Genomic DNA, 144,179 nt, shown 5'->3' on the forward strand with positions numbered 1-144,179 from the left:
TATAGATTCAAACATGCAAACGTTTGTGTTGGAACGGAAGAAAAGCTGAGAACAGGATGAGTGAAGCAAGATATAATACGCTTAGCAGAGAGATTGAGTGCTCTTATGCCTAGAAATGTCTTGGTTGTTTTTATGGTGGACTTAATATATTGGAAAGCCTTCTGCAGCTCCTGGTCATAGACCAAATAAATAAATAAAAAATCCCTTCCAGCATTATCCATCTATTGATCTTTTGCAGGGCTGTAATTACATCGGGGAGCTCTACTGCTGGAACAGCAGCTACACACTGGATCCAGCAAAAAGCTGTGGTGAACTGTGTGACAGGTGTTTAAAAAGCAATTGTATGGGAGAAAACCCTAATTTTCACCCACAGAGGACAGTTTTTTCAATCTGAGCCGCAAAGTCTATTTTCTATTACAGGTACTTTAAAAAGTGCTGTTTGGTTTTAGCCTGAGTACACTGCAAGTTCATGAAGGCTTTGTTGAGGCTACTGGATTTTGACTACAGGACCACGAGCCTGTTGACAAGCCGTGGAGCCCGCTAACAGGAGCTTTAAGCAGACTGACTCCACACAGCAATGATCCGGGGTTGCCTTCACTTCTGTTTTCCGTTTTCTCTGCCTGCTTTAGGGCTGCTCTGTGCATCCCTGGAAGCGCATACATTTGGTTTTAACTCTGCCTTTTGAAGGACGTTCAGTCACTTCCATGATCTGCACGTAGATTCTGCGACGTAAATGGCAGACCTGTCAGAACAGCTGGGAGCAAAGGCTACAACAGGCGTAGGAGAAAAACTCAGGCATTCCTAATATAGGGCAGTTTGCTGCCCCAAACGTGCTGGGTTGCACACGCACTGCGCTTACTGCCCTACAGCCCCGTGGTTCTGTCTGCCCGGTGCCTTGTGGCTCGGGATTTCTCGTGTCAACCCTCAGACACATCCATCATCCCCTCGCTATGATCTGCAAAGCCACGGTAAGAGCTTCGCAGCTGATCTGAAGAAACGTATATTAAAGCTGTATTTTCTACAGCGTTTTCTGTTGCGGATCAGGCAACGGGAGCGCTTAGGGCCCGAGGGAAAAGGAGAAGGGCGAGCTCCTCCTTCGGTCCCAAACATCTGCAAGCCATGGGGACCGGGATGCAACCTCCTCCCCACACTCGATGTGCCCCTCCTTCCAGCAACACCAACGCCTTTTTTTTTTTTTTTTCTGTAAGTCCTAGGGAAGCGGTGGGTTCTCCCAGACCCACCCCCAAGGGGTTTATTTAGCCCAACTTCCACCGGAGAAGCTCCCCCTTTCTCCCCCGGCCCGGAGCCCGGCAGCCCGTCGGCAAAGCCCCGCTGCGGGCAGGTCGGAGCCGGTGTTGGGGTGTCGGAGCGGCTGTAGGGGGTCCGGAGCCGGTGCTGGGGGTTCGGAGCCGCTGCGGGCGCGGGGGTCCCGCCCCGCCGCAGGGACCGTGCGGGCTGCAGAGGCGCCGCAGCTGCCCGCGCCCCGCAGCGACCCCCTAGCTGGGGCAGCCTTTCCCGTCCCCGCCAAGGGCCGCCTCTGCGCTCTCCCGCCAGCCCCGCAGCCCCGCTCACCTCCTCCCGCCCGGCGGCCGGCACGGGGGCGCCGCCCGGGCCGCCCTCAGCAGCCGGCTCGGCTCCCCGCTCCGAGGACATCCTTGGCCATCCTCACCGGCGGGGGCGGCGGGGCCCCGAGCCGGCAGAGCCCTCCCGGGCCGCCCCCCGCGCCGGGACCGGGGCGAACCCGGCTCCCTCCGGCATCCCAGGCGGGCAGGGCGGGCGGTGAGGGAGGGAAGGAGGGAGGCGGCGGAGGGGAGGAGAGAAAGACGAGGCGGAGGAGGGGGGATGACACCCCCCCGGACCCTCCCCGACACGGGGTGAGGGGTTTCTCCTTGCCCTCCCCGCGGTGCCTGTCTCGGACCGAGCCCCTCGGCGCGCAGCCCCGGCCGCCTCCCGCCTCTCCCCGGGCTGGCGGAGCCCGGCGGGGCGAGGAGGAGGGGGGTGAAGGCTGCCCCGGGGAGCGCTCCCTCGCCGAGCGGCCAGCCCAGCTTGCCCGGCGATTCCCGCTCCCCTCGCCGGCCGCTGGACGCTCGAAGGCGGCGCTGCCGGCCCCGAGCCCCGGGGCTGCCCCGGCCCCTGCAGCCGCCCCCCGGTCCCCGCGGTGGGACCTGCCCCAGCCCCGCTGCCCGCCTTCACCTCCTTTCTCCCGGAGGGCTTGGCGGAAGAAATGGAGCCGCCCGGCTGCTCCTGCCCCTTGCTCCCCTCCCTGCCGCCTGAGCCTTTCCTGCGGTTTCATCTGCCCCCAACAAGTGCAGCCTCCTGCAGGCTCCCCGCGCTGTCAATATTTCTTCCTCCTGGCTGCATCCAGCGCTCAGCGCATCCACCTGTTCTCCTGGTGACCAGGACTGGTGTACTGCACCATCTTTGCATATTTGCATCGTCTCTCGTGACACCCTTTGCCTTGTGAGGCTCATCTCATTTGATCCGTTTCAGTATGCCCTAAAGCAGGAGGTATTTTAAATGCTTCATAAAATCCTGCTAACTGGTAAGTGAGCACACTTGAAGCATCAACTTTTGTTTTATATTTGCACCTCAGCTCCTGCCAGGACAAGCTTGCTGCTCTTTAGGGTCTGCAAAACTCCACTCCAGTTGCAAGGAGCTCAGGTTGTGTAAGAGGTTGGTTAGAGGGACTGCAGAGCAGGGAAGAGGGCTTGGTGTCTGAATGCAGAGAGAAGAAAAGCCCCAAAGCTGAGATTTTCTAGAACAATTGGGGATTGCTGAATCTGACGTTCAAGATATTCGCTGCATTGGACAAGTCTCGGTTGATGTCATATGGAGAAAACCACCCATTTTTGGACGTGCAGGTTGTCCATGAGGGACAACTGACGAACTCCCGTTGCCTGCCACGGCTCTGGATCACACTGCAGTGCATCTAAAGCCACTGTAGCTGCAGCTGCATGCACCTTGTCTTCCCCTGATGGTATCTCCTCCTGTCAGAAATAGCATTTGTTTGGCTGCATTCCATATATACGTGCAGAGGAGTCTGGCTTTTGCTCCTGTCAGCCCTGGAAAGGATCTGCCAGATGCATAGTGGAAGGCAGTGCAATGCAGATTTATAAACGACATGGAAATGCACATTTAAAATACTTCATTTCCTTTTTGTAAGTGGCACATTGGGAAATGATCTCTTGTGGATATGATAGCCAGTGGATGAGCTGGGAGTGGGTCACATCTGGGACAGGGAAAGGAGCTGTAAAGAATGCATAAGGAGTGCCCGTGACTTACCCACCAAGATCTATAGAGGAAGAGAGAAATTTAAAACCTGTTCTGTTTCGTCCAGCCTGTGCCTGTTTGTCTAGATGGTTTCAGTGACCTTATATCAACTATAAAACCAGTGTCTGTGGCTATGCTGGGATGATGGAGTGCAGTGGTTAGAGGGGAACTGTGCCAAGCCAGAGAATTGTGCACTGAGAAACCTGGGTTGAACATTTGATTAATGCCAGATTTTTACTTGTTAAAAGCAACAGTTAAAGGCGCCATGAAAGGAGGTATTTAAAAAAAAGGACTTCGGTGTGCTGCAATGCAGCTGTGAAGAAGCACCCCCACTCAGCAAGGCAGAAGTGGGTGACAGTTTTCTGAAGTTGGGGTCCCCATTTGTACAAACAGCAGGGTGAGGCTTTGCACTGGAAAGGTGTCAGCCGGGCAAATCAAGCAGCCCAGGAGTAAGAGCATCAAATTGAAAAGCTGAGTCAGACAAGGACGGAAGACAAAGACCTGGCAGAGCTCAGCTTGTCAGATTTGTCTGCCAACCCAGTCCAAAAAGTCTCCTCTATTTAATAAACACATCTAATATCTACTAGGCTTTGGGACAGACTGAACAGCTTCATGAAGGTTTTTAGTTTATTTTCATTTCCACAGACACTCTGCTTTTGATGTTGAATAAACTATGATTTATTTCATCTAAGCCAATCCTGACCGTTTCCTGGCTTATAGCTGCAAGCATTGCCAAGAACTGCTTAATTGACCCCTTCCACCTTTAAGGGAGGCAGTTGTCTCTGAAGGTATGTAGCCCCCAGCTGAATTCAGGCTTTTGATCTGCAAGGCACAGGCATGTACTTTTTCCCGCCTGCCATGCTGTCTGTGTTCTGCTGGTACCTGAAACCAAGACATAGGAAAAAGCCTGGAGATGAAAGAGACCTGGAGAAGAGAAAGTGAAGGTTGCTGTCCCTGAGATTTAAGCCTTGGAAATGTTGTCTCTCACTTGGTGTCTTTATTTCCACCTCACTAGCTCCAGATTCAAGGGATTGATTTCTGTTACCAAGGTCGCCTTCATAACCTAAAGGAACAGGGGAAAAAAGGAAGCTTGAATTCCAGAGAGTACTGCAAAATCTCCGTAAAGAAGCTAATTTTTCAATTCCAGAAATGCAGAGGATCAGTGTCACTGGTATGAGCTGCCTGAAGGGGCTATTTTTGTTCTTTAGAAGCCTTTCCCTCTATTCTGACAGAGATTAATTATGAATATTTATATTTATAGCACCAAAAATATGATAAGTGTTTGCAGGCTGGCTTGCAAAATATGTATACCGCATTGCAAAAATTAGCTGTCTCTTTTGGGCTCTGTGCCTGGTCACTCACTCTTTCTAAATGGCTAGCAAAGAACATGCATTTGTAGTGCTGCTGCCTCTTTTCGGAGCAAGAAGAAACCGACGCAGTCAGGAACTGCAGTTTGTGTTAGTTTAAAATCAACCCGTCACTCAGAGCATGCCTATGGTAAAATGTTGATAATCCTTTCGTTGAGCTCAGCTGGACCATTGCACCAATTTAACAGGCAGAATATTGTTCTGGTCTTTAATGAGACACAGCATTTGGGCTAAATTTGCAAACATCTAGTATCGTTTTAAGATATACCTTGGAACCTGGTGTCTGTCTTTCAGATCAGAGAGCTGTCAAGATCCTGAGCATTTCTGACCATCAAAACTTGCCAAACACTTCACTAAAAGAGAAACATTGAGCCTTCTGTCCAGGGGAGACTCATACCAGGGAAACTGCAGTATGATAATTCAAATTACTGCTGCTCCAAAGAATTGCGTAGATTAATATATGCTGTTAAGGAACTGCCTGCCACATGCTGCCCTAAAGCTGACAGTAATGGAAAGAATATTTCCAATACAGATGGTTTGTTAGTTGACTTATGCAAGTAGGCATATTGGAAGAGAGAAGTTATTGCTAAATATAAAGTAAATCACACTGTCCCACAACTTGTGTGAGCTGCCAAAGAACTATGCAGACTATCTGTAAGGAGCAAATGCGGTGATTTCAGCAGGCTTTCAATACGGCTCTTAATATAAAAAAAGAAGTGTATTCCTAGTTAATTATAATTCCTAGTTTCTTCACGAGAGGGTGGTCAGTCGCTGGAACAGGCTCCCCAGGGAAGTGGTCATGGCACCAAGCCTGTCAGAGTTCAAGGACAATCTGGATGACACTTTTAGTCATAAGGTTTAGTTTAGGTAGTCCTGTGAGGAGCAGGGAGTTGGAATCAATGATTCTTATGGATGTTTTCCAACTCGAGATGTTCTATGATTCTACGAATAACAAGCTCTTCCTTTTTTAAAATTACAAATTCAAACACCTATTGGAATCAGAAATGGCACTCCCTTCACTGTATCTGTTTATGAGCCTGTGTAATATAAAATATGTCTATTGTCTTTCCCAAAGCCTGTAAAGAGAGAACCCTGCCTTGCTTCAGTATTAATGCTTAGTGCAATATTTGTGAATTAAATTGTGGCTATAGCAAAAGAGAATCTGTCTGGACCATTCACAAAATGAGCTTTGATATCCTTTTAGTAAGTAAAAAGCTGAAGGAAGACATCAACAATTTATTAGCACTTGGAATACATCCTCCAGTGCTTGTAGTTTGCTGCCTTCTTGGAGGAAAAGAGGACAAAGACAATATTGTCTTCTGGTTTTTAAAGACTTTGCATTCTCTAATACATTGGGGCAGACAAAAGATGCCTCATTTTGAGGAGCATTCTGACTCAAATAATACAAATGACTCTCAATTTGATGTTCATAGCTCCAGGGACCACAGTGGGATGAACAACCAGCCTGCTGTTGTAGGATGCTTTTCCAAATAACAGCACGAAACAAGCCGGGTGGTATTGGTGTCCTTGCACACAGGCAATTATGGTGCAAACAGCAGGCTTGGTGCCCAGAGAGGCCTGGCCTTTAACAGCCAATGTACAAAACCTCTGGGGATCTGAGGTACCTGGAGAGCATAGGTGCCACCCATGCAGATGTGAGGCCCAAGAGAGGTGAAAGGCTTCTCATTCCTTGTCACGTCCTGCCATCATCACCTCCTGGCACTGCTCACTGTCCTGTCTTTACTTTTCTACACTCCAGGCATTTTTGTGTCCATAATGTCTCTACTGTCTCCCTCCCATTCTCTTAGATGATCCCTGCCCTGCCTCCTACCATCTCTTTCCTGGTGGCAGTGATGCCTACTCTCAGACTCTAGGCTTAGTAATGTTATTGCCACGTTGTGCAGACATGCCAGAATTTGCACTGACATTAGCTCTTTCATTTCAGAATGAAATGTTGTCCCTTCTCATGTATTCCTCTGGCTTTTGCTTTTCAGATTCAGCACCAGTCTCCTATTTCTGTCTTCCCCTTACATTGCTCCTTTGATGTGCTATTTCCAATACCTGAACAATCACCAATCCCCCACAACTTATTTCCCAGCTTTTTCAGTCTTTGACTTCCAGGAATCCTCTCCTAGATCTTTACCCATCCCTGTCACTAAGAACTGCATCTCCTTTTACAGCACTCCCTTGAGTCATTCCCAAGAAACACTTCATAATAAGCGTTTGCTTATAAGCCTTCTAACTTCTGCTAATTGTATTGGAGCAGAATCCAACCTCCCTTTTTGCTGCTTCTTCAGAATCTTGCTTTTCCCTTTTGGACCTGCTGGTGAGGGAGGACATCTCCAACCTCCACTGACAGAGATGGAACAGGTATGGTCCTCTCAGCCTTAGGTAGGACGTGAAGGGCCGCGGGCAACATGAGGGTGCTGGAGCTGTCCCTATCTTCTCTGTGCACAGGGGTGTTGCATTCTGCAGGTGCTGATATTTTCTGTTTGATGTATGATGAATATACCTGCATAAAACTGGACAGATGCTCTGAGAGTCAGGCAGCAGCAAAAGGCCATTACCCCACCATCATCCTCTGAGGCTGCAGCTCATGTGCTGAGCCTGAGTTTAAGTACGCTGCTTCTCAGTGTGAATTGGTAGCTCAGCTTAACAATACACGGGTCCTGTCTGCGAAGTGCTTTGCAGCAAATGAGGACAGAAGTTTTTTAAAAATATTGTAAAGGCATCACAACTTTAATGGGGTGCTGTGGGAACTGACAGGAAATTCGAGCTCCCAGAAGCTCTCTCTTTAGCACTGAGCAGCTTTGTAAATCAAAGGGAGTACCATGGGATGTATCTGTCCACAACATTTTATTATCTTAAATAGGAAAGAGACACAGTGGCTGACCATTGAAGCAATCCTAGGCCAGACAAATCACCACTGGTTCCAAGGACCTAAATATGGCGTGTATGGCTGGAAGAAGAACAAATACCTCTGGTCCTTAGCAGGAAATACCAACTATCATGGGGCCTGGATAACTTCTTTCCCAAGTTAAAGTTGGAAGCGCGCATCTATCCACTGACCTCCACAGCTCATGACTTCTGATGCAGAACAGCCATCTGGGCAGTGCTATTCCAGAGCCAAGTCAATAATTTGGAGAGTTCCCAACATTTACCCACGGGAAGAAAGCTGGGCAGTTGCTGCTGCTATATGTCTCTAGAAGGCAGCCTGCCAGCACTCAGGGCTGTTGTCCAGTGGCAGACAGACTTTTAAAATGTGTGGCCCTCAGTGACAAACCAAAATGAAAAGGTGCACACATGCATCTGAACAATCAGTGCTCCCACACGGTGACACTAAAAAATGATCTCTGCTGTTTCCACTGCAACTGTGCTACTGAAAAAATGAGGCTTTTAATTGTTGGTGTTGCTAGTGGTACTGCTTGCTACTAACAGGAGAGGGGCTCTCTGCCTGTATGCTTTCCTCTCTGGCCACTGTCAACTTCTTTGCTCCTGATGCAGGCATGAGAGATCACAACAGCTATAAATACCTCTGAGAAGAAATTAAAAAATAAAACCAACACTGAAGAGAACTTGTTGTCTGGCAAATAAGGAGCATGAAAGAGTACTCTAGAAAGATGCTTCCACATCAGCCTGGTGAAGAAGCACATGCAACTGAAGCTTTCTAATGAACTAACTTTCATCACCAAGTACCACCAGTGGCAGAACAGTGCTGTCCTGGTTCCAGGCACACACCAAACTTCACAAACACTGAGCCTCTGGAAAAAAAGGATGCAACTTTCTACATTGCAGAAGACTGGCAAAAGCTCTTCTTCAGTGTATGAGGTGGCAAGAGAGTTCAAAAGTAATTTGGTCCTGTGCACCAGTGCCACATCTAGGTATTTGACATCCCATGTGACACAGTACAGTTGTGGTAGTTTCCTTAGAACACCCTCTTCCCGGCACCTGTCCCACCTTGCTGGGAAGTCCTTTTAAACAGCTTATTCTTACTAGGCTGCTTGTCTCTCCCTACCCAGAAAGCTGGGTGAAGTAGTGTGTGCTGCCACTTGAGAAGCAGAAATGCACACTGCCAGTATGTTCTTCTGGGAACCTACAGCTTTTCATGTCACTCCCAAGGAGATGGGAAACCAGCTCTGGCCTCATAAGACTCTCGAAGAGATGGGGCACAGCTTCCCACCATAGCCCTTTATGTTTCCAAAGATGAAGGCAAAACCCCATCTCTGTGTAACTCCCGTTAGTTCTGCCAGACCACTTAAATCATTGGGACATCATGCTCATAACTGTTAAGAACTCGTGGCAGATCTTGCAGCATTAGTACAGCTATTTAGAGTTAAGTACTTCAGGCTTGGGTCCACTGGCAGTACGAGCTAGCTGCTGTTCATGCACCTACCCTGAATTCTGAGCTTCCTAAAGCAAATGCATTGCAGTGGTCATGCTTTCCGTTCACAGAGAGAGACAGAGAGAGAGGTGGGAGAGTCGAAGGCTCAGAGATGTGAGCTTCCTATGGAGCTCCTTTCATTATATATTCTGACTAGTACAGATGGGATTTGCATAAAGTACCTATGCATCACCCTCATCCTGCTCAGATTCAGAAGCATCCAGTGTTCCCCGTGATACAACTGGAAACGATCTCAAGAGAAGGGACAAATCCTGAATTGCCAGCAAAACAGCCATTTCTTCAGGAGATTTGCCACAGGGGATAATAATCTGAGCACATCAAGTGCTTTAAACTGTCTTAAATTGTGTGAAATAATCAGGTTTAGGCACTTTGACAGGTTTCCTTTAAAATCTATGACAGTAGACTTGAATGCATTTGCTACATCACTCAGATTTTGGCAGACAGATCCAGAGCAGAAGCCATGAGAGGCACTGTCTTCAGCCCAGAGGTGCTGAATTTCAGAAATGCTGCTTTCCTCAGTAATAGAAGGAGCAGAGGATCAGCTCAGCAGAGGGTCAGGCAGGGTCAGCTCAGAGACCATTTTCATTTAAGCCTTCTGTGAAGCAGTGACAGTCAATGATGATGCATTCACCATCTGCGCAAACACTGATTTTACCTGCAATACTTTTCAGAGGCAGGGTTTGAATGACCTGACTTGAGAAACACATTTGCTTGACTGCCCCTTCTAATTTCCACTGCAGCCTGTTCTCTAGAGTCTCTTCTGGACAGCAGTTTGCTTTTAGCTGGGTTTTATTTTGCTGTTATAATGATGGGAGGAAAACCCAGTGTGATAGGGATACCTTTAATAGACTGGGCAAGAAATACCTTTATTTGCTGAAGATCTGTGCTATTTCAGGATATTATAATTCAGTCTGATAAAAATGGCATTTCTATAGAAACAATTGATAAAACAAAGAGGAAATCCCATACTAACTGCCAAAAGCCAAAATAATGTTTGGCAGATACATTGCTAGAGATGAGTAAATACTCTGTTGTTTTGGGCTTTTAAAATACACAACACTTCTTCCTCACTTAACATAGTGAAATCAATTCACATTGGGCACAGAAGTGTGCTTTTTATTGGTAGCAAGTAGAGGTTTGATTTAAAATACCTCTGCTTCACCTAGTCCCAGGGATGCTCAGTAGCCTTTGCTTGGTGAGGTGTTACTGCCATGGAGTCCCATGGTTCAACCCCAAAACAAGGCCAGAGCTGTAGAAAAAGCCACCCAAAGCTCTGTGGGTGCATCTCTGAGGATATCTGGGGACACACACACCATCTCTGTTCATCTATTAAGTTCTCCCGTCAGCAAGAAATCTGCCACTGATTGCTTTGAATCCAGTTTTTCTCTCAGACACACATTTCCTTAGGAACATGTGCAGGATTTTTACTACCACAGAGAGTACCAATGTGCAGTACATAACACCGCTGTGAGTACGTCCCTCCTCTGCTGGCTTAGAACTCTCATTCCTAATGGCAACCAGGAGAAATCCCTGGTGACTGGAAGAAAGGTAGCGTTGTGCTCATTTTTAAAAAGGGTGGAAAAGACGACCCTGGGAACTACCGACCTGTCAGCCTCATCTCTGTGCCTGGGAAGATCATGGAACAGATCCTCCTAGAAGCTATGCTAAAGGACATGGAGGGTGGGGAGGTGAATAATGGCAGCCAGTATGGCTTCACCAGGGGCAAGTCCTGTATGACCAACTTAGTGGCTTTCTATGATGGCGTAACCACAGCAGTGGATGTGGGTAAACCAACAGATGTGATCTATTTGGAATTCTGTAAAGCCTTTGACGTGATCCCCCACAATATCCTTCTCTCTAAATTGGAGAGATATGGATTAGATGGGAGGACTGTTCAGTGGATAAGAAACTAGTTGGATGGTTGTGTTCAGAGAGTAGTAGTCAATGACTAGAAGTCCAAATGGAGATCTCTAACAAGTGGTGTCCCTCAGAAGTCTGTACTGGGACCAGTGCTGTTTAGTATCTTCAGCAGTGACATAGGCAGCGACATCAAATGCATCCTCAGCAAGTTTGCAGATGACACCAAGCTAAGTGGTGCAGTTGCCACACTGGAAGGATGGGATGTCATCCAGAAGGACCTGGACAGGCTGGAGAAGTGGGCCTGAGAGAACCTCATAAGGTTCAACAAGGCCAAATGCAAGATCCTACACCTGGGTCAGGCAATCCCCGATTTCAATACTGGATGGGGAATGATGTGATTGAGAGTGGCCCTGTGGAGAAGGACTTGGGGGTGCTGGTTGATGAGAAGCTCAACATGACCCAGCAATGTGCACTTGCAGCCCAGAAGGCCAACAGTATCTTGAGCTGCATCAAAAGAAGCAGGGCCAGCAGAGCGAGCGAAGGGATTCTGCCCCTCTATTCCTCTTTTGTGAGACCTGATCTGGAGTATTGTGTCCAGTTCTGGAATCCTCAACATGAGAAGGATATGGAGCCATTGGAATGGGTCCAGAGGAGGGCTACAAGGATGACCAGAGGGCTGGGGCACCTCCCATACAAGGACAGGCTGAGAGTTGGGGTTGTTCAGCCTGGAGAAGAGAAGACTACGAGAAATCCTTATAGCAACCTTCCAGTACCTGAAGGGAGCCTACAGAAAAGCTGGGGAGAGACTTTTTACAAAGGCTTGTAGTGATAGGACTAGAGGCAATGGGCATAAACTTGGAGAGGGGCAGATTTAGACTACACATAAGGAAGAATTTCTTCACCATAAGGAGTGGTGAGGCACTGGCACAGGTTGCCCAAGGAAGCTGTGGCTGCCCCATCCCTGGAGGTGTTCAAGGCCAGGTTGGATGGGGCCTTGGGCAGCCTGATCTAGTGGGAGGTGTCCCTGCCCATGGCAGGGGGTTGGAACTAGATGCCTTTTAAGGTCCCTTCCAACCCAAACTATTCTATGATTCTATGATTCCAGCTGGATTCCTGCAGGTGTTTATGTTGATGTGTGGAGCAATGAGTCCTTTGAGGCATGATATACATTCCAAATTCAGTGCTTAGTCCCTTGCAGAGCTGAACTTGTAGCACAGGTCACAACTTAATACTGAACTTTTTGTCCTGCCAGAGTCAATTGTTTTTTACAAGTGAACACAGTAAGGACCTGTATCCTGGACCTATCCCATATTATCAACAGTTCTCCATTCCCAAAATGCCCTCCACTCGGCTCCAGCTACTCTGTTCTTCACTTCAGTTTCTGTCTTCTGGCAACAAACTGCTAGGATTACGTGTCTCACCTGCTCCTTAGACAACTCATCCTAATATTTACCATCTCTGCAACACACGTAATACTGTTGTGCTTACAGATTTACCCTGTCTAATCCCACCAAGGGCACTGCCCTATTGTCTTTGTTTTTCTGATCCCTTCCCTGTTATCTAGTGAAAATGCATTTGACTGTAGGCTCTCATGTTTCTCTCTGATTTGGAAGACCAGAACCATTCTTCAGAAAGTCATGTGAAATTATTTGCTTGTGATGAGCTACAAGAAGAGGATGTGGGATATTGTTGGGGCTTACAATCTTGCAAAATCTCATAAAATGTCTCTCCCTAAGTGAGGAATGTTCGAGTTCACCTCCAATGCCTCTTAGAGGTGCTCATATGGGAATTTCTTTGCTAGAATAGCTTAGCAGACCCACACAAGTGTGTTGGTACTTATAATTTATAGGATAAATATGAAGATGCACAAGCATGATTTGTTGATAATGCATAAGCTATATATAGTCCCCTTCTCTGTATTATTAAAACTGAAGGTAAATAATTAATGGAATGAAGAAAAGATACTTAAAACTTTGGCAGTTTTGATGGGAAGCATTCTTGTCTTGCAGTAATTAAAACAAAATATATTCTGAGTATATTTTTATGTCCTTCTGACAAAAATTATTACTTGCCCACTTCACATGTATGCTAAAAGTGACTGTGCATGGCTGCAGAACCTGTGCAGCCAGCGTGAGAGAAATCAGGGAGGGAAAACACGGCTGTCAGGCTTAAATGACATCCTGCACCCAGAATAGGAGAAGACCCACCCCACCTGTGGGTATTGACCAGTTCTGCCTGGTTGACCCTCAGGTTAGTTTCAGATTATATTTGACACAAATAACATGTTAGTTTTGCAAAGTTCAGTGTTGACTATTCACATGAGAAGTATTACAGGAAGGTACAGGCTCACTTCAGCAGAAAGCAAGACATAAAGTTAACCTTTTATCATGATTAGATTCAGAGGATTACTCAGGTAAAGCAAAATTCAACTAGCAGTTGGCTTTGTCTATATAGGCACCTCTCCTGAGTTAAAGAGGAGAAGATGGCAGATGGGACACCCCAAAGAACCCCAACTCAAACAGACCCTTTCAGAACTCAGGCCATCTAGTCATAGAAACATAGAGTAATTCGGGTTGGAAGGGACCTTAAAGATCATCCAGTTCCAACACCCCTGCTATGGGCAGGGACACCTCCCACTAGATCAGGCTGCCCAAGGCCCCATCCAACCTGGCCTGATCACCTCTAAGGATGGGGCAGCCACAGCTTCCCTGGGCAACCTGTGCCAGTGCCTCACCACCCACATAGTGAGGAAATTCCCCCTTATGTCTAGTCTAAATCTGCCTTTCTCCAGTTTATACCCTAGTCCTATCACTACAAGCCTTTGTAAAAAGTCCCTCTCTGGCTTTCTTGTAGGCCCCCTTCAGGTACCCGGAGGTTGCTATAAGGTCTCCTCAGAACCTTCTCTTCTCCAGGCTGAACAAGCCCAGCTCTCTCAGCCTGTCCTCGTATGGGAGGTGCTCCAGCCTTCTGATTGTCCTTGTAGCCCTCCTCTGGACCTGAACTGATTCAGTTAAAGGCACATGGGGTCAGATATCCTCTAATACCTGTAGGGTATTTATTTTTCACTGGAGGACTAGTAATTCATTTACATAGTATACAACATTAGCAAGGTCAAAGTGACCTTACAACTAGTTATTAAATTCCCTGGAGTCAGAACAGCTCAACCTCATAAGTGGTTGTCAGACAGTCTAAACAGTCCCAACACTTAGAATCATAGAATCACCAGGTTGGAAAAGACCTCTCAGAGCATTGAGTCTAATCATTCCTATCTGCCACTAAACCATGTCCCTGAGTACCTCGTCTACCTGTCTTTTAAATACCTCCATGGATGGTGACTCAACCACCTCCCTGGGCAGCCTGTTCCAGTGCCCGATGACCCTTTCTGTGAAAAAAATTTTCCTGATATCCTGCTTAACCCAATAATGTTGCAATGCAACCACTGCCGAGGCCTACCAGGTAAAAGAACCCAAATGACTTAATCAGCATTCACGTAAAATCCTTCCTAAGTTCAGCACCAGCAAAGCCTCAGAGACTGTGAGGGCTTCTACTCACACCAGTGCCTCTACCACACCCTTCTGTAAAATCAACTGTACTCTCTTGTCCAGTCTGAAGATAAACGGTGCAACAAACTAAAATCCTAGTTGTGCCTTTTGCGTCAAGCAGAGGCATAATCCATGGATTTCAATAGATTTTGGAGCAATCCCACATGACCAAGAGAGACCTGGAGCCACCAGCAATGTCAGATGGTATCACAGAGAAAGTAGTAGAAACTGTTGCTCCTGAGGTTTAACTGCAAGGAACATGAGTAATTATTTCAAAGTGTTTCTTACATCCCTAACCAGCAAAAACTGAGAGTGACAAAATTCAGTGGCAGATGGCATTGGTTGGATAACAGTTGATTTCAGTGAAATGGAGAACTGGACATCACATTTCTCAGCAGTCACTGCTATTCCTGAACTAGGATTGACTTCAATTTGATTCCAGTTACTTCAGAGAATGCAAAGCAGAGCTCCACCAGCTGATGAATTGCAGTCTGGCAGGGCAGCATCAGAGAAGCACTCGAAACACTCCCAAGGCTCCCTTCTGAGAATCTCCAAATGTAATTAAGAGCAGCTCTATTTATTCCTCCTGCTACAGGCACCTGTAAGCACCAGATGTAATAGCAGTAACAGCTCAAACACCTGTGGCAGAATCAGCTGGCAGAAAAACATCTGTTCGTAAAGTTAGAATTGGGGTCACTCTGGGCTACTTAGTTGGTCTAGTGAGGCATCTTCAAGTGATTTTGGTGGTTCCTACTTCAAGAAGTGCTCAATGACCTAAAATAATACAGTAGTCAACTTCACCATCTCACGAACATCATTACTTGTCAGAAGGGGTGCAGCTGAGGGAAATGTTTCCTGCCTGGCATTTTCAGTGAGAATTTCCATTTTGTGGGAGTTCATCACAGCCCTGGTTTCCTGACACTGTGATTAAGACTGGCTATTGGTTGACAAGACAGAGGTTTATCATCACTTCCATAAATTTAAGTGCTTTCAAAGCTAATAATGGATAAAACTTGTTTCTGGCTGTAATTTTGCTGTGGTGTCACAGTTTTCTGAAGGGATAAAACCCCCAGCTAAATACAGCAGACTAGAAAGCGCTGCATTTCTTATACTATTAGTGCACTGGTCCAGTCCAAGTCAAGATCAGAATCTGTTTCCCACTCACACTATTCACCTCCCACGCAAAAAGGCTGAAAGGTGCCCAAGCACTAACAACCAGTGTTAAAATCAATGCTTCTGCAAGTTGTGACAGTTTTGCAGTAGCTTTTAATGAAGCTTGGTATGTGTAATAAATTAATATTCAGATATGAATGTCAAAATACAGTCACGTTTAAACAGTTTTATCACGGAATCATAGAATGGTTTGGATTGGAAGGGACCTTAAAGAGAATCCAGTTCCAACTCCCCTGCCATAGTCAGGGACACGTCCCACTAGATCAGGCTGCCCATCCAGCCTGGCCTTGAACACCTCCAGGGATGGGGCAGCCACAGCTTCCCTGGGCAACTGCCAGTGCCTTATCACCCTCTTAGTGAAGAATTTCTTTCTAATGTCTAGTCTAAATCTCCCCACTCCAATTTAAAGCCATTCCTCCTTGCCCTATCACTACATGCCCTAGTAAAAAGTTCCTTCCCAGCTTTCTTGTAGCCCTTTCAGTTACTGGAAGGTCGCTATAAGGTCTCCTCAGAGCCTTCTCTTCTCCAGGCTGAACAAGCCCAACTCTCTCAGCCTGTCCTTGTATGGGAGATGTTCCAGCCCCTCTGATCATCCTTGTAGCCCCCCTCTGGACCCGTTCCAACAGCTCCATATCCTTCTTATGTTGAGGATTCCAGAACTGGACACAATACTCCAGGTGAGGGCTCACAAGAGCGGAACAGAGGGGCAGACTCCCCTCCCTCGTTCTGCTGGCCGCGCTGCTTTTGCTGCAGCCCGCGCTGCTTTTGCTGCAGCCCGGGACACGATTGGCCCTCGGAACCTCCCCCCGCCCTCCCCCTCGAGGGCTCCGGCCCGGGCGGGATCTGTCGGGCGGAAGTGACGCAAGGCCGGGCGGAAGTAGCTGTGGCGGGGAGGGCAGGAGTGCTGGCGGCGAGGGCTGCAGGGGAAGCGGGGCTGTCCCTGGCCGGAGGGTGCGGGGTCCCCTGGGTGGCGGGGCGGGCGGGGAGCCGGCGGGGTCCCGGGGCTCCGGCATCCCCACGGCTTGTAGAGGGCCGCAGGCACCCCCGGGGCTCGCTCTGTGCCGCCACCCCACGGCGCTCCCCGACAGGGAGAGGTCTCCGGCCCGGGCCCGCGCGTGTGTCTTGAAGGCTTCGATTCGGACGTGTTTAGTGAAAGCCCGTGGGAGCGTCGGGGTGCGTCCGCTCCTCAGTTTGTTAATGGCATCGTGTTGCTTTTATTTCCTGCCGTGCAGGTGCCTCTTTCTTGCAGGGATTCTTCAGGCAAGCTGGGGACAGGAGTGTTTCTGCAGGCAAGGGGCTTTGTTCGTGTGCGGGGTATGTGCCTGACAGGCAAAGCAACAGTCGTGGAATCTTACCAGTGGGTGCTGTGGAGCCTCTTTGAGGAGATATTCTTGCAGCTTTTGACAGGTTTTTTTCCTTCTGGGAAGAGGGTCTTCACAGGTATCTACCTTCTCTCTAACAGATGAAAGTTGCTGCTTGTCTTGTCAAGTCTAGATGTTTTAGAGTGTCAGTCATTGCAGTATTCTGTGCAGAAAGCCTTTTTCTGGCAGAACAGATTACAGAGCAAAACATCACCATTTTGCAAAGTAGCCAAGAATCCTTACTGAGGCTTTCATTGAGCACTAATCCACAGTGGAGAAATTGTACCTTTCCATTGACTGCTGAACTGTCTTGGAGAGGCTGAGGTGTGACTCTTTGCTTCTCCTTTTAATTCCATACATTAACCATAAGGTATGAAGAAACATGTTTATTTAAGATACTGATTGACAGCAGGCCCTTGTATTCTTCCTTGACCCAAACCTGATAACTTCAGCGAAAGAATGCAAAACTGTAGACTTGAGTGTGGGGGGAAAAAGAAAAAAAGGAAAAAACTAGCAAGAGCCTGAGATGGTTGGTTGCTCTAACACGTGCATGCTACCTTTTCTCTGTTAACCGTGTCTAGTTCATGGCTGTTGTTGTGATGCAGGTGTGTCCCTTGTGCTATAGGCCTCTCCTGCTGCAGAAGAAAAATGCATTGTACGTGCAGATGAGGTAGACTAAAATAAAAATCAGAATGGCATTGTGTTGTGTCAAGTAAATACATTTTTTTTGTAGCATAATGGCAACTGTAAAAAGCTTGGACAAGAGTGAAGCAGTACTTTGTTCAAACAGAAGCTGTGCCTGATTCTTATGTTGTTTGTCTCTTGAGAGTAGTGGCGGAGGTTGGCAACATAGGCCTCAGAAGCTTAAATACTGGTTCTGAGAAGCGTTGGAAGGGTATTACAAACTCATTTTTTTTCTGTAAAATAAATGCCATCCTCTCTGAGATATTGCTGCTGCATTAATTGATAATTAGGGTCCTGTATTGTCCTAACTGGCCTTCCTTCTTAGGCTTACACTTGAGCTGAAGTCAGTTAATCCAAAGGTGTGTGTTGGCACTTGAAGCAGTATATGGCTTTGCCTTCTGTGCTTTTGTGTCTTCCTTTAGTCTGACTTAAGACTACTGTTCCCAGCTGCATTTGTAAAACTTCCAGCAGCACTAACTGACTTTTCCAAACCGTATCCATGGGAAGTCCAAAGCAGGACAGAAAACTATTTATTCAAACTTAGTGCGGATGGTGGATACAACTGCAGGTGGTAATGTGTTCACATAATAATTGCTATGTTCTGTTGAGTATGTTGCTTATTGTCCTTTGACAGCATTTCTGATCTCTTACGTGAGTTCCTAGGACAGTATCCTCATCAGGTTGTATATGTCAGCTAGGTGGTGGTCCCTCTAGGCAAACTCTGCATGTGTGGTTAGCTTTTAAACAGCCTGTTGTAAGACTAGAGAAACCAGACCATGCAGTGTTTGGGTTAGTGGTGATCATCAGTAGTGTGCTATTTTTCTTGCCTGTTTTCTCTCCATAAGAATTACTCCTTGTGATGGCCAAGTCAATGTTGCTAATGTGTTTCGATGGCTTCCAGAGGGCTTGGAAAATGGCACTGTTAGAAGAAAGATTATTTTCTCTACGTTCTGTCTGTCTGCAAATGCCATATCTGTGTTAGCAATTTCTAGCTAGTTGGACTGCAGAAGGACCAAGTCAAAGGCCTTTTTCTGTGTTACGTTTCTAGACTTGGTTAAATGAGGGGAAGGACATGTTTAAAACTTTTATCTACTTTCGCACCAAACTAATGCCCAACTCTGTCTTGTAACTCTTTACATTTGGGTGGTCTCTGTATGGAGGAAGGAATGACTGAGGAAGTTGTTTCTGAAACAACATCTAACCTTAGACAGTGGCTGCATGGCTGGCTCCTTGTGCCCAACTGTTCCTCAGGCAAATGGAGGCAGCTTCAAGCCCCCCTGTATTTTTGATTAATGTCTTTAATATGCAGAGACTCAGACAAGCGTATACATGTCCCTGTGTGGAAGAGGGTTATTGCAGGAAGATTAGCACTTTGCTTATAACTGAGTGTTTTGTATTTATTAATCCTGGCATCATCCTCACTTGGGCTTTGAAGCCTATGATGATAGGGCATGAAACACATGGCTTCTGATGCGTGTGGTGCTGCTTAGGCATATCAAAGAGGGTCCTATCAGCCTAAGTATGACTATTGGAGCCCCTGTTGTCATAGAAAGCTCCATAAATAAACAGCAAGTGGGTGTGTGCTTATGCTAGGATTGCGCAAAAAAGGAGCTGTCTGCAGAAGTTGCAATGTTTGCTGTGCAGTTTCAATGGTACTGGGCTGAAAGGGAAAGTTTCTGCATTCCTGGCATCAGTCAGAACTGCAATGACATCCCAGGTGTTTTTGTGTTAAGTCCTTCTCTGACAGCAGCAAGGCACCGTAGCAAGGTGCTACCTTCTCTTACTGCCATGAAGTAGCTTTTGCTAGTGACTGTGTTCCATAGATGTCCCTGACAGCATTGGCACAGAAGTTGGGCATTTTCCCTGTGTGCTTGGGCAGGGTTTTATTGTTCAGATGGAGCAGGGAAATTCCCCTTGCTGCTGCTTGTGCCATATGTAGACTTGGTGTAAATAGAAGTTGTTGTTCTGGGACTCTTGAGCTGACAGCTTTCATTAAGGTCAGTATTTTGAGCTGTCTGAAATCAAGCAACTGGCTTGTGATGCTGGCATCGGATGAAGAGGTCTGGTTCCTCAGTCATGAAATGCTGAAGTGAATGGAGTCTCTGGAAGCCTTCAAACCTCTGAAATTCCACTTTATTTTGGTTCACAAAACTCTCAAGTCTGAATGTTTTTAGTCCAACTTTTGCACAAAATGAAGGGCAGGAAAAAGAGTTTCAGTGAGTCTTACGTGGTTGGTGATTTTACACTAAGGCCTTGATATAAAAAAAAAAAAAAAAAGGCAACCAAAGGTAAAAGTCCCTGGACCTCTTCATGCTCTTGGAACCAACAGCATCATGTCTAACCAGCCTTGGTCAAGAATGAGATCCCTGAAGGTGGTGTATATATATTCCAAGTGTAGGTCATAAATACTGCATAAGGTAATTCTTGTGTCTGTTAGCATCCTTCCCAAAAGGTATCTCCCCACATATTTTACAATGAAGTGTGATAATAGCATAAGACAAAATACTGGCTTCAGAGCTGGGGCTGTCCCTGCACAATGGTTGAGCTTTGTTTTGGTATGAGATGATGGCAGGTTTACTCCCAAGCTTTGTATTTTCTCATGCGTACAGCCTCATCACATAGCAGATAATTGTAGTTTTAAAAATCCATATGCACTTTCCAACTTCACAATAAATAGTAATTGAGTCCTGATGGCCTTTTAAGAGTGGAAGAGATCAAATATGTACAAAATATTTCAACATACTGAGTGTGGGAGGGTGTCAAGTCTGTAGCATTAGTGCTGATCAGTGATTCAATTAGAATGATACGTATTTGCAAACACTTTACTTGCTGCCTGCAAGATGGATTGACGGACCTAGGCTCTGGGAATAAGAGGTGGGGAGTAATGCTCACAAATATTTTCATGCACAGTACATGGGAGGTTGCCTTCCTAGTAAGTTCTCATCCATACAGAGGTAAACATCTGTATAAATACCACCCTTGGCTTTCAACCCAGGACCGACCTGGACAGTGAATAAGAATGCTTGGAAATAGTATAGCTTATGCCAATAAGAGGCTGAGGGAGAACTAAAGCCAGAGGGACTAGATAAGGAAGAAAAAACTTTTTTCACTTAGGAGATTTGAGTGTGAAGTAGAGCAGAGTCAGTGAGAGCCAGTGCATTGTCCAAATCTCTCTTGACAGCCTTTGCACCCTGACAGATAACACTGAGATCCCGAGATGACTGTATGCTGGAGGGGGGAAGTTTGCATGGTGCTATGTCTCTGACATTCTTGATTGATGTGGATATTGGAGTTAGTTTGATCTGTTGTCTTGGTCTAGGTGCTTCTGTGGCTTTGCAAATCCAAGGCTGTGTCTTTGCCATTCTGGAAGTGTTACTATTGTTGGCCAGCTGGCTTTTTGCTAGATGGATGTCATTCTGCCCTCAGCTGGCTGGTAGACCAGGTGTTAGCTTGTCTAGTAGCGAGTTTTTCGGCAATGAGGAACAAAGTAAACAGTTTGTCTGGGACAACTAATTGTGTCCTGGGGTGATCCTGAAGTAGGGTGGTTGCAGTATGTACAGCAACAGTGGAGTGGAACAAAAATTAAGTTTTCCTTTGCTGTTCCCATGCTCTCCACAGAAAATCCAGTTCTATAACCAGTTTTCCATGCCTTCAGTAGGTTCCATGTGGACAGCACACAGGGCCAAACTGCAAGAACAAGAAGGCAGGATTTTGTTGAGACCGAAGCCTGGGGAGTCTGAGGCAGACCTGCTGTACTTTCAAAACCAGTTCCTGTCAGCTAGAGTTTCACCTGTATTGAAGATTGTGAAGAAAGCAGACAAGAGGAAGGAGGAGGGAAGTGCAGATGCTGAGAGACCCCCACTGCAGGACTTCAAAGAGGTAGTTATGTTGGATAGTATTTTCTTTTGTGGGGTTCTTTGAAATTTTCAGTGAACCCTTTCAGTGTTCTTCAGTGCTTGCCCTTTCACCTCTCTCTCAGACCAGTGTTGCTTTTGCCCTGCATGTGTGTCCTCCTTCCAGTATTGTTTGTAGCCTTGTTGGAAAATGCAGTTGTCCAATGTTACTAGCATCCAGTAGAACCACATTTCCAGCACATTGCTGTTGTCTACATTTATCATCTGTATTTGGTATCTTGCCAGCCGCGGTGCAAGAGGTATTTTCTGTGACTTGTACACACTGGACACTCAGTGCTCATTTTGCCATCTGTCCAGACACTGTTCTCAGAGTCTTGGAGATTTAACTCTGCTAGCAGCTCCAGCTTTAAGACAACAGATCTGGATTGATAAGCCTCCTTCCTGTAGTTTTGTTCTCCTATGTCTGCAGTAACAAACACTTCTGTCATGTACTTTAGGAATCTCGAGGTGCTTTCTTTAAAACAACAGTTTAAATCTTGCAGTGCTTGGTTCCAGGTAAGGTCATACAATACCAGTTTACAAGAAGTTTTCAGGAGGCCTTGACTTACTCATGATCACGCAAATCGCTCACTGTTAGAGCTGGCAGTGGAAATGTGCTTTTCTGTGCCTGAACTCCACCTGCAAGGACGCTATTTGTTTCTATACATCCATCCTTGTTTCTTCTCTTAATACTGGCAGTCAGGTCTCAGTACCCTTTCCTGCTTATGCACAAAGACCTTGGTGGCAATACGTAATAAAATTCTTGAACACGCCTCTCTCCACTACCCAGCACAAGTCAGAAGCAGAGAGCTATTAATTGTCCTGTTGCTTCCTCATTGTCTTTGTTTCTCATCAAAGCAATAATAGGTGCTATTAGGGAGCCTTTTTCTCTGGTACCTCTTGTACTGTAGTTATAGTTAAGTAACTTGGCAGCTTTTTTTTGCCTTATTATTTCACCTTCCCAGATTTTCCTGATATTCTCCCTCTTCCAAAAAAGTCCAAGATCAAAAGTACCTGTGTCCACTTTGGGGATGAAGATCCAGAGGAAAGACTGGAGAGTCGCGATCAACACATTATAGCAGTCTTCAACAAAATTATTGTATGTCTGGTTTTTTATGTGATGTTCTAGGCTTTCTTTTAATGCTGTAAACTGAGCAGTGGACAGAAGTGAAGAGTTCTGTTGCTGCTTTTTATTTCTACAATGTAATGAAGCAGTTGTAGGCCTGTAGACTAGCATCCTTGAAAGAAAAATTTCTTTGGCTATATTTTTTGCTGTCAGCTATGAGTTTGAATCTGCTTTCCAGTCCAGACTTCTTCAGGTCACACTGTTTTCGTGCAGGCATGTGCTGCGATGTTGATTTGGATGAGTTTCTGGGCTTTCTAAGGAAGATGTTCTCATTGCTCTGCATTGGCCCAGGTTTTCCTTTATCTGATTCTTTGAATGGTGTGTGGAGTTTGGCAGCCCAGCCTTTCAGAAAATAGCTTTGCTTTGGCTTTAAGTAAGTACAAGGTATTCTGAGCCTGACAGCAATGTAGCAGAAAGCTTATGAGCTGCACATCTGAGAGGTTTTTGAGTCCACTTTTAGCTAAACATTATGAAAATGCCTGGCTATTGTGATGGTTTCTACAGGTTTGAATTGTTTGCTGCAGGAATGAGACAGGTGCAGTAGCAGTGCCCATGGGAGACCCATCTCCAAGGGCATTTCACCTGAGATAAAAAGTGAGGTGAGATTGGGAGCGGCTATTTTATGCTACCTTCGTTAACTATTGAAACTTCCCCACAACAATGCCTAGTGTTTAATGAGTGGTAGGGCTCAGAATAAGTGACTTGGCATGCTGAAGATGAGGAGCTGGCTCAACAGTGTCTCTGGCATTACCACCTTAGTGTAGGAGGAGAGAGTTCTACCAAGCTGCCGTCAAGTAGGCAGTCCATACCCTGCAGTTAAATAACATTGCAATCCTTTTGGTTTAGGAAAAAGGCAATCGCTTTAAGTGAGGTGGATCAAATTTGCACTGTTGTAATAGAATTGATCTTGTTCTGCTTGTTTTCCTCTGAGGAGCAATCTCTGTTAATTTGTCCACTAGGTTTGATTAAGTCTGTACTTACTAAAGTTGCACCTGGTTCCTCCTGGCATGATATTTAAGTACAGTTGCACAAATTATCTTTCACAGCCTTTTGGATTTTGACATAAACATTTTTTTTTTCTTAGGCTACAAAACTGGAAGCCATGGCTGCTATCATCAGTCATTGCTGTAGTAGCAAGAGCTGCTAGCTGAGTGGGAGTCAGATGCTGGGAGCTGGTATGTGATTGATAGCTGTGGTTGCTTTGGGAAGGTAGCTTATTTTGAAGGACAGCTTTTTTGAAAGGAGAGTTATACTTTTTTAACTACCAGTTGTGTTTACTCGATACAGGAGTGCATAAAGCAGCTACCAAATGTTCAGACTGACTTTTAAGCTTCTCTGGACTGAGGACATGCAAGAGGTTTTTTGCTTAGTCTGCTCTGGATTTCCTGTGCATCCTGTGCAAGGCTGTTCAGAGCTCTGCCCTTCCGTTGCCTGGGCAAGTAACACAGTAATTTAGTCAGGATTATTTTAGCTCCACTTGCCTACTTCTTACCGTGTAAATCTCTTCACCCTGCTGCTCTCTAATCACCTTATAAGATGCCTGTTCCAAGCATGTGGTAAGCACAGTACAGTACTGCCCCATTTATCCCCAGAAATTCAAAGTATTCAGCTATGCAGGGTTTCCTAACAGCAGGAAAGCTGGAACTGTTGTGTTTGGTGATATTTTAGATGTACTTGCCTGGCTTAAATTCACTTATAATTAATCATATTCCTTCTCTGGGTTGCAAAAACGTTCATATTTTTGTCTCTCTGTCCTAGCATTAAACTGTGTGTTAAAGGAATAGCACATGCACAGAAAAGGGCAAGTGGCTGCCAGCAGCTTATGTGTTGTGTCCTAAAGTTTGATCTGAGACTGTCTTTAGGATCATATCTATACATTTGTTAGTGGCAGGTGTGTGTGGGTGTCTGGAGAGGAAACTGGTGACACGTGGCTTCCCTGTTTGCAGGTGAAGTTTGGATCTGGAAGAAAGAGCATTTTTGCACAAGATGGCAGCGAGAAGAGCTGCTGAAAAGGCACCAACAGTTTCTGCTGCTGAGTGCCTGCAAATCAGATCAGCTGCTCCGGATGCACTGGATGCTGAGGGAGCAACAGGAGAGGTGCCTATTCCCAGCGTTAAGGATGGTGAGAAAAGAAGGTTCTGCTTATCCAGCCTACCATGTTTACGTAGCCTTAGTGACCATAATATCAGTGCACCTTGTTTTTAAATTAAAGTAGCAGTATTGTCCTCAGTTTAGGAACCTGAAGGTCACTTGGAATGTCTGTAGCGTGACAAGGGTTTGGAATGGTCTGAGACCCAAACTAACATTCTAAAAACTGGGTTACCTTTCTTGCAGATTTCCTTTTTGCTTCACACAGGCCCTTATAGATTTACTTTTCAAGGGTCTTGTCTTCTTTTTCCTCTGTTGTATGTAAAGTTTTTCTTGTTTCATTGTTGACTTCCACAATTTTAGGAAGAGGGTTCTTCTTGCGTCTGATGGTGCTTGAAACCGCAGTGATGTGGTTCTCACTCCTACCTAGAAGCTGAAAGCTCAGTCTTCCATCACCAGATCTGCTGCCATGAGACCGTGGCTTTTCTCCATAAGGAATGCTGTGAGGCAGTGCTGATGAGTCAGTGCCACCTCCAGCAGTTACTTGTCTGATGGCAGTGTGACAAGGAAAAATAAAACCATTTCAGCTGGTACTGACATAACCAGGCCTTTTTTTTTTTCTTTTCTTTTTTATTGGGCAGTCCTCTTTGCTTAGGACCACACTGTGTCTGGATTTTCCCCTGACATGCTCTTTCTCACATTAAAATATGGGCCAGATTGTCATTTGAGTGTTATCACCATTTGACTAAGGTTTCTATCTGCCCTGACCTCTGTCAGAGAATTGGTAAGAACCCCTAGATATGCTGTGCTCTGTGTGCACAAGTCCACTATCCAGTTCAATATACTGTGTTTGCTATAGATCCTGTTACACTTGTGCATGTGTAATTCTGTCTCAAAGGTAAATACATCTACAGCTATGGTATGTATACATGTGGTATAGCTGTAGCTGTGATCCTGTTCGAGTACGATGTTTGTAAAAAATATAGTAACACAACAGAGGTATCGGAAACCGTCTTGGCCTCCTCAGCATGATTTTTGTCTCAGGATCACTAGAAGTAAGCGGAGAAGAGGGGGAGCTCAATTTCTTGTAATAACAAAGTATGTGTGCCTGGTAACTCTCAGCTCAGTTGCTGATTGTGGAAAGCTTACTGAATCGTTTAGGAGGTCACTCTGGCTTCTCATCTATTTCTAGTCAACATGCAGTATCAAACCTTACTGGTGTTACAATGAGTGTCATTACTGCTGTTTGAACAGGGGGTTGATGCTTTCAGGGTTGACTGGTTTAGGATCATAAGGGTGTTCCAAGTTGCTATATGGAATACATGAACAAAGTGTAAGGAAGAAAGCCGCTAAATCGAGTCCTTGGATAGTGGGCTACAGGACGACTGGTAGGTCTTGCTCTGACCAAAGTGGATTTAGATCAAGTGATAAAGGAGACTAATTTTCTTCAGGGTAGGGAAAATGCCCTCCCTGCTAAAACTTCTACTATGTTTAAGCCTTAAAGGTGAACACAGGACATTGTTAGAAGCATGTGTTGAGAATACACCCTGTCTCACTCCGGAAACTGGTTTACCTAATAATTCTAGTTCTCTGTCTCACTCAACAAATATTTGCTAGGTCATGGTTCACCTCACATACAAGTGCAGGTTCAAATTTTCTTGGGCTGAGAAAGTATCTAGTATTTACTAATGTATAAGAATGCTCTGACTCATGGATTGTGAATTATGTGCTAGTTTAGCTTTTCTTGCTGTTGCTTTGCATTAAAGAAACAAAATTCCTTTACCCCCGTGCCTCCTCGAACTCCTAAAGAAACAGTGTGGAAACAACATTTTATTGTGACGTCATGAAAGCCCAAATATTTTAGTTTTGTTTGAAGCTAGATAGACTCCTTTACTCCTATTTTAATTTGGCTACCAAGGAAATTAAAAAAAAAGAAATAATGCAAGCCTGGTTATGACAAAATTGAAATATGTTCATAATACTATGGTCACTTAAATCTCATACTGCTTTCTCTGCTGGATCCTATAGATAATAGTGATGACTTTTTGACCTCTTAGCGGCCGTGTTTCATAATGGGAGAGAGTCTTGGAAGCCAAAAGAGTGAGGAGGAAGCTCAAGCTATTAGCAAAGAGAATTTCGAGAAGCTGTGGTCTGTATCTGAGGAAGAGATCCTGCAGGAGCAAGGAAAGGCTTCTGGCTCAGCTGGGTATGTGCTTCCCAGGATGAATTCCCTAGAGGTGTGGAAGTTCACTGAATGTGTTGGTGTTCTGAAGTCTTACCAAACTCGGATCAAAGATGGAAGCTTGGGTTTCCTTCTCATTGCATACATGGATAATCTAGCTTCCATATCATGTCAGTAGCTTGTGGTTAGGAATTAAGTGTGAAGATTAAAGAGTCTTTATTCTTCATTGCAGCTTAGCTTAAGTCTGCCTTCTCTCCCCTTTGCTGTGGGATAAGGTGATCCATACACCATCTTACTTTGCACATCGGATACCTGGTTACATGTACATGTATTCAGGTCCTAAAATGTAATTCTCTGAAACAGACAAGAAAGCAAAGCTGTTTTTAGGATGGCCATAGCAGTGCTGAGGTGAGAGAGCGCCTTGGATTTTCCCCTCCAAAAACGTAAGACTTGGGCTGGAACTGTCAGTACCCGGATGGGGTAGACGTGGGCATGTGGAAGACTTCACTTCTGATCTGTACTTGGCGGAACAGAAGAAATTACAGCTAGTCTTGAACTTCTTGAAAAAGTGTTTTAATTACCTGGCTGTTGGGTGCAGGGGTCTGGTCTCCGGTTTGCATCCTTGCTCACTGTGGTGGTCTGGGAATGCCTGTCACTGACAGCTGATGACAAGATGAGGGAGAACCCTGAGCATGTTAAGTTTGAGAAGGCTTTCTGTGGTCTAGGGCAATGTAAAACTTGTTGGTGTTGGTTTCAATGATTTTATGTGCTCAAGAAGAGCAGACATACACATGTAGGTGGCAAACAAGGGAGTTAGAAATTTTCAGCATTTCAGATTCTCTAGCATCAAATTTAGGCGTGAGTGGCATTTTAAATGTGTAAGTCTTGTGCATTTAGCTTAAAGATCATGTTAATGATCTTCATTGTAGGCAGCATCAGTATAACTAGAAAGTTGACAAAGGAACTGTGCAAAATAATTGCAGATGGAATCTTTAGGTACATTCTTCATTCAGAGAGCTGAGCTCTCCAAACCATGTGAGGTGAAAAATCTGTCATTCCCAAAATATCCGTGCTTAGGGATTTATGCATGGTGAAGCAACCCCTAAACTAAATTCCTGGCTTACTGATGACTTGTAACTGAACAGGCACAGAGATGTGAGTTAAAGAGACTTTTTCTCTGTGTTCAGGAGTGTGAATAATATGTGCATGTTTAATGCTGCCCAGTTTCTGAATTGACCTCTTAGGAAGCAGAGGAGACTCCGTGGTGTGGTGTGTGAGGATGGCTAGGCAAATCCATGCTGGGTAGCGTCTTCAGGGTCTGCTTGTTGATACTGTTCTGGTTTTGCTTCTGGAGGCTCTGGACAAGAATGGGCTTACTTACTGATGTACTGTGCACAGATTGACATAGTCAGTGACTTGTTTGTCACTGTTCGTGTGACTTCACTACCTGAGAAAGTAAGAGCTCTGCTTGTATTCAGCAGAAAATATAAGTGCTTTACAGAGACTGGGCTGAATGCCTCTCCCTCGCCAAGGGAGATTTTAAACTGCATTATGAGGACAGTGTGCAGTGATCCCAGGTGTGGGATAGATCACTGTGTCCTCTTTGAACTGTTTCAGAGATATGGGAGTCACCGCAAAAAGAGATGACTTCTCCCAAGTACAGAGCATTTCTGAATTGCTTGTTCTTTGTCCTCCAAAGGATAAATAACAAATGTGGGTTTTGTATTCTGTTACTTTATACATCTCTGACACTGCTTACTGAAGTATTTCTGTACCTTTTAAAGGCACAGTGCACAGGCTCTTAGTGATCACCCATGCCATGAGCATCCCAATGCCATCTTCTGTTATTATCTGTCCTTCAAAACTCCCCTATCTCCCAAATGTTCCTTTTTTTCCTTCAAAGCATGAAGAGAATAGCCATGTCTCTTTTCTGGACGTTGTCAGACCATAATTGAATCTTGGGATGAGAAGTCAGTTCAGAACAAACAAGTTCTCTTTCTCCTAACCTAATATCTAGACCATTCATTACAGCTATAGGACAGTTCAGTGAAGAGCAGGTAATTCTTTTTGTGGTGTATGTTTGGTGTATTCTCATAGCATTTGGATTGATGTGATCTGCAGGCAGGGTAGGCAACCTGTCAGACCTGGGTTCCTCCCAGAATCACAGATCAGAATTCTCTCCAGGATGAACAGTCTTGCTTGGGATGTGCCTTTTCAGTGGCAGTGAGGGGGAAGGAAACAATTACTTTTTTATTTGTATGAGAGAATATGTGGAATTTTATTGTTGCTTTGCCTTGGAAAGATGTTTATCAGCTCTTTCTTTGGTGTCTCCTCACCAGTTGTAGCCAGTTTATGTGCTGAAGAGGTCATAAAGCAGTTAAGTTCCTCAGATTGAAAAGAAGTGACAGTTGCTACAGAAGAAGAGGGCACGTGGAATGGAAATGAAAAGGCTAAAACATAAAGAGCAGAAGCTATAGGCATATCAAGTATTTTGAGACTTTTGTCACTTCTTTTTCTGTCTCTTTGTCAATACTTGCAAATTCCAGTTTATTTGCTTTCTTAAACTCAGGATGTAATGGTAATGAAGGCCATAAAAAGGAATTAAAAATGAAGCAGAACAAACTGGAGGAGTATGAAGCTATGCATGGTGTAGGATCATCTCTTTCCATGCAGGAATTTGGTCTGGAAAAATCTGTAAGGAATGAAGAAAATATGAAGGTAGAAAGCTCAGGTAAGACACACAGTGCCTGTTGTTAATGTCCTGAACATAAATGTAAGGTTTGTATGGTGTTTACATTGATCCAGATTTGATTGATGTGGCACTGTTAGTTTTCCAGCTCAGAATTTTACCATGATATGTACAAAGTAGATACGGTTTGGGTTCGAGAAAGAACATCGCTGTTCTTTCTTGTCAGGCTCTGTTGATTAGAAGGGTGTAACGGAGGTGAGCTATTCAGTGGTCTTACTTGAGTTCTGAAATTTCTTCTGAGGTCTTTGAAGGGAAAATGTGTTTTGAACGATAAGTATCATTGCTCTTCTGTTTAGTTGTGTGAACAGGGAAACAGAAGAGTGTGGTAGTGAGATTCAGCTGAGGCTTGAATAATTTCTTTTAACTGGAATGGGTTGGGGACAAGAGGGTGTTAGGTAGAGTTAGTGATTTACTCACTGGATAGCATGGAGGTGATTGGTAAATCTCATTTCAGGGAAACTGTTCATATAGCGCATATGTCTTACTGTGGCACTGCTCCTGATAGTTGGCTCTGCGGCTTGTATCTCAGAGCCCACATGGTGGTTTCCACAGCTTACCGTTTTTTTTTTTTGTGCTGTGTATGGAGGGAAGTATTAAGCTGTAGAGTATTCCTTTGCTTTTTTGGAATTGTACAGGGCTATTGCCTCTTATGACAGAACTCTTTAATACTCCATGAATGCCTGTATGAGGAGAAAGCTACTTTATCCCCAGCGGCTAGAGCAACACACTTGTTCTCATGGTGGAGAAAAGAAGTGTTCCCTCTTAAAATTCTGCTTTTATTGTTGCTTTCCTCACTGCAGTTTTTTCTTTAGCCATTTATTTTTCTTTGTGATTTTAGGCTCCCATTCTTATACTTCCCACCCTTTTGTTCGTGACATCTCTCTCTACCTTGTTAGCATGCTTTTCCCTGAATTTCATGTCATGTAAAGGCTGAGCAAGATTATAGTAGTGATCTTGGGAATAGCTCAATGTTAGAGCGTCATGTGCTGACAACATCTTTTGCTTCCCATGGAAGACTGCACAGGAAAGGAGAAAAGGAGTTTTCCCAGGGTATTTGAAAAAACAGAGAACGGATGAGCTGGAACACAGTTATAAAATGAAGGGAAACCTTTCCAGCACCTGAGTTTATGAATGCAGCCCATCTTGGCCAACGGCAGTTGTAAAATATTAATTTGACATCAGCACTTACTGTTGTTATTTTTGTATCTGTTTGTGTGCAGAAGTAAACTCATCATGAATAACCCAGCAGAAATGGTCATTCTGAATTTCTCCAGGGAGAGAATGATGACACAAGGCAATGGGATTGCTCAAAAGTCAAACCTGTCTCTTCAAATGAGATAAAAGACTACTGTTTCCAATAAACAACATGGCAAAGCCTTTATCCAGCAATTTATAATCTTATCTAGTGGAAAAGTAAATTCTGGCACCAAGACAAAAAGGGAAGCAAAGCAGAAAGGGAAGAGGTTGGGTGGTAGCCTTTAATATAACCCAGATCTGAAAAAGTTCAGTATAAATGTTGCATTCACACTGGCAGCTTGTGTTTCTGTAAAGGGATTTCTCAGTGATTGAACAATCTGATGCCTTGGAATATATTGTTTTTTTTCTTGTTGACAGGATCATAATACTAAGGGCTGGTGGTAATATGTGTAATCCTCTTAGAATGATTAACTCAACCCTGTCAATTTAGTAATTAATGGAGAAGGAGAAAACAATTTGTTGAATTACTAATGTTGATAGATTTAATTTTTCTGCTGATTTTATTTCCTCTGGTTTTGCGCCTACCACCCACAAACATTCCACTTTCTTACATTTCAAATGCTTTTTCCTTCTCTTCAATTAAAATGTATGCTGAGCTTTTGGCTGGAATTCTGTAGAACGGCTTTCTGGTTGTGGAAGATAACTCTGTGCTTGGTGCCTTACCTGACTGAATACCACCTTGATCATAAGGGTGAAGCTTCATTGTCGAAAGGATGAGTGCCCTTCCTGAAAGTTTATCTGCTAATTGGAGGAAAGTAGAAGTTTAGGTTTCAGGCCAGTTATCAGGAGAAGGAGATATAATGAAAGAAGATCATCTCAATGGGAATTACTGTTCCTTGCAAGAGAAAACCAGAATGCTAGAACTAGTAGCTGCAGTGCAGATGAGTTCTGGGCTGCTCCAGCAGGAGCGATGCTACTGCTTCTTGTGCCCTCAGACTGCCTGTTCTGTCCTTATGTGTGATTGTGCTTCAGATAGTGTATCTTCTCATGCTGATATGGAGTAGTTTCCTAGTAGCAAAGCATTACCTTTCCTAGTGTTCAGACCTTCCCAGTTATATCTCTCCCGTCCCTTCACTTCTGAGATTATTCCACATGCTAATCTCTTATTTCCTAGGGCAGCTCTTGTGATGTCAGGTACAAACGTCTTGTTTCTCAGATTCTTCTAGTTCATAGAATCATAGAATGGTTTGAGTTGGAAGGGACATTCACACGCCATCTAGTCCGGCCCTCAGAGTCTGCAGGGACATCTTCAACTAGATCAGGTTGCTCAGAGCCCCATCCGACCTGACCTGGAATGTTTCCAGGGATGGGGCATCTACCACCTCTCTGGGTGCCCTGTTCCAGTATTTCACCACTCTGTGTGAAAAATTTCTTGCTAATATCTAGTCTAAATTTCTCCTCTTTTAGTTTAAAACCATTACCCCTTGTCCTATTGCTACAGGCTCTGCTAAAATGTTTTACCCCATCATTCTTAAAAGCTCCCTTTAAGTACTGAAAGGCCACAATAATGCCTCCTCAGAATCTTCTCTTATCCAAGCTGGAAAACACCAGCTCTCTCAGCCTCTCTTCATAGGGGAAGTTCCAATTCTTTGATAATTTTTGAAGCCTTCCTCTGGATCTGCTCCAAAAGGTCCATGTCTCTCCTGTGCTGAGGGCTTCAGAGCTGGACACAGTATTCCAGGTGTGGTCTCAGTAGAGCAAAGGGGCACAATCACCTCCCTTGACCTGCTGGGCACACTTTTGATGCAGCCCAGGATATGCTTGGGCTGGAAGTGCTCATTGCTGGCTCATCTCCAGCTTCTCATCCATCAGGATCCCTAGGTTCTTCTCCACAGGACTGCTCTCAATCCCTTCATCCCCCAGTCTGTATAGATACTGAGGGTTGCATTGAACCAGGTGCAGGACCTTGTTGAAATGCATGAGGTTTTCACAAGCCTGCTTCTCCAGCTTGTCAAGGTTGCTGGATGGCACCCCATCCCTCAAGGATGTCAGACCTCACCACTCAGCTTGGTGTCATCTGCAAGCTTGCTGAAGGTGTACTTGATCCTGTTGTCTGTCGTTGATGAAGATATTAAACAACATCAGTCCCAGAACAGACCCCCAAGGGACACTGCACATCACTGGTCTCCATCTGGGCATTGAACCATTGACCACTACCCTCTGTGTGTGACCATCCAACCAATTTCTTATCCACCAAATAGTCCATCTATCAAATCCATATCTCTCCAATTTAGAGAGAAGGATGTTGTGGGGGACTGCGTCAAAGGCGTTAGAGAAGTCCATATAGATGACATCCATGAGTCTTTCTTTGTCCACTGATATAGTCACTTGTAATCACTCCTTCAGTGAAGGCTACTAGGTTGGTGAGGCAGGACTTGTCCTTGGTGAAGCCATGCTGGCTGTCTTGAATCACTTCCCTGTCCTCCATGTACCTTAACATAGCTTCCAGGAGGATCTGTTCCGTGATATTCCCAGGCACTGAGGTGAGACTGATAGGTCAGTAATTCCCAGGGTCCTCCTTTCTACCCTTTTTAAAAGAGGGTGCAGTGTTTCCCTTTTTCCAGTCACCAAGGACTTCATCTGACTACCCTTCTTATTCTTTGCATCCCTCACCAAGTTCATCTCTGGCCTTCCGAATGCTATCCCTACACAACTGGGCAGCATCCCTATACTCCTCCCAGGATACCTGACCCTGCTTCCACTGCCTGTGCGTTTCCTTCCTGCCTTTTAGTTTGAGCCACAGGTCATGACTCAGCCATGCTGGTCTCTTACACCTGGGGATGGTGAACTCTTGTGCTCTATGGAAAGCATCCTTAAAGATCTGACAGCTCTGCTCTGCTGCCTTATCCATGAGGGCAGTTTCCTAAGGGGTCCCATTGACTAATTCTGTGAAGAGCTGGAAGTTTGCCTTCCTGAAATTCAAGGTCTTGACTTTACTCTTTGCTTGACCCATATCCCTTAGGACTCTGAACTCCACCAGTATGTGATTGCTGCATCCCAGACTGCCTCCAACCTTGGTGTTCCTGTTTAGCTTGCTTACGTTGGTGATCACTATGTCAAGTATTGCATCTCCCCTGATAGAGGTGTCTGTTACCTGGCTTAAAAAGTTGTCTTCAAAGTTAAAGCTCTTTATAAGAAATTAAATCAATAATTTCTTTCTTTAATACTTGCACCATTGAAATCTTGTTGAACTGCCCACTATCCCCACTGTGCTGTTTCTTAGGCCAGCTGTGTTAATTTTCAGTTGTTTTGATCTTTTCTTCACAAACTGATCTCCTCCAGCCTTTAGAGGGAAGAATGAAGAGCAGCATTGCAAATGCAAATAAAACATGAATAGTAGTGTTTATGCTCTCTCCAGTGTATCTAGGCTGAAATCATATTAGTTTCCAATAATTTGCTTGAACCTCTTTTCATTAATACTTTTGAGTCACTTCACATCTCCCCTAACATCCTCTCCTTGGATGATATTAGATGGCCTTCTCAAAAGTAGGATTGATACTATTTTTCTGCCCTGGTTCTGATTGTTTTGTTTTATGTGTCCTGACTTCTGTTCAGCTTCTCCCAAATTAGCCTTGTCTATGTATTTCATTACAATGCTATTTATGTCCTCTTCTAGCTCTCATGAAACCTTTGATGTTTATGCATCAGCCAACAGTCAGCTTTAAAACTGGAGTTTTTTTATTTTACATGAATCCTGTATTTGATGCCGTCTTTAAGCCAAGTGAGGTTGCAAAAAGAGAATAGTATTTTCTTCATCCCTGCCTTGGAAGGCAAGACTGCCATTCCCCTGTTCTCTCTCAAAGACGATGATCTGCCTGTTAAACCCAGGAGGAAATGGATTCACATGAACAATGTGGAGTTTGAGAAGCTGGAATGGATGAAAGATTTACACTCATTCCAGCAGAAGAAAACCAAAAAAGTTTTGAAAGCAGAAACTGGTATTTTTCCTGTTTGTGTCTGAATCATGCTTCTCAGCAGTGACAGTTTTGAAGGCTTCAAAAGCTAGTCCTCTGGTTACTCAGTCTGTGAAATTTAATTAGGCTGAGAGATTCTCCAGTTCCTTCCACAGGGTCAGTTGATAAATGGTCAGTTCAGTCTGTAGTGCTCAAAAGAGCTAGGAAGTGAGAGCCTAGCAACTGTAATCCAGGATGAAACATGTCTGAAAGCTAAGAAATAAGGAAAGAGGGGAGTAAATTTTTTTGAAGAATTTGAGGCTGGACCTGAGGAGGTTTGGACTATCCCTTCAGCAGTTGATGTAAGAAGTGGAATAAGTTATGAATTGAGTACAAGGCAATAAAAATAATATTTTTCTCCCTCCACACTTTTACTGTAGGGAATGCAAACTTGATTCAGTTGAAAAAGAATTCCTTCAGATGCTGATTTACTGACACATCTAGGCCTGCATTGCCATGGAGAAGAGGCAGAAGTAGGTGTAATGTAGCAGGAAGGGCACACCTTTTTCAGTTTTCTGTGTTTGACTAGGCAGATGCCTTTTTGTCAAGGCTTTTTAGTGACAAAAACCTTAGGAAAGTGTGGATGGGTGATTTTTCTTTTGAAACAAGCTCCTGAAGTTGGGTCTGCATGCATTAACTGCTTTACTTTCAGAAAACTTCATCTATGCTTTTTCTCTTTAATGTCATTAAGGATCTGTGGTGTTGCAAAAGGTTACACATACATCCTTTTCTTAAGACATTCACTTTTCTCCTGTCACATCAATGATTGGAGTCTGTTTTGCAATTGCCACAAAGCAACAGAAAGCATTGTATTGTACTTTAGCTCCTCTACGCAGTATTATACAGTTAATCTTAAGAGGACTCTTTTACCGATAGCTGAGCATTTTGTTGTGTTATTTGAGTTTTTTTCTTCATTTTGGGGGTTGGTTATTCTCTCCAACAGCTCCAAGTCTCACAACCAAATTATTCTACAGAGCACATAGGCTCTACTGATCTTGAGTTGTATTGTTCAAAAGGTAAGTCACATTCCATGGAATTTCTTCTCATAATTCAAGTTTCTGGTGGATCAGTGCACAGATTCTCTGGTACTAGTTGTTTGCTTTCTGCTTTTCAATGAAGGTGAGCAAAATCACCACCAGGGCATTCTTTTTTTTTATTGAGGATCTCCTTACGGTTAGACAACTTAAGTATTGGGACATAACAAACTGAATTTCGTGTTTCTCTGGAGAGAGATGCTTCCAAGTGTTGTTCAGCAGCAGTGCTGCAACTTCAGTTCTGTTGTTGCTTTGAACACAAGTTGTTTTTTGGTGTGTTACTTCTGTGACAAACCTGTCCTTGGCAATGACCCTTTCACTCCTGTTGTCTGAGCCAGCTTCAAGATGTGCTTTTTCTGTAGGAGGTGAGAATGAACCAACCTGCTCGTAAAGCAATGTGCCAGTAGCATAAAGCAAAATGAATATTTGCTTCTGTGCACATTTCCACCTAATTCTTAGAGGAAGTGCTGACCTTCCCTCCAAGAGCAGTGGAGGCAGAGAAGAAAATGGTTTTGAGAACGATGGGGCAGAATATGAGTCCAGGCTTTGGAAAGAAAGGTTTCCTGTATTGAGGAATTGGAGTTGCTCGCCTCAGTAGAATGAAAGGAGGAGAAAATACAGGAAACACCCCTGCATATGGTTTAGCTGCTTTACAGTAGAAATAGGAAGAGGCAAACACGTAGATTGTGGAGATGTACCCACTTTTAACATTGTCTTTGTGTGGCATATGCTTCAGGCCAAGGCTGGAGAGTTTGCTTCCTTCTTGGAGGGCAGCATTCTGCATCTGCTGCTTGATGCTGGATTTCTCTTCTTGCTGGGCTTCTCACTGGATGATGCAGTGGGTAATGTCATGACAGCATCTGTTGGTGCTCTCTGGGGTCTGATGGTGTCACTTAGTTATGAGTTGAGACAATGTGTAGGGGTTTGATTTCATGCTGAGCTGTTTATGGTAATCAGAATACAAGATGTGGTAGGTAGCTTGAACAGAATGTTGCAGGATGGGTTAGTTTAATGGTCAGTAGAATGCCACTGCTGTGCTTTGGGACAGACAAGGGAGTGTGTTATCCTGTTCTGAGAGATTCAGACATCTTTTCTCCTCTTTGAATTAGCTCTGACTCATGATTAAATTCAGCACAGGCTGCTGAGATTCTCTTCCTTTTGACATCTTTCCAATCTAGATAAGGCCGCTACTAATCTAGTGGTACTATTTATTTTTTTTTAATACAGCCTGTTATGTTGTTGGCTTCTTCCTTTGTAGTTTTCCTGCTTCTGAACAGATTATGTTCTCCCTGCTTTCCCCTATGCCTCATAATGATGTTGGTTTGTTTTTTTGCTCTCATTGTCCATTTCCTGCTGTCCTCATATGCTGTTCTTACACTGATAAATACCTGATTTTACCTTCTCATATGTCTGTCGTTTTTCCTTGATGCTTTTTCTCCTGTTAGAAGGCTGAAACTTCTTTTGGGTGTTCAGAGATACCAGAGAGTCCTGAGCAGCAGCATTAAGATATTTTCCTGGTTGGACAGAAGCAGTCCATTATAGGCAAGGCATGCTGTGGGCTGTTTTTCAAGTTGCTTCCATGACAGCTGCTCCAGTGTCAGACTGCAAGGGGTTGGTGGTAGGGAAAGGTGGGTAGATCTCAAGAAGCCCCCTGCAACTTATCCTAGGCGTTTAGAGCTATCCCTAGAGGAGAGGCAAGATAAATGAAGGACTGGGTAGCTTTTTCCATGTCTTGCTTCTTTTTTAATCTATGAGCCTAGTGGTGTTCTGCTAGATGAGTCCTGCCCACCCATGGTGGGTAATTAGTGCCATGAGTCAGCTTCTTGCTTTTCTTTCTTTTGGTATTACTTTGGTTTATAAATGTCTGCAGTGCTCTGATTTGAGATCAAAGCTTGTGGTGTGATGTCTTATGTAAGTGGGGATTGCTGACTCTCACAATGCCAAAAGCAGCACTGAGAGTGCTGCATCAGTGTGTTTTCTCAGTTGCAGAGCTCTTCCTAGAGTTTCAAAAGGTCTGCTGAGTTTCAGAATGTGTCTGAGGAAGGGATAGGGCTGCAAGTCTGGCCTTCTGCTTGAGGATTTGTAAGACAACTAGGATTTGTCCCCACTATGAACACAGAAGATTGACGTACACAAAACCCACGCTGCCTGAAGCATGGTTTCTTTCTTCAATGGCAATGGGAAGGAGGCACCTTACTCTGTTTCCTTTGAAGATGCAGATACTCTATCTTGTGCTTTTATTTCTCTTGGTCGAAGGAAGGCTATAGTCCCAATCTCTATATTTCAGATGGACTCACAGCTTCATCCACTAATGTCAGACCTTGTCATTCACTTGCTTACCAACTTTGTTTGTTTGAGGGTTTTTTTGGTGGGGTGTTTTTGTTTCCTTTTTTAAAAATATCTGATAATAACTTATGCTTCCTTGGCACTTCCATTTGAATTTTAAAGCAGTTAAGTAGTGCAAGTGCTTGATTTTTCTGTCTTTTATATTCTAAAACATTCTGGGGCAAGTAGGTCTGCTATGGGAGGAGTCCCCTCTTGGAGGAGTTGAAAGCTCACATACTGCAGTCTTGCCCTAGAACCTGAGAGAATCTGACACTGTCATTAGCTGTGAACAAAAAAGTTGGGATTTTTTTTATTTGCTGAAACTGAGGGATGTGAAATAAAAGCCACACAACATGAACAGATTTTTATTTTGTTTTGGCATACCAGTTATGTATTTATTTTTAGCATACCTGTTTTTACACAACCATTCTGTATTATTTATGACCTAAGTTCCACACAGGTCCAGAAATGGGAGTAGAACCAATAAATGCCAAATTCCAGTTTAACTTCTAGAGCCTTAGCAGTTTGTTTGTTTATTTTAGTCTTAAATTTCTTTCACTTGAGCTGCATTTTTGTTATCTGTACAGTGAATTTAATTCATCTCACAATAATTGCTTTTCATGGCTTCCTAAGTATGTGAGTATCATAAGTTAAAATCACTTCCCTGGAAAATGCATTGCATTTTACTTCTACATATTTAGAATACCGTTTATTGTGCGCCTATCTTCCTGGGACTAGGTGAGAATCAATGAAGTATTCCATAATAAAAAGCATCCTTGAAAATATTTCTTGTCTTCCATGATTTCTTTGCGAGAATTTTATTTTATGTGCTTTTACTCATCTTATAGAAATATATTTTATATATAATATATATATGTTTGGACTTTCTTATAGTAGTGAGGATGGCTGCGTTCCGCTTTGTCCCAACAATGAAGAGGAAGAAGAGGAGGAAGAATTAATTTGAACAGAGAAGATTCAAGCTTAAAAATTAAAGGATAAAAGTGAGCTAGATCCAGATGTGGCTTGATATGATATTGTAAAGGTAAATGCAGAGCTATACCTGAAATCTTTTTAGGGAAACAGACCCTCCATAGTGGCTACGTGTGCTGTTGAGGCATCTACCCTCCTGTGTGTGCTACTAAGAGCATTCTGAGCAACAATTAGAACTTTTTCCTGGCTGTTGAATTTAATGTTCCTGTCATATATTGCCAAGAGGGTAATCTTATTGATCTCTAAAAATGTTGGTACTTGACCTGTGTGATTTCAGTATCATTAAGTATCTGTAACTTCCTCTAGAGAAACTAGCAACAAGCACACAGATGACCTTGTAAGTCTTGCTGAGAGATTGCATGCAGACATGGTTTTCAAGCTCGCTCACTTGAGCTAAAAGTGAAGAGGTTCCAGCTGCTACTCACATATCTGTATGCACTTTTGTAAAGTTAAACATAAGCATTACAGCTAAATAGTTCAGAACTAGTTTGGTTTGTGGAGTTACATTATTATTCTATTTGACATATGGTGGATGCTTAGCATTTTTCCACTTTCTTTCTTCATATTTGTATTTCTCAGATAAAGTGTTGCAGCACATGAAAGCAATTCCTCACATATTTAATCCCAATCCCACATTCCTGATAGGAGATCTAAAATTAGCAATGTTATCTCAAACTCAACCTTGCTGGAACTAATTGCAACTCACTCAGCCTGCTGTGAATGTTACAACTTGTCATCATATCCCTTAGTTGATGCACTTGAGCCTGTGTTCGAATGGTGCTTGGTTAAAAGCTTCCCTGGGAAAATGGATTGCTGTACTTGGGCATCTGGCCTCCTTTAGAAGCTTCATGAGATCAGATGAATTCTGCTAGGTGCAATGTTTAAAAAGCTTAACCAAAGACTTGAAGACAGAAGAGATAAAATCTGTTATGCTGAACCACGTAACTGTTTCCAGAATCACAAAATGATCTTAAAAACTAGTTCTGTGTGGCCGGAACTTGGAAGGTATTTGGGATAAAATTCTCCACTCTACAGTCATGAAATTCTATTTCACGTCTGCTTATTGGCTGTAACAATCCAATTACTCCAAACACTTAGAAAATGAGTATTTAAACTAGCAGCTGAACTTGGCCAGGCCTGGAACTAAAACCTTGCTTGGCCTCAACTTTTAGAAAGTATCAATACTGCTAACTCAGGTGTTGTGGACTTCTCTTTTCCCAGAAGTAAGAATGCATAAGGCTGTCACTTAAACTGCAGATTTGTTTCTTAGCACCACTGCAGATCAGTCTTCTGTTGTGTGAACTGTAAAATAAAAATCATGTCATCTCTCTTTTCCTACTGCAAAATAAGATTGGTGTCTGTTCCCTGCTTCTGTCTCCTTTCTCTCACATAACAGGAACTCTCAGACTGCTGCATTAGGTGGAGGTGGTGCCTAGCCAAAATGATTCAAGGAACATGAGAACCCTTTTCAGCCACATAGTTTTCAGTAGTCCTTTATAGGGCAGGTTGTTTTCCTATTAGCTGTTGCTTGCAGTTTCGTACTCTGGAAAACACAAGTATCCAAACGCCACCAATGGTCTGGTTCATAACAGAAGTTCAGTTGTTCCTGCTCTCTTGAGCTAATTCTCACTCATTAACTGGCACATCCACAGAAACATACCTCTTTGTTTCTGCATCATTAATTTTAAAACCTTCTCTCTGCAGAAGATGTAATTGAATTTGCTTTTGTCTTCCAGCAGCTGCAGTTCAAAGAGCGATCATTAAGAACATAATGGATTTCTTTTTTTCTTTCAGGGACTTTTGAAGATGGATCTGGCACCAGCTGAAGTACATCCTGGAGATCGTATGACCTGTTCCAACATTAGTCCTGGATATATTGCACATCCCACATAGCAAGGCGGTCCTCTGAAGCATACAGACAGGTATATCTCTCATTTTACAGGAGTTCTGGAATGCTGGAGAAAGGGTTGAAAAAGGGAAGAAAGAAGCAGGTAAATTCATTGCAAGGAGATTAGACAAACTTATGTTTTGTATGTCTTCTGTGTGTCTGTATAATTGCATATGTTTAGTTATTTGTGCTGCCGTCCAGGAAATGGCTCACATCAGCAGAAGAATACCAGTCTGTCCTATAAAATACATAAAATAATGTGCTGATAATGAATAATGGGGTATGTAAAGCCTCTAAGTGGTCCTAGGAGCATAATAGGAAATCTCTGAATTTTACTCCTGTTTCAGGATTTGTGTGCTCCAGGTGTTTCAAGGAATGTACAAACTGCTTACAAGGTTCCTGCCACTTAGGCTTTTGTTCTACTGCACTATCCTATGGCTTGTTACAGGCACTTAAACATGGGAATGGAAGATAACAAAAAACTAAACCAAAATTGTCGGTGCAGGAATTTAGCTACCAACAAAATTCTTCCACCTTCCTCCTCTGGAAGTAAATTTGACTTTGCCCTCTGTTGTGTAGGAGGGGTGTCAGAATTCATAGTTTGATTCATCAGTTCCTTTGCTTTCTTATTGGTGTGAATTGATTTCCCTACAAAGTGTCTCTAAAGCATTTGAATTTAAAATTATCTGTAATATGTCCTTGTGTTGTGAAAAAGACGTTGTCATCTCATTTATTTAGGCAGAGCACACACAAGCTTTTGTATGTGTGGGAGAGGGAAAGAGAAGCTCTATTTTATGGTTAAGCAAAAATACCCAGTTGTTGGGGAGGATAAAAATTATTTCTAGAGAACTGCAAATGAGTCATGTCATGCTTAATTCAATACTAAAATAACCTCAGAGCATTTCCAAGGCATCCAAATTCTATAACATTATAGAAGTAATAGGCAGGAAGTACCCTTTTTATAAAATAAACACAGAATCATAGAAAGTTTTATGTTGCAGGACCTCTGAAAGCCATTTAGTGTGACCTAATTGGCGTCAATTCAGAACTTTTGTATACAGTGTTTTGCATAAAATGTCTCTTTATGTGTAATCTTGACTAATAGAGTTCTATTTATGACTACTTGAAAAAGGTTAATAATACATTTTTTAAAAAGTAATTCCAGGCTGCAGAGAGTATTCCAAATGAGCGTGTGCGGGCTTGACAGACCTCCATCAGGAACGATTTAGGTGTAGTTGATCTGTTTAAGGAATGGACTGAGTAACATCCAGGCATCCCTTTAAGGAATAATTCTCTCTTAATAGCCATTGACCATTTCTTGATCCTTTGTAGTATGCTCATTAAGATTACACAAGATAAATGCAGATTTTAACAGTGCAAGAAGAGTTTAGAATGAGCTGAATTGAAATTTGTAGCTCTTTTGTTTGATGTGTCAGAGTAATGCAATAATGATGCATGCAACTGTCTCACCCCTTTGTCTGTTTTGTTATTTGTTCCTTTCTTTTTCTTTGATTAGTTTACAGTTTAGCTAATTTGAAATGAAAAGTAGGTTAAGTCAATTTATAGTGGACTACCTGCTAGATCTGCTCCTGCCAAGGGAAGAAGCCATCAGGCTAAGCATCAGAGCCTTCCGGCTGTGGGTTGTGGCTGCTGGCTGTGGTCAGACCTGTGATCTCTACGGGTACAGCCCAAGGATGTACAAATGGGGGTGGAGGGTGCAACCGAGCAAATGGACATCCTATTCCAAAGGAGCAAATATAGGGATCTCCAGGCTTAGTCTCTACTCCCGTCAGTCTTATCTCCTTTTCTCTGGCCTCCTGCAGTAAAACTCGCAGTTTCTAAAGGTATTTATGTTGAGTATTACCTTCTTCTGGATGTTCTTTATCTCCTGTGTTTAAACAATGGTATTTTCTTATTTCTCCTCTATACTGGGGGAGAACACCTTGACTTTTTAGAGCTGCATCTTTTTGCCTTTCAAGGCACGTGTAGTCTCTGCTTGTGTGACGTCAAGACAAGGAGTTTGTAGCATGCCTAGGATTGAATCAGATGATCTAAAGGAAGTCTGTGTCACCAGCATGTATGCTAAGTGAGGCAGACTGATGCACACAAACTGTATGCTACGTCAGCTTTCAGTTCAAGTCAAATTCTTGTGCTTGACCGTCACGGTCCGCGCTGGGCTAAGTCTGACCTGACTCAAGCATTGAATCTGCTTCGTGTAGTTACTGTCTTGAAAGCACAGAGATGGCTATGGAATTGTCTTAAGAAGAGTAAAAGGGAAGCAAGTATTAAATTTCAGAAGGGAGATGCTGTCTGCAGTAGCATTTTGTGTTCTGCAGCTCTATCAGGTGTATTGGCTAATAAAGAGTAAAAAATGTGTTTAATTTTTTATCACTCTAAGTAATTTTGAGGAAAGAAACAGCACGAGATTCCTTAAATTTACATTATTATAACTGTAGATACTTTGGCTCTGAATTTGAGAAACAGAGCGAAAAAGAAAAGTTATTCCAAGAGATTATTGGAATGCTTGGATGCAGTGTTAGGTAGGTCCTATTCAGATGCATTTGGAATGACTGTATTCTTCATTTTTCATCCTTTTTCCATGTCTGTTTATTTTTGTTATTTTGGTGGTGATGACGTTCTTGTAATCTTATTTTATAAATATGTGAGGGGAGGGTGTAAAGGAGATAGAGACTTGTTCTTCCAGTGGTATGGAGTGAAAGTACAAGAAGCAATGGGCACAAGAAATTTCACTTAAATGTGAAAAAGAACTTTTTTTCCTGTGAAGGCAATCAAACACTGCAGCAGGTTGCACAGGAAGATTGTAGGCTCTTTGTCCTTGAAGAAATTAAAAATCTAACTGGACTGTTCTTAGGCAAACTTGCTCTAGCTGACCTGGCTTGAGCAGTGAGCTGAACTATAGATGATCTCCAGAGACCCTTTCCAACCTCATCTATTCTGTGATTCATACTGTAGGGATCTCTGCCCTCTATGAGTGGGGATACTGCAGTCCCTGCCCAAGTTGTTCAGCACTTGCCATGGCAAGAGCCCTACGAGTTGTCTGTCCAGCGAGTGGTAGCAGTTGTTACTCTGCTGATATGTGTGATGCAAACAGCAAGCTACATGGCAGAACTGCGGGCCAAGCTGAGCAGGTAGATCCACTCTGTAACCAGTTCCTTGTATTTGAGTAGTTGACATCCTGTCTCTCTTTTGGCTGGAGATCTGGCTGTCACCTTCTTTTTCCTTCATTTTGGATGGTATGGTCCCTGAGCTTTAGAGGAAAGAACTTCTCTGCACAGACCAAGGTGTGGGTGAAGGCTGAGGGATTGTTGGTTTTGATAGACATCAAAGCAAGTAGGATTTGCTGAAGACACAAGGTCCTTTTCTGGTGAAAAGCAAGAAACTCTTTAACTAAAGCTGGATACTGAGGTAGTGTGTCCAATAGACTGGAGCATAGCTCAAGGACACAGTAGTGCAGGTGAAGAAACTTCAGCTTGCATGGGTAGATTCTGCATTTGTCTTTTCTGCCTGAATTGATTTTACCTGGTCTGTGGGAATGCACAAAGATTTTCCCTCCTTGCCCCTAGTGGCTGTTGTTAGGTATTGCCTTCGAGGCTATGTGCAATTGAAAATCTTGTGATAAAAAACAATGATTTAGAGAGACAGTTGTTTGAGACACATTTTGTGTCCTGAGTTGTTGTTCCATTGTGTTCTGTAGTTCTCAGAAGATAGTGAACAGATTCCACCTACTCCAGTAGCATGGAATCAAGTGTCAGGCTTATAGCCCTTCCTTGAGGCCAGTCTGAAAAAATTCCTTCAGGAGATATCCCAGACAGGAACTTGGTAAACTTTCCAGTCTCTGATCACAACTTATGTGACCTACTTGGCCGTTAATTACTGTGCTTGCAGCCAACTGGTAAAGCCTGAAAATATAGCATGTCTTTTCATCTTGCCAGCATCAGCTTGTGTATTACCTCTGAAACCTTGAACTTACAGGCAATGCTGAAAAATACAGGTGTTGAGGCATCTAGCCGAGGAGTGCATTTTGTTTACCACACATCTAGGCTGTCTTGTATTTAGGGTCAGATGAGTCTGCTGTTCCTTCACGTTAGCAGTGTCAGATATCCCTCTTTTGCTTTGTTGTCCTTTCTTCCTTTGGGCTTTCCATCAAGGTATGTGGTAGTGCTATGACGGTTCTGATTTACTGCAGAGATCCTCCAAAGCATGAAGCAAATACAACCTAATCTAGTTTGGCAGTCCTTTCTTCTTGTAGGTTAAACCAAGTTGCACATTTTTGCATTTGCGTGAGAGCTTACATGTGGACAGTTACACTGCAATAATCTTGTTGGAAGATTGAGCATTGAGGGTTATGCTGTACGAACTTTGGATAGGAAACAAATTTATTTGCTGACCCACTGACATTCAAGATCAAATTCTGAAATCTAGTTACAGTTGTAATATGAAGGCATCTTTAAAGTGAGTTTTCTGAAGGTGATGCGTCAGTGTGATGCAGTTGATGAATAATGTCCTATTCTTTGGCCACCTTTAAGATTCACGTTCTAAAGATAAATGCAAGTTTCCTCTTTACTGCCAAAGTGGCATGCCTGAGTTCTGACTTGGGAGGGTTGTCTTCAAGGTGTAAGGGTAACTGCACCTTCTCTGAAACTTGCCCAAAGCAACTGAGTTTTAGTTGTTGGGGTGGAAACTGACAGTATCTTTCAAAGATGACTTCAGTGCCCTGAAGTTTGATAGTACCCTTCACATCCTGTCATTAGATACTGAGCATTAGGGGACTGGGATGACCAAGACATTAAAATTCCTTTTCGACTTTTATAGATACCCCAGAAGAGTTGCTGATACAATAATTAAGTCTTTGAACAATGACATATGGGTTTTATTTTCATTTCCATTTAAATCACAGAATGGCAGGGGTGGAAGGGAGCTCGGGGAATCATCTAGTCCAACCCCGTTCTAAAGCAGGTTGTGCAAGAATGCCTCCAGGCAGGTTTTGAGTATCTCTGGAGAAGGAGACTCTGCACCCTTTCTGGGCAGCTGTTCCAGTGCTCCATCACCCTCACAGTAAAGAAGTTTTTCCTTCTGTTCAGGTGCAACTTCCTGCACTCTAGTTTGTGCCTGTTGCCCCTTGTCCTGTTGCTGCCCACCACTAAGAAGAGACTGACTCCGTCCTCTTGACTGTCACCCTTTAGATATTTATAAGCATTGATAAGAACACCTCAGTCTTCTCTCCTCCAGGCTAAATAGACCCACGTCTCTCAGCCTTTCCTCGTAAGAGAGATGCTCGAGTCCCCTAATCATCTTTATGGCTGTCTGCTGGACTCTGTCCAGTAGATCCTTATCTTTCTTGAACTGGAGAGCCCAGAACTGTTCACAGGACTCCAGGTAGGCTCTCACTAGGGCAGAGCAGAGGAGGATAACCTCCTTTGACTGTCTGGCCACACTCTTCTTGATGCATCCCAGGATACCATTGGCCTTCTTGGCCACAAAGGCATATTGGTTAACTTTTTGTCTGCTAGGACTCCCATGTCCTTCTCTGAAGAGCTGCTTCCATCTGGTCAATCGCTAACCTGTACTGGTGCAGGGGGTTATTCCTGCTGAGGTGCAGAAACCTCTACACTTGCCGTTGTTGAACTTCATTAGGTTCCTCTCTGTCCAGCTCTCTCGCCTATCCAGGTGTCACCGAATGGCATCACAGCCTTAACGGTGTAGCAGCTGCTCCTCCCAGTTTAAAAGCAAATTCAGTTATCTGCCTGTGGTTAGTTAATCTGGTTAAAAAAACCCCAAAATTTGCATGTTGCATGTTTCAATGGACTAATGAGGGGAAAAAAGCCCTTGTAACTAAATTAGGTAATACTGAGACCTTCTTGGAATATTTTTGATAGACTACTAAGAACTAAGGTTAACATCTTAATTTAGATTTTAGTGGTTTCTGGAGGAGGGTTTCACCTAGGGGGGAATAAGATTTTTCTGTTACAGAAATGAGTATTTCTGTATCCTAAAGCAGCAATCTTACGAGGAGCGACTGAGAGAGCTGGGGTTGTTTAGCCTGGAGAAGAGGAGGCTGAGGGGAGACCTCATTGCTCTCTACAACTACCTGAAGGGAGGTTGTGGAGAGGAGGGAGCTGGCCTCTTCTCCCAAGTGACAGGGGACAGGACAAGAGGGAATGGCCTCAAGCTCCGCCAGGGGAGGTTCAGGCTTGACATAAGGAAAAAATTCTTCACTGAAAGGGTCATTAGGCAATGGAACTGTCTGCCCAGGGAGGTGGTTAACTCGCCTTCCCTGGAGGTGTTTAAGGTGCGGGTGGATGAGGTACTGAGGGGCATGGTTTAGAGATTGGTGGGAATGGTTGGACTCGATGATCCGGTGGGTCTCTTCCAACCTGGTGATTCTATGATTCTATGAATCTAGTGAAGGGAAAGGACAATAAAATTTGCCAGCATGTTCCTTTGACCTGAAATATTGCTTACTAGAGCGGAAGGAATTCTGGTCCTCTGTGCAGTGTTCATTCACAGCTTTGATGGGTTCTGGCTCTGGGAACTGTTAATCACTGGGGATATTCTGTCTTTCTGCTGTAGAGGGATACTCCGTACTAGACTGGGATCAGCCCTCTGCAGAGAGGGAACCTGAAAGACCTAATTTGTAGTCAGGGAGACATCTAGCTGCTTCTGAGAACATATGATATAAGGGAAGCTTAAAATCTTTGGGTTTAAATGGTGTTTGAATAGTCACCAACCACTTTGACCCATGTTCTTTCATGACTGAAGACTGAAGCTCTTAGCAGCAAAGCTCCCTTAACTCTTAGTTGGGTGCTTCCCCCAAAAGAACAAAATGGATATAAGGTTTCTCTCTTTCTCTGTGAGCCTTTTTTCTCTCTCTTTACCATTTGTGTGACAGAGCCAAGTCATTTGGCACTTTGTTTAGCGTCCAAGGTAAATTCTTAGATCCCACTCTAAACCCGATTTGGACTTACGGTAAGGAGTCATTGTGAAGGGTTGTTGAGGAGACAGTGGAGTTGTATTCTGAAGAGGAAATCTCATGCAAATCCAAAGTGAATTTTCTTAGAAGAAACTCACCTTTTATAGCTTTTCTATTAAAAATGAAGTAATTAAATATGTTGGACTTGATGGAATTGTACTGTCTGGCAGATTGCTAGGCTGTGTTGGTGACACAGTGGAAAAGGTTAGATTCTTTTCAGACACGCTTAATAGCTGCTGTTTCTTTCTCAGACCTTGAAAAAGCACCTACTCTTCTACAGACTGCTGAATGCAGAGAGTCCTTTGGGATTTGACCTTTGAGCAGCTCCCTCCTGTGCAACTGAAGTACCTGCCGATGGTGACACACAAAGAAACTAAGGAGAATGCACCAGCACTAGGTTTGTAGCAAACACTTGTGCAAGAAGAGAGCCAAGGGGAAGAAAGGAAGAGCTCAGTTTACACTTTGCTGATGAAACTATGTGCATTTCAGACAGTTTGTGTCTTATGTGGACATTCTTCGCATCTTTGCAAACTGAATGCTCCCAGACCTGCAGAACAATACACATCTCAGTATGTCACAGCATGTGCTTGTAGCCTCTCTATGATGAATTGTGGAACATTTTCCTCCATTCTCTTTCACATGGTTATGCTTCTCTGGAGAGAGGGTGAGAATGTGTCTGAGAGGCACTGGACTGTTGAAAAAACTGAAGGAAGTAGAAAAGCCACGTCATTCGTTCAGCCTGGAGACTGTGGGTTCTGAAGGTAATGTCTGTCTTCCCCAGATCTTTCCTTTGCTTTTTTTTTTTTTTTTGTACCCTGAGTTTTGAATGTCCTTTCCTCACAATATCCCCTGCAAGTAAAATGACAGTAAAGCAGGGAAGCTGACACTGAGAACTTTTTAAAAGATGTACAGATACATATAAGCAGTTTCTCCAGTGTTCTGTGCACACAGTCAAGTCACACAGACAAGACATACTGGGTCAGACCTCTAAGAAATAGTAGTTCGTAGTGCAGTGGTCTAAACACTGGACATCTTCCCTTGGCTGACTTTTGGATAGTCTCTAAACTGCTTTTTCTCCCTTAATATGGTTATCTGTATAACAAGATTAAAAATAATTTCTTAGCAGAGCAGGATGCTTGGCAGTAACCACTCTCTGTTGGAGGAGGGCAAAGTATCTGCTTGTTTACTGAATATGTATTGGCTGCACTCTGAGAAGAGAGGAAATTTAAGTGATGTTCTTAAGATTAAATGTAATTTTAAAAACTTGTAATTTGATCCTGCTTCTACGTTCAAATTCTGTATTACAGCCTCAGATACAAACATTACAGATACAGTGCCCTAAAAGGCTCATCACAAGCACCAGATCAAATTTGGAATTTACCTTATGTGTGGTCTCGCTGGACGTTTTATTTATATCCAGTAATTTTTGCAGAACTATGGTCATTCTGGCAGGCTTTTGTTTGGTGAACTTAATTTTAAAAAATGTTCTTCCTAATGTTATTTCTTTTCTTTTGTTCTTGTACACAAGTTCTTCTGGAAGGTGCAGGGTGATGCCTAGCCTGAAGACCTATGCTTCTCTCTTTACCTATCAAACAGGCTAAGCTAGCTTCCCTCCAAAGAAACCCTGCTTATACTAACCTTGCTCTTCTTAATGTCCTGAAAGAGGGTAGATTGAGATTAGAGATTAGGAAGAAATCTTTTACTGTGAGGGTGGTGAGGCACTGGAATCAGTCGCCCAGAGAAGTTGTGAATGCCCCATCCTTGGAGGTGTTCAAGATGAGGCTTTTGATCTGTGGTTTCACTCTGCTGCACATGAAGTAATAAAAGCCTAGTGGTCAACTTGAGTGGCTTTATTGTTAAACATTTTAAAAGTACTTGATGTGACTAAAAATGTAATCAGTGGTTTTCAGGCTTCTATTCTGACTAGATGGTGGGAGCGCAGCAGTTGCCTTTCAAGAGCAATGGATGGTAAAATTTAAGGATTCCTATCCGCCCATGTAAGAACGGCTTTCATCAAGGAGTTTGCCCCTTGCCTTTCAGACCTCCAGTTGTAAAGACTCTTCCAGTCCTTTGTACAATGCAAAGTTGAGATTTGTGATGTGTACAAAATGTAAACAAATACTTGTATACTTCTGGACTTTTTTTCAACTATGAGAATGCTCTTTTTAAATCTTTCTTGAGTTTGGATAGTTCTGATTGCAATTTATCAATATCTTGGGAATGCCACTGCTATGAGGAAACACGCTAAGCTTTGGTGCTCTGTAACTGAGCTCTTCAAGCAAAATGTATCCCCTGCTTGTGTGATGGGTCAGTGTTACAGGGCACCAAATGCTGTGTGTATTGGGGAAGGTGCTGTGTGTACTTGGGGAAGGTGCAGCGTAGGTATTATGTGACTTGTCACATGCCACAGGTGGGAGGACAGTAAAACATTGTCCATGGTTGGTATTTGTAGGTGATGAGAGTGGAGGTGGATTTCATTTTATGAACTCTGAAAGAAGTAGAAGCTTTCTGAGAGAAAGTAAAGGATCCCAAATCGTTCTGCAGGCCATATTTGTGTGCAGAACATTCTAAGGATGCTGCTTTCAAAACTTTGTCACTTGAGATGGCACAGGATTCCTAAGCTTGAATGTCTTTAAGAATAGACAGCCTTGTGCAGATTTCTCTGCAGAACACTAGAGGGCATTGCTTTACCTAGTTTAAATGCAAACTTTCTCAGCTTCAATGCAACTGATACTAAAAAAAGAACCCCAAACCAAGAAACCTGGTTTGAATTTTCTGCGCTTTTTAAATTTTTTTGCATGTACTTTTGGAGGAAGAGTGGTGAACTAAAGAATTTTTGTGTAATTGATTGCTAAGGATCATTCAGTGCTTTGCTAGCAGGAACATTTTGGAAAAATCCTGGTAAAGTGAATGGAAGATTAAGCTGAATGCAGTTTAAGGGAAACAGGACCAAAGTGTGCTGGTTCTGTTAATCCATTTTAATCCCAGTCAGAGTGAGTAGATGAAAATTAAAATTGTCCCCCAAATTTATGTGACTTATTAACTCCTTATCAAAAGATTTCTTTAATAAGAAAATAATTCTGCTGAAAATAAGACCGGCAAATAGGTTTCTAGGGTTCAAGTGGTTCTAACTCAGAACAGCATATGGTTGTGGGAGACAATAACCCCAACAACCACCACATAAAGAAGTCCCCACAGATGCTATCTTCTAATTCTTAGAAAGAAAAAAAGATATCTTCTGGTCCCTAGTAGCTAGAAAATGCTTGGTTTCATCAAAGTGACTGATGTTATCCCATGTAGGAACAGTGGGAATCTGTATTGGGACAAATCCTGCAGGGGCTGAGCTGGAAGACAGCAACAATCTGGTTTTAAAAACCAACACTTAATTGGACTGGAAATGAGTTGAAGATAATCCTAGTATTGCTGTTGAGTTGGCAGGCAATATAGCGGGACTGTCTCAGTTTTGCCTCCCATAACTTACATGGCAGCAGTTTTCTGCGTTCTACTGAATCTTTATTTGCGTTTTGAAAAGGGGAGAGAGTCTCCCATCAACTTGATAGCACATCCTCTACCGAAAAGAAATGGAGCTGACTTGTGATCCTCAAACTGTGTGAGTAATATGAGTTCCCTGGATTTAGGATCCCTATGCGATGACTTAGCCCAATTCACTGAGCAGTGGCAATTCCCAAAGAAGATATAGGCAACTCAGTGGCTCTACTACACAGGATTAGGACAAAGACTAGAAGAAGAACTCAAAATAGGACTGAAACCCCACTGTGTGGAAACTTTTCAACAGAAAAGTACACATGGAACATTATATGATTGAAGTGCTTGCATTCCACTGTATTTATTGACTACTTCAATTTGACAGTGGAATTTAACAATCCATTTCTAGACTAATGCAGTCACTTGTTAATAATATCAGGCAAACACTGAACACCTTTTACTGATGAAGTCATGGACAGATAGAACAAGCTATAAGATTTGAGTATATAAATATGCTATGGGTCAGACAGAAAGTAAAGTAGAAAGGCATGTTCATTCTCACTTCTGCTCCCTCCTAGTTTTGTAAAGTTGTCCTTGGAAATCTCTCATCAATGAAGTGGTGCTGCCTGCAGCTGATAATGAAGTCTGGGGGTAAAACATGTTTTCTTTCAACTTACAGAAACTGGTATATGCTCTGTTCACAAAGCTGACCCTCTGATATCCATTTTAAGAATAATTTTATGATAATTCACTGGCCTTTGCACTCATTTTTAAAAATTGGTCCTTTTTTTTGTTCCTCTTAGAATGGAGAATGCACTGTGAAGGTTTGGTGTTGTTTTGCATGATGAACAGTGTTTGTATGCATGAGTAAAATGGCCAATGTGCATTCCCCTCCATCCCTTTTTTTTGTGATAATCTTCTGTCTCAAATCATCTGTTGCAAAAATGCTGCATGTGAATTTCTAGCCAGGCCCATCCCAAAAAGGAAAAGAAGAGCTTGAAGAGACCAAATTGTCACACTGCAACTTCAGTTGGGTCAAAAGGAGCAGACACTGCACCAGCAGTGTTGTGGTGAGCCTCCATGTCAGTGTTGTCCTTCACTAGGCTCTCCTTCACTCCCCATCTCTTTTTCCCTTTCTGTTTTAAATTTTCCCCGTCATAGTAACTTCTCGTTATTCTCGATTGGCTTTCCTCACTCTTTTGGCAGTTTGCCGAACCAATCAGTAATTCAATTGTTAAGCTTGGAGAACAGATGCTGCGTCTGAGTTTGAGGTGGAAGCTTGCATCTCTTAGGGTGTTGATCTGAAGATCTGGAGAGAGGTCCATAGATAACATGCTCAAAGCGCCCGTGTGGAAACATTAGGGCAAAGAAGGCTTTAACTTTGCTTTTAAGACTCAGACTGCCTGCTGTGTAGGTGGTGTAAGCACATCACACTGTTTGGGTCTTATTTGTCAGATATTTGATAACACTTCAGCAATTAATCTGTGGGATCTGTCAGCTGAAAGGAAGACTGATGCTTCTGAATGAAGTGACTTCTTCACTGTTAGTGCTTTCACCACAGTTTTGCCTTACAAAATGAATGAACATGTCTCCAAAAAATTATTCTAGGCTACCTCAACGCATGTGGGCTTTTGTTAGCAGTTTCCATCACAATGCATGTTCAGGATGGCTTTTTGATCTCTTCAGAGTGGCAGGAAATGCAAAGAGCTCTGAATTGACTTCAGATATTGTACTGTTGGTAGTGGATTGCAGTTTTGGAAGGAGGTTGTTTCATGTTACACCATGATGATACAATGACAGCCTCACAAGCATGCTGTGCAACTGTGAAGATATGTTAGCATCCTTCAGAAAAAATGAGCTGCTTGATACTCCTGACATCAATATTTCTTTCAATATAGATTATAAAAAATAGATTTAGAATGATACAAAAGTTTCTAATAAAGTACTGTGTATCTTTTGTCTCTGATGTGTGTCAGCTCCCTCACAAAATGTTAGTTGTGCTGCTGTCCAGAAGATGCCCCAGCTCATTTTTGTTCTTGGTACTGCCTGCTGTGGTTTATTAGGTTTGGTTCAATGAAATCATTTGGACGGGACCTGTCAATGCTTTCCTCCTGTCTGTCCACTGTGAAAAGGAGTGGGAGAAAAGGGGATGTAAAGTATTCTTTTTAGTGCATTTCTCTCTTTTTGGTACTGTTTCATGAACACTTAAAACATTTACGGGGGAGAGTGTGGGCTTGCTGATCATGCTTCTTTGCAATGAGCTCTTATCAGCAAATTTTATGTTTTACAGTCATCTCTGAATCTCAGGTTTTGTTGATGTTGGTGAGGCTTATATTTTTTGAAATAGTGCAATCTGCAAGTTAAAAGTAAGATGCAGAACTTGGGTATTTGTGGCCAGCAGTAACTAAGAATATCTGCTCCTGTGCATCGTGAGTCAAAGAGTTTCATTCTCTGTGTGCCCTAGTGCCACAAAGGGCTAGCATTGCACTGCTGGAGAAGTTAGCAGCTGCGTGCCCATGTGCATTTTGCAGACCTCCCCTGGAATTAGCATGCAATTGCCAATATTGACTTAGGGGCAATAAATTTTGTCTTCTTGTATGAGTGTCTTCTGCCAGCAACCTACTCTTAAGGTTAAGAAACTATTCTCTATTTTGCAACCCAACTTTCCCTTTGAATCACCAATCTTTGCTTACTGCTTTCTGCAGCTATTTATTTCAGTCATTCCTATAGCTAGCTGCAGATAGAAGAAAGAAGCAATAAGCCTATAGCTAGCATGGAATTATTGGCCTCTATTTAAATAGAAAATGTGATTTTATAGTCATAATAAACATTTTCCAGAATGCAGTCTCTGGTCTAAACTAGAGAGAAATTATGATGCACCCCAGAAAGACCAATAGCCTGAGGTTAGGATAATTTCTTGTGGGAGACCCTAATTATTGGGCTAACAGATATTCTAATGTGAAAATGGTTCCCAATTTTCTGACGTTTCCACTTTGATCTCATGCTACAATGAACTTAAATGTGACAGTGTCAAAATTGTACCCAGAGATGCATTTTTCCTTTCTGTGTGATCCTCAATAGACTACTTATGAAGAATTCATTTTTAAGGGAACAAGCTTTTTCAAGTGTGATAAACGTAGTTTGCGATTTGGTTCATTCAGACTTCTTTTATGGTTACTGTATGTTGTTCCAGCAAATTGTACTGAATCAGTAACTGGAAAATGTTCCCACAGTATCCTTACTGCAAACTCTAAGCTGTACTTCTCTGATGCCTTTTTGGCTTGCCAGCTTTGTTTCCAGTGGAAGACGAACAGGAAGGAGTGAGCATAAGAGTCCCACTGGGGTTGTGCTCTCTTGACTTCACTGCACAAGATTTTACTAAGAAGTTGCATGTATTAAAAAAACCCTGTCATGAGCTATTGTTCTGCAGGCTTATCCAAGAAGCAAGTTTCACTATGAGAAACTACTTGTTCTTGGATCCTTGTTTTGTATTTGGCTATTAGTTGAGTGGTGAGACTGTCGAGGCAAACAGATAGTGAAGACCAGGAAAATGGTAACCTAGTAAGCTTTCCCCATGAAGAAAACTTGGATGTTCTGCTTTGGGAAGATGCAGGTAAGAACATCTACGAAATAATCTTCAGATTAGTCTTGATCTTTTCCCCAGGGAATCTGTTCTTAGATTTTAATGGACATGGAATCATAGCCTCTATTTATTAAAGCCAAAGGATCACAAGTGAGTGGGGTGCTGTAAGTAACTATAATAATTGAATGCTTCTTTGATAATGAGCTGTCCTTTTAATCTAGCTGCAAAATAATAACACACTTGGCTTGACAGATATTTGTGAATGAAGAGCTCAATTCAAAATCAGCCTTTGCCATTAATATGCTGAAGTGCACCCTGACATAGCCGTTCCTTGATGTGTGTGCAGGCATGCTCGTGTTAAGACTCTGTGTCTCTTAAAGCTTAATCTTTCTGGTGACAGATGTGATTGCCCTCTTACATTTTATTAGAGTAAAACTTCCACACTATTTTACTACATCCATATTTCACACCTTCCATAGCTCAAGCTGTGTGTGCCTTCAAGTTTTTATCACTGCTTTATTCTTCTAAGAGATAATTATTGACTACGTTGGCAGACTAACTCCTTACTGAATAACATAGTTGATGCCTCTGTTATTTGTTTTTGCCTGTTCTCTCATTCTCTCCTATAGACTTCCATACTGAATGAACCCCAAGGAGTTTTGGGACCCCTGGTGATGCTATTTGTAAAAAAGCTTGAAAATGAGACATGTTTATGAATTGTCCTGGATGGAAACTGGAAGTTGTGCTTAGGATGAACTAGTGTGTTTTCCTTTAATGCCTATCAGAGAGTCCTATACTTATATTTTGAAAATGTACTGGTTTGGTCCACTCATAGTTTCACCTGCTGACCATCGATGTGTTCGGCAGCCATCATCCCAGCAATACCAAGTCTTGTCCCTGTCTCTCTCTTCCAGTATTGTCTGATAGGCTTATTCAGTGGCAAAGGCATAAGCATTGTTCCCTCCTGCATTTGCAGTTCACCTGTTAGCACTCAAAATTTGAGAAGCTCTAATTTCTAAGTGCTCTAGTGTGGAAAGTGTTTTGTGAAAGTTGAACCATGTTGCACATCATGTACTATACATCTCTAAGTTCCTTAGCAAATGTTAGTGTTCATAACCTCCTTGTAGGAGTGGCAATGAGTGCATATACAAGGATTGCTTCACTGAATCATAGAATGGTTTGGGTTGGAAGGGACCTTAAACATCATCTAATTCCAAACCCCCCTGCCATGGGCAGGAACACCTTCCACTAGATCAGGTTGCTCATCCAGCCTGGCCTTGAACACCTCCAGGGGTGGCACATCCATTACTTCTCTGGGTAACCTGTTCCAGAGCCTCACCACCCTCACAGTAAAAAATTTCTTCCTAACATCTATTTAAATCTTTCAGCTTAAAACTGTTAACCCTTGTCCTGTCCCTGCATTCCCTGATAAAGAATCCCTCCCCATCTTTCCTGTAGCCCCCCGTTTAAGTCCTAGAAGGCTGCTATAAGGTCTCCCTGGAGATTTCTCTTCCCTAAGCTAAAAAAGGCCACCCCTCTCAGCCTGTCCTTGTGTGGGAAATGCTCCAGCCCTCTGATCATATTTGTGGCCCTTCTCTGGGCTTGCTGTAATAAATCCATGTCCTTCCTGTGCTGAGGGTGCCAGAACTGAACACATTATTCCAGGTGAGGTCTCACAAGAGTTGTGCTAATGCTGAGATACGGAGGGCTCTCTTAGTCATGTACTACAGCACACAGAAATGCCACAGTATTTTAGCCTGGGGAACAGAGAAAAGTGCTGCATTTAGATGAAACTGTACGAAAGATTTTTGCAAGTTACCTATATTGGATTGTTTCCAGACCAGTGGGATTAACAACCTTCTTTTTACAAAAAGTGTCATAAGATCTTTAATGATCAAGCAAGGTCAGGACCTGGTTTTATGTCTTATCTGAAAGATCAGGAACTTATAACTACTGATCTGTCATTGTCTGATCTGACTATCTATTCTAGAAGCTGCTTTATTTTAGGAGAGATTTGTGTACCCAGGACTCTAAATGCCATCAAAACTTTCAGTTCTTGCCATATTCCTTGCCTGAGGAGGTTTCTTGCTAGTTTTTGTTCTGATATATTTTTTGATTTGCTTCTCTCTTTTCACGGCAGGCCAAAGCAAGACCACAAAGAATATTTTCCAGTTTGTCTGTCAGTTGCTGCTATGCATATAACTACTCACTGATCTAGGCCTGAAAATCAGTCAGTTTCTGGGTTATTCATCAGGGCATTTCTGGGTGAGCTCATCTTTCTGTCTATGTGGCCACCTCTCTGAAAGGCCACTTACTGCAAAACTGCAGCCCTAGCAAACTGCATAAATACAACAGGTCTGTATGCCATGCCAGTCCAGCTTCAAGCATTGCACAGTTAACTGTTTTTTGTCTGGGCAAATTTACACATATTACAAAGCCTCTGGGCATCTTATAAGTAAAACTTCTGGTTCCCTAGCTGTATTCTGAAGAGTCATGTGCTAGGGAATTAGAGGAGCTCTCCCTCCCAACTGTTCTTAGCATATTATTATAACTTAGAAATTGTTTTTCTTTATAGAGCTATCGCCAGATACGGACCTGGCTTACAACTTTATTGTTTATATGGTGTGGCCATCTGATTTCCATTCTCTCTGTCACAGTTAAGCCCCCCTAGCTTGATTGACAGCTAAATGCAAGCAGTTGTGTCTCAAATCCTACTATACCCCCCTGCCTCAGGGAAAAGGGAAATGAAAGAAAGAGATTTATGGGTTGGAAACTAAAACTACAACAGCTTTAAGGAAACAATAATAATAATGAAAATGCTATTAATAAGAAAGTAGTGACATATACACAAATATACGAAATTCCCCCCACCCCTGATGACTATACACCACTGATACACATAGCAGACATGTGGAAAGGTCCCAGCCTGGACTTGAATACAAATAGGAGCTGGATTCAAGAACTCACAGATCCAGGATCAGGGGCAAAAAGACAGATGAGGTCTGTATTGGATGCCAGCCATTGAAGAAGAGAGCTTAACCCTTGTGATCCTTCCATTTTATACAGAATACAACATATATGGAATGGAATATTCTGTTGGTCAGTTTTGGGTCATCTGTCCTGTCTGCCTCCCCCTGCAGATGTGACCCTTTTTTGCCCCTTTTGTTTGTGGCATTCCACCAACTTGAAGATGACCTTCATCTCCATAGGGATAGATGTAAGCAATGGCCTTTCTGCATACCTAGGCCCCATTACTTTTGTGATAAGTTATAAATTTCAAGTATTATCACGTGTAGGGACAGACACCAGTCTATCTGAAAATGTGCAGTTGACTTTTGGGAAATGAAGTTACTTAGGTGAAGCTCAGCTGAAAAGTTAGAAAATCAATTCTTCTTTCAAACCAGAACACGCTCTCATGTATGTTCATAATCCTAGCAGCTCAGGAGAAAGCCATCCCCATGTTCCGGAAAAAAAGCTGGCAGGGGAGAAAGCCAGCTTGGTTGAACAGAGAGATCTTGAGTGATATCAAGAAGAAGAGAAATGTTTATGGGCTCTGGAAGAGGGGACAGGCCTCTTGGGTGGACTACAGGAGGGAAGTCAGACTATGTAGGGAAAAAATCAGAAGGGCCAAGGCTCAACTAGAAATCAGATTGGCCAAGTCTGTGAAAGATAACAAAAAAACTTTCTATAAATATATAAATAATAAAAGGAGGACTAGGGAGACCATACAGTCCCTATTGGACACAGAGGGAACAACAGTGACAGGGGATGAGGAAAAGGCTGAGGTACTTAATGCCTTCTTTGCCTCAGTCTTTAGTTGTAAGGAAAGTTGTTCCGTCTGTGTACTAACCCAGGAGCTAGAGGAGCATAATGAGGCTCCCGTGATCCAAGAGGAGGTGGTCAGAGCCTTGCTGGCCTGACTAGACACCCACAAGTCTATGGGGCCGGATGGGATTCATCCAAGGGTACTGAAAGAGATGGTAGATGTGCTGGCCAAACCCCTTTCCATCATCTTCCAACAGTCCTGGAAGACTGGGGAAGCCCCACTGGACTGGAGGCTGGCTGATGTTGTGCCCATCTACAAGAAGGGTTGCAGGGAGGACCCAGGAAACTACAGGCCTGTCAGTCTGACCTCAGTGCCAGGAAAAGTCACGGAACAGGTGATCTTGAGTGCTATCATGAAGCACATGCAAGAGAACCAGGTGATCAGGCCCAGTCAACACAGGTTCACAAAAGGCAGGTCTTGCCAAACTAACCTGATCACCTTCTATGACAAAGTGACTCGGCTGCTGGATGAGGGAAAGGCTGTGGATGTGGTCTTCCTGGACTTCAGTAAAGCCTCTGACACAGTTTCTCACAGCATTCTGCTTGAGAAACTGTCAGCCTCTGGCCTGGACAGGTGCACACTCTCCTGGGTGGAAAACTGGTTGGATGTCTGGGCCCAGAGAGTGGTGGGAAATGGTGTGAAATCCAGCTGGAGGCCAGGGACAAGTGGGGTTCCCCAGGGCTCAGTGCTGGGTCCAGCCCTGTTCAATGTCTTTATCAATGACCTGGATAAAGGCATCGAGTGCACCCTTAGCAAGTTTGCGGATGACACTAAGCTGGGTGGGAGTGTCGATCTGCTGGAGGGTTGGGAGGCTCTGCAGAGGGATCTGAACAGGCTGGACCGCTGGGCAGAGTCCAATGTCATGAGGTTTAACAAAGCCAAATGCCGGGTCCTGCACTTGGGGCACAACAACCCTATGCAGTGCTACAGACTAGGAGAAGTCTGTCTAGAAAGCTGCCTGGAGGAGAGGGACTTGGGGGTGTTGGTTGACAGCCGACTGAACATGAGCCAGCAGTGTGCCCAGGTGGCCAAGAAGGCCAATGGCATCTTGGCTTGTATCAGAAACGGCGTGGCCAGCAGGTCCAGGGAGGTTATTCTCCCTCTGTACTCGGCACTGGTGAGACCGCTCCTCGAATCCTGTGTTCAGTTCTGGGCCCTCACCACAAGAAGGATGTTGAGGCTCTGGAGCAAGTCCAGAGAAGAGCAACGAAGCTGGTGAGGGGCTGGAGAACAGGCCTTATGAGGCATGGCTGAGAGAGCTGGGGTTGTTTAGCCTGGAGAAGAGGAGGCTGAGGGGAGACCTCATTGCTCTCTACAACTACCTGAAAGGAGGTTGTAGAGAGGAGGGTGCTGGCCTCTTCTCCCAAGTGACAGGGGACAGGACAAGAGGGAATGGCCTCAAGCTCCGCCAGGGGAGGTTTAGGCTGGACATTAGGAAAAAATTCTTCACAGGAAGGGTCATTGGGCACTGGAACAGGCTGCCCAGGGAGGTGGTTGAGTCACCTTCCCTGGAGGTGTTTAAGGCACAGGTGGATGAGGTGCTAAGGAGCATGGTTTAGTGTTTGATAGGAATGGTTGGACTTGATGATCTGGTGGGTCTCTTCCAACCTGGTTATTCTATGATTCTATTCTATATGTGGTCATATGATTTCCATGTTGGCAACAAAAGCACCCTTGCTGAAGTGTGGTTTGATTGCACAAAGTTGTATATTCATGTGATACCTGTCAAGGGCCTTGTTTGGCTCACAGCAAGGAAGTGTGTCTCTGCAGAAAGATCTCCCTGACTGAGCTAGATGTTATCTGAGGTGGGAGAAAATGGACAAAGGAAAATGTTCTTCTATTTCAGGGTGCCCAAAGAATGAGCTGTGCCAAGTCCTTCCATCTATGTATTATGAAATACTGTTTAGCCCAAAGAGGACACTGCTACACATCGTCTGTGCCTTTAGCAGCTTCATTTCAGCATTAGCAGGGGAGTTGAAATTGAAATCAGAAGATCTTAATTTCAGAAAGAGATAAATTTCTTCAGAGACAAGAGGCTTTTCTCTCTCAAGTCACCAATATATACCCTTGATTTGATTTGGAAGCTATTTAGGATGCTCTAGTCATTTGGTTGACTGGCAATCTGAGTAACCTCATCCCTGATGTGCCCATGAACAGCAAACTGTGAGCTGGTCACACCATACTGTTTGACTCATGGACTCTGAAGGTCAAACGCAACAGCCTTGTTTGAGCAACTTTGTAGGCACCAGCTGTGAAATGGGATGCATGAGCTCATAGTGAAATGTAGGAGCAAATCAGTCCTTTCCAAAGAGGTGGGTGGAGAAGGAAGCCAAGTGTAAAAAAAGAAAATATCACTGACGGTATTGTACAGTCAGAGTTTCTGAATAATCTGGGGAAGGAAAGTTGGCAAGACCTGCTTGTCTAAAGAGAGCTTCTTGTCCCAGAGCTCTGAGCTGCCACAGCAAACTTGAAGGGCTTGCTTCGTGCTTTTGTTGCCTGTGCACTCCACTGTTTACAATATAACAGACTATTTCAGTTGGCAGGGACCTGCAAGGATCATCTAGTCCAACTGCCTACTTGAGGGCTGACCAAAAGTTAAAGCTTGATAAGGGCATTGTCCAAATGCCTCTTAAATGGTGACAGGTTTGGGGGATCGACCACCTTGCTAGGAAGCCAGTTCTAGTGTGTGACCACCCTCTTGGCAGAGAAATGTTTCCTCATGTCCACTCTAAACCTCCCCTGGTGCAGCTTTGAACCATACCCCACCTCCCCATTTTCTTTCCTGTTTGATGGCAAAATAGAGCACCGGCTACTAAGGTAGGTGCCTAAGGTAGGTCTTACTAGAAGTAAGTGACAGAGTAATTTCTGTGCAAGACTTCCCTTCTTTTCCTCTTCTGTTACTATGACTAAGTCCCCCTCATCGCTTTGTGGAGCTTCAGCCCTCACAGCTTTTGCACTTGCCAGGTTAGGCCGGGAAGCATAAGGTTTTCTGATGCCGCCTCACCTCAACAAACACTCACCTTTTAAAATGTATTGTTTATCCAATGAAATTCAAACTTTAGTCCCTGACTTGCACAGAGCTTGGCTGCAGGGACTGCTCTTGCTAAGCCTTTAGGATTCTGATGAGGTACCTCTGCCACCATGACCGACTCTCAAATGACTGTTGCTGCAAGTGTGTGATGCGCAGACCAACACAAATATGTTTTTAGATTGGTTCCTTCAGGAATGAGGTCTGGGGAATCCCACTGCCTTTCGGACCTTCTCTAATAACATTTGAACCCACAGGTCAATTTGAAAACAATGTAACAGAATAGAAAGTAAATCTATCAAGTCCCCTTGTGTATCATGGGAACTGGTGGCTGAGTAGAAGAGAAGTGGGCATCTGTTAGTGCCTCTGCTGAAAGAAGAACTTGGCTTTTTCTGCCCATGTCTGCTCAGTCTGGCAGGAGCCAGCTGGCCAGTTAACAAACTCCTACTGGCAGGCCGTTCAGCAGTAATGTGGGTCTAGCCTGGCCATGGAGCATCCTGCCCCTCTGGGGTGCTGCCCTGTAAGATGGGGAAAGGCACAGGAGCCTGAAACAAACAGGTTTAGGAGATGTGGATGAGAATACAAAATGAGATAATGCATAGGAAATTGAGCTTCCTCCATGTTATTGTTTATGGAATAAGAATTTTTTATTTCCATTGCAGTAACTGCTGTATCTGTGGCACATAGATATGTCTAATAGTGCTAATTCATTGGCTGGCAGAAATGTGGAAAGAAAGAATCCCAGAGGCTTGGGATTCCTTTAAAACATTTTGTACGCAGCATATGTAAGGAAATAGTAAGTGGTAGCAATGAAGCCGAGGAGCAGTGTCCTACACAGAGATGAGTATTGCTGAAGGGCTGGTTCTCTTCGAAGCCTTAACTAAAGGAAAGGGGCTGAAAGCTCAGTTTTTCAGGACAGCATCACACCATTACAGTGGATTAGATTTTTGCAATCCTTTCACCCACCAGGAGTCTTCCCTTCTTAGTTCCATTAAATTCTGTTAGGATGATTCCTTCTCCTGGTGGAATAATATAAAGTCTTCCAATACAGGCAGAAGAGGCATTTTGCTGCTTCGGAGGCTATCTGTACAATGTTCGGACTAAAATGAGTACACTCTGCCTGTGTTCTAAGCTGAACGAATTATGTCTCAGTTAGGGAGCTTTGAGCCTGAATCTGTGGTTCCCCACTGAGTAGCCTACGCTTCCTACCCTGCTGAGTCTCAGCAGTATAAAATGAGAACCAGCTGAGTGCTACTATACCACTTCAATATTTTACATTGTGTAATTGTGCCACTATTAATTTGCTATGAGGAATCAAAAATCCAACTTTCCTGTACTGCCAACCAAGATGGGAATTAAAAGGCAGAATTAGGGTAAATAATTCAAGCTCAGTGCTATGCTAATACAGTTATGAGATTTTTGGGTTGTCTCAGGCTACAGGTAAAAGTGAACTCAACATATGCCAGCTGTACTCAATGGAGGTATCTCCTGGGTGAGCTCTTTCCAAATGCCACCTGAGCTAAGGGCAACCCTGGCCAATGTCACATGGTTGTCCTTTTCCTTTCACTTGAAAGGAACCCTGAGCTTATGCAGTGCTTCATAGCCATGGTTTTCCTGTAAAACATGAAGTTTACAAATAAATGGCAAGAGGCAATCACTGAGTCAGTTCTGCCACAGGAATTTTAACACCTTCTGATCTTTCTGACCTGTACTTTCAGTGTGTTTCACCTCTACAACATGAATGGGATTTGTTTTGTTTCCTTTTCATTTATATGGCTCACTGTAGTTCCTTTAATTAGAGAGAGGTGCCTGGGGACTCTTGTCTGAATCAGTACCCCTGCTGAAGTGTGGTGAATGCATGTGGTACTATGGAGAAGGCTTGGAATAGGCAGCTTTTGTTCTGAAGAGCTTGTGTTCTAGGCAAAATAAATGAGGAAAGGAACAGAAGAGAGTAGGCATTTGATAAACTGAAACCTGAGTTCAACTGTGTGGGATCTTATGAATAATAATGAATCAACTAGGAAAAAAATTATGCCATTTTCATAATGCCTTTGTTAGCCAGCTTGTCTGAATTTGCCAATGTGTTTTGACTAGATTTGTTGTTTGAAAGCCCTTAGTTTGCAGATAACTGGCAGCGATGAGATCAAGCGCTCGCTCCTCAGCAATCCCCTGTCAGATAGCTCTGTTGCCCCATAAAAATAAAGTCCTTTTCCCCATTGTTTCTGTGTGTGCTCTCAATGCTGGAGTGGGAGTGCAGGACCCAGGGAAAAGTTCATTGCTACGACCTCTGTGTAGCCTGCCCTGTGACAATTCCTCTGGCTCAGAATAACAGGCCTTCAGCGGTACCAGCTCCCGTGGGCCTCCTCCTTATCCAGCCTGGTCCTCTTGCACTAGGCTACCACTCCTGCAGGGACAGGACAGAGGTCGCTACCTTACACTGCAAAGCAGTGGCATGGTTTGTGGTCATAGAGCTCCCTTTGCTTAGGTTGTCTGACCCAGCACACGAGTGTTTCCTGCGCCTCCTGTAAGTTGGATGTAGTCAGTAAGGTGCTGCCAGTCTTTCTGCCCATGCACCTCACCTTTTGCTGCTTGCAGGAATTTAACCCTTTCAAACCCTGCTGCCATGTGCCGAGAGGCACCCCTTGCAAGTAACTTCATCCTGACCCTCAGGGGAAGAAAGGGAAGTGAGAAACAAAAATGTACGAATAGTGAAAGGATTCTGCTCTGTCACAGGCATCTCCTCATGTACTCTCTCCTCATGATCTCTGCACCTTGGAGTAATGAACTTGACAGGTCACTGCACAGTAGTAGCACCTTCCTGATAACCTCCTTCAACTTACTGGGGTAATGAGTTGCTTCTAGAAAGGGACACCACTTTATTAACGTCTGACACAGGAATATCGGTCGTGTTTCTGTCCCGCAATTCTCAATGACTGATCTACCGATTCCTCTGGTGTCTTGTTACAGTAAGAATAGGACTCTGTCCCATAAAATTGAATTATATTATTACTTATTCCATAGAAATATCAATATAGATTTTTTCAGTCCTGCCACTTTTTTCAAGAATGAGGGAAAAAAATAATATGGGAGATGGATATTTATTCTTTTATATTTCTCTTGAGGTTGATTATGTTGGCTTAAACCCAGCGTTCAATGAAAATAGAACTCTTTTGTTCTTCTCTTTTATAGAACATTGAAAAGGGGTACTTATTTAATCTAAATTTAGTTCAATAAACTCCATTTAATCATCTAGACACCCAAGACACCACCTGAGAAAATGACTCATCTCACCTTTCCCAAAAAATAACCCCCTAATAAGAGACACTGTCTCTCTATTTACAAGAGAGAGCCTTGGCGAGAAATTTAAAATTCACGCCTAACCTTGCAATGGTTACAATTAGACTACCTAGATCTCAATCTGGAAGGAAAAGTTAAGACCTGTGTCGTGTATCTTAGGAAAGCACACTCAGGGTTATTAGCCCATTTCTACCTCTTCTACAACTGATGCAGGTCATCACCCTGTCTGTGACACTGTATGTCTATACATGTATATACTCAAATGGGAAAAAGGTAATGAAGAGGTTTCATACTCTTTGAAATATACTATCTTTTCCTGTCACTAAATAAAAATAAACACTGTGCAAAATGATGGAAAGCACTTGCCTTTCTGCATGTCCCGCTTGGTAGCATCCATAGGTAACGGCTCATTTGCCTGAGGTGAAGATGCAGTTTTTATTGGTTGGGTTGATGAGGGTCCTCAGTCCCGTAATACTCTCCTAAACATACCCCAAGAGGAAAAAAGACAACCAAGTTCACTACAGAGGCAGCAGAGCTGTTTAGGTAAGAGTGACTGATTTCACATTCACCAGATTCATAGCAGACCACCTTTATAGTTTTTTCCTCTTCAAGATCTGCAGCAGACTTAGGGACCCGGAAGAACACTTTCAACAATTCTTTATAATTAAATACCATAATTAGTTTCATTTTGGTCATGGGGGCTTGAGGGCGGTGGTCTTTTCTTTATCCAGACTGCAACTTCTTCTGAACAGAAAAATAATTCCTTAGTAGTAGATATCTCCATGCACAATGGAATTGCAGTTTCAAAATGGGTTAATAAGCTGGTGTTTCTTGATTTAAAGTGATTTAAATACATTTTAAGTACTCATTTTCTAAATAGTCCTTCTTTTACACCCAAAAAGAAATCTGGTTGCACATGTCTTCAGGGATCGCTTGTCACCAAACCTCTGCCCAAAGTGACTCTTGTTTCATGTCTGCCAGCAAAGCAGACTGTTAGTACTTAACTAGGCAGATAACAGGCAGGGAATCGGATAAAAAAGTATTAAAGCAGTTGGAACTGCCTGTTGTTCACAAGATCTTGAATCAGAGCCCAAGGAGCATGAGTAGCCAGGAAAGGTATTATGAGAACAGTCTGGTGTTGAAATTGCTGTTAGAGTGGTACAAATAACAAGTTGGCATTGAGCCTGCTCATGCACTGGCCATTCAAGGGGTGGGTGATACTACTAACCCTTTTTGCAGTACCCAAGAAGAGGCTAAAAGGAGCTGGACCGGACAGGTTGGGTCAGGAAGGAATATGTGCATGTTTTGTTACCAAGGGGATGCCTTGGAAGGTGCAGTACCTATTGACTCTGACCATCCGAGCACCATGCTCCATCTCCTTCTCCTGCTTGGTGATTGACACCAATTCATGAGTTGGTAAGCTGATAAGTTTTTATGTAACCAGGTGTAATAGGTTAAGGTATAATACTGTATTTGAACAATAAAGCATATTTGATTTTACCTTGACTTAGTGGTCCTGTCTTTGCACACTGGTATCTATAAACGAACCTAATATGCCATGGCATTGACTGGGAAGAATTTAGCAGTGCTAAGCACATGATTACCCATAAATAGCATCAACTTGTTCCTGTTTCTGGGGCAAGTCATACTGACTTGCTCTCACTCCTGTTCCCACCCAATTTCTGACATCTGTATTGGTTCCCTTCTGGGGACTCTTACCCTCTTCCAAGTTCCTCTGTGTATCTGGACTTCTGGTAGACAAGAGCTCCTCTTAGAAAGGACTGAGGAAAAACCCAACTTATATAGGCGGCTTTCCCATAAAGAATTTAGCTGCCTTCCACACAATTTCTGTACTTCAGTAGCCTGCATCCAGTGATCGAGCATGACAGATTTAAACAAAATGAGGAACTAGAAACACATCTGCACACTCAGCACTGTCATCTGATGTTCTTACAAGGAGGGTCTCACCCCTAGAACACATTGTGCTTTGTCGACAGATATTGTTTCTGTGGCCTCACCAACCTCTTCCCCCTGCCAGACACACTGCTTTTTGTTTCTCTTCAGTGAGTAACTGCCTACTAACCATTTTCACTATGAGAGAAATTTAAGCTAGCAAATACCCAAGAAATGCAGGGAGTTAGGAAGATCTGTAACACGGCAGCTAAAAAAATGTGAATAGCAACCCCATTCAAATACCAATACAATTCCTCGCTTTGCCTTCAGCTAGCTGGGATAACAGATCATACCTGGTTGATTTGCCATGGTACATTTCTGGATCTGAATATAGATGGTGTAAGTAAGCAGAGGAAATAAGCACTGGAAAGACATTTTTACGTATTTCCTTACTCTACTGAGCAAAGCAAACTGTTGAGGAAATCTTTGCACTCACTGTTAGTAGGTAGCAAAAGAAACCATTTGTATAATGAGGTTTGCTATGATGGAAGGTGCAGCAGATCATAAGACTGCCTGAGCATTGTGTTTCCCAGAAACAGGAGATGGTGCTGTGCTTTTGCTGCAGGAGAAAACAGTTTTCAGCTGTTGTAAATAGAACAATAAAAATGGACTACATGCATTAAGACATGATGTACTGCTGTGAACACGTTACTACTATTCTGTGGGGCCATGTACTGATATTTTAGAACACTGAAAGTTACCTTAAAGTTATCTGAAGCTCTAGATAACTCTAAAGGACAAAGCACTGTTGGCACCTTGGTGGTTTAGAACTTCTTTTAAATGACTGAATATTTAGAAATCATTCTTGGGACGCTGTGTGGAAAACTACTTTTTTTGGTGAGGTAGTCTAGGAACTGAGTTCACATCTGGGGATAACTTGTCTTAATAATAAGAAGGAAAATCCATGGAAGAACTTGCTTTCAGTGTACATTTCCAAGCCAAGAGACACAGGTGACCCTGATAGGGGCCATAGGGAATGCTACAAAAGCTATAATGTAAATATTGTTAAATGAAATATTGTGTCCAAGGGATAGCTAAACTTCCTTTAGGGGCATATGGCTTCTCACTAAAGACAGAATTACAAAGAAATTACTGGGTTGTTGGCCTGATGTGCGCTCTCAAAGTTTATGAATTTGTGTTTCCGGTGTTTTAATGAATTCACTACTGAGACAGAAGCACCTCGATCTACAGAACAACCTGTATCCAAATGCTATCCAAGTTCATACTTAGAAATCTGATGGAGTCCCAGACATATTTTGGAAACTGTTATCTGACAAGTCAAAGAGAGCAAGGTTTGTCTGAACCATGTTTGAACTGCTGCTCTAGTACAGCATTTGTATTGCCTACATCTGCCTTGACTTGCATTAGCATTGCTAAAATACTTAATGGAAAGCACATATTATGCCACATTTTTTGAAGAAAAAATCTGTCGACACATAAGAAAAAATGGACAGGCTGAGAAACAATTTAAATAAAAAGCATGACTGTGAGCAGAAATAAATTTTGAAAAAAAATACTCAGCATGCCAAAGTGACAGTTAATACCAGGTTAAACTAGAAGTTATTTAAAAGAAAGCTAGTGGAAGGAAAACTACTGCAGGTCTTGGAATGTCAAGGCTGACACAGAAATGAGCTAGTACTGGGGATTCCTCAGGAAGAAGCTACCTTATAACTGGGAGACTAATGCATTTCTTCCTTGTGCCATGTACATTCAGGTTTACTGCTGCAGGTATGTACAAAAGGTTTCCAAATATTAAAAGACTGCATTGTCCATCAGCACTTTGCAGGTAAAGGAAAAATGATTAATACAGCCTGCTGCAGGAAAGGCATAGGCATGAAGTTACAGAACCACTGAAAAAGAAGTAGCACAAAAGGTCCTGTATGCAATCAGGTGTAAAACATTGTAATTTTTTCTTCTTAATATGCTATCCCTAGTGGAGTCTAGTCCTGATCATTCACAAAGAGCAGAGACACAGGCTGTCAATCTCCCTCCTTCCCTGCTGATCAATCAAAAGAAATGAAAACAAAGAGTGCAGGTCTAACCAAAGACTTCTGAAGACAGTATGCATTGTAGCTTTCTTGATAGAGATAATATCAATCTTTTAGTGGATGAGATTTTAGTGAAGAGCTTCACAGGAAGTTTTTTTGCACAGAGCAAAATGGGGGATTTAAGTTTGGTGAAAGTGTGGATATTTCTGTGTGGAACTGTGCAATGTTGGCACTTTATCAACTATCTGAAGTGATTTTGGCTATCCTGAAGGCAGATAATTTTAATTAAAATGTTATATTTCATTATAATATATGGTGTGTTGAACCCTTAAACAAACCTGTCTGTTTCCCTACTGACCTATCATGTTCTTATTGACATATTCTTACAGTTTTGCCCCAGGAGGTGCTAGTTTTCATTATGATCCCATAAGACAGGCACTCAGACTCTGTGAAGGATCTCCTAAATTGCCATTTATTTGAGCTAACACTATAAAGAAGGAGAGTATTGTACTGATAATTTTACATCCCTTCAAGACAATCAGGGAGTAGCACACTGTTCAGGTCCCATCGGTGGAAAGGTTATCCAGCATTTCGGTCTTCTGAGCTCTTCCATGATTTTCTTGAAAGAAAACAACTCCATTCATCATTTCTACTGTCAAACAAAAAGTTCATTTGAAAACTTGTTGCTGCACCTTTGGATAAAGGCAAGGACATGCAGGTAGTGTAGTCACTGTTACCAAGCAGGAGCTGCCTACAAGCCTCTCTGTTACCGTTACCTGGCTGAGTTTCCCGGTGTCCCAGGTCAACGCTATCCTGAAAACCAAGCTCTAAGTGCAACATAACACAACACAGGCTTGCCCCACATGGCTTAACTGTGAAATGGTGAACGATGGTCTTCTGGTTCTGATCATACCACTTAGGGTAATTTAGAGAACTAATAATCACATCCTTCCATCCCTCTTTAATGCATCTCATCCTTTTCTTTCATTTTTAGGGATTTAGCTATCTTTGGGAACACACTCATTTCTTTCTCCTTTGTTAAACATGCCTTTAGAACAATTGCAGCAGGCAGGCTCTGAAGAATTAATTCCAGGTTTTATAATATTATGTAGTGCGAGTCTGGACAAAATGTTCTGAATTTTAGTCAGCCTAGGAAAGCTTCCAGTACGGCTAAATTCTAAAAAGTTAGCAGATTTGGCTTAACACTGAACATTAGTAATTAGTCTTAGTCAAGGGTGTGATATGGCCCTAAGACAAACTGGCAACCAATACTATTTCAGAAAATGTATAGAAATGTATAGATTTTTTTTTTCTGATAACCTTTTTAGGATTGCTTCAACTTGTCTATATCATGTTAGAATGTGTTAAACTGCAATGATTCTTTTCAGTTTTTTCTACCTCAGGCTTAATTATACCTAATGAAATGGAAATGATGCTGAAGTAAAATATGAAAACGTATCACTTACAGTTCAGTTAAGATTTGGGGTCAAAACAGTAACTGTGCTAGAAACCAAGTGGCCCAGAAAAGGTGATTAGTTCATTTTTGCGCTAATGGAATGCCCAAACACTGCCAGAGGTTAATCATAAAGTCTAGGCCTATGACAAGTTTTACTGTTCCCAATGTACATTACTGATTAGAATAGCTGCTCTTCTTCCCATCAAAAATTATGCATGCTATGAAACTGCCCATTTGTAATAAAAGGAGAATGTAAAATGTTCAGACATCCCAGTCTCTTGCCTTCCTGTTTACTCCCTACTTTTTTTACCAGTTATTTTTCTTTAAATCTGACTTCTTTAACCTTGCAAGGACGAGTAAATCCTTTGTTCTTCTTTGACAGCATCTACACATTCCTGTTTCTGCCTTTCAAACTTTACATGTTTGATATTTGTTTTTATCTGCCTGACCCTCTGTCTCAATGAAAACTAAGCTGTTCCTCTTCTTTTCCACTGGCCTTTGATGTCTTCTTCCTTACCAGATAGCAAAGATTTTACTATGCCCTTTCCCTGCCCAGATGCACTATATGAGCCCTTCATATTGTTCTGATAATTCTGTCTTTTCATCTTCTTACTCTTTCTGCAGTAAATTTTTCTTCCTTCAGTCCTTCAAATCTTTCCAAGGCGAAGTGGGTAGACTTTGAGGAATTGTTGTTCAGGCTTATACTAATCTCCATTTGCTATCAGCATCCTGTTTACATAAATCCTGTATTCTATTGCATCTATCACATGGTGAGTTGCTGTTGTTCCTAAGGAATTGAATCTGATTTCATATGAAAGTTGACAGGATGAGGCAAGTAGTTATGCAACTAAAAAAGGACATTTCTGAAACGGAGATTCACTTAGTTTTGGGTGGGTTTTTGCCTTCACAGATTTTAAAAGAAAAGGTGAAGATGTAACAAAACCACAAAACTGATCCTATGGTCCAGCCTCTAAACACTAGATTCAGAGCCATGCTGCCACTGGGACCTCTTTCTCCACTCTTATTAATAGCTTCTGGGGCATATTATTTATTAAGCTTCTGTAGACCCTAACTGTGTGTTTAATCTTCAGCTGCATCTTATTGTTTCAGATGTGCAGGAATGACTTGTTTGCCCACAAACTAGGCACACCTTTCTATCCTATTGCTGTTTCGTGTTACAGCAGTACATATAAAATACATGGTCAATACATATGTAGTGTTTTCTATTTCATTTAGGTAATTTGCTTTCTTCAAATGTGGGTATAAACTAGAATTATGGGTATAAACAGGAGAGGGGCAGATTTAGACTAGACATAAGGAAGAATTTCTTCACCATGAGAGTGGTGAGACACTGGCCCAGGTCGCTCAGGGAGGTGGTGGCTGCCCCATCCCTGGAGATGTTCAAGGCCAGGTTGGATGGGGCCTTGGGCAACCTGATCTACTGGAAGGTGTACCTGACCATGGCAGGGGGGTTGGAGCTAGATGATCTTTAAGGTCCCTTCCAACCAGAACTATTCTATGATTCTATGATTCAAAGTTAAATTGATAGTGTTTGTCTTTCTTATTTGACAAAATCTTCCTCAGTGAGTAGATTCCAAGAAATGCAAACACTAAAGTGTTTCTGTCTCCATCAAGAATTGTCTAGAAGCTTGTCTACAAGCTTCAAATTACCAAACATGCATTCTGTAATAACTCCTGGTGGGAATTTGGACTTGCAGTAGCTCTTGGCTCATACTGGAACAATTATTTGCTCATGCCTATTTAAAAAAATTTAAGCATAGACGAGCCAGTGTAGTAGCTCAGCCAGAAGCATCAGAGGTAAAAGGGGTGGAATAAACAGCGTGCTGATGGTTACTTGTCTTTCACATGGAGGGTATTTTAGCCCTACTTTCAACTACTTTGCTTTAAATGATAGACACTGCCTGCAGCACTGCTTACAGAAATGCTCTCTTTGGAAGTTAAATGCTGTTAGCAATGATGGAAAATTTTAGTTGAAATAAAATGTCATTAGAAACAGAAAAAAGAAAAGCAGTTTAAAGGAAACATACTTTCTACTTCTGTGGAAATGCAATAGTTCGACAGGTTTCTACAGAGTAGCAAGTATTTAAATTCAAAGACAACAATCCTCTGAGTCCAATCTGTCTATGAGATATTTTCAATATAAATACTTGATGCAAATGATACCCCCCAAATGGCTTCTGGTCACTCTGAAATGTGGGAAATTTTCTTTCTAAACCTCAGTTTGAGGAGGAGTTTAACCTAAAGTTTATGAGCTAAACATCAAACATGAGAAATTATTGCTAGTTGGAACATCAGAACTGTCAGTGCTTCAGGAAAAGGTAAAAAAGACTCTGCTTTAACAAGTTGAATTATCCAGCCAGAAAATGGCCATCCTGGGTCTATCCATCCAGAGCCACAAGAATTATTGAGGGACTGGAGCATCTCTCATATGAGGAAGGGAGCTGGGATTGCTTAACCTGGAGAAGAGAAGGCTCAAGAAACATCTTACGAAAATGTATAAATATCTGATGGGATGGTGTAAAAAAAGTGGGCACAGATTCTTCATAGTAGTGCCCCCCTAGAAACAATGAGCACAAACCATAAGACAGGAAAAGAAAATACTTTTTTTTACTGCGGTTGAACATTGGAACAGGTTGCCTAGAGAAGCTGTGCAGTCACCATCCTTGGAGATATTCATCACTCAGCTGCACACAGTCTTGGGCAACGTGCTGCAGCTCAGTTTGCTTAAGCAGGGGGATTGGACTAGACAATACCTGGAGGTATCATTTGACCTCAGTTATTCTGTAGCTCTGTGAAAAGTAATCCTTACTGATCTTTAATGCAAGCAACAGAAGTCCAGAAACTTGAACAAACATTTTGTTGATAGAGTGGAAATAAGCATAATCAGTAATGAGTAATCAGTTCTTCGAGCAACACCTCTGGTACATGAAGAGGTTTTATGGCTTTATGCCTAGAAGATACATTCTTGAACTGTGTTCTCTTTTTGCACATATCTGTTCCCCCAACGTCTTCAATTGAAAAAAATTCCTCACAACCCTTTAAATGGCATCCACTTGCTTCCATTGTCTGTCAGCTTCGTGTATTCCAAAAGATCTGCTAAATAACTGTTTCTTAGGCAAACACTGAGATCTCAACTTCCTTCCTCCTCCCTGATCCTAAATGTTGTAGTGTGAATGGTTCTTGATCCTTCAGGTCCTTTCTAACAGCTTGCATTCTGAGCCTAGAATGTGCCTGTATTATATATACTCCCATGTACCTTAGCCAGTGAATCTAACCAGAGGCTGTTGTGTAGACTTTGACAGGGGAAGCACCACACATTTGTCACTGGCATCACAAAAGATCTCTCTGTTTTCCTTGAGTGCTGTGCGTCCAAGTGACAGCCTTCTGCACACCATTAGCAGAGATCTCAGCTTTTGGAAGAGTATTGTCAATGCAAAAGAATAACCTTACTGGGCATTTCTGTCAGTTTTGCTGCATTTCTAGCTTGATAGCTTTCTGCCAAGAGATTTTCAGCCTTCTTAGGAGCATGCAGCTGCTAGACAGATAATGAAATTCTATGATGTCCTTGAAATCTTGTCACTGTACTTTCCCATCTCCCTGAACTCTTCCAATTCAGCAAATGTAGACCCAAGGGACAATGATTTGTCACTGAGGCCCTCAAGCTGTCTGTGCTGTGTGTATGTTTATGTCACTTGCCAATGGAGCAGGTTATGATATGTGCAGCATCCAGGGACTTTGTCATTTTCTCAGGAGGTGAACGCTGAGAATCGTGTAACTTTCTCCGTTGACCTATCAACTTGCACTCCAGCTGAAGTCTTTGTCTTTTCATGCCTAGCTTTGTTCCAGTCCTCATAAAAGTTAGGCTACTTGAGTTTTTACAAAATGGAAGTTTTAGCATTAAGATGGAGGGCTTTGCAGAATTGAGCTTATAACAGTCTTGCAAAATATGACTGCAGAAGCTGTTTTTCAATATGAAATATCTGAACAAGAAATTTAGAGAAAAGGAACGTTATCTCCTGGTACCTTTCTGGTATAGTACAAGACATGCTTAGGAATGTAAGAACTTATAAAAAACAGATTGGGTAAGAAATCTAATACGTAAAAAGCAGCCTAGTAACCACTTTGTAATAGGTTGTAAATTTGGGGGGAGGGTGGTCTTGCTCTGAAAGAAACAGCAAATAAACGTCTTTGGTTTTCAATAGAGTTTGAGCACTTTCCTTCTTGTCAGAAGGAGGCACTCCAGCAACTGGAATAAATAATGCTGCTTCACAAGATGCGTGCCTCAGTTTACCTCTTTGACTCATGAGCGTTTCTCACAAGAGCAGTTCTGCTTGCTCAGGTTGGACTCGATGATCCGGTGGGTCTCTTCCAGCCCGGTTGTTCTATGATTCTATGATTCTCAGCCTGTCCCATATGATTGTTGTGGCTAATACTGTGCTGTGACGAACATTGCAGCAAATGAATACTTGTGAAAACCACAATGCAGCAAGTTTATCTTGATCAAAATTAGGATTAAGAAGAATTTAATTTCAAAACCTCATAACTACAATTAGGCTTTGAATATTTAAAACAAACTTAAGAGAATAGAAATAAAAGGAGAATGAACTTGGTACTAATAAAGGTGGGAAGCATAGTGAAAGCTTGCAATAGGAAAGAAAGTTGTACTTTTTTTGAGAGGTCCATGACACAAACTCAGGGATTCACTAGAAGAATGTGTCCAATAGGAAGCATTCCTGAATTGCATTCTGAAAATGCACACGCTTTTTTTTTTTTGACATATTTCAGCAATATATTAAGTTGGTCTAACACAGTACACCAGTAAAAGAAACATATTGAGGAAGATAATTTTTATGTAGCTTCATTCATCCAGATTTGGCAGAAGATTCAGAATTTTTCTTTAGTAAAGAGCACATGCTTCTCATTACAACATAAGACAACTTGTGCCTCAAAAGTGAAATAAACAGTAGTAAACTTCTGGTAAAGTAAAACTGAAACAAGCAACTCTCTTTTCTTGTTGCTATTTAACTTCAGGCAGTGATGATACAGAAATGAAGAAAGTCTGTTGTATTAGAATTCAATAGTATCTGACAGTCTGCTGAGCACTATATTGTATTCAGTGTTTTAAAAATTAATTCTTAGGGGTGAAAAATTTATGTCAGTTTTCATGCTTCATATCAGAAAAGCAACAAAACTGTTCCCCAAATTTAGTTTTGTATATTCATTTCAATTAATATATGATGCTTTCTACTCTTGAGTTACCCAACTATTGTTAGAAATATGCAAAATGCTTGCAATATCAGTGGAGGAATAAGAAATAGGATGCAAAGGTAGAAAGACTAGATTCTGGTGAATAGATTTAAGAAAAGGAAAATATTTTCTTTGGCATTCACATAAGCAGGTGCCATTATGATCTGAAAGCAGCTGTATGGGTCAGTAAAACTACTAAAATTGTAGAAGCTTTTAACTTTGTGTTAGTGACTTCAACCTCTGTCAGGTGAAAGGTAAGATAAATCTTTACGTATCACTTTTGTGGTTTCATGGTGGTTTACAATAGAAATGCTTTTTGTACCATAAGATTGATTACATTGTTAGGCGTATAATTGCAAAAATATTGACATGCACTTTTTTTTCTGTGTATTGACAAATAAAGCAGAACATATTGGCCTTCCAAACACCTCTATATGCTCCTTGCTTGCAGACACTGTTAAAAAAACCTTCACCTTCTACAAGCACAGATGTAAGACAGCTCCTTTTTCAAATTAATTTTGATTGAAAATGCTATCTGTCTTTGTGTTCTATCCTATGCAACTTCTCTTTCTTCCCTACTCTTGAGAACCACAGAGCCTTAAATGCCATTTTTACTCTATGTGCAATATTAAATTTATCCATTTACAGTCAGATATTAGCATGAAACAGATATCTTCTCAGCAGAGACCAAGCACCAAAAGGGGAAAAAGCTAACATTTCTTTCTGTCACAGCTGCAGCATTGCCCATTTTGGTTTGACACTCGGTTTGTCAGGGAGCAGCAGGAACAGGCAAGCCAGGAGGCAAGGCAAGCCAGAAACCCAGAGTGACAGGAAGGGAGGCAGACCACATGCCCACCACGCCAAAGGAAGAAGAGCAGACCAAGTCAGATGGTCAATTAATAATCCAGTGATCTCTAGCCTATCGTGTCAAGGCAGGACACTACAACACGAGGCACAGCATACCTGCAGCACTGCTCAGACGTGGACCAAAGCCAAGGCCAGAGTGTAAAGTCAGCTCCCAGGCCAACGGGTGGAGTTCACATAGTCAAGAACCTCAGATATGTCTAATCAGGGCTGTTAAGAGTCTTTATATAGTCAGAGCCCTGAGACAGCCATACATCAGTCCTGTCTGCATTGTGGTTTCTGTGGAGGTCTGAAGGGAGTGTGTTCTAGCCCAATTCCTAATCCAGAAAATCAAGGAACTGTGAGCCTGAAGTCTCTCATGATTCACATCTTTTCAACAGCTAAGCCTCAATCACCAATTTTGAGATATCCCTGTAAAACCTTTTCTTTCTGTTGGATGTTTTTGCTGCACTGAACTTCACAAATGAGGAAGCTAAGAAATGAATGCCATGTTTGAAAGATGGAAATAGTTAAGCATTTTTTTCCCTGCCATTGCCTGTTTTTCACATACAGTTCTTTCTCGTCTAGGTTACAGCCTACCACAGAAACACAAAATAGCACAGAGAAAAAGCTGATCTCTGTAAGCATGCACTCCAGTTCTGAGATGTGAGAAAGAGATGGCTAGTTGCCTATATGTTGTCAGATTCTCTGGAGTTTTTAAAAGCTCTGCAAAGAGCATATGGGTGCATATACAGCATCCACTCTCCAGCAACTACTTGTTGAAGAAGTATTTGTTGTGGAATGAAAAAATCACACTTATGACTCTCTTTATCTGTTTAGTCTTAACTTATGATTTAAATGAAGTGAGCCATTGGAAAAGAAATGTGATTACTGTGCAATGACCTGTGTTGATTTTTCCTGTTAAGATTTTAATAATGAAGGACTCTTCTTTGCTAAAACATTGCAGCTCTTTGAAAACTTCACTTGAAGCATGCTGTGTGTCCCTTGGTAATGATGGTGGAATTTGCTGCAGAATTTGCCAGAACTGTGCTTTGTTGCTCTTAGGAATAGTGGTGTGAACATCAGCTGCCTTAGAAGTAGCTGCTCTTCAGTAGTGCTAAATGAGATATGCTGTGGCATAGTAATTAGTTTCAAAAATTTGATCCTTTTAAAATTGATTAATTCCTTGTTGACTACACTTTAGGGAAAGATATAGGATTCATTCACTTTTATCTTCTACTGATATTATTTACATTACTGAGCTCACATCCTATCATATTCTGCCAGTTTTACTAACCCTTCCATATGAACTATATGTTGAGTAGGAAATGTGAGGTATTAGGTTTGTTACTTTAGTTCGGGATCTAACACTAGCTTTGATATAATAATGAAATAGTATAATGGACCTTGAAAGACTTCATGTGGGTATTATCATGACATCACTGTGTTATCAGAAACTGTGTAGACACTTAGAAGTATGAGTATATCTTTGTAAGAAACTATATGCAGCAACTATCCTAATGTCTGAAAGTGATGACTAGCATTTTGCTAGCAAAGGAGGTAAACAAGATTGTGAGAAACAGTTGGACTAAGCATTAAAACTGTCAAGAGAGACTGACTGGCAGGGAAGGCACACCAGTTTCTTGAGTGCAACAAGAAATGTCATGTTTGTAAGCCACTGACTTTGTTTCAGGTATTGGTGGTTCAAAGGGGAATTGGCTTTTGACAGCTTTCTTTCATCTGAGCACATGATGACTTGGAGTGTAGCAAGGCAAAGGCTTCTTTCTAAGTGACCATTCAGAATGCTAGCTGAAAAATCTGAAATGCCTTTGTGTAAGCAATGAAAGAATCATCCAGACCAGCAATTCCTTGGCTCTGCCTTTGAATGGAGTTATATATGGATGACAGAATCTGAAGTGCTCTTTTTTAGCTACAGTAGGCAGGTGAGCATTCCTGGCAAGAATTTCCTAAAGAACTAAGCACAATACAAGGAAGGATGTAGAATGGACTGCACAAACAATACATCCCTGTTTGTTTCTTAAATGTTTATAGAAACCTCAGTTAAGAGCATGCACACTCACAAAGTTTATGATCTGAATTAGTGATATCAAATGCTTGGGTTCATAGTCTGGATATTGTGCACTTGGAAGTGTTTAAATAGCTCACATGGCATATTCAGGATGTATCTGTTCAGCAAAAAAGAGGTTTTTAGCTCTGGTCACTGAAAGGGTAACATCTTGGATGTAAAGCATTGTGAAGTGGCACAGTGTTCTCTTTCCAAACCTGAAAACTGGCTCCAAAGTGACTGAAAGCTGCAAATCTCTTGTTCCTTATTTTGGTGAATGTGATATACCTCTGTATTTTACATACATATATCTTTCTGACTCTTCACTATTAATTTTTAAAAATTTATGTTAAAATAACCTTATAGTTTCAAAGTTAAGTCTTCAAATGTTTGGCAACTTGACAGTTCAATTTCTGTATGAAAGCTTGATTTTGCATGAGTGCGTATACATTATGATAAAGATGTCGTAATGTATGCTGTCAGGTATAGATTTCAGTGACATGTTCATGTGATTTATTTTCCCCACAGAGCCCTTGTCTCGTGCAGGTGACGGAAAATACGGGAGACAAAAAGCAGAAAAAAATGAGAGGCAGATAACAGGACAGAGGCCTGATGGTAGAAGGAGGAACACAGAAAGGAATATGCAGATTGAAAAGACATAGAGAAATAGAGCTGATCTTAAAGGTAACTTGTTTTCCTACTGAATAATGCTGAATAGCAATATGTTAAAAACTGCTGGAAGGTTCTATTAGTATAGGAAAGCTAGTTTAATTATTACATCTCCTGGGTTCTGGGTGAGATAGAAGAACAAAGAAATTTACTGCTGTGAATTGGAAATTCCCTAATTAATATCAGGTAGAACAAAAATTACCCTCTGGATTAAATCCCTACTCTGAGAAAGACAGAAATTCAGAGAGATCATTATCAAGCACTAGTTAACTATGTACCTCTGCCGAGCTTTAGCAACCAACCTCTAGAGTTATAAAGGCCTATTATCCTATCTACAAGGAGACAGACTAGAATCCCTCTGCCCACCATTGTTCTTATTTAGAATGAGTTTATAAATACTTTGTCATTTGAAATTCTTGGAGAGCACAGAAGTAGAAATGTGGAACACTCAGATCTTTTTATCCAAGGCAGATATCTACTTTAAAAAGGACCCCATGCTAGTGATATAGTTTCAGAAGCATATTCTCCATTGCAAGTTCACCTGAGAATATTCTATTTTTAATGCTGCTGTTCTTGAAGGTTTGTTGCATTTGTTTTTAGCAGTTATGACTGTACAGTAACCCCTAGATGATTAGTCTTGTACAGTAAGCATCTGCGCACACCATGGTAATAATGATTCTTACTGATTATTACTGGATTTCATAGGCTACAGAAACCTTTGCTATTAAGGAAATTATTCTTAGTAAAAATCCCAGGCAAAATGTTGGGGAGTGTTCTAACAGAGAAATAACTGGCTATATTTTTTGTCGTATAATCAGAAAACTTGCAGTGATGGAAATGACAACATCAGTGATCGACATTCTCCATGAGAAGACCAAAGAATCAGGTAGAATGTTGTTTCTCATAGTGAATAAATTGGTAGGTAAAATCTTACCTCTTAGTTATCTTCTTTATGGTACTAACAAGAACAAATAACTATACTAGTAATACCTTCTTAAAGTACACAGCCTCAAGTCTCTAAATTTTCCAAAGCAAATGGAATTAGACATTGTGAACATTCCTAAAGCTGAAGTTTACTTGAAAGTTTACTTGCAGCAAAAGCAGTCATTTTAATTGTGATTTTTTTAAAATTATAAATCTGTTTACAAAAGTATTTGTTGGCATATAGGCCTTAAAAATTCCACCTTGCTTTTCAGTATATTTCAATTAAGTGTTGTTTTATTTTGTGTAAAAGATACTGTCCATAATGCGTTGTCAGGAGCACCAGTCATGCTGTTAGTAGTCACTAGCAACTTTAGTCACAGAATATCTTGGAAATTCCTATAATACTTTCATGGAAGGAAAATAATATTCATTGAAAATGAGTGAATTTTCTTAGACTAAATAGAACTGACCTGACTATTTTTACTTACACAAACCAGAACTAAACCCTTGAAACTTGTACAAACTTGGAGAATTCTGGTAAACATATTTTAAGTTTCATTTCTGTGGTTAGTTCTGTAATTCCAGAAAATGGAAGAACTGATTGTACCAAAATGCCAAAGCAAGGCAAGATCTTATGGTGTTTCTGTCTAGACTGTGAGCAGAGAAGACCAACGATATTGTGGACTTGTCTTCTGGAGGCTAATGCTGCCTTGCTCCTTTTAAAGTCAAGGTTCTGATGCTTTCTGTATGACAATATTTCACAATCCTGTAAATTTCACTGTTAATAATTTTTCTTGATAGCCACCTAAATTTTCTTTCTGAATCTTTTCTGTTAATCCCAGTTCTTCTCTCTTACCTTTGTTTAACCCTAAGCAATCTCTTGGTTATTTTGTTTTTACTTGCATCCAATACTTGAAAGAAGGAAAAGGATGGAAATGGAAATGCAAAAAATTGAAGGAAAATAGAGACGAAAAGAGATAAGCAACGTGTATTTCTTTTGGCTAGTTTGTTTAGGCTGTGTGAAAAAAGAATACTAGAATTTACAGAACTTCAGCAGAATATGGAAGAAAATAAACTAGGAATTAAACATAAGTTGGAAACCACATGAAGGAATTTGCCGAGCTTCAGATTGTTTTAGAATATTATTTTCTGTGCTATATTGGACAAAAAGGAGATATGATAAAAAGCACAGAGAAACTTGTAGTTATGTTACAAGTGCTAAGTACATCACTGTTTTTTTCCCTCAATGTGTTTTTCATGCAATAAAATGATACTCAATTTTCTTCAAAGGATAATTCTCCTTTAAGCCTCACTCCTCAGTTCTCTAACCCTCAACTACTCTCTTATAGTCTTTCCAAGAGGGTTTTGACAATGACTTTTGCATTTTTGTTATATTGTATTAAAATAAAGAGCTTCTGCCTGGTAGCTGGAGACTAGAATGACTGAGAATAAACTTTTTTATTTTTCTTCCTTTACCATAACTTTTTAAAGAAAAAAATCATATCACTCTGACCTGGAAAATGCTGAGAGACATGGGTGTTAATCCCAACAACAACCAAAATCTGAAACATTTTACTGCATGTTGATATGTAATATCTTTACAGTGCACAGCCATAATGAGGAACAGTGGAAACAATCAGAAACCTAATCTTCAATATTAGAAGTCTATTCTAGTTATTTTAAAAGAGTTTCTTCTTTATCTGGGAATGGTAGGAGGACACTCACTTTCTGAAGACTTCAACCATAAGAGAACTCTGCATAATCCTATAGCCAAAGTATGGGAACTTTAATTGACACTTACTGGCTTTCAGTGGTCCCCATATCAGGTGATGTGTTCAGGATAATCTTTTTTACCTGGAGTGTTTCAGGGTGAAGTCATATTATGCAAATTTATAGAGTTGTCTGCGTGCCCCTTTGCTGGCACTGTCATCCTCAGCTCAGTGATGACAGAGGAGCATTCACATCATAACCAAATAGGAAAAATGGCCTCCCTGTAAAAATCTGTCTCTCTCCGCTCTCCTTCCACAAAGGGAAGAGACATAGCAAAAACATCACATCCTGTTGATTACTGTGCACTCTGAAGCTGTGGCGTCACTTCACTTGCTCTTTGAGCCACCTGACCTAGTGGAAGGTGTCCCTGCCCAAGGCAGCAGGGATTGGAACTAGATGATCTTTAAGGTCCGTTCCAACCCAAACCATTCCGTGATTCTATGACACATATCTCCTTTCACCAAATATTTCTAGATGGTTGAGATTAAAGTGTTCTGGGTAAGCATTTATTTGATTTTAATGAGGCTGTTCTGGTATGTTAATTTTCCATTTGCTGGACTCTTCAAAGAGCTCAGCATGGCTGCAGAGTACTGAAGACACAGCTCAAGCTGCTGCTGAATTAACTTAAGAATTATAAAAGCAGTAAATGCATGATTACTCCTTTTCTTAATACATGAAAAAGGAGATGTGTAATTGGCACTTCAACAAGCTGGCAGCAACAAATCAAAATTTAACATGATTATGAAGTGACAATAACTGTTAGTAATTAATTGACATCACCTTCCTGTAGCCACATTGAGCACTCTGTGCAAAGCTTGTATCAATGAAAGAATAATAATGTGATTAGGTGAAAAAAATGGGAGAGAGTGAGCTTGCAAAATACTGTAAAATTAGTTTTATTTTCTATGAGATCTCTGCAATGTGTGATTGCTAAAAAGCAGCACTTGTACCCCATATATTTTCAGCCTAAAGGAATCTAAAAGCTTTGGAATGATGTGAAATTGCAGACATTCCTTTACCCATAATTAAAGTTAACTGCATTTGTACTGAACTGGGAGTGATTGATAACACCCCTAAGTTGCAGCTCTTAGTAAAAAGTAGTGTAGATAGTAGTGTAAACACTTTAAATCACAGAAAGACGGGGGTTCAGATGAAGTGGGTAATACCGCTAACTCCAAACATGAATATGTCATAAGTAAACCTTCATTGGTTCTTAAAAACAGAATAAAATTTCAAGATTTTTTTTCTATAACATCAGGGGCAAGAAACTTACCTCTTTTTTCCTTGTTTCTCCTTGTATGAAAGTTGAGATTCTAGAATATGGACTTACCTTCAGAGGCTAGGACTCTGAGGAAGGTATAAAAAGATCGGTTGTATGGAGATCTTATGGTGGGTTGACTGCAGCCAGCAGCTCAGCACCACACAGTTGCTTGCTCTCCCAACACGGCAGGGCAGGAGAGGGAAGAAGGAGAGAAAAAGAGAAAAGCATCAAGATAGATGTAGTTTAATGGGGGAAGAAAAGAGGAAGAATAACAAAACAAGACAAGTGATGCAAAGGCAATCACTCAGCACCTTCCCCAAGTAGATGGAGACCAGTCAGTCCCTGAGCAATACCTACCTACTCAAACCCCCTTCCTCTCGATTTTTATTGCTGAGTATAATGTTATATGGCATGGTGCTGAGGACCATGGTTTAGTATTTGATAGGAATGGTTGGGTTCAATGATCCAGTGGGTCTTTTCCAACCTGATGGTGATTCTATGATTCTATGGCATATTTCTTTGGTCAGTTTGTGTCAGCTGTCCTGGCTATGTCTCCTCCCAGCTTCTTGCCCACCTCAGCCCACTCACTGCAGGGGCTAGAGCTGGAAAAGGATACAGTGCAAGTTCTATTCAGTGACATCTGAAGTATTGGTGTGTTTTCAGCACTGGGACGAAGGAGAGGCTAAACACCTAAACTAAAATGAAGGAGGGACTAAAACCATTCAACAGAATGAGGAAAATTAAGAGTGTCTGACAAAGAGGAACGTTAAAAAGACTGAAAGAATTTTGTAAGAAAAGTGAATACTATGTGAAAAGACTTGGAAAACCAGCAGATGTAGAAAGAAGAGAAGGAAAGATAGGGAATCATCATTCATGGTTGGGGGGAACCTCATGAAAAAGCATGAGAGGAAAGACGCAGAGGTGTGCACAGAAGGAAAAAAAAATATCAGAAGATAAGAAAGAGTAAAAGGAAGGTGAAAAGCAGCCATGGAAATATGATGAAGAACATGTGTTTTACCAGTACTGCCTGGTAAACCTGTGCTTGCTGTTGGAGGGAAGCTGCTCTGGTTGGAGTTGGCTGGTGGCTGCTGTGCAAGGGAAGGTGAACAAGGAGCAGAGGACAACAGCAGGATGTGGTGTATTGACAAGGATGTGGTCCTCCTTTATGCAAACAAGAGAAATAGAGCACAAACAGTGGCAATAACTAGGGTCAACCTCAGGCCAGTAGTTGCCAGACCAGGCTGTTGTAATTAGGCATGACCAAAGGTAAGTCAGGAATTCAAGGCAGCAGATCAGGATTCAGATTGGCAAGGTTGTGTGGTCAGGTACAGATATAGATGCCATGTAGCTCAGGACCAAGGGCAAGGACCTCAACTTAAAAGTGGCTCCCAAGCAAAGTGAAGGAAGAGACCCTTGATGAGGCTTCTCCCAGCTCTCTCATGCATCTTTTTCCACAGCAACTTGATCCCAGGTTGCGGCTGTACAATCTGAGCTGGCTGTGGGAGCAGGCAGCCGAACCCTGCCTGTGAGAAGGGGAAAAGGCCTCTTGCTTGGGGAAAATTAAGGCCTTTCCAGGGAAGAAAGAAAATAAGACACTTTGGGGCACAGATGTCTAATTGTTTTAATACACACTTTGTGTGTTGAAAAGGACTGCTTGCCTATAGCAAGTACATAGAATGCCTAGAACAACCCAGAAACACCAGTTTTATGTGATATTCATTACATGAATGCCTTTTTTATACATATACAAAAAAATCATGGGGAGTTCCTGACAAGTAGTGAGTTGAGTAATACAAGAAATATTGGAGTTACCTAGCAAATATGTTTTCATGAAAGGCAGATAGAAAGGATGGCAGCTGGGACTAGGCTGCTGTCTCCACCATAAAAATTGATGCAGTTTCCTAAGCTCCCCCTCAATGTTGATCATAGAGCAGAACTGTATTAGATGATTTCATGAGCATCCCTGCTTTAGGGGAATACGGAAGTATAGCAAGACATGATACAGCTCCTACATGATCAGAGCATCTATATTGCACTGTTTGGTATCACCTGGCAGTCTAGAATCCATCTATATTCTGGTAAATCTGCACCTGGATGAGCGAGGAAGTCAAGGAAGCCTTGGGAGCTTAGTGGGGGTCAGCATCAACATGGCCAGGTACACTGTAAATGCTCAGTTATGCATAAGACAATAGTTAGACTAGTGAACTGATATCATGCTTCCAGGCAATATTGTGCTCCATTGTTACAGAACCTAGGAATTTTGGATGAGCTTTTGGATTTGGGTTTTAGATTTGGAAAGGCTACATTTGTCCTGCTTCCTTCTATTCTCAGTTTTAGCATCTAGCAAATAAGCGTATCTTCATCTGTCATATTCAAGAACACTAATACCTATATATTTTCTATTCTTTGATTGCTTCAGCCTGCCTCCCTTTTCACAACAATTTCTATCTCACCAGTGAAAGAAGAAAGTCCTTTCAGAAAGTGAAAAAGTGTATACTCCAGATGTTTCATTGGTTTACAGCCAGTATCCTAACTCTTGTGATTAGTTTTTATTGTTCTGCAGGACAAAGATCAGGCCCCTGCTGTTTATTTCTAACGTTTACACTACTAGGATGGAAAAGTACAGTCATCTGTCAGGACAAAGATCTTTTAAAAGTTGATATATAAAGTTGTAAGTAGAACAGTTAGTACAGAAAAACAGTGTTAAAACATCATTGGCTGCCAATAACGAAATAAAAACGGAGATCTTTATAGTTAAGATACCAAAAATAACTTTTATTTAACCATGGCTATTTACGGGAAATCTTTTTATTTTTAACTATAGGGGAAGCTAAAATGTCAATATACCCTTTTATTTTGACATTTTGAGTGAGTCCTGCAACAATGCTGTACAACGGGCTTTTAATTTAGATAAAAAACTTGTTATTAAGGGCAGTTGCTATGAATGTGCAGTCTAGGATTTCCATGCTGCACAGGGCAATACAAACATTGGGAAGGGAAAAGGAAGAAGGTAGAGCTGATAAATCCCACTTTCTCCTTTGTGGATAAAGTGTGAGCTAATAATCCTGCCCTCTGGTGTTTAGGTGGTTCAACAAACATGATTCATCCCTATGCTCCATAACTATCCAACAAATTACACTAAGACCTTCCCTTTTTTTGTCTGGATACCAAGAGATAATTGCTGAGTATCTACAACTTCATCAAAACAAATGAAATTTTGAATTACTTTAAAATAGGACTATTCATACTGTCAAAACATAGAAGTTTCACTTATTTGAACTGATGTAAAATTTATAACTTAAATTGGGACCTTACTAGGAACTGGATTACTGTTTGGGCCAGTTTTGAGAGAAACTGATTGAATCTGTTTCAAAATACAGCTGTGGAATTTTTGCAATTTCTTCTTGTGTGTATCTTCTTTGCAGGATGTCTTGGTGAAACACCATTCACCTCCTGAATTGCCTTCCAATCTGAATTATCCTATAACTGTAGATTAACTATCTTGCGACTTCACTTTAGGTAATTGTAGAAGAGTATTTCATATACTACCTAAAATATGTACAACTTTTTGCTCTAAACAAAGACAAGTGAAAGCTTGCTTAAAACTCCAGTGCCATGGTGGACAATTTTTAGGTGGGTACTGCTGGAAAAGAGGTAGTATATTTGTGAAGAAGGGGACAACCACAGAGACAAATGTGGAAGCTGGACTCAACCAGAACAGGACTTCTGTGTTCCAGAGATAGGTATAAGGGGAGAGTTTTTAAGTGCACTTTGAAAGGGACTCAGAAGTAGTCAACATGAGCTTTGGTATTTATTTGTTGATTTTTAATATCTACTGTGTAGAAGTCTTTATAAATTCTTACATGTAAATAGAATTGCATCTTGACTTTGTCCCAATTCCTCTTAGACCTACATGTAAAAGTCCAAATTCCAGAGAGCAGCACACATAAAAAATGATAACAATAATTAATACAATAAATTAAATAAGGCTTGGGCAGCTAGCTAAATGAAAATAGAATCATAGAATCATAGAATCATAGAATCATAGAATAACCAGGTTGGAAAAGACCCACCAGATCATTGAGTCCAACCATTCCTATCAAACACGAAACCATGCCCCTTAGCACCTTGTCCACCCGTGCCTTAAACACCTCCAGGGAAGGTGAATCAACCACCTCCCTGGGCAGCCTGTTCCAGTGCCCAATGACCCTTTCTGTGAAAAATTTTTCCTAATGTCCAGCCTAAACCTCCCCTGGCGGAGCTTGAGACTATTCCCTCTTGTCCTGTCCCCTGTCACTTGGGAGAAGAGGCCAGCTCCCTCCTCTCTACAACCTCCTTTCAGGTAGTTATAGAGAGCAATGAGGTCTCCCCTCAGCCTCCTCTTCTCCAGGCTAAACAACCCCAGCTCTCTCAGCTGTTCCTCACAAAGCCTGTTCTCCAGCCCCTTCACCAGCTTTGTTGCTCTTCTCTGGACTCGCTCCAGAGCCTCAACATCCTTCTTGTGGTGAGGGGCCCAGAACTGAACACAGGATTCGAGTAGCGGTCTCACCAGTGCTGAGTCCAGAGGGAGAATAACCTCCCTGGACCTGCTGGTCATGCCGTTTCTGATACAAGCCAAGATGCCATTGGCCTTCTTGGCCACCTGGGCACACTGCTGGCTCATGTTCAGTCGGCTGTCAACCAACACCCCCAAGTCCCTCTCCTCCAGGCAGCTTTCTAGACAGACTTCTCCTAGTCTGTAGCACTGCACAGGGTTGTTGTGCTCCAAGTGCAGGACCCGGCATTTGGCCTTGTTAAACCTCATGCCATTGGTCTCAGCCCAGTGGTCCAGCCTGTTCAGATCCCTTTGCAGAGCCTCCCTACCCTCCAGCAGTTCAACACTTCCATCCAGCTTAGTGTCATCCACAAACTTGCTAAGGGCTGCAAAAACTTGCTAGAAGCTGCAAAGCCTAGAATTTGAAAATTTAGAAAGCGTTTAAAAGAAAGGTTGATAGCAGTTAATTTAATACATTGTTTTGAAAGACTATAAACACCCTTTATAACTCACAAAATAATATGAACCTTGTATTAGGAGCCTGCTCATCTTTTGCAAATATGGAAGCCACGAAGGAGAGTTTATTGCCAATATTAGGCTGGTATTAGCCTAAAATTTTATTTCTGTTTCTTTTTTGATAATGACATCTATTTTCTGTGTTTATTATTGAGTATCTTTTGACAGTTTCATTGATTTGTGAAAATAAATGCATCTTTTGCTTTGAAACCCAGTTAAGTTTTGAATATTGATACAATTTTTTAAAGAGAATAAAAAATACAGACTGATTTTCCATGAAAACATACCACCTTAAAATATCAGAGGAATGCATGATGTACTCTGAAAAGCTGTAAAAATGTTGACTGCCAGTACACTTAAAATTGTATTAATAGCCATCCTCCTACTTTTAAGTACCATCCTAGAGAAAAAATAATGTCCAACATAAAAGTAAAGAAATATGCATCCTTTCAGATTGAGTAAAGTGTTCTGTAAAAAACCCAAATGTAGAGTATTTTAAATAGAAGTTGATCTCAATTGAAAAAGGAAAAGTTATCATTTAGAAAATGAGCTTTTCAGTTTTCTAGGCTTTTAAACTTTTTTGTTTGTATGTTTTCATGAAAACAAGAAGTCATAAATAACTAATAAAAAATTTACTTTAAATCTTTTGCTTTGTTAGAAGAAAAAACTACAACAATCTATTATCCATAAAATTCCATGATCCATAAAATGACATGTGGGCTTCAGCTGCATTCCTTCCAGAAATGATCCCCCTTTTCTTCTCAATTCTTGAATGTTTTGATAATATGGCTAAAACCACAACCTGAATCCCAGCAGGCATGTGTCGAGCACCCTAGTTCCTCTTGGTCCTATTTGTGGGCCTTTTGTGATGAATGTGTTCCATCCTGCTGCCTTAACCAAATGAACAACAGTTTGATTCAGGCTCCAGAGGAATATACAGTTGTGGTCCCAGACATGGTTGCTCTTGTGGAAGACATTGAGAAAGGTTTGCAAGCCTGGAAGGTGGTGATAGATCTTGCGAATATCTTTGATAGCTACTGCTTCAGAAAGCCAAGACCAGTTTGCCTTTATCTGGCAAGAAAGGGAATATACTTTCCAAGTATTGCCCCAGGGATACAAACACAGTCCCTTCATCTGCCACCAAGTGATAGCAGCTGATACAGCCCTATGGTCAGATACTGTTACTGTTTATCATTATATTGCTGATCTGTTGACTTATGTCAGAGTCACAATGAGAGATTGAAGCAACTGCCAAACTACTTAAAGTGCACTTACAGGACCAAGGCTGTCCAGTTAATCCAAGCATAATACAGGGCCCTAGCAGTACTCTACAATTTTTGACAATAGTTTGGCATGGATAGATTAGAGATAAACCGAGTAAGATATAGCACACAGTCCAGTGATTTCCTGTAGCAACTATGGTAAAAGAGTTCAAGATCTTTTTGGGACTTATAGGATGTTGGAGAACTTTTATCCAGCCTTGGACAATATTAATGCGCTCTCTGCAGAAATTAACTAGGAAGAATGTTTTTTTGGCAGTGGACCAAGCAACAACAAGCCTTTAATGCCTGCCATAATGCTTTGATTGAGCATGCACAATTATACACTCCTAGGTGAGGATATCCTTTTGAATTAGAAGTAACAATTTTAGCTGGTGTAGTCTGGTGGCAGATGCCTGAGCCAAAAAATCAGAAAGAACCTCTAGGATTTTGGACCAAGGCATTACATGGTTCCACTACACATCATACCCAACTTCTGCTCTTATTTTACAGCCTTTATTGATATCGGATTCTCAGGTTCTTGTACTTTAGGATTCTTTGATGAATAACTGTGCCTCATCAGAAACAGCACTGGAACTGTGTTGCTGATGTCACAAATCCAACATCAAAATACGAAAAAGTGCAAACTATAGCTCTCCAGTGTGTGGGCAAATACCCCACATCAGATTATCAAACCCAGAGTACTATTAGCTGAAGGAGCTGGAGCAACGTGTATATATTACTGGAAGGATTCTTGCACTCCTGTGCAGTGCTGCAGGCTTGGAAAAGCGTGGCTTGAAAGCTGCCTGGCAGAGTAGGACATGGGGGTGTTTGTTGACAGTCAACTGAACATGAGCCAGCAGTGCAGCCAAGGAGGCCAATAGCATTGTGGCTTGTATCAGAAATGGCATGAGCAGCAGGACCAGGGTAGTGACTCTGCCCCTGTACTCAGAACTGGTAAGACTGCACCAAATATGCACCATATATACACACCAAATGCTGTATTCAGTTTTGGGCCCCTCACTACAAGAAAGACAATGAAGTGCTGGAGCAAATCCAGAGAAGGGCATTGAAGCTGGTGAAGGGGCTGGGGAACAAGTCTTATGAGGAGTGGCTGAGGGAACTGGGGTTGTTTAGCTTAGAGAAGAAGAGGCTGAAGGGAGACATTATCACCGTCTTCAACTACCTGAAAGGAGGCTGTAGAAGAGGTGGGTGCTGATTTCTTTGCCCAAGTGATAGGTGATAGGACGAGAGGGAATGGCCTCAAGCTGCGCCGTGGGAATTTCAGATTGGACATTAGGAAAAACGTCTTCACTGAAAGGGTAGTCAAGCACTGGCAGAGGCTACTCATGGAGGTGGTTCAGTCAGCATCCCTGGAGATATTTAAAAGATCATAGATGAGGTGCTCAGGGATATGATTTAGTAGTGGACAGGTATGGTTGGATTTGATGTTGTCAAAGGTCTTTTCCAACCTAGGGATTCTATGACTCTATGATTCCTGTTTTCCTTTCTCATCACAGGTTGTCTTGTTGTGCTTTGTAATCTGATACTACAAACACATGCCTGGATAAATGTCTGCAAGATCAAAATGTAAATACTTAAATTTGGTTAGCTTGTACAGTAACTAACTCATCTTCTTCTGTATTAAGCAAAGATTAACAGCTGCAGATCTTTGACAACATACTTCATGGGCTTACTAGCCCCAGTAGCCACTTTACAGATATATATTATGTTGGTGCAAAAATAACTTGTTTTTGTCATTGTAAACTGTGATGCTTATTCTAGATTAAAATTTATTTAACTCTGTTCATGTACTATGCCATTTTAAAGCAAAAAATTCACTCTACTTGATAATGCTAGTGCTTTTGTTTTCATTGTTTATTCTTCTTTATATTACACTGTCAAATTAAAAAGAGAAAAAAGCAAATTTGAGCAATTTTGTTGTATGAGTTCAAAAGGGGATGTAAAGCAGTGGAAACTACTAGCAATACCAACTAAGCATTTAGCCAGGCAATCATCAATGAATATACAGCTTGAGAAATATTCCAAAAATTTCATAACAGAAACAAGAGACTTGAAAATAAGAATGTGGATGCACTTCTGTGATAGATGACAATCAGTTGAGGGACGTTATTGAAACAGACCCATGCAAAACAACTCAAGAGGTTGCAGAAAAACTAAAGGTTCACCATTCAACAATTGTTCGACATTTTCACCAAAATAGAAAATCAAAAAAGCTCAACAAATGGGTGCTGCCTGAACTGAATAAAATCTGTGCTTCTTTTGTACAACAAAAATGATCCATTCCTTGATAGCACTGTGACATGTGATAAAAAGTGGATTTTATATGGCAACTAATGGCATTCCGTGCAGTGGCTGGACTGAAGTGCGGCACCAAAACACTCCCCCAAATGAAGCTGCAGCAAAAGAAGGTTATGGTTACTGTTTGGCGGTTGGCAAGTAGAATCATCTAGTACAACTTCTTGAATCCTGGTGAAACTATCACAGTGGAGAAGTATTACTAGGAAGCTGACAGAACGCACCAAGAACTGGAACATTTATGTCCAATACTGGTCAGTTAAAAAAAGACCAATTCTCCATGGCAATGCCTGATGACGTGTCTCACAAATGACTCTGCAGAAACTGCATGGACTGGGCTACAAAACTCTGCTTCACCCAGATTACTCATCAGGCCTCTCTCCTCTGATTACTGCATTTTCAAGTGTCTCGACAACTTCCTGCAAGAGAAGGTTTTCCACAACTGATCAGCAGCTCAAAACCTTTGAGAGATTCATCAGTCCCAGGACTTAAGGATTCTGTGCTACTGGAATAAATAGACTTGTTTTTTTGTTGACAAAAATGTGTAGATCCTAATGGTTCTTATTTTGATTATTAAATTTTATTCTAAGCTGAAATATACTGCATTAAAGTTGTTGGGTTAAACAGCAATTATTTTTGCCCTAACCTAATACTATGTTAAATGATTTTGATATTAATGTTTCTCATTGCTATTTTTTCTGAGTAGGTAATGGCTATCTGCCAATGAACATTACCAAATTGATTGACAGTGGACTATTTCCTCGCTTGACACCATAAATGCAGCTTTGAGTTTGAAGGCGTGTGTTACTTCAACATAACTGATGATGCCTGGCTGGCTGAGTAGTTTAATTCCATAACAGGACAAATGGGACACCCGAATCAAAGCATTAGTGTAGAGATTGCATTTATTCCTTTTTCTGTATGTGTTTATTGCATGCCTCTATAAATTACTCTGCACTACACCTTGCAAGGCTAAATGCACATCTTCAGTTTTGCCAGCCCGCAGCAGAAGTGGTAGCTTGAATGAGAGCAGTGGAATATAAGAATATAATGAAGATTGGTGAGGAGGAATTGTAAAACATGCCTAAGTGATCTTGCAGCTGGGAGGTAGAAAAACACATAAATCATGCTAATCATTGATAGCATGAACCACTTTTGATTCACATGTCAACAAGCTCAGCCCCCATGGTGGAGACCATCACTTCTATTTATGATAATCAATGTGAATTATGGGATGTGACTTTAACTATTCAGCTCCTGTCACAACCTACCAGCTATTAAACTATATATCATATCAAGATTTAAGATGATGTTTCATTTTGCTGTGATTTCGTTAGCTCTGGCAATATTATGTTTATTACTTTTGATCATATTGAGTGTTAAGGCTTGGTATATGACTAAACAAATACTCCCTGTTGGTCATGAGGAATGTCCCAATAACGCAATTAATAGTAATATTTTATACTACTAAAAACTCTTCGCTTACCATGGGTCTGCAAATATGTCAATGTAATATATTAATTTGATACTAAAACCAATCAGTTTATCGAGAACTTCTCTAGGAAACCCACAAAGAGAAGAGCAACACAGTGAACACTGATAAAGTGTGGGTATAATAAGCCTTGTGCATATCTTCTGTATTTTATGCAATTTGACTATGAGCCAATCCCTTCTATCCCATAAGCAGGACAGCCTAAGTGAGCCTTCTTTGCACTCTCCCTGCTGGGCAGCGTGGCTGCATGGCAATGACCTCCCCTTGCACTGGGATGCTTCTCGAGGGTGCTCCTTACAGCAATGAGATCTCTTATCCATGACAGTTCACAGCTGAACCCCATTTGAATCTTCCCTGGATGGCAGCTGGACTGCATGCCAGGTAATCTTCCTCTTTAACAAACTCTTTAGCTTAAATAAGTAATACTTTAAATAGAATAAATAATTTAGAGCTACAATATTGTGTGATAATATAATGTTTGCTTAGCTTAGCACGAGTAACTTGACTCGCTGAAGGACTAGGCCACAAGGTGGAAATTTCCAGTTAAAAATTTTCCCAGTGTGTACAACCTGTTTAATCAAAACATGGCCTCCAGAGTCAACAGAAAAATATAGAGGCTTCAAGCATGCAGTTCATCAACACCAGCTGCACCAAGACAAGATACTGACCTGTCTGAAAGACAGTGAAAGAATTCAATGAGGAACAACAAAACTCCAGATGCAAATGCTCCTACTGGACCAAACTGTTGCATAAGGGTAAGGTAAATACCCTGTAAGTACATAATTGCCCAGTAATTTCTTTGTTCATATGGGTCTTTCTCCTTGGAGTCAACCATGCTGCTGTATCCCTCTGTAAAAATATTTATTTTATAAAATCCGATGTCTCAGTGTCTGCTTAGCAAAACCTCAGATTTGAACTTCAGGGCAAATTCACACTGGATGCCTAGATGGGAATGTAAGTGAATTGAAGATAAACATGATGAAACTTTGAAATCTTAACAATACAGAGGATTGGGTATGCACGTATAATCTTTTGGCTATAAACACATATAACCCCATTTTCTCTCTGTGTATTTCCTCCATGCAGTAAGTAACAGCATGACCTTATCATAGAACTCTGTTAAATTGCACTTTTATTTATGAGTTTTATCTAAAATACTAATTTGCAATACCTTCTGACAACTAACATGGTCTAAATCCCTTTTGGCTTCCGAGTCTTACCATTGGTTCACCATACCCCACATCCTTCCTAGTTCTCCCTACAGCAGACCCCCAACTCCTGCTTTTAGCTGAAGTTTTCATCTCATTTCATTCAAAATGACTTGCTGCTCCCACCATTAATGCTGTGCTTTAATACATTATTGGAACTGTCTCTGGGAGCATTTGCTGCCAGAAGATCAGTATAGCTATTGCCGTCCCCTTCTTCAGAATAGAATTCATTCTCTCTACCAGATCTGCAAATTCTACTGGTTAGGAGCTAATTCAGTCCATCAAATGATCCAAATTCACTCCAATGTACTCATAACAATGTTTGTCTGGCAAGTTTAATGTTGCTCTTTAGTCCAAATCACTTTTAGACTAGTCTAGGGGCAAGAAGTGTAGTCTGTCAACAGATCTGAGGGAACATCACGGGGCTCTGGCAGGAAGGTAGCGATGAATACTTGCAGTTGGTAGCCTCTAAACCCGCTTTTACTGTAATCTGAAAAGCATGACTGACTGCAGTCTGATTGCCTGTAAGTTCTTTTCAAGTACTGCTATTCCACTCTGCTTTGGAAACCTGCTCCTATGTGTGATCCCTGCCCCATCCCCCGAGCCTCTGTGCTCTCTATGCCTGGCAAACAGCCTAGACACTGCTGACACCAAGACCCAGACTAATAACCCGATGTTTGTACGGAGTTGTCTAATGCACCTATAAAGCTGGCATAAAAGTCTTGAGTAAAGTATAGCACACCTTGCTTCTGTCTGAGTTTAATTTGGAAAATATAAAGAAATGCTGTGTTCAACAAAAGTTGACATGAAATCTGACTTTTTGCAGAACAAGTAGTGACAGCAGGAATGTAACACAGCTCTAAGAGTTTAAAGTATCTGCACTACAATTAATTACTTACTGCGCTGTTCACTTTGCATGCGACTCATCCCGGTAATTGAACTCATCACTGGGGAGACAAAGATGTCATTTACTGCTGCTGACTGTATTTGGTTATGCCTAGTCAGTAAAACTGACTGCCTCTCTTGAATTTGGTTTGGTTTATCCTATGCAGAGATTTCTCTGCCATTTCTGCTGTGTTTTTAACTCAAAGGCTTTATTCTTGTTCAGTTTCATTGCCTTTCTGAATAATTTTCTTACCAGGATCCAGAGAGACATTTCTGATGCTTACCAGTCTGGGGCCTAATCTGTTCTTTATTTTTAAAGTGCAACACATATTACATCAATAATAACAGGGTATGTACTTTGCATAGCACTTTTTGTCCCAATGGATCCTTTTTCCTATCAGCAGACAGTGGCTTGATCCAGGGAAAAGCATGTTATCAAAGACATGTCTCTTGCAAAAGGACCATCTGGATCATTAGATTGAAGCATAATGCTCAACCTTGTGCTCCTTTTTTGATTGTATGAATCTTGTTTTACTATTTGTAGCATCACAGCTATGATAGGAGTAGCAAAGAGAGCTCTTGCCAAGCATGGTAGCTAGCAAGATCTCTTACCCACTGAGAAATGAAATGTCCCACTACCTGGGTAAGTACATTAATTACATGGATGTTATATAGAAGACAGGCATGACCTCTTCAGTTTTTGTTTTAAAAAGAAGTTAATGCTGTGTTTTGTGAAAGGAAGAGTTCAGTATGGTGACACGCTCTGGAACAGCTACCACAGACACTTGAGGATGAAGGAATAATTAGGCTGCACCAAACACCAAGCTGCTCTTTCTGAGGCACTCCAGGGCACACGTGGAAGCAGAATTCTAAGTCCTCAGGAAACTTTAAGGTTAAACAAGGAGATAGCTAGTTAGTTTAGATGCCCCCAAGTGAAGGCAGCAGTTATCTGTGGGTATTTTTCATTGTAGCTTTGGATTTAGGAGCCTCACTTCTGTTCAAGTCTTGCCTCTGGCACCTCAGTCCTTAGTTGGAGCTAGCCCCAGAACCCCAGCTGGTACACGTCAGTAGAGATCAATTATACACTGAAGCGTCATAGCACATGATCCTGTTTGCTGCAGGCAGAAGTAATTTCAATTGCTGTTGAAATAAGCTGCTCTAGAGCAAGCAGATGAAGATGCCTAACAACACAAAATAGTACTACAGTGACATTTAGGTCTGGAATTTTTCTCTAAGTGCACTTAAAAAAAAGCCATAATCTGAAAAATACCCTATGATGTTTGTTTTATTTCTTTGAATTTTGTAGTTTAACACATCAGAGTTACTAAGAACTCTTACAGTTTCCAATGTTAATAAACAACTTTTACTCATAGAATCTCTCTTGCCCATGCCTCTTATCTTAGCTTTTAATATTTACCTGTACATTCCTATATTTGTAGTGAATTTGGCACAGAAATCATGTGCCTGTGGTGGTAGAAGCTGTCAGAAATTGTCATAATGGATTGAAAGGAACAGGGTAGTAGAATGAGAAGAGGTTCTCTGGGCCTCTTACACTTCCTGCTTATCCTGAAAGAAGCCAATATAAAGCAAGCATATGCTTCTATAGGTGCCTGTGATGCACTTGCTGTGAGCTCAGTTCTCCTGGGCTGACTACTGAGCACTTTCACAGCAGGAATGTTTATCAAGAAATTAAAGTGATTTTAATTCAGTTTTATTTCTCCTTCCGGAATAATCAAGTTCATATTTTACAGAGTTAATCCAAACTTGTTAGTCCTTTAAGAAGTCCTTCTTGGATGGCAGCCCAGGATAGTACTGTTTTCCAGGGCCAATAAATAAAGCTTGAATAACTTACAGTGTGAAAAAAAACCTGTTCACATACTGCACCATGAATATGATAATATTATCAGGCTTTCAGCCAAATGCCATGGTATGCTAGAAATACCTATGCTGCGCGTGCGTAACTGTTCTTGTTAATGCTAAATAAAACTGTTGTTACTGATCATATTTGGTTTGGAAGAGATCAGCGGTGACTAACTGTGCTCTAAAAAATGGCTAGAGCTTGGTCTCAGAATTCCATTGTCTGGAGTTCAAAAGCCAGTTAAACCTTATCAGGTGGCTTTTTTTTCTTTTTTTTCCTGTATGTGTGTCTGTTTTTTTTTTTCACTGGGAAATGCAGTTCATTAAAAAAGTCAATTTCCTTTTACCAAGTCCTTCTCTTAGAACTCATATGGTTTGTATACACAGCTAAATACTCTTGAGCTCAGGATCATTTAATTGCCTTTTACCAGAAATCAGTGGCTAGGTTAGTTATGTGGAAGATGAAGGCCACAGGTTGAAATCTTCTGTCACATTTGATATGACATTTATTCCACACAGGTCCCATAACCATGAGATTTTATGAAATATTTTTTCTCTGCCAGCTTCCTCTGACTAAAATTGTTTTTCTACTCATTCTCCCATCAAGAGGAAATTCTTCTGAACGCTTATCCTCTAGTTTTGTGGTACCACTTTCTGCCCTTGGATTGTAATACATATTCATCTATTCTGCGCCCAGTGGAACAGAATAGGGAAGGTGTTCCATCTGAGATATTAGTGTGAAAATGCAGTAGCAGAAATGTAATGAATGTGTGTAAACAAAGTACGGTGGCGTGTACTCAGGGACCAGTGACAGGTCTGCATTTTGTCCTTTTGTTCCTGGTGGCTAAGTCTGAATGTTCTATTCATGTGGCTGCTGGAGAGGAAAGAACTTCCATAAGAGGTAGGAGGGGAAGGGAAGAGAGAAGGAAGATATGACAATGGATGGTTTTTTCTCTTCTTTCTTCCATATTAACAGCCTCAGGTCTGAGGAATGTTGCTCAGTTTATTCAAAGATGACTACAAGCAGCTGATGAGGAGGTGGATTTGGGTTTTTGTATATATTAAGTATGGTATTACCAGCAGAACTAGGAAAGAATTAATGCCATTGTACAAGGCTCTCCTGAGAGCTCCTCTGTAGAGTACAGCCATGGTCACCCATGTTGAAGTGAGTTTAATCCAAACTCGAAGAAGTGCAAGGAAGGACTAGTTGGATGATAAGGGAAGATAACATGCTCTACAGGAGGATGTTAAGAGTGTGTGTATACTGCACAGTGCAGCGCTGTACAGAGACCTGAGTAGCTATGGTAAAGCTAGTTCTAAATTTGAAAGCAATACAATGGTGTCAGCATTTTATTGCAGCTGAGTTGCAGCACTAATTAGCATGGGATCGTTTCTGTGCTAATGCAACGACTAAGCAAGTATGGATGAGCTGAGCCAGGTGAATGCATGATGTGCTTCAGGCTAGCCCTATTGCATAGTTTAGATCCTGAAAGAGCTTAGCTTGCTTAGCCTACCAGGCACTGCAGGGAGAATTGTTTACTCTTCACAAACACTAAGGTGGGAAAGCATTAAAAAAAGAGAAAGATTAAGTGAGCTGAAGAGCAGGTTTGGCACAGTAACAAATTGGGAAGGATTTTTTTTATTAAGTTTTGTATTTTAAAAGGTGATTAGAGAACTCCAGATGGTGACATTGGTGTTACTTTTAGAAGTTGTATAAATATAAGAATTCTAAGGAAAAAAAAAATCTAAGAAATCTAAAAGTGAAGGGACAGAACACTTGGTTAATTGCTGTGTTCACTTGAAAGATGCCTAAAGAAGTCTAAACCAGCTGTGTCAGGTGTGCTGATAGTGGCCTGGATCTTGCTGAGTTGAGGGTTTTGCTTCTGTTCTCCTCTCTTTCCCACCTTTAAGTGTTTTGTAGTTCATCTGCTTTGAAAGATAGCTTTCCCAAAAGGAACCGAAAGCAGACTTCTGATATTATGGTGGTATATGCAATAAGCGTTCAATCTAAAACAACAGTTCTGAAATACGAATATACTGGTTCCCTATTTGTCTCTTTTGGAAGTAATGCTAATTAAAATTGAAACACAAACATTTAATAGCTAATTAAATGGCTAAAGAGATGAATGGGTAAAAATGTTGTGAGTGAAACCCTTATTGCTGCAGGGATGAAAATGAAAAGCATAAAAAGTAGCAATGGTTATAGAGAAGAAAAGAGGGGAAGAGAAAAGTTTAGAACTGTTACTGGTCCTAAAGGCCATCTCACTTTCATGAGTGCTATAATAAAATATAGCACTGAATGCTATAATAAAAATACTTAAGACATTAGAAATAAAATGAACTTTCACAGTTAAACTTTAGAAATGAAATGATATTACACAGTTCTGCATGGAGGAGAGCAGTCTACCTTTGGGTAGCCTGTTGAAGTCTGTTGCCCTAGTTTTGTACCAGAGCCAACAGAAAATAATGGAAACATTTGAAATCTAAGCTTCTCCACTGGGTAAGTTTGACATTGAGAAAGGACATTTTCTGGTCTGCTACAAAGGTGACGTTTGTTGCTCCTTTCCAAGCAGGTTTCCAGAGGTGGCAAATAGCAGACCTTCTGGCATTTCACTTGATCTGAAGTGTTTAATTGCAGTCAGACATGATGCTGATAGATGTCTTCAACCACCCTAGGTCATAAACTCTCATAAGCAATATAGCCTACATGAGTACTGTGCACTGTGGGTCCTAGACTAGGTCTCATTTTTTGATATTGATTATCAGAAGTCAAATAGTTCACTTGGTTATTGTAATCCATACTGAAAAGTTTTTATGCATTGTAGCATTTAATATGCAGCTGTAAATTCAGTTGGAGAAGGGAAAGTGATGATTCACTGGGGTCAAATTTTCTGCAGACTACTGTGAATTAATTTTTGATTTGATTCAGTTTTCAGATACCTGTGTGATGATGATCCATTTCATATACTGTGTAAACACAGATTTGGTTATTATCTGTTCGTCATTTGAGAGAGGCCAGATGTCAAAAAGGAGAAACTGGTTTGTTTTGTTTTTTTTCAATAACATAATTCTTACCATCATGATTTTAATCCCTATTAAAAAAAAAAAAAGAAAATAAAAACAGCTCCATAACCAAACAGTTGTCTTTTAAAGATAAGTGTAAAGGAGCAAAATCACTTGCTTCATCTCTCTTTTTGGCAAAAGTAGCAGCTGGAATATATGCTTTCTTCCAAACAGGGACAGTGATAATTCAGAAAGAGCCTTATCTCAACCTTTTTGTCCCCTTCTCCCTTTGCCAAGAAAAAAAGTTAAATCTAGATTAGACCTAAAGAAATATGCAAGAATTGTGCTAATAGGAGCGTGCTTTAAAAAGAAACAGAATCAAAGACTTGTTTACTTGCAGTTGGTTATGGACTATTAATGGTCTTGTTAAAATCCTGTCCTTTTGTGTCTGGTAACCGTCTTTGCAGATGGGAAAATGATCAGGTTTATTTAAATTAAATAGCTGGAAAATTAACACACAGAACCTTGAAAATCTTTATTGTATCCCAGTCCATAACCCATACAGGAAAGTTAAAAATAAGTATGATACCAAATTATTTTCAAGTGAATGGAAGAAATAGAGCAAAACATAAAGTGTATTCGATCTAAGGCTTTTCTGATTACAAAATATACAATGATGGACAGACAGAATGGCTCTCTTCATCCAAACCCTGGGAAAGTTAAGAACACTTCTGGCTTCAAATAATGCTGTAGTAATTCAGTTTAAATGATTTAGTGTACTGAAAATGTAACTGTAGCAGAGTTTAGGAGAATTTAAAACCATACTCACTTTATTGTAGGCATTTTATTCTTCCAGCTGCAGTTACTATGCACAGCTTGGTCTGCCTAGTTTGCGTATGTGAACAGTGTTCCTGTCTGAAGTCCTGTACTTGCCCATGAATAGGAAATCCAGATGACATAGCAGAATCCATAATCTGTGTTTTCCTCCATGTAATCTGGGTATGCATATTCAGTTTTTCAAAGAATGAAGGTGAAACAAAATGAGACCCGTTTGTCACCAAACTACTGTCAAGACAAGTAAAAGACTGTACCCCAGATCATGTTGTCTTGACAGTGAGGGCAGGAACAAATCTAACAGTTCCCTGGAAGACTGTTCGTGGATTATTATAATCTGAAGACAATCACAGCAGGTCACTACCTCCAATATCTAAATTCATGTCTCCTGACCACTGAATGCAATTCTCCTTCCTCCAAAAAAGGATCTTAAACAACTGTGACCTCAGTCTTTCATATTGATACCTCCCTTGAGTTTGAACGAATAGCCTCCTGTCTCAGATATGAAAATGCTTAAAAACCAGCTGTGAAAAGTTCCAGTAAATTATATTAGTAATTACTTGCAACTTCCTTATCTTGTTTCCTGTAAATGATAATTTTCTTTTTGCTTAGAAAGTCTGAGTTTCAAATGCATTCCATATTGGCTAGTGGCAGACATTGTGTGATAATGCTGTTATTCTCCTTCCTCATGAAGAAGGCAAATAGGAGGCAGTAAGGGCTTCAGTTTCACTGACTTTCCTCAGTGAGCCCAGGCTTTTAAGATGATTTAGCTGTTTTGCATCAAAAGCTCATTCAGTCCATTAATTCCTCCACATAAGAACAGTCTGTGAAGTTCTCAAAGTGCCTGAGTGTCATTTGCAGTTGCAGATTCAATCAACTAGTTCCTTGGAAAAGACTATTTGGTTCCCAGGGTGGCTGAAGATGTGAAACAATGACATGGCACTTACACAAGATTATCACTTACCTCATCCATGAGTTGCTGGGCCATAGTCTTGCCATAAAATATGGAATAACACCAATAATCTGAAGGATGAAATCGACTCTTGTAAACAATGTTTTTTCTGATTGGGATCTTCTCAAGGCAGAAATAATTTCAGATCAAGAACATGCTTCCTGTACCATCAATTACAAATTGTTATTCAAGGTAACCTGCATCTCCAGATTACTTTACCCAATATCACTGCAGAAGAATGCAATATCGTGAAATGGGGATTGAATTAAACACATGTAGTCACACTTGTACTGGTTTGCTGATTATTACCGGAATGAGGAATACCTAGTCCCCAGGTGGCTTGTCATTAAATCGCAACAGCTTTACAGTATGTTACTGCCTCCAGCTTTCCTTGTTCCACAGAAACTAGGTCATCATCTGCTGACTTAAAGCCTTTATAAGGTGTTGACATTTATACAAGATAACAAAAGGAAGAATGAAAAAAAGTTAATGTACAAGGCCTTGAACTACACAGTGTCCATGCTTTTTCATCTTCCTGTCTTTTCCTGAGTGTTTTGTAGGCTCCTACCACTTCTGTATTATCCTTTTATGTGACTCCTCTCTTGTCTGAAACCTCAGCTCTATCCCTGGCTTGACTTGCCACCAGAACTGTGGGTGCTTGGGGGCTGAGTACTGTGCCATAAAGCTCTTACATGTTCACTGCATTTCTGGTAGCAGTTGTATACTTACAGCAACGTAATTTTTACATCTATAACTAAGGACCAAAGTGAATAAAATCCTTTTGAAAAACAGGCTTAGATTAATAAAAAGGCAGCACTAAAATATCTTGGCAGTACTTTGGAAAAAAAAGATAGCCTGCCTATGATAGAGCCCTCAAAATAATTTCCTTACATCAAAATCTCTTAAATCAGTATATACTGATGAAACCAACATATGAAAAAGTGTTGTTTAAATAATTTGTATCATAAGAAATTTTCTTCCCCTTGGGAAGTAATGAGTGGGAACTAGCAATACACAGTGAACAACTGGAGAAGTATATGATATCAAGTATGATCCACATTATTGGGCAACAGAGCTGCTGCAGTATGAATTCTATTTGTCTTGTTCTTTCTCTGTGAAGCCTTGCACAAGCCATTCCTGGCTTTACATGGTATTGCTTGGTCTAGCTGTGTTTCAGTTGCCCCTCAAGTGCATAGCCCATCTGCTCCAGATTCAGAAGATGAAAAGACTGAAGGTGGAAGGAAGTTGTCCTTTCATTCCTTGCTGGCAGCGTTGCCCTCCTTGCCTAATACGGTAGGCATAACAGTGAAGTGTTTGGGTTTGGTGGGCATAGGGGGGAAATGTGATAGATGCACACCACCTTTGCCTCAGAAAACAGGTGTGTTGTTGATGAAGACAAAGCAATGTTGTAGCAAAGGGCCACTGCATTCTTTCCTTGTGTTTTTACAGTTCCCATGATGTCTGTGGCTGGCCTTTGCAGGAGATAGGGTACTAGGGCAGGTGGAACTTTGGTCTGATCCACTATGACCATTCTTAAATAATAAAGTATACATAGGGCAGCACAAGAGTTGCCTGAACTCAGTCATACTGAGTGGAAGAGGGAAGATCTTGATCTAAGAGTGGAGAATTGTGAAATTCTGCCTTGAGACATGTAAAACCACGAGATCCAATACCTGAGTCAGCACATTCAGGAACATCAGAAAAGGGAGAGAGGCCTTCCATGATGTCACTTAGTCTCCCTCGGCTGTCTGTGATCTGTATCTATGTGGATGTGGAAGTTATTATGAAGGTGAGTCAGGACAGAGTTCATCATAATCTGTGTGTGTATAGTTTCTGTTCCTGATTCTTCTCTGCATGTAACTCATATTAGATCAAAGTAGATATGAATTGCTACAGAATCAGCTTGGTTATAAGTGATTCCAGAGCATTCAGAGGAGTGGAAGAACTAGTATTTTGTATTCAACCAGTATCAGCACATAGAACTTGATTGTACCAGTTGAGGGGAAAATATTGTCTCCCTGCCCAATTCTAAATCTCTTCCACACACTGATTTTCATGAGTTTTTCTACTGACCTTCTCCCCTGGATTGAAATGGACATCCCATCAACTTTAATTCTTCATGATTTTTCTGTACATTTTTGATGTTGTCAGTTACAGAGTTTCCCTACTGCACTCCTTTAAGCATTTGATGGCCTGTTAGACTACGCTTTCTGCCGCATCTTCACTCCTCACAGTCTCAATAGTGTCCGGTTGTCACAATGAGAAAAGCTTTTGTAACACCTCCCAAAAGAGGTGTTCTCTGCCTTTTCTTAATTGGGTAACAGCTACAATAGGAGAACAACTTAACAATGTTGGTTGTCAGTTGGTTCCACCTTGTCTTTTTAAATGATCTCAATATGCAGAGCCACCCACTGAGCAGCTGAGAAAGACATTTTGCTATGCTTATCATTTAGTTCTCTGATTTTTGGCCTGTGAGTAGTGCCACTAGGACTGCAAAGGCATCCAAGATCTTTTCTGAGGAATTTATATTCTTTTTTTTTCTTTAAGGAAACTTTAACTGAGACTGAGGTTAGGGTCTTATTAAGTTAATCCCTGGCTCTTCAAACCTTTCTCTTGTGAAAAGGCTATTAATTCCATTCCACCATCCCTGGCTTATGCCAGTTGTCCAACGTACCCATGTGAAAATCAGGTGTAGGCTTTCTTTTTATTTTCAGTTCATCTTACAGTAATTGGATCCTAGAGCTAATGTGTGTATTTTCTGATCATTGTTTCTTTTGACAAACTGGCTTATGAAACTACTTCCAGTAACAAAGTTCAGAGGAAGGAGCTTTCACCTCACTTGGAACTGCCAGATACTAGCTTCTCCTTCTAAGCTGCTTAACTTACTTCTGTGTCTCAGTAACCCCCAGGGACAGGTGAAGTGGCAGGCAAGTGAGAGGCAAGGCTGGATCCCCTTATGATTCCTGTTATGTACTTCTGCTCATTCCAAGTTTTCCTGTGAACAGAGGACTCGTCTGACTGCTGAAGCATGGAACCTGCTTGTATGAGCCTAATAGGAGGGCACAGAGCAACTGTCGAGATAAAAGTTGTATCGTTGAACAGTGGTAAACATTGTATTTATATTTAAAACTGAAAAAATTTGTTATTTGTGCAACTATATGTTAGCTAGTGTACCTCAATAGTATGCATGGAGATATTGCCTATGAATGAGGTATGACAACTGTGGTTCTACCCACTTCTCGCCCTAGGTGCTCATGTACAGATTCGTATCTTACTTGGGAAAACCTTGTAGCAATTTATAAGCACCTGAGCCAAGAGTTGTGCCACAAAAGACAGAAATACTGAAAATGACAAAATAAGATTCATATAGTGCAGTGAGCTGGGTAGTAGACTATATTATTCCAGAATGTACATGAACATCTTTGATATTTGATTGCAATAATCACGCTAAAACTCCTACACTCTATATTTGCAGTTCAGAAAAAAAAAGATAATTAAAACCCCTCCTGAATATGTGTGTCTCAGTTTAGTTCCTGCTGCTCTAGTCAGCAGGCGAACATGGGGCAATTGTAGTCCCAGTCACCACGTCCCTAAGGAAAGGGAAAAGAAAATAGAGAGACTTGAGAGTTGGAAACCAATACTGAAACAGCTTTAATGAAGCTATAATAATAAAGAGGAAAATAATAATATTAATAAGAAAATAATAAGAAAATAATAATATTATTAAGAAAATAATAAAATTAATACTAATAGACAAAACCAAAATAAATCTCCCCCAATAACCATACATCACACCTGACACTGCAGAGAAGGCACAGGGAAAGTCCCAGTCTGGACTTATTGACAGACAGGAGCTGGTTCAAGGACTGGGTTCAGGAATGCACAGATCAGGAGCAGATGAATGGATGAGGTCCTCGCTGGAGATTGGCCACTGGAGAAGTGGCATTGACCCTTGTGAACCCAACACTTTAGACTGAGTATGATTTATATGGCATGGAATATTTCATTGGTCAGTTTTGGATCAGCTGCCCTGCCTGGTCCTCCCTGCAGATGTGATCATTTCTTGCCCTTTGATTTACGGCATTCCATCAACTTGAGTTTGGCTTTGGTTTCTATAGGAAAAAGTACAAGTAATGGCCTACTTGCATACAAGTGCCTCATTATTTTGGTGATAACTATAAACACCAAGCATTTTCATCTGGAAAGACTGACATGGTCTGAAAAATATATTCTGAACTTTCAGAAAAAGATTATCTGAATAAGTTAGAGAATAGATTTCACTTTAGCTCAAACCAGAACAACATAAAAATTCTAATTGTCACTGTCAAAGCTAGAACAATCTCACTGCTAATAAACACACACACATACATTCACACACACAATTGACTTGTAGAATCACCCACTGTGTAATATTAGCTTCCAAATGGCTGTGTGTTTCTGTACGTTAGGCCTTGAAGATTTTTTCTTGGGATCCAAGGTCACTTCTGATTTGTTCCCCCATGACTCATTGCTTCTCAGGAGCATGTTTAAAGGACTTACTAAACTTCTCTATTGAGGACTATCAAGAGACAATTCTCAAATGCTCATAGCTTCTCAGATACTCAGAGTATTCCAAACTTATTCTCTGTGCTTTGATGATGATTATTTCCATGCCATTTTGCCAGTCTGACCTACATTTTGACTTCAGCCTCCTTTTTTTAGGCATAGAACTATTTTTAGGCTCAGAACTTGTTGTTTTGTTTAGTTTTTTTTTTTTTATGGGAAAACTATGTGTTTGTTTACTGTCTTTTTACTCAAATACCTACAACTTTTGCCTAGCTAGAAACAACATTTCTAAAGTATTTATGAAATCAGTGCTTTAGATAGAGTTATTTTGGTCAGTTGAACCTGGCAGTAGAGAAAACATTGATTGTTGTGGGAATCCACGATTTTCCAGTACCATGATTAGAAAGTTTGAAACAGGATCACATGGGAGACACCCACAATGCAATAATCGGGACTTGAAAAGTGTCTGGAACACAAGGCTGATCCTAGGAAATTCAAAAGGTTTCCCATGATATATGCCAAGAGAAGGACCTGATTAGCTTTGAAGAATTGGTTTAGATAAAATTTTTAGTTCACATTGGTCTAGTTTTAGGTTAAGCTATATTGGCTCACCATTTATTTGAAGACAATTAACCTCTCCCACTCTAATCTAGTGTGAACTAAAGGTGAAAAATCAGTTGTAATGCGAAGTATCATTGGAAGAAAAAAAAGATACAGATATACTAAATGAAGTTTTCTTGCACAAATCCCAGTGATTCCCTGTCTGTATTTTGTTTTATGTTATTTACAAAATTTGTTTCGATACATGATGAAAAATAAATGATGGAAAGTACATTCATTTCCATCGTTAGTGATGTGTAAAATTTGCTGCTATCACTCACGTTACCAGACAGTTTTACAGCAGAAAATGAAAGGTAGTTGGTACTTTAGACAGACCACAAATGCTTCTTGGCAGCAGTGCATCACTCACAGTACACTGATTGCAAAAAATTAGTTAATTCAAGAGGAATACTATTCCTTGAATCCTGTCATAAATCTCCCCAAATTCTGCAGGCATTATTGCCATCAAGTTAAAAGATAGATTTCTTTCAGCCTATTTGATTATGCATGCTGCTGATTCAGTTGCTACTCATTCCAAAATGTCTTCCAAAACTGATATATATTGCCTATTAAGTCCACCAGAAGAGGGTTTAAATGGCAGGATTCAATAATATTGGGCTAATCTGTTGCTTTTATTTACTGATTTTCTTAGGGCTGTAAATCCTCAGCTACATTTTTTTTCATACTTTATTACATTTGTGAGTGAGAACTAACGAGAGTGCAGTGTTTATGCATTGATGAGAATGTTTTCCTGTACATTTGGGGCACTCTTCCTTGCTAGTATTAGTGTTAAGGTTAGAAATTTCTCTAAGAAATTTTCTCAATGTCCATCCAATGAGAGTGCATCTGGATTTGATGTAATGATTGCCCATGGCAACCTGTTGTATTTATAAACTCTCAACTAATTTTGTACTTCAAGCATCCCTGTAAAACCACATCATTCTGACATACCTGAGCTTCAAGAAGACAATACAAGATGCACAAATATTTGCAGACAAATTAAAATTTCCTTAACATGACACATTTCCTGTAGAAAGCCTAGGATGAGGAGGTTTCAGAAAAAACTGTATTGTTATGACATGCCTGTGCGTGGGACTTTGGCTCTGCCCATGTCACTTGGATCTCTGCCAGTTCTTGGAGACTGGGATTTAACCTCAAGGTAATAGTTGCAGATGAGATACATGTGGTTGTGTGTGCATATTTAGTCTACAATTCTGAATACAACCGAAAAGGTACAGCCTGTTTTGAGGAGTCAGGCTGAATTTGATTAATAGTGCTAACAGAACAACAGTAGGTGGGAGGAAGGTTTTCTAATGCTCTGAGCAAGCTTGGCTTATTTTGTGGAAGGTGACTGATCTCATTAGCTACTAACTAAAATGAATCTGTGAGTAAAATGGTGTTATTGTTATGATGAGGGCGGCCTTCAATGAAATTTTCCAAGTTCTTTTTGTTTAATAAGTTAATATGCCAAAGATATTGATAGTAGAGCGGTGTAGTGGTTGATCTTGATCTCCGGATTTGTCTTTTTTGTGATAACAGAGTACTCTGTAATAGACTTCCTGTCCTTTTATATAGAAAGAAGACCATTTTAGTTGTTGAAGTTGTGGGTTTATGGTTTTACTGTGAATTTTGTCAGAATGGTCAGGTAATGCATTTCCAAGAGAACTAACTATTTTGTGCAGCAAAAGCAGTCTTTGTTACGATAAACCATCACAGCTGGAAAAACTAAAAATTCACCCTCTTCAAAGAGTCAGAAAATACTTTTTCTCTGAGACCATGATTACTTTCACTGAAACTGAGAGCAAGAGAACTGAGAGCAGGCTGAAGATGGGAGATGCCTGTCATATACTATTGCAAAGTAAGGAATCATAGAATAACCAGGTTGGAAGAGACCCACCAGATCATTGAGCCCAACCATTCGTATCAAATACTAGACCATGCCCCTCAGCACCTCATCCACCCGTCCCTTAAACACCTCCAGGGAAGGTGAATCAACCACCTCTCTGGGCAGCCTGTTCCAGTTCCCAATGACCCTTTCTGTGAAGAATTTTTTCCTAGTGTTCAGCCTAAATCTCCCCTGGCAGAGCTTGGGGCCATTCCCTCTTGTCCTGTCCCCTGTCACTTGGGAGAAGAGGCCATCACCCTCCTCTCTACAACCTCCTTTCAGGTAGTTATAGAGAGCAATGAGGTCTCCCCTCAGCCTTCTCTTCTCCAGGCTAAACAACCCCAGCTCTCTCAGCCGTTCCTCATAAGGCCTGTTCTCCAGCCCCCTCACCAGCTTTGTTGCTCTTCTCTGGACTCGTTCCAGAGCCTCAACATCCTTCTTGTGGTGAGGGGCCCAGAACTGAACACAGGATTCGAGGAGCGGTCTCACCAGTGCCGAGTACAGAGGGAGAATAACCTCCCTGGACCTGCTGGCCACGCCGTTTCTGATACAAGCCAAGATGCCATTGGCCTTCTTGGCCACCTGGGCACACTGCTGGCTCATGTTCAGTCAGCTGTCAACCAACACCCCCAAGTCCCTCTCCTCCAGGCAGCTTTCTAGACAGACTTCTCCTAGTCTGTAGCACTGCACAGGGTTGTTGTGCCCCAAGTGCAGGATCCGGCGTTTGACCTTGTTAAACCTCATGCCATTGGACTCTACCCAGTGGTCCAGCCTGTTCAGATCCCTTTGCAGAGCCTCCCTACCCTCCAGCAGATCAACACTTCCACCCAGCTTAGTATCGTCTGTAAACTTGCTAAGGGTGCACTTGATGCCTTCATCCAGGTCATTGATAAAGACATTGAACAGGGCTGGACCCAGCACTGAGCCCTGGGGAACCCCACTTGTCACTGGCCTCCAGCTGGATTTAACACCATTTTCCACCACTCTCTGGGCCTGGTCATCCAACCAGTTTTCCACCCAGGAGAATGACCAAGGCCTGTTGGACTGAAAGAGATTCCCATCAAGACCTTTTTCCTACTAGCACAGGAAATATAATCACACATGTCCCCATAAAAATATCCACCTAGGAAAATACAATTAAGAATGTGAAAGGTAGAAATAAGAATTTTGGTTTTCTTTGGTCAAACTCCTATTCAAATTATATATGCAGGGAAATTCATGACATAATATTTTGCTTTCATTTTTTTTCCAATAGAAAACAGTGCAGGAGCTTAATGAAGAGGGGCTCTTGCATGAGTCATTTGAATGGGTTGTTGTGTAGAGGTTCGTCTCAAGCAATGCAAGCACATTGGTATAACATAGACAATGAACAAAACGGATGTTTTCAAACTCTCAGCTCTTTGGTGATCACTGAATGAGAAAAGCCTCTGCACAGAAGAATAGGGCAGCTATAGTCACCATCATAAAACATGCAAGCTCATGGAGAATAGCTGGAAAAGACTTGACTATCCTATTCTTGAAAAAAAAAAAAAGGTCAGTCTTAACATTGTTTAGATAAGAGTTGTTTTCAAAGTGCCTGATTTTTTTCCATAACTTTTCTATTAATTCTGTGGAAAAAAAATGCCTTTGTGAGACTGAATTATTGAACTGCACAAAGTGCTGCATGCTATAGAAGGATGTATGAGACCATATAAAAAGAAGATGAAAACATACATGAAGATATAAATTAGTAAAGCTGGTGAGATATTCTGGTCATCTTAGGGAGGTAAGAGAGGCACAGATCAAACAAGGAGTTGCAAGACCCTAAGCTACTAGGCAAAGAAAAGCTGGACAGAAATCAACATGGTGAAAAATCAACATGGTAAACTGTGCTTCTTGTGACAAATGCCACAAGCTGAAGAGCCACTTTATACTTGGAAAAGTAAGGCAAATGCAATAACATCTCATAGTAAGTTGTGACAATTTATGCCCACAGCATAAACAAGGAGTGACAACAGTATCCCTGCAGATGAGGAAGCTCAAAGGAGGAAGAGGCACTGTTGGACGAAGTTGGAGATCAGTGCTCAAGTTAACATGACCCCAGAAAACATTAGCGTTATAGGAGAAACACTGATAGTGTCAGAGAAGTGGGCAGAACTGAAGGTTTTGCTTACATTCAGGCTTACTACACTTAGCCCTACTAAGGAAGCATGTGAAGTAAATGCTTGAGTAAATAACACGTTTGAAATTGCAGCTCCTAAGACTAGACTAAAATGTATAATTTATCAAAATATGTAACTTCGTGGAAAGCAGGAAACTCGAAAAACAGAAATAGACATCAGAAATATGTTCTAGTCTATAGGGAAGCTTTCTAAAGGGAACAAAATGGAAGTGGAAAAGCTTATTTCCAAGATCCTTGGAAAATTCTAGTCTCTGAAAATCAAAAGCAGAAGGAAAAATTAGAATGAAGCCATTTCCCTCAGAATCACAGAGCAAGCAAGGGAACCAAAAGAGATAGCACTACATTTCATTCACTGCAGAGAAAAGAAGTAGTACGTACTTCCTATCTCTTCACTCCAATAACAAATTAAATACATATAGATGTGAATGTTTTTGACCACTTAAACAAGGACGTTCTTAAATGTGGATGTATCAAGCATTGAAAAATATTTGTTATCAGGGATTTTGGCCAGTAACTTTCAGAAACAGAGAATACTTTCTCATTACGAAATACTGTTTCTGGAGGCTGGCTTCTGGGCTTTGTTTGGCACCTGAGTCACTGCGAAACAGATCTTTGAAATCAGAGAGGGTAAAATCTTCACAGGTGATGTTCTGTAGAAATGCTGCAGAATGGCATGACTGCAGGCTCCACGGAGACATTGAAAAAATTACACAAATATAATCTGAGGACAAAAAAGTGAATGGAGGAACAGTAATACTTGGGACACTTTGAAGCACTGTTACCTACAAAAACATAAGTGGAATCCAACAAAATTTCCTTATTGATAATGTAAGAAAAACGTGGTCCTTGAAGCAGAAAAGGCTCTAATGGATATTTTAATTTCTGTGAGGTAGCCTTTGCAGAATGAGCTACAGTTAAACAGGTGCTTATGCATATCCAGTTTCCCTAGAGATGACATGCCTCAAGCAATAATGTTTTACAATTGAGTAATAATTTATTTGGCAGTGAAGTTAAGTACTCTGGAATTAGGTATATGTATAAATGCATTACTGCTAATCTGTATTATCTCCAGTCCAATGATCTGATGGAAGACAGTGTCAAAATTTTAAGTATATGCATAAAGGATTGCCAAGTCAAGATGGCTGAACTGCAGGGCATGTCTCTGCAGATTTGTATAGGATGCGATATCCAAGGTATTGTCTGAATGTTACTAGGCTTTTTTCTAGATTGAGAATTCCATGTTAACTAATGTTAACATGGTGATCAACTGTGAGTAAGATTTGGACAGATGACCCAAGAAAGACATGCACGAAAGATCTGGCTTAGTGAGTGGCAAACACACTGTGCAGAAGCTTGCAATGAACTTTTAAAAATGAGCTATTTCGAAAAACCATGCAGATCCCTGTAGCAGTAACAAATATAACATGAGAGTAAAGTGATGTTTTTTCTCCAGTTTGTGTCTTTGTATAACAAAAATGTCCCTACGTGCCTGCAAAGAGTAAGGCTGTTAATCATAGAAAGCAAGGACTGAGAAGCCTCCTAACTCGTACAGTCTGTCCATGCAGGGACGAGTGAACTCTTTTCTGACTGGATTATTGTGTGCCAGGTTCAATTTCTATTGGTTTGCATGAGCTAAGCTTTGAGATACAGTTCTGTCCTACTAATTCCCCTGCTCCAAATGACTTGCTGATGTCCAGCCTAAATTCCAGCAGCTTAATCCCAGTTTCGTCATTGTGTACTACCCTAATCCTCTGATTCTTGAAGTCTATAGAGATACTTCCAGCTCCTTACTGTAACTTGCTCAGGTGCTGTTACTACTGACTGCAAATCCTGTGAGAAATTTTAGCTGCTGTGCTACTTTGGACAGACACTGTGTTTTAGTTTCCTTAGGACAGTAGAGAAATGGTTGGTTGCAATTGCATTAGCAGATGCCTTTTTCTCTCTGCTTTGAGGCTTTTCTTATTTTGTGGCTGTGGCTCAGTGAAGTGAAAGAAATGCCTTCTCCAACATACACGGTGTTCCAGTGGCTCAGATGAAGCCAATGAGCAAACATGTGCTTCAGGGTAAATAGTGTCTTCAAAAATATATGTCAGTTTTTGTTCTCCTTCATGTGCACAAACCAAAAACGAAGTGACAGATTGGCTAGATAGTAAAAATGTGCTGATTTTCTCTGCAACCTGAAACAGCAGAGCCAGGCAGGAGGAAGACTGAAGATCAGTGGTAACAGGAACATTATAGAGCTAGTATATCGTATGTTTATTCATGCACCCTTTAATGTAGTGCACCATAAGATACATTGACCTTTGCAAGCTGTTCCCTTCCCTAAGGGTTAAAAAGTATTTTATGTTTACTAATTACTTCAACAAGATAAAAGGCAATCTTCACTGGAGTGGGAAATGAAAGCTGTTTAAGGCAGGCAGCAAAGAGAAATGCTGTAGCCAGGTGAAGCTGAAGAGCTCTTCAGGATTTACAAACTTCTGTAGAGCAGTGTATTCATGTGCAGCAGAAAATTATGTTAACAGAATACTCATTTTAGTGTTAAAAAACCCTGTTTTGCTCTGATTAAGGGCAAACTCAAATTATTAGGGAATTCCTAAAGCATTACTAGATTGTGCTAAGGTGTTCTTGGTGTATAGATGTTAGTTAGCTCCCTACCCCTTGTTACATCAAGGTTAGAAGAACCACACCTCATCAACCTGAAATAACTAATAAGAAGCGGCAGAAAGGAAAAAGGCCCAAGGTTGATTGTCTTTCAATTTGAACAGCTTTCCTGCTAAGAGTAAAATTAGAAAGATGAAAATGCAATTGAAGCCTTCCCCACACCAGAAAATTGAAACATTTACTAACAATTTTACCGTTAACTTTGTTATTCAGTCAAAATAGTTTGTATCAACTTAAATGAACGTGGAAGACACTGCTTAATCCCTGTGTGAAGACTAGCAAATCTTGCATAATCCTGATTTCTAGTTTCCTGCCCCTTTCTATTCTATTTTCTACATCTTGTGTCCAGTAGTAATGGACAAGACATTATAAGGAGGGACTGAGGAAGGTGGAGAAAATACAGTAACAATAACAGAGGAGCTGGGTCTGTGTTCACATGATGACAGAGCAGGAGCAATCGGGTGGGATCAGTGTGTAAGTCCAGTCCTTCTATGAAAGCATTTCAGTACTTGCTACAAAATGTATTGAAATAGTTTTCTGATTTTGGGGAACTGGGTTATGTTTGAAACTTATATTTTCATTGATTGATCCTCTACCTGCCCTAATGTGAGGAACTTGCTCCCCTAAATATTCTGATGTTGAGTTGTCGCTTTGGCTGCTTGTCCCATTCAGGCAGATGGTAAGATAGTCATGGCAGGAGTTTATGTTTGAGAGAGCTGGCTATGAGGCTGGAGTGACATGATTTGGATCCATGGAAATATCACTACTATGGTCAGGTTGATGTCCGGTCCAATTTTTTTACTGTTATTTGGTTGTTTGCTATTTTTCTAAATGCAGTTATTTTAATATTAGTAGCAAGTATTTTGCATCAAGGAATCTGCTAAAGGTCTAACACCTTTTTTTTTTTTTCCTGAAAAAACCCCTCAAAGTGTTAAAAAACTTTATTTCAGAATTTACCTGAAATATTTTTATTGTGATGAAGAACACATTGTCACAGTTTTTCACTTGATGGATTCCAGACAAAATAGTGTTATGATTACTGATTCTGAGATTGCATAGCTTGTTTAGTATAAGTTATCATGGCTGAACTTTGAAAAGCTGAATGGCATTCTGTCAGTGTATAGAGCTATACAGATTTATCACAGCATGACAGGTTGGCATGGCACTTCTCATGATGTTTCATAACCAAATCATAGTATATTAACCTTGTTCATCTGTATTACTCTGCTACCAAGCTTCCAGATGTGCCTTTTATATTCATATCTTTTTGCTTCAGTTTCTTCCCTTTGCATGCCTATTAGGCTGTATGTGCTCAATCTACTTTTGCTGCTTTGTGTGTAGTGAAAGAGTGGTGTGAATACCTCTCACCTGAAAGTACAGGGCTCACCTAAACTATTGCAGAAGCTTTTGGCAGGGGTAAGTGCATGTTGCTGTTTGATAGTAGACACAAATTTAAATATACTGGTGGCTAAGGCTGATTAGAAGCTATGATTTTTGTCATGGCTTGTTCTTCCTCTTTTAATCCTTTCATAGAATCATAGAATCATGAGATTGGAAAAGACCTTTGAGATCATCATCTCCAACTGCAGCTGTCCACTACTAAATCATATCGCTGAGTACTTAATCTATCCGATTTTTATATATCTCCAGGGATGATGACACAACTACTTCCCTGGGCATCCTGTTCCAGTACTTGATAACCCTTTCTGTGAAGAAAAATTTTTCCTAATATCCAATCTAAACTTCCGCTGACCATTAATCAATGGTTTATCATATTTTTCCCTGAGCATGTACTACTGAGTCATTGTGGTGCTGTAAATCATATTTGTGTTCCAAAGCTCTGTTTGCTGTAGGTAAGCTGCACATGGATGGAATGGCTTAATTAGTAAAAGATATTAAAAGATATAATTCAGGCAATGCCTCACATAAATGTTTGATCTCAAAATGATGAAAACACCAACTAGGAAACTGGCATAGAAAAATGCACATTTTTCATTTGAGGCAGATGAATTTAACTCTGTGCCATGTCTACAGAACTGCTTTAGAGAGCCCTGTACAATGAAGTATGAGTGATTCTGCTGCAGACAGTTGTAAACATTCCTGTGATGTTTTACTATCTATTTTCCCAAACAACAGAATGCAACATGTCATATGCTGGATAACCAATAGGAATAGGATCTACATTTCAAAAAGAGGAATAGTTTTGTCTATCTAATTGGAGGCAATGATGACCCCATACAGAGGAGTATGCTATCTGACTACATCCATAACTGTCAGATATAATATGGTAGTTTATTAGTTTTCTGACATGTTTTCCTTACTCAGGAGGGTGAATGATATTACAAGAATATTTAGGTGAGAAATCCTTATGCCTGTCCATCCAGCAGTTTAAGTATTCTGTACATGTTTTAAAGAATCTAATTCACTATGAACTATAAGTTGGCACTCTGCTGTAGCTCAACAATTCCACACAATATTTATAACTATTATTCCTATACTAATATAATTTGCTCTGATAATTTTTTCCAGTGTTTACACAACACTCTTATTAATGTCCAGAGTGGTCTTACGTATGTTGACTTTTTCTAAAGCCTTTCATTTCTGTTTTGCAGACCAATGATTTGCAAGATTATAAACAGATGAAGGCCTAAAGAACAACTAGTGAATGTTGTTCTAAAACTCAAGTTCTTGCTAGAATTCTGTTTCCTGATATTTAATGTTTTTTTTTTTGTTTGTTTGCAGTTTCTGCTTGGAAATGGACATCAAATGTGCACATTGCAAATGCCGTTTTGAAGAAACCTAAGGATTTAGGATTTTGGATTGAGTGGAAAAACACAGGGTGCCTTTGGACATACTTTGGCTATAGCAATATTCTGGCCCTATGTGTTAGGAATAAGGAACAGTATGACGTTGAACTAATCTATATGAAACATTATGGCTTTTCCAATTAAATACAGTGGCAAAGTGAATGATCTTTAGTGATATATGCTGGTGATTGCTGGTGACTAGTAGTGACTTAATAACTGGTGTCAGTAATTAATAATGAATAACAAACAGCAATTAATTTCTGTTAGCAATTAGAAGTCCAGACAGATAACATACCTGGCTCTCCCCTTGCCCACTGATACAGTCACCCCATTCTAGAAGGCCACTAGGTTAGTTAGGCAGGACTTGTCTTTGGTGAAGCCATACTGTCTGTCTCAAATCACTTGCCTGTCCTCCATGTGCATCCATTTAGTCAATTAATAGTAATTAGGAGAGTTAATTAACAATGATGAATTCACTGATTGTCTTCCCTTTTATGGAGGTGACCCAGCTAATCTTATACTTTTTGGAAAGCTCACAAAATATTCTGGACCAGATTTAAAGGATTTAGGAACCAACTCTTGGTTGTTCCTACTTAGGCTAGTAGTACTACCTGGAACATGCTTTGATTAGGGACAGGTGTTGCCTGCTGACTGGTTGTTAAAGTTTTGTGCCTGCATATTATTGTGTCCCCTAATATAACCCAAAATCTACAATTAAGAGATAGGAAAAGGGTGGGCAGAGGAGAGGTGAAGTCTTACACCATTTGGATTTCAAATGAAAACTCACCGTGACGGCAACGTCAGGGCTTGCAGGTGCGAGACCATGAGAATAACAACAAGAGAACAGCAGTATGAGAACAGCAGAGGAAACACTGCCACAGGGGCTCTAGCAAATCACTGCTACAGCAGCTGAGGTGAAAAGCCTTAGAGCTGCAAGTGAAAGGCAAGCTACAGAACTATAAATAAATGACCCTTACCATTATAAAAGATAAGACACCTAAGGCACTGTGAAAGGAAGTAAGTTTCCGATTTTAAGGCTGTCTCTTCATAGTGACTCCTTATTTCGTTTGAGCAGCCAAAATACACATGACTGACCAACATTTGAGGACAAGAGCTTGCCTGTCAGCAGGGAAAATACTTTGAAAGACATCGGAAGTGTATCAGAATTTCAAGGGTATTTTGCATGCTCCTTTACTCCAGAGCAGTTAGATAACAGCTAAAGTTAAAAATAAACAACAAAGACCTACTCTCTAATCCTTGTGCATATCTGACAAGCCATCTAGAGATTAAACTACTTTCAAACTTGAATACTGGGATGGCTTGGGCTGAAATCCAGGAAGAGTTGCAAATAAGATCAGCAGAGAAGATATACCTTAAGTCACTTCTTAAATGGAACATAATATATCAAAGTGCTAAACTCAAAATAGAATGTAGATAGGATTTAGGCATCTAAGTTCAAGAGTCTGAATCCACAGACACTGCCTAACAGTTTATGTGCCTAAGAGGTTGTTGATTTCTCCATTTTCACCAGTAAAGGTGCTTTATCAAATAGTTTGACTTTAAAAAACAGACATAGTGGCTCAGGAATCCTCTCTCAATTTATGATTTTTACAATCCCCCACTTTTATGGGGAAGGAAGCTCTCACAGGGTTCTAAATGTATTACTTTGACACTGCTTAGTAGGATATGTAATGAAACTTACACATGCTGCAGTGGAATCAGAAGTTGAACGCTACTCCTGTAAGGATTCAGTCACAAACTTGAGACAAAGATTTGATATTCAAAGCCCACAATCTGTTGCCCGCAATCTGTTGCCCGCAGACTTAGAAGGACAGAATAAGCCTAGCTGCCTTCTATAGATACTGTGCTTGTCAGTGAATCCATTAGTGTTCAGATCATTAAATTTTTGGCAATAACTTTTCTGTCATTCTGTTGTTTGGGAAGAAATAATCACTAGTGACATGCTGTAGTTTGCAATTTATGAATTCAGAACTTTTGAGATGCAGTTTAAAACATCTCGTTCTGCAGCCAGTACATACAGAAGGATATAGCTACATCCCAAAGGTGTGTTTGTGTGCAAACATTCATGGTTCTCAGTTCAAATAAGCAACAGAACCTTTCTGCAGGATCAAAAAAAAAATCTCAATTGCCACGTAATTATATCTATCAAAACAGTCGTGATACTTGTTTGGTAAGGGAAGATTATCCTTTGAAGAGTTCTGAACTAGCAGCTACATTTGTTTTGAGATGTCATCATCTGAATGTCTTCCCCTGGAAACATTACAGGAGGAAATCATATGTAGACAGGAACTGTATTGAAAATACTTATGTAAAACTGTTAATATATCTATAGTTGATGTGGGTGCTGGGAAGTTTCCAGACTGAAGTTACACAGCTAAGAAGAGATAGAGAGTAACTTAGGAATAATTTAATACTCTTTATTTTAATAAGGCCCTTATTTTAAGATTTAGAATGTGTTTTATTTCAGCCTTTCTTATAATTGCCAACTGTCTCATCTAATTTCATCATTTTCATCCTAACAAACATTTTCATACTGTTTGTGCCTCTTACTCAATCTGAATTGCAAGTGGAAAAATATGGTTAGGAGAGTTTATGGCAGGAAAACATGAGTAGGAAGGTAAGTTCTGAAGAGTGTGAAGGATATAGGTTTATAAATAGAAGTCATTAGGTCAATAGGTCCTTTGCAGGATCAAAGTGCAGAGGGATTAAATTGTGAAACATGGTGCAGGAGAGGAAAGGGAGTAATTCCCTATCAGAGTTGGAAGTGTAACATTTGGAATGAAAACCAACCAAGGACATTAGTATTACCTGCCCTGTCTCCTTTGCCTGAGTAGTTTCAGACCTCCATTGGATCAAACTTCATTTATGTTCAAGAAGTTCTGTTTATCTTCCTCTGGAAACTCAATTCCATAAGACCAAGGTGGCATATGCCTAAAAGGCAGTGGAGTTTTTTCCTGTCGCTGACCCTACAAATGCATTAATACTTTAGCATCTAATCAGAATCTATAATCTGATAAATATCAAGAATATTAACAGATATTTTCATCTCTCACCAGCTATCTTCCCTGGCTACTCTCCTCAGTTGCTTTAGCTTAACTTTAGCTATGATTTTGGAGCAAGTCCTGGCTCTGCTTCCACCTAGTATAGTTGATGACACTGTCTTTATTTATGCTACCCATTTCCATTACACACCTGTGGATACTGCCTGTGGTCATCTGAATACAGGCAGAACAAAAGCTTTGCTTTTTTTCCCCCTTTGAACTTTACCATGAAGCCATTTTGAGAAGACCCCTTTGTTTTGTATCCTTCAGATAAATGATTGATGGCGTGAAACATCTCTGATGCATGATTGCTATTTTAGTTTACGTCTTTTTCTTCCTTTGTGTTCTGCCTCCAAATAATCAACTTATTTTTACAGATTGATTTGTGTGAATTTTACTTTTTATAGCATCTGGAGTCTTTCATTAGTTTCATTGAAAAGGCTTTTGTCTCTTCTGTTTTCCTGAAAATTCTTGGGATTAAGGATTGTTTTATTTGTATTTCCTGTCCTTATCAGGGGACGCTTCCTGTGATTGCATCCCTTTCTGATCAATTTAATATTTGTTCAACTTCTTTGACATGATTTTTAAGTATCTTAAAATATGCCAGCTAGATCCTCTAAGCAATGTTGCTACCTATTTATTTAACATAGTACACCCATAGGAAAATATTTTTGAGCATTTTGATTTAATACAAACCAAGCAGGATAATTTACAAAACAATCTCTGGAGGTGCATAAGCAAAACTTATTAGTCATAACCACAGCAGACTATGAAACTCTAGTACAAATATTTGCACTTCTGTCACAGCCACTTATCTGATCTATGCCAAATGATGACAGCTTTTAAAGACAATCACATTAAGTATTAATCAAGCTTGAAAGATGCAGCTGAGTAACAGCATACTAAGAAGGCATCTTTCTCCAAAGATAACTGCACACTCCAAATACTCAGCCTCCTATTGCCCTGAAAAATGTTGAAAAATCTATTTCAGTCTCATGGTCTTTCTTTGAATCACTTTTTCGCCTCTTTCTGATATGTTTCCCAAAATTTCAAATGTCTCACCCCCCGTGAAAGCATTAAATACACAGAACACAGCTTCTGTCTCAATGGTTTTACTCTGCTTAATAAGAACAGTAGCAAAATAAATGAGACAAACATGTTATATTTAAACATTTTTCTGCCCCTGTGTACAACACTGATCACATTTCCACCTATGCATTCTCTTTAGCCAATTATAGTATTATCTTTTTTCTCATTGTGCTTCCATAGCTTCTCTTCTCCATTCTCAACTTTGGGTGTATGTCCATAGCACCTGTTAGACCAGGGAGAACTTTATGCAAGCTCTGCTGCTTCACACGCTCTGCTTCAAGTCCCTGTTTAATATTTTTTCATGATGCCTTCCCACATTATTTTCAGTGATTTCACCCCAACTCATGTTGTGTCTGTAATATTTGCTGACTTTCTTTTTTTCTAGGGTGGATCTTGTTTGCGAAGCAACCAGCAGGTGCTACTTTGTTCCATTACCAGCTGTATTATGTCAGTTGCTGTGTCTGTTCTGCTTTATCTGACTGTTACCAAAGAGTGCACCAGTGGCAGCCTTCTGTGACGGTCCCTCAGGCTCTCTCTGGGCCCGTATCCCACAGAGATCAGTTGCCAGTATCCATCCTAGCCTGCTTGAATGCCAACATGGTGCAGGATGGCTCTTCTGCTTTGCAAATGCTGAGGCCTGAGTGCACTGACATGCTTTTTGCCTTCTTTTTCCCACAGCTGACTGAACGCCCAGAGGCTGTTTCTTTGGAGAGATCATAATCATTGAAAGATATGGCAGAGACTACTGGTTAGGATTTTGTGTGTGTGGGTAGAATAGAATTTAATCAGGAGACAAAATGCATTACAAAGCTTGACCGTGGAAAGTGTTCAAATTTGTAAAAAACACCTTTTCCCAGTCTCAGATTCATGTAGTTTGTAGGCGATGAACAGGTCCATATAGTTTCCACAGAATGCCTCCTTGGCCACACAGGCAACAAGGCAAGGAAACTAATTCTGTGGTTTTGTCCATCATAAAATACTCTGAAACAACACATTCTGATTCATTCACTAGCAGGGCTCTATACAAAAGAAGAAATACGCAACATCCAGACAAGCCTCTTCAGTCACAATCCAGAGAAGTCTCAACATGCCAAGAGGATTTGGTTGTAACTCTGCATCCTCCTGGACTGGCCTGGAAATCAAGATGTGACTACTAACAGCACAAGCATCTCAGTCTTGATAGGATGTGGACAAAGGTGCATCCCTGAGAAATTCCAAGAAAGATAATTCTGGCTTATCCAGCTTTCTAGATGTACTTTGGTTCTGGTCCAGAAAACCCCTCCTTTGCTGTGTAAGTGTGACCTAGCTGACTTATAGAATCACAGGTAGAAGCTAGGTAAGAATTTCCTCCTGAAATATTGCTATTTCAGTAACTATTACTATTACTACTGCTATAGACTCCCCAGAGAGGAAGGAGAGGTTGATGTGATATTCTACAAGCAACTGGAAGAAGTCTCATGCTCTCTAGCCCTTGTTCTTGTGGGAGACTTCAACTTACCAGATGTATGCTGAAAGTACAATACAACAGAAAGGAAACAGTCTAGGAAGTTCCTGGAGTGCGTGGGAGACAACGTCTTGGCAGAACTGGTGAGTGAACAAACCAGGGAAAGCGTCCCAATGAACCTGCTATTTTTGAACAGAGAAGGCCTTGTGGGAGGTGTGACTGTTGGAGGACATCTGAGGCACAACAATCATGAGATGATAGAGTTCTCAGTTCTAGGAAAAGTGAGGAGGGAGGTCAGCAGAACTGCTACCTTGAATTCCAGAGGGCAGACTTTGGACTGTTTAGAAAGCTCACTGATAAAGTTCCTTGGGAGGCAGTCCTAAAGGGCAAAAGAGCCCAAGAGGGCTGGATGCCCTTTAAAGAGGAAATTCTGGTGGTGCAATAGCAGGCCATACCCGTGTGCCAAAAAAAGAGCTGTCGGGGAAGAAAACCAACTTGGCTGAGAAGAGAGCTTTGAATGGATCTCTGAAAAAAGATGAAAGCGTATGAGCTTTGGAAGAAGGGGCAGGCATCTAAGGAGGGCTACAAGGATTAAGTGAGATTGTGTAGAGAGAAACTAGAACTAGAACTTGAATTGGCCAATTCTGTGAAAAGTAATAAAAAATATTTCTACAAATAAATTAACAAGAGCAGGGCCAAGGAGAATCTCCATCCTTTACTGGATGCAGAGGGAACAATAGTGATAAAGGATGAAGATAAGGCTGAGGTATTTAATGCCTTCTTTGCCTCAGTCTTTTGGAACAGATTAACCAAACTGGGACTGTGCTGTGTGAGGCACTTCTGAAAGTGGATTATTCAGACTGTCCTGTAATTAGAGGCTTGGCTAAATCTCATATTCTGGACTTCTGGCTCTGATACATACCTCTATTTGGATTAGATGAAGGGGAAAGTATTATATAAAATGAATAAAGCTGCCTGTCCCACTGATTTCACACGTCTTATAATTCCTTCAAGTAATATATGAACAGTAAATAGTATACAGTTCTTAATTCTACACTCTGCAGAGGACAGACAGTTGGGAATTACAGGATCTGGGAAAGAAAAAAGAGGTTGGACTAGCTAATTTAAAAATCTGCAACAGTACCTTGGATATCAGAGGCCAAAGTTAGAAGTAGGTGCACTGGATTCTCACACAAAATATGTAATGCGAGAAAGTGAAGAGGTCAATGTTCATTCCACGTGGTTTAACATGTGCACACACTTAGTCATCCAGAAGCTGTCTTTTCTCTTGCATGTGCTCATGTGCTGTTTTTCAATGGTGCCATTTCTGCTGTTGGGATAAATATACGTATATCTTAGGGACAAAACCTGATATTTGTTATGTGATGAGATGGTTGTATGACCAGGGTATTGTTGAAAATTTTCCACCATAATGCTTAACTTTAATTAATGATCACTGCTGTTCAGACTGAAAGACTTCATTTCAGTCCCTATCTTGAACTGATTTCAGTTTTATAAAGTTTGACTTGGCGATGTTACAACTGATTTTTAAAAGCAAGACTTGCTGGGAAGTTTACTTGTGGGAATGATTTTCAGAAAGACTTGCTCAATCTACCTATTTTTTTGTGCATTTTCCAGGACTGCCTATTCATGCATTGTTTTGCTGTACATTTTTCATGCTTGGTTTGTAGAGGATAACAGCTTCTAAATCTGACCCCCAGTGGCATTGTTCAAAAAATGGTCTCTTCAGACCTCCAGAGGCAGTGTCCTGTTCTGTTTCTAGTAAGAATCAGCGTTACTTTCTAGCAGAATATGTTTTTTCTACATTAGAAACATACCTGCATTTTAAAGCCAGCAAAATTGTATTTTTCTTGAAACCAGACTTGAGTTAATAATAGGCTTGTTGTGGAATCATAATCCACAGGAAACATTTTCTACTGCTGTTTCACATGAAAAAGCATAAAGGCAGTATTCAAATCACTGAAAGCAAAGAGAAGATCAATAAAACAGGAACGTGAGGCATCACTAGTTTTTTTTGACAGAATTAGGGAGCATTTAAATTTTACTTCAGTGTTTCCCAATAGAGAAAATGTGAAAAGTTAGTGTAAGAATAAATAGATTTATAAAAAATAATTAGAGCAAATCTCGCCACGTTTCCTTTCATGCATACTCTAGGAAAGAGATCAGCATTTTCTTCAATTACCACCCCCAAAGTAATGACTCCATTTGACAAGGCCAATTAAAAATAATTTAATAACACTGTCCCCTATTAGAATGGGGAAACTGCACACATAACTACACTTTTAAAGGATTCATTGGTATTCCTCAGTCTGCTTGGGATGGTAGGTCCTTATTACATTCCAGCCTACAAATTTATCAGATTTATTGTATTTGATAGGTAAATCAATATATAGAGAAAAAAATTAAAGACTGAATCTTAGATATCTGAAGCTCATTTCAATTAATTTTTCACCTGCTCCCAAATCTATTTTTTTTTAATAAAAAACATCTTGTATAGTTGTTGCCTAACCCTGTGAAACCTACAGTTCTTCAGGAGTCTTCCCATTAAGACTGAAGGCTCTCTAAGGACTTGCAGCTGCACTTCCTTGCATGCTAAGATTGCGCACAATCTAAGCACCTATTTTTGTGTGTGCCTTGCTGAGACTCAAAAACTGCAGCAGAGAAGGAATGTATCTGCAGTGGACTTAATGCAACAGGTGCTATCTGCTCCCTCACCCTCAGGGAGACTAAAATCCATGATTTCAGAAAGTGCCCTGCCTGATGTGCTGAGGTCTATTCATGGTGCTTAAGTCAGGCTGCATTCCTCCTACCCCTAAATCCATGCTTTGGTGCAGAGCTTCACCCTCAGATGAAGAGTGGAAGGAGAGCACAAGAGGGTGCATCCTCAGCCTAGTTGCTAGTGTGCTTACTCACCTAGATGGGTAGGAGTGTTCTTAAGTGCCAAGTAAATACAATAGGTAAGTGTAGTAGGTTCTTACTGCTGAGATTTTTTCTATATCTTATTATTAGCTGGTCAATGCATAAATATGAAAATAATGCTTGGGCATCGAAGCTGAACACTCATTTCCCTGGAATGTATCCCAGCTATTGGTCTCCAACATTATGAATTCCTGTTAAAGTAATCTTGAATTCTATTATGCTTTGTGACAGCTTCCCAGAGAAGGGTGGCAGGCACTTACACTTTGGGTAGCTACAAGTCTGCTGATCTGTTGTTGCAGTAGGAGATAGGACACGTGGATTTTAGCTTCCTCAGAAGAAAAAAAATCTTTGCCTGCCTATTCTTGCTGAGTGCCAGGCTGTTAAATGAAGTACAGCTGCCTTTTCCTTCATTTGATAGATTTTAGAAGATAGCAAGCCATGGTTACAATATGTAGTTGCCTTGAGTCTGTTCTTATCAGTGTACAACAGCTGTACTGGGAATATTTACTGTAATTAGGCAGAGGAACACCTAGTTTGCTTTTCCTTAATTGGTGATAGTCACGTGGTAGGCAGCAAGCTGATCAGTTCCATGTGCAAATTACCAATAAGGCTAAAGCTGAGCCAGACAAAGAAATTATCATGGTCTGTGCTCCTTGCTCCTCACTTCTCTTTCTCACGGAAATAATTTATTCAGCCTAGTTGCTAACGACCTATTTACTTCTTGACCTAGTTCTGTGAAAATGGTCCTGATTAATTTTTACATTTCTAATATTTAAGGTTTACCTTTGCACCCTTCGGTTTGCCAGAAGTAGGTTAAGGAGCAACCAGCCACACATGTCTGAGAAGCCACAGGCATCGAGGAGTTTAGGTGCCTCTAGTATTTAACTGACAGCTGATTAGAAGCTTTCACTAGTAGATTTTTGAACATAAGCACCTGAAATCTGTCAGTTAAGTCTTGCAATTTAAGCATATAATAGGTTTCACAGCTTTTTAAATCTAAGAAAAGATGTGGCTAATTACTTAACTCCATTCCAACAGTAGGGAAATGAATGGAATCTGCATTTATAGTTTACAAATGGAGACAAGAAGAATGTTGCTTTAATCTACTGATTCCAAAATGCTTAAATGCAAAGAAACAATGTGCATTCTTTAACTGACGAACGCTTCAGCAGGCTAAAAGGCTGTGGATGTGGTCTTCCTGGACTTCAGTAAAGCCTTTTACACAGTTTCTCACAGCATTCTGCTTAGGAAACTGTCAGCCTCTGGCCTGGACAGGCGCACACTCTCCTGGGTGGAAAACTGGTTGGATGATTGAGCCCAGAGAGTGGTGGTAAATGGAGTTAACTGCAGCTGGAGGCCAGTTACAAGGGGTGTTCCCCAGGGCTCAGTGCTGGGTCCAGCCCTGTTCAATGTCTTTATCAATGACCTGGATAAAGGCATTGAGTGCACCCTTAGCAAGTTTGCAGACGATACTAAGCTGGGTGGAAGCGTGGATCTGCTGGAGGGTAGGGAGGCTCTGCAAAGGGATCTGAACAGGCTGGACCACTGGGCTGAGACCAATGGCATGAGGTTTAACAAGGCCAAATGCCGGGTCCTGCACTTGGGGCACGACAACCCTATGCAGTGCTAGAGACTAGGAGAAGCCTGTCTAGAAAGCTGCCTGGAGGAGAAAGACCTGGGGGTGTTGGTTGACAGCCGACTGAACATGAGCCAGCAGTGTGCCCAGGTGGCCAAGAAGGCCAATGGCATCTTGGCTTGTATCAGAAACGGCGTGACCAGCAGGCCCAGGGAGGTTATTCTCCCTCTGTACTCGGCACTGGCGAGACCGCTCCTCGAATCCTGTGTTCAGTTCTGGGCCCCTCACCACAAGAAGGATGTTGAGGCTCTGGAACGAGTCCAGAGAAGAGCAATGAAGCTGGTGAGGGGGCTGGAGAACAGGCCTTATGAGGAATGGCTGAGAGAGCTGGGGTTGTTTAGGCTGGAGTAAGACGAGGCTGAGGGGAACCTAAAAGGAAGTTGTAGAGAGGAGGATGCTGGCCTCTTCTTCCAAGTGACAGGGGACAGGACAAGAGGGAATGGCCTCAAGCTCCGCCAGGGGAGGTTTAGGCTGGACATTAGGAAAAAATTTTTCACAGAAAATGTCATTGGGCAGTGGAACAGGCTGCCTAGGGAGGTGGTTGATTCACCTTCCCTGGAGGTGTTTAAGGGACAGGTGGACGAGGCGCTGAGGGACATGGTTTAGTGTTTGATAGGAATGGTTGGACTCGATGATCCGGTGAGTCTCTTCCAACCTGGTGATTCTATGATTCTATGACATTGCAGGGACCTCTGACACCAGGCTTATCCTAAAGCAGGATTTCTACTGCCGGCATTTCATCCGCGTTTAATTATGATACTTGCTTGTCTTGGTCTGTATTTCTCCATTTCAATCTTGCTGTTCAGGAGCACTTCCTATTAAGGTGCTACAAGTTAGAATAAGATGCCTCTTAAACTCACTTAAGTATCTCTGTGTTATTGACTTCAGATAAATGCATTTCTCTCCCTCCTACTTATGTCAAAAATGCACATAGCATTCAATTGAAGGAAGGATTTTTGCCATTAAGTTTCATTAGGGTGATTTAGCTCAAGGGGAGATATCCAATGAAAAGTAATTGTCTTGATTACATGCCAGAACCTTGAAAATTAAAGGAATATGCATTTTAATGTGACTGTTTTTTTTTCTCAGTTGCAACTGCTGTTGTCATTCTGAATTTCAATAGTGTTTTCTTAAAACTTTTTATTAGCAAGGTAGTCTAATTACTTGTTATATTACAACGCATCTACACAAGGTGGGGCTGTTACACATGAACTGAAGTTCCTTATGGAGGGTCTCCTGGACTAATCTGTTATAATAAATTCCACAAATGGGCAGCAGATGTCAGCTCTATGGCTCTGATTAAAAAAAGATTCTTAAAATTCTTCTTGCTTCAGAGATTCCCTACAGTTTTATTAGTGCATTCCTGAAACAATAATTTCATTTTGTTTCCCTGAGTATCATCAGGAAGAAAATTCATTTTGGTGAGGTATCAGCCATGGGTGTTATTTGTTTATAAGTAATGAACAGCTGTTCTGGGAGAAAGCTACCAGCAAGAAATATATGCGCAATGTACAGAGGAAAAATACCACAGGAACAAAGGCATAGTAGCAAGAGAGGCATAAACAAAGGAACAAAACTGGGAGTAAAAAGTTTGGGTGTTGTTCCAGTAGGTCATTAACTAGCTGGTAAGATCCAAATCACTCTTATTTCCTTTAATTTCTATAAAGAGAGGATAGTGACATTTACTTTGTTTTGTAGAGCTTTTCATAATCTACTTGTAAATGCTTCAGACTTATTTTTTTAAAAATGAAGATAAGCTTTGTGATGCATCAGAAACACATGTTAAAGAACCAGAAAAAAAGCAGCCAAATAGAAATACATTTATTTGTGTGCAGACCAAAGCAGCTTCCTCTTCCCTTCCTCCCTTCACACACCTGTCCATTCCCCTAAAAGGAAAGAAGTCACAAGACGTATAATCCTCAGTCCAGGCTTGTGGCTATTTGAGTAATCATCAATAAGTTCCGCAGCTTCAGGAACGTGACATTTTCCGAGAAAAGCACTTGTAATAATCACTGCAAGTGGGATAAGGCTTCCTCATTATATAAAGGAAAGATCCTTTAAGTAAAATAATGAGAATGCCATTGTGGGAAGCATTTAAAGTTAGGTTGATCAAAATAGTCATGTTTTAGTGAAAGAGAAAATCTGTGTTCCGATTGTTAGGCAGAGTTGGATTAGGAAACCTTATGACTGACATATTTTGATCATCTGTAATAGTCACCTGGAACTCTGATGAAAAGCATCTGTTGTGCTACAGAAGTACTGTTTAAGAAAGCAACGAAGCTTACTGAATAATTGCTTCTAGTCAATGGTTACCACACTGGCCTGAACATTCTCACTAAAAAAAAGTGTTTTGATCTTCATTCCTCTGTGGATAACTTCTAAAACAACTTCTGTAAGAACACAGAAAGAGTGACACAGCCTGGAACAGAGCTTTGAAATCTTGGTTTGCGGTCTCTTGATGGAATCACAGCATGCTACACATATATACTGTACAGTTTATGGAACTGTATGTAGCCTTATTTCTAAAGGGCATAATGTTGTTTATGGATATGAGTTTTGTGTAATGGAGAAACATTACTCCATATAATTGATTGCAGAATTAAAGAAATCCTCTGAAGTTTGTACTCTCTCTGTCTAAATACAGACTGAATGGAGCTTAGGATATGATAATTATGTCCCCTTTCAGTGACTTTTCAGTCACTGCCTTACTCCTCGCTTTAACAAGTATGCAATTACAGTGACACAGTGGAATCCTATATCAGTAATACATAGAGTTTATGTTAGCCATAGTATGGCTACTGCACACTACCATTGGCTACCCATAAAAAAATTTGTGCATTAATTGGATGTTTGTATGAACAAGAATCTGATTTCTTTCACAAGCAAAGCTAATTAATTTCTGTAGTTTAGTTATCGACAGATAGGGAGAGAAGGAAGAATTGTGGATTTAATACCTAGCCTCCACCTCTCTCCTTCTCCCATCTCTGAAAAATTATCCCCTAAACAACCCACAGAATGGGAAAACTGCATGGAATGAATTTAAATTAAGGACTAAAATGTGTCATCATTTTAATGTAGGCAATCAAGTTAAAATCAAATCAACACAGAGCAAAATTAGGTCCCAAATGTTCTTTGAGTATATTTTTAATTAACTGTTTTCCTTTATTTTTTTGCAGCTACTTCTGTACTTTCAGGTTCTGAGTAGAACTGGACACAAAAACTGAAGCTGAAAAAGCAGCTCTTTTTATGTAAGTCCCAGTGATGTTGCACATTCTTCTCTGCTAGGATTTAGTTTCCAAGATATTTTTCCAGTATTTCTTTTTTTTTTTTTTCATTTTTATAACGTGTTCTGATCACAGTATAACTATTCAGTGTAAGAACTACAGGACAAATTTGAAATCTTAGCTGGGAAATAACATTGGGAGTTCACATGTTCTTATATTCTTTGGGAATTTTTGGACATTGAGGTTGCCTAGAAAAAGCACACCATTGAGAATTTATTTTCAAGCCTTCCCATTGTTCTGAAGATCAGCAGAGAATCCAGTATTTTATTTTATGTTTTGAGTCAATATTAGGGAGAACTACTTTTAGGTAAATCAGTTAACTCATTTATCACTTTAGTTATCAGCCTGAATAATTCTCATTATTTCTAGTATAAATTTCTGTATCTATACCTTTGGAGACTTTCAAAACCCAGCTGGACGAAGTCCTGAGCAGCCTGCTCTAGTATACTCTACTTTGAGTGGCAGGCCAGAGTAGATGACTCCCAGAGGTTATTCTATGGTTCTCACTGAACAGCTCTCTTTAAATGCTGTTCTTGATGTTAGCCTGGAAGTCTGCTTGTGGGCAGAATATACAAGTGCTAATGTTATTATTTATTCATTTATTCAAAATCCTTTCTACCATTTACCCTTATTTAGGCAGGTTCATCACAAGTTAATGGTCAGATTTTCCATAAAATCAAGAGAGTTTTAAGGAATTTAGCTTGGGAATTGTTTATGTTAAATAGCTGCAGGTCTGTAATTATTCTATTATAGCACATTGTGCTCTAACCTCATGCCTTCCTGCCCTGATCCAGTCACACAGTGTTTGTAACTCACCCCTACTGCCTCTGGCTCAGCGAGCAGGAGAACACTTGGAACTTAAGATTCTTCCCAGTGGTGTGTAGGTACAATCTCGACATGCCAAGAACGTATCAAAGACTTATTTGCTAAGGATTCTCCATGCTTCATAGATGTGGTCACCACATCCTCCTGTGGATTGGTCTCAATGCAGTCACACTTAAAAGCAAGATAACAGAGCAGTGTACACGTGACTCAGTATTGTTGCATTCTTCTGTGGTCAGGAGATAAAACAGTAGATTGTACATTCTGTCCCAGCAGAATTGAACTTTGGACACTAATATTGCAGGGGCTACATGAAGGCTTAACTTTAAACATAGTCAGTGCTCCCATTGACTGCAACGAGACTAGTAGGGATAGGCATATTTAGACTGAGGTGGAATTAATGACAACCTAAGACACTAGATGTTACGCTTTGTTGATGAATAATGCCTGAGGGTCTTTAGAATAATAAATAATACTTTTCCAGTGATGATACTGCCTTACTGCAGCATATTTGGCTTTAGAGTTTTTCAAAAAGGTTGTTCTCATTGTTCCATTTTTAAAGGCAAAATAGTGTAGGCATGGAAATTGGCTTGCTCAAGTTAGAAAATACAGGAACATATTTTGTCTTCTAATGTACTAACAAAAATACTGCAGGACTCAGGCTAAGGTTCAAATCCACCCCTGAACCAATGTTCAGTACTTATTAACTAGAGGGATTAAATAAAAGTGTAACTTCTCCCTTTCCTGACATCATTTCAATAATTTCTAGCTCATGTTTTAAGCAGTGAAGTTTTTTAAATCTTATTTTTAAATATGCACTGCATGTTTTGGAAATATATAAACTGTTATGAAAGTTTATTTAAAAAATCTTAGCATCATTTAAGTTGTGGAGTCACTGTAGCATGTTTGTAACGTGTGACCTTGCCATTTATCAACAGAATGAGAGGGGGAAGCACAAAGGAATATGTTAGTGCTACTGGGAGAGGTACTGTGTACATAATAAGTGTTAGGATTCCTGAATTCAAATCCTGCAAGGAACTGTTCGTCTCCTCATATTATTGTCCAAGAAATCAGAAAAGTGAGCAGCAGAACCAACAGACACTCCTAGGTAAGTTATTTAAGTCCTTTATATCTGGGTCATGGTAGAAATAATTTTAAACCAGCTGGTCATATTTAATCTAAAAATACATAATATACTCTATTCACACAACTGTTTCATTGTCTCTTGTGACAAAGTGTAGAAGATGTGGTGCTGCTGTTCTTGTTTCATGAGTGCTGAAAGGTTCAAGTGCCTCTTTTTTTTTTCTAGAATGTTTGTGGGAAGGAGTATATTTGAATCTGTTTGAGATTAGCTTTAAACATAGATTATACTGGATAAACTTTTTAACAGGAGATTTGTGGTTTGTGTGCAGTAACTTCGGAGGTGCAGGTCTCTGGGGACACCTCTGCCTAATCCAGTTGTCCTAGAATGTTATGTCAATTTTCTAGCCAGGATTTAAGACAAAAATAAAAACTGATATTCTTCAAAAAAATGTCAGCCTTGTGAGTTGAAGTGGTACTGCATGAGATGCGCTTTGTGTTCTTCTCCTTTGCTTCATCAGCCTTCTAAACAGCAAATGCAGTGCTACAGACTAGGAGAAGTCTGTCTAGAAAGCTGCCTGGAGGAGAGGGACCTGGGGGTGTTGGTTGACAGCTGACTGAACATGAGCCAGCAGTGTGCCCAGGTGGCCAAGAAGGCCAATGGCATCTTGGCTTGTATCAGAAACGGCGTGACCAGCAGGTCCAGGGAGGTTATTCTCCCTCTGTACTCGGCACTGGTGAGACTACTCCTCGAATACTGTGTTCAGTTCTGGGCCTTTCGCCACAAGAAGGATGTTGAGGCTCTGGAGCGAGTCCAGAGAAGAGCAACAAAGCTGGTGAGGGGGCTGGAGAGCAGGTCTTACGAGGAGCGGCTGAGAGAGCTGGGGTTGTTTAGCCTGGAGAAGAGGAGGCTGAGGGGAGACCTCATTGCTCTCTATAACTACCTGAAGGGAGGTTGTAGAGAGGAGGGTGCTGGCCTCTTCTCCCAAGTGACAGGGGACAGGACAAGAGGGAATAGTCTCAAGCTCCGCCAGGGGAGGTTTAGGCTGGACATTAGGAAAAAATTTTTCACAGAAAGGGTCGTTGGGCATTGGAACAGGCTGCCCAGGGAGGTGGTTGAGTCACCTTCCCTGGAGGTGTTTAAGAAGGCACGGGTGGATGAGGTGCTAAGGGGAATGGTTTAGTGTTTGATAGGAATGGTTGGACTCGATGATCCGGTGGGTCTCTTCCAACCTGGTTATTCTATGATTCTATGATTCTATGAAATATGCTGTGTATAGTTACTGATAAAAACCCTTAAAAAAATAAGAAAGGCTAGTCAGATCATTTCCTTCTTGGTTCACCTTTAAGCAAATATTGCAGATTAATGGAATTTTCTTATTTAGAAACCAGCTGGTCATGTTACACAGGCACTCACAGTCAGAGTGTCTGGTTTAAAAACAATAAAAGAAACCTTACTTGTTTCTTTTTCATAGGGTAAAGGTCTTGTGGAAAAGTGAAACTTGTGAATAGGATGGCCAGTCATTGTCCAAGGGAAATAAGAGTTTCCACTGGAGGGGTCTGTTGCAACTTCATCTTCATCTAGATTGGATGAGACTCTCTTGACTGCTGTTTTAGTATATTTGTTCTTATATCTGACGGGCATATGGTCCTGTGTGGGTATTCCAGTGCATACATGATTCATTCACACTACCAAAACCAGTATTCTGTCCATCAGCAGTGGTAGAGTTGACAGATATACATATTTGTGATTGTTAGCTCAGTCATTAAACGCACTAGTCATTGTGTTAATTATCATAGTAAAGATTATACTTCATCCTCGTTCAATCCTGTGAAAAGAGGCTAAGCCCTGTAGCTTCCTGCTGAAAATACATCTACCCTCAGCAGAAAGCATCTTCCTTTGGGCTAATCTTCCTCATCTGGATGTCGTTTGGAGAGCTCCTATCTAACATCCTTACCCTGGCTATTCTCCCGCTGTGTCAAACCTCAGCACTTGAACATGTAACCTTTAATATGACAAAATGTTCATCATTTCAATATTACGGTAACAGAATCCTTTTTCCTTCCTGCCAGTTACTGCCTTTGGTATTGCTGGCAATTGTGGCCCCATTGCTGTCACATAGTACAAATCAAGTTAATGTGATTTTTCGTATTTCATTTTCTAAGTTGGTTATGTTTTAAGGATTTTTTTGTCCCAGAACTGCTAGGTAACTCAATTACAGATGGGCCTAGATAGACTCGTTTTCTTTAATAACGGTGGACATAAGAATGAAGTCTACCTGACCATCTTTAGAAAGGTCAGATAAACTGAACTCTAGAACAGATTGCTTGGTGTTTACCAGTGGTAAGTAGACTGTGTACTTAGAGTAAGCAGTCTCACATATAATGTCAGCCCCATTGGCAGCCTAATTCAGAACAGGAATCCTGTCTTAACAAAAAACATTAGATAATAACTGTACTTAATATGGCCTTTCTGTTGGGATCTAGACTGTGGTCATCAGGTACTTTTCCACAGTCGCTGATTTTTTATTTTGAGTTTAATTAGACTTACTCTTTTAATTAGACTTAACATCCTGTTTCTTAAAGGTGACTGGAAACAGCAATTTTGTTACCAGCAAGACAGGAACATGAATGGTAACAGTGAGTAATAAGTGACATGCCTAGCCCTTCTATTTGAAAAATTATTAGATTTTAAAGCAAAATAAAGGGAAGCTTTTGCTGGAAGGAAGCATTCTGCTGAAGAAGTAATGAGGCTGGTAGGGAAAAAAGACATCTTTTCTTCTCCTATTCTTTTTAAGAATTTTAAATTTAAGGTATTTCTTTACAAAGAGCAGTTTGGAGGAGACCAGTATTTCTTCCTCCTAGAAAAATCCTCTGCACTGGCTCCATCTCACTATTTTCCAATAATGCACTTGTTCCACTTTGACAATAGTTCTGAACCTCATTCATTTTTCTTTGTGCCTACTTCACCTTATCCTACCCTTCTGTAATTTTGAAACATACACAAATGCATCTATGTTTCTAAATGCTAATCTCCATTCTTTTTTATTTGTTTTTATTGATCTGTCACTTGTTTTAACTAACATCTACCTCTGCATTTCCTTACTGGTGTAACCGTAAACAGAATGTTTTCGTGTGTCCTCTACAAAGGACTTCAGGTCTACTACCTCTCTTGGTTTAACTTCTTGATATATGAAAAGAGATGCTTTGTAATACATATATTCATACAAGAAGGAGGTGAGGGAATGGAGTCTTTGAAGTCCATCCCAGGAGCATAAGAGTTTGCATGAATTCAGATACATAGAGTATTTTTTTTCTTACATATAACAGTCAAGTCATGTTCCCCCTTTTTAATGTGAGAAGGATAAATTTCTGTTAGGAATTTGGACCATGTTTTCAGTGTATCAAGAAAAGAGGAAAAGAATTTACCATTATTGCAAGTATCCCACTGCCCTTATTGTGTTCTCAGTAGTCATGGAACAGTTGGAGAGCCTTCCCATTAAAAGAAAAAGGATGAAAAAAAGGATACAATTTCCTGTTCCAGTGTGGGGTATAAATGTAATTTCCCTGCCTGGCTTCTTGATTGTTGTAACCTATTCAGGCTAAATTGAAGTATTCTTGCTGGGGAAGTAGGATTGAAGAGAAAAGCCCCTACCCCTGCAGATACAGAACACTTTCTTAGGCTGTATACAACACAGAAATATTTGCTATAAGGCCAGACGCTGGTGATTAGACTGTAGTAGGATGACTACCTGGCAAATGTTTTTGCATAGCAAATTCAAGATTTATCAAAGTCTATTGTATTGTTCGTCCTCCTTCACCTGCATCTCTAAGATACCAGTCAGTATGTTGGAAAAAACAGCAGATGCGTCATTTGTGCGGTTAATGGGTCTGTTCTTCTGTCTGTGGCTGATGGTGTGAAGATAAGATCCACCAGCATTAGTACTAAGTCAGTGGAAAGTTCTTGAACCTTTCAAAGTAGCCACAAACTGTCTGATGTGCCAGGCAGAAATTTCACTGTTCTGTGCTGCTCTTGAATGTATGTGTCATTTGTGTTAGGGGTATTTATTCTGGAATTGACGTATCAACAGTCCACAGTCTGGTGTCTTAATATTTGACCAGGCCAATATGAAGTGATTTAGACTCTGGCACAAAAAAATTCCTAACAATTACCCAGCTAAAAGGCAAGTTGCGCTTGTCAAGGTTTCTTCATTGCTCCCATTTTCATTATCTAGCAGCAGCTTTTTTTGAAACATAGCAGTGTATGGCTTTTCTACTTTTTTATCCTCTCTGCTGTCATACATATGGAAGTATATAAAGGGTTATTAGTATGCATCCAGTCAGCAAATACCAAAACTCCCTGCTTGTTCCAGGGATGTTGTGTATGGCTATAAAAAAGTGAAGTTAAACAACCAACTAGAGGTCTAGCTCCAAGCCTTTGAAACAATACAGGATGGCAAAAAAAATGCACCCCCTCAACAAAAAAACCCTTAACATTCCTACCCCAAAATGACAAACAAACAAAAGCCGAACCAAACCAAAACAAACAAAAAACCCCACAAATCTGTAAATTTTTATCAAGTGTCCAGAATGTTTAACAGAAAAATCTTATTGGAGGAGTCAAATTGCCAACATAGAGAGTATCAATTAGTGCTTTTCCTAGCAAAATTAGCAAACTGTGCAGATTTGGTATTGGCTTCACATACTGCTTCTCTGTGTTTGTAATCCCCAGAATCAGAGGCGTATTGAGTGGCTATGAAGAGGCTATGCTCTTGTTCACTGAGGCTTAAAAATATAGTGAAATCACTGCTGGATAACTCCAGATTGGCTGCCTATTCTCTGATATACAGAGGAGAGCAAAGCCTGGGACCTGCTGGTAAAACTTAGTGTACTTTCAAAAGGATAGAGAAAATTTGATTCATTTTCTACAGTGACAATGTCATTCCAAAGCAATGCAATTTTGTATTTAAATTAAGCTCAAGTAATTAGACTAAACATATTGACAAACACATTCTCCACCCTCCCAATTTATGGTGTGGCAACAAGTCACAAAAATTATGTACCCAGCACACTTTACATGGGGTGTTCAAGACTACAATGCTGAGTTGACCAGACTTGAAATTCTGGCCCTCATACCTTTTGACAGACATGCATATTCACAGAATCACAGAATCACAGAATCACAGAATCACTATGTTGGAAAAGACCTCCAGGATCATTGAATCGAAACTTTCCTATCAACCACTAAATCATGTCCCTGAGTAACCCATCCATCCATCTTTTAAATACCTCCAGGGATGGTGACTCAACCACATCCCCAGGCAGCCTGTTCCAGCACCCAATGACCATGTCTGTGAAAATTTTTTCGCCTGAACCTCCCCTGGTGGAGCTTGAGGCCATTCCCTCTTGACCTGTCCCCTGTCACTTGGGAGAAGAGGCCAGCTCCCTCCTCTCTACAACCTTCTTTTAGGTAGCTGTAGAGAGAAATAAGGTCTCCTCTCAGCCTCTTCTTCTCAAGTCTAAACAACCCCAGCTCACTCAGCTGCTTCTCATAATTCTTAGCTGTCCACTCTTTTATATAGCTTTCTGTCATCTTTTGTCACTTAAAAGTCTCAGACTGAAATGTCTTTCTGAGGTAAAAAGCATCCTGCTGTCCACTGTACCCTGTGCAAGTAAAACACACTTCTATTTTGCTTTCTGACTTGGATTTCATATTAATTGTCCTGTTACTAGTGCTGGTTTAAAAACTGGATGCCAGTAGTCTTTGCACATGTAATCTATCATACAACCTGCTTAGGAGAACAGTGTACCCTATTAGACTTTTTAAAGAGGTCCATCTTCAGTTCTGTCTAGTGTCTACCATACTATTCAGTGAACTCCCAGATTTTGCCAGTTTCTAGCACTTTTAGCTTGAGGTTATATGGAGCTAATCTTTTTCTAGTTACCAGAATAGTCAACCTCACTACCACTTCCCTAAATACTTTGACTATCTCATCAGCTATACCAACATTGAATCCAGGACCGGTCTTCATAGAATTGCTGTATTTAATTTCACAGCACTCCTTTCTTTCCCCATCCCCTTCTAGTGCCCACCTTTTCTCTGATGATTCATACTTGTAATATACTTGTAATCCAGCTGTATTCCATGCCACTTTTTACAGCTCTCCACTTTGACTCCCTCACTTCAAATTTTAATCTCAAATCAGAGTTTTATTTCTTTCTTTTTAGTGTTAATGAACTTCATGAATGGGTATATTTATGTGGTTTGCTGATGTTTTTATATCACTGATTTCTGTAATTTAAATTCAATTACGTTTTATTTCTTTCAGCTGTCTGAAGGTTTTTACAGTAACTGTCCTGTTTAGAGCTCTGTTGCAATATATTATTGTTTGATAACACTGTAAGTCTTATTACCAATTTGTAAACATATGCTTTTTGTCTTTTTCTTTCTCTTTCATTTCTGCACAACATAGTGAACCTGCTTCAACTGTATTTATATTAAATTAGCACACTATCTTTTTAAACAGCTGCTTTCCCTTGGAAGAAATTTTCATCTATTCTGACTGCTCATTGCTGCAGAGCTCTGAGATGTTAGGTAAAAGGGGAGCACTGTTGATCTGTGTTGCTCAGTTTATTTTGTCATATGTAGTGCTGGAAGCCACCATTTCCAAGTAATTAGTGACTACTCACCCAGGCCTTTTCATCTTTTATTACTTATTGCTCCCTTCTGTGGCTGTGTTCATATCCTTTTTAAGAAAATATTAAAAAAAAAACCCGAAACACTGAACTTTCAACTATTTGTAATTCATTACACTCATGTGATCCAAGACTGGATTTGAACCAGGCTTCCAGTGGCAAAGATCAAACAATTCTTTTCTGACAGCCAGCACGTGTCTTCCTCCAATCTATTACTCTCAATAGATATTTCAGGTTTCAGCTACTCTGAAATGTTCTCTGGCATTTCATGAGGGGTTGAGCAATAGCTTTTCTAGTCTGTCTGCAAAGATATAACATGATAAACTTTATCTTAGCATTTTAGCAAACTCTTTCTTGTGAAAATCAGAGAAGTAGAAAAGAAGTGATAGGGTGTATCAGATTTCCAGTTAATAGAGTCATCACTATTTAGCATGTCTACACTTGTCAGCACACTGAAGCAGTGGTTGACTGTAGCCATAAACAACTCCAAGCATAGTAGCATCCTTCATCTCTCCCCCACTTAAGTCTGCAAAATGTTTCAAAGACATTGAAATCCTAAATTGTTTTTCTTATTGTTGGAAAATAAAAAGATAGACATCAACCATCAATATTTATGTATGTACTTGAGGAACAGGAAAAGTAGAGCATGCAGGGAACTCAGGCAGATCTCCACCTTCAGAGTTAGTGTGACCTGTTCTTTTGGTCACCTCAGGCGTGATATTAGTCTCATGTAACTCAGCTTGCTGCTGCAGTCTCTGTTGTGAGTTAGTCAGCTTTGTTGAAGGCCAGGGACCTGAGGTAAGTGAGAAATAGTAGAATTGTGCTATGGCCAAGGAAACAAGCCTTTCAGTAGGTTTGTACCACTGGTTTGTCCCTTGACACTAATTTGCCAGGCTTGTGCTACTTCAATATGCCAAGCAGTGCACCTACACAGGTAATGAGTACCTTTAGAGGTAACCAAAACCTGAGATACATCACATAAAAGAATGCAGCACCCTTTAGTGTGTGTTGGATGCTCAGCTTACAGTAGCAATTCAATCATAGAATCATAGAATAACCAAGTTGGAAGAGACCCACCGGATCATTTAGTCCAACCATTCCTATCAAACACTAAACCATGCCCCTTAGCACCTCGTCCACCCGTGCCTTAAACACCTCCAGGGAAGGTGAATCAACCACCTCCCTGGGCAGCCTGTTCCAGGTCCCAGTGACGCTTTCTGTGAAGAATTTTTTCCTAATGTCCAGCCTAAACCTCCGCTGGCGGAGCTTGAGGCCATTCCCTCTTGTCCTGTCCCCTGTCACTTGGGAGGAGAGGCCAGCACCCTCCTCTCTACAACCTCCTTTCAGGTAGTTATAGAGAGCAATGAGGTCTCCCCTCAGCCTCCTCTTCTCCAGGCTAAACAACCCCAGCTCTCTCAGCCGCTCCTCGTAAGACCTGCTCTCCAGCCCCCTCACCAGCTTCATTGCTCTTCTCTGGACTTGTTCCAGAGCCTCAACATCCTTCTTGAGGTGAGAGGCCCAGAACTGAACACAGTATTTGAGGAGCGGTCTCACCAGTGCCGAGTACAGAGGGAGAAAATGCTCTGACACTACTTTTTTCCAGCTATGTCCAGGCTCTCCATGTGATATGACAATGGGACAAACATCTAAACTCACCCCCCAGTGTCCAGGAATATTAGTCTCAAACACCAGGTAACTGATTCTTTTGTAAGACTTCCCTCCATAAGAATGGCTCTTCAGCTAGAGGGGATGACTTGTTAGTATACAAATGAGGCAAAAGGTGATAACGAGAAGTGGGTTAAACACAATTCTCAAGTATGTTCCCCATTTTGTTCCCATTCTAAAGCAAGGTGCTTTGAAATTTATGAAAGAAAACTTCAATAATTGTCTGTAACACTCATTAATATGCATGAAAAAGAATAGGTCTTTCATGTGTACATTCAAGCAAAGTGTTAAGGCTTCCACTGTTACCCCTTCAGTCAATGACTAAATCTCACATTCTAGTCAAAATTTCCATGCACAGTCCCAGAGCTCAATAGTTACTGAAAAATAGTCCTCTTATTTTCTTCTTTTTCTGAGGTCTGGGTGAACCTGTGCTTATTGACCTTCAAGGGACACAGCAATATCTTTCTTACTCAGGCCCTTGCCTGAGGAGTGATTCAATGACTGAATTGTCATTCTGGGAATTTGGTTGGCATTGCGTCAGTTTTGCTTCATAACAATTTAGATAACTCTAGCTTATCACGTGTCTCTACAATGGGGTAGGTATATCACAGATACTAAATGAAAGCTATATAGGTAAATATATCCTGGTAACTCTGGCAGCAAAATTTTGTAAATGTTAACTGAATAACTCTTTCATGCTATTAGGATTGTGTGTGCATACTGTTTTTTTTTAACCCTCTGCTTGAGAGTTATATATTCATATAGTCATATCATATAGTACATGAGCCTTCCCCATGTGCAGAAATATCCCTAAAATGAGTAGAGATTGCAGAATATGGATTTAAGACTTAGCACCTAAGATTTCTAGTAACCCAGTTTCTGTTAACTTTATTATTGTTCTGATAACCTTACTTCAAGTATTGTGACAACATACATTACTCATCAGGCAACTCTGGACTCAGAAGCTGATTTTATCATTAGAATATTTTGACAATATCTAGGTGTAAGTTTGGGAAAAGTAAATCACTGTACAGTTTTAACTAATTCAAAAGTACCTTTCTTTCAGAGGCTATATTGTATCCTTGCTTTGGGTAAAGATGTAAAATTTGGAAGAACAGTAGCCTTTATAACAGGACATATTTGTTGTAAATTTCATTTTAAAATGCGCCCGAATGTGGCCAAATTAAAAATATAGACTTTTAAGAGTTTCGTAGCTATGATTTTCAGTGTGCTTAATAATTTTATAGATCCTACTGGTGTCCAAACCATATGTTTATTGCTAAACAGAAGGAGTGTGTGTGACTCATTCCCTGACACGTCCGTTACAGGGCTGGAGTGTGCATGTAGAGCCATGCAGTTATCTTCTTCTTAGACTGAAGTACAGCGAATAACTGAAAATGAGGAAAAAATCTGCTAAGTTTTTTATTTTTTTGTGGGGAAAAGAACCTGTAAAACTGAAGTAAAAAAACACCTGTGAAAAAGCTTTAGAAAACTAAAGGCTTGCCAATGTGACTACCTCCTAAAAGAAGGGTCAGAAGGAAGATCTGGGGAACTACAGAAGTTTTCTGGTACTGGGGAAGATTATGGAGCAGTCCATCTTGAGTGTGCTTACTGGGCAAGTGGAGGTCAACCAGGGGTCAGGCCCAGCTAGCATGAGTTCATGAAAGTCAGGTCCTTCTTGACCAACCTGATCTCCTTCTAATACCAGGTGACCCACCTAGTGGATGAGAGAAAGGCTATGGATATTATCTACCTGGACTTCAGTAAAGCCTTTGATACTGTTCCCCACATCATTCACCTAGAGAAGCTGGCAGCTCTTGGCTTAGGCAGGTGTACTTTTTGCTGGGTAAAAAGCTGGCTGGATGGCTGAGCCCGGAGAATTGTGGTGAATGGAGTTAAATTCAGTTGGTGTCTGGTCTCAAGCAGTGTTCCCCGGTTCTCAGTTTGGGACCAGTCCTGTTTAATATCTTCTAACAGTGATCTGGACCAGGAGATCAAGTGCTCCATCAGTAAATTTGCAAATTGGATGGGACTATTGATCTGCCTAAGGATAGGAAGGATCCGCAGAGGAATCTGGACAGGCTGGATAAATGGGATGAGGTCAATTGTATGAGGTTTGACAAGGCCAAACGCTGGGTCACAACAGCTCCATGCAATGCTACAGGCTTGGGGACATGTGGCTGAAAAGCTGCCTGGCAGTAAGGGACCTGGGTGTGCTGTTCAATAGCTGGCTGAACATAAGCCAGCTGTGTGCCCAGGTGGCCAAGAACGGCAACAGCATCCTGACCTGTACTAGTAATGATGTGGCCAACAGGAGTAGAGATGTTATTGTCCCCTGTACTTGGCGATGGTGAGGCCACATCTTGAATACTGTGTTCAGTTTTGGGCACTTCAGTACAAACAAACTGTTGAGCTGCTGGGGCATGTCCAGAGAAAGGCAATGAAGCTGGTTAAGGGTCTGGAGCACAAGTCTTATGAGGAGCAGCTGAGGGGCTGTACCTAGTTGGGAGGGTGGAAGTTGTGACTTAGCATCGTTAAGAGAAATGTGATGTGGGGACATTGTCTAGGGGGAAAAGATGGTGCTATGTCCCCATTGCAATAGAGAAGAAGTTGAAGGTATTTTCAGTTAATCAGTACTGACTGGACAAAAAAGTGGGAAGAGAAGCCTGGATGAAGTAATATGGACAAACTGATATGCTGAGGAGATAATGTAGGTATTTGTGATTGGTAAGAAACTACCTGATTCAAGGAGACAAACGAAGAGTGGTGAGAGGAGAACCTAGTCTGATTTGAGTAGAAAGTTGAGCATAAAGAGTTGTTTAGTGTTTTGTTGTTGTGTTTTGAATTTTAATAAAAAAAAATAAGCAGCAGGGAGAGTCCTTAAAAAACCCACAGTTCCCCTAAATTCACCCCCAGGAGGTCATACCTTTCAAATATTTATTAGGCTCAAACACACTCAAAAACTCACTCACTTTGTCCTTCTCCAGCCAGTACCCTTGTGGGCAGATGGAACTGCGGATCTGGACTCCACACTCACTTTGTACCAAGGTATGTTTCAGACACACACAAACACACCAAAGCCTCAATGAAATAGCCTCAACAAAACAGCAGCAAGCACTTCCTGTTTCCCAAGTATCTTGTCTGTGACACCAATTAAAATGATACGTGCTGTTAAGATACGGGTAGGTTTAAGGTACAGGTAGGTTTAGGTCAGATACTCAGACACAGAATTAAGACTCCAATGAGGTCACATGCCACTGTTTGGTTATGAAGCATGCATCAAAAGAGGAAAGAGAATGAAAGAATGAAAGAAAGAGAGAGAGAGATAAAGATAGCTACCCCCATGACGCTGCAGTGTTCTGTCAGTCTGATGCTCAGTCTGGTGGGAGAA

The 144,179-nt window shown here is 41.1% G+C and overlaps 1 long non-coding RNA gene across 5 annotated transcripts; it reads left to right on the forward strand.

Moving 5' to 3' along the window:
• The first annotated feature begins 16,559 nt into the window (after nt 1-16,559).
• On the forward strand, nt 16,560-80,252 carry LOC138721246 (uncharacterized). 5 transcript variants are annotated; one of them, XR_011337524.1, is made up of 6 exons: nt 16,804-17,054; nt 21,315-21,538; nt 39,161-39,308; nt 41,051-41,178; nt 48,387-48,896; nt 79,457-80,252. It is a non-coding gene; the product is annotated as an uncharacterized lncRNA (long non-coding RNA). The 5 variants fall into 5 exon arrangements; XR_011337523.1 differs by lacking the exons at nt 16,804-17,054; nt 79,457-80,252 and adding an exon at nt 16,560-16,787 and having other exon boundaries at nt 48,387-50,599; XR_011337522.1 differs by lacking the exons at nt 16,804-17,054; nt 79,457-80,252 and adding an exon at nt 16,560-16,787 and having other exon boundaries at nt 21,318-21,538; nt 48,387-50,599.
• The last annotated feature ends 63,927 nt before the right edge of the window (nt 80,253-144,179 follow it).

Source organism: Phaenicophaeus curvirostris, chromosome 5 (genome assembly GCF_032191515.1).
Source record: "Phaenicophaeus curvirostris isolate KB17595 chromosome 5, BPBGC_Pcur_1.0, whole genome shotgun sequence".
In the NCBI taxonomy this organism is placed as follows: Eukaryota; Metazoa; Chordata; class Aves; order Cuculiformes; family Cuculidae; genus Phaenicophaeus; species Phaenicophaeus curvirostris.